The sequence below is a fragment of the Salvelinus namaycush genome, chromosome 34 (assembly GCF_016432855.1).
Source record: "Salvelinus namaycush isolate Seneca chromosome 34, SaNama_1.0, whole genome shotgun sequence".
NCBI classification, from domain to species: domain Eukaryota; kingdom Metazoa; phylum Chordata; class Actinopteri; order Salmoniformes; family Salmonidae; genus Salvelinus; species Salvelinus namaycush.
In genome coordinates, this window is record NC_052340.1 from 621,744 (window position 1) to 730,848 (window position 109,105).

General features: G+C 44.3%; 1 protein-coding gene across 2 annotated transcripts; it reads left to right on the forward strand.

Moving 5' to 3' along the window:
• The first annotated feature begins 27,566 nt into the window (after positions 1–27,566).
• LOC120028569 (endothelin-converting enzyme 2-like) lies at positions 27,567–90,835 on the forward strand. 2 transcript variants are annotated; one of them, XM_038973763.1, is made up of 20 exons: positions 27,567–27,693; positions 27,803–27,950; positions 56,089–56,175; positions 58,468–58,612; positions 58,923–59,138; positions 74,794–74,918; positions 75,745–75,891; positions 76,153–76,218; positions 77,507–77,695; positions 83,922–84,064; positions 85,219–85,333; positions 85,734–85,844; positions 86,520–86,618; positions 86,905–86,982; positions 87,170–87,273; positions 87,606–87,716; positions 87,790–87,857; positions 88,019–88,209; positions 88,608–88,703; positions 89,116–90,835. In XM_038973763.1, exons 2-20 carry the CDS (start codon positions 27,918–27,920, stop codon positions 89,290–89,292), a joined length of 2,301 nt encoding a protein of 766 aa, XP_038829691.1. In that variant the 5' UTR covers positions 27,567–27,693; positions 27,803–27,917; the 3' UTR covers positions 89,293–90,835. The 2 variants fall into 2 exon arrangements, with proteins under 2 accessions (XP_038829691.1, XP_038829692.1); XM_038973764.1 differs by lacking the exons at positions 27,567–27,693; positions 27,803–27,950 and adding an exon at positions 37,460–37,547.
• The last annotated feature ends 18,270 nt before the right edge of the window (positions 90,836–109,105 follow it).

Below are 109,105 nucleotides of genomic sequence, written 5' to 3' on the forward strand. Positions count from 1 at the left end.
TTCATTGTCTGCTTATATGCCCCCATTATTTATCCTACGGTTCTGACTTAGTGTACAGGGAGAACACTGTTATGAATTCTGTCTCTGTACATTTCAAAAGTGCTAAACAAATAGTTATATTGACTACGTCCTTCCTAGCTTGCTCATTAATGTCTTAATAGAAATTACAGATTGCCTCTCATCCGCTTGTCGTCCCCTTGTTCCATAGTTTGTACATCTCCATTATTATTAGAAACCACATTTGTTTATGCAAGTCAGCCATATCAGCTATGTTTTTTAAAAAGGCAGTAAATAAGGCTGAATTAACTTTTTCGATGCCAGACAAGGCTCCGCTGATTGCCAATTCAAATCAAGTAACCAGAGGTGGGGCAAAGGTACAGGTCAGCAGGCAGGGTCAGGGTCAGGGGCAGGCAGAGTGGTCATGCAGGTGGGCTCAGAGTCAGGACAGGCAAGGGTCAAAACCAGGAGGGCGAGAAAAGGGGAGCCTGGGAAAAGCAGGAGCTGATAACAAAAAACGCTGGTTGACTTGAAAAACAAGATGAACTGGCAATGGACAAACAGAACACAGGTATAAATGCAGAGAGGATAATGGGGAAGATGGGCGACACCTGATGATGATGATGCCGGGATCCGATGGCGATCCACATGTAGTCGATACCTGGAGGGGGTCTTGAGGAAGGCCGACCGGGCTCTCCTCCAGGTAAGACGACAGCGCCAGACAAACATCTAGGATATCATAACTCAAGGTGAGACCCAGATGCAGACACAGGAGGCAGATGGTTTGAGTCTTAGATGTTTAATAATCCAAAAAGGAGTAGGCAAGAGAATGTTCATGGACAGGCAAAAGGCAGGCAGGCTCGATGTCAAGGCAGGCAGAATGGTTAGGCAGGCGGGTACAGAGTCCAGAAACAGGCAAGGGTCAAATCCGGTAGGACTAGAAAAAGGAGAAACAGCAAAAGCAGGAGAACGGGAAAAAACGCCGGTTGACTTGGACATACAAGATGAACTGGCACAGAGAGACAGGAAACACAGGGATAAACACACTGAGGAAAACAAGTGACACCTGGAGGGGGTGGAGACAATAACAAGGACAGGTAAAACAGATCAGGGTGTGACGTGGTAAAGAAGGTACGCCGACCTCTTCCTCCTGCTCAGGGTAGTGTGGGGGCTGATACCCCAGGGAACACTCGGACAGAGAATGGCCAGTGGCAGAGAAGGGAAGGGTGTTGCGGGCGTACTCGACCCTTACCAGCTGCTGGTTCCAGGAGGTGGGGTTGGCGGAGACCAGGCTGCACAGAGTAGTCTCAAGATCCTGGTTGGCTCGCTCCGACTGGCCATTGGACTGGGGGTGGAACCCAGAGGACAGGCTGGCCGATGACCCAATGAGGGCGCAGAACGCCTTACAGAATTGGGACGAGAACTGAGCCCCCCGGTCCGTCCATGGATCCGGAAGACGTGTTACACCATGAGCTGGGCTGTCTCCTTGGCTGTGGGTAGTTTGGGGAGAGGAATGAAGTGAGTGGCCTTGGAAAACCAGTTGACCACAGTCAGGATGGCAGTGTTGCCCTCAGATGGGGGGAAGACCCATGACGGAATCCAGAGATATATGGGACCAGGGACGGTGAGGGACAGGCAGTGGATGCAGAAGACCAGCCGGAGCTTGCCGAGGAGTCTTACTATGAGCACAGACCGTGCAGGCGGAGACAAACGCGGCAACATCCGGAACCATCGTAGGCCACCAAAAGCATTGTCGCACGAAGGCCAGGGTCTGACGGGAGCCCGGGTGGCATGCAAGCCTGGAGGAATGGACCCACTCCAGGACCGCAGAGCGGACAGCGTCAGGCACAAGCATCCGATAATCAGGCCCCCCAAGGTTTGGCTGGGACCTCTGCGCCTCCCGGACCTGTTTCCCTATACCCCAGTTGAGTGCTGTCACCAGGCATGAGGTGGGAAGGAGGATCTCGGGCTCCGGGGTGGTACCCGTGGGGCTATAGCAGTGGAACAGTGCATCCGGATTGACATTCTTGGATCCCGGCTGGTACGAGAGGGAGAAGTTGAACCGTGTGAATAGCAGGGCCCATCTGGCTTGCCTGGTGTTGAGGCGCTTGGCGGTGTGGAGATACTCCAGGTTCTTGTGGTCAGTCCACACGATGAATGGGTGTTCCGCCCCCTCCAGCCAGTGCTTCCCTTCCGCCATCTTCACCGCGAGAAGCTCACAATTCCCCACATCATAGTTCTTTTCCGTGGCATTGAGGCGGTGGGAGAAGAAGGCGCAGGGATGTAGCTTGAGGTCCCGGGCATCAGAAGCATCGACCTCCACCACGAACAGACGGGAAGGGTCCGGATGAACCAAGATGGGAGCTGTGGTGAAGCGATGTTTGAGGTTCCGGAACACCCGGTCAGCAGCTGGAGACCACGTGAAAGGAACCTTGGGCGAGGTGAGTGAGGACAGGGGGGGGAAGCCTGGGTTCTGTAACCCCGGATAAAGTGGCGATAGAAGTTGGCGAACCCCAGGAAGCGTTGCAGATGCACCCTGGAAGTAGGCTGGGGCCAATCCACCACCGCTCTCACCTTCCCGGGATCCATTTGCACACTCCCTGCGACGATGGTGAAACCCAGAAAAGGGATGGTGGAACGATGGAATTCGCACTTCTCTGATTTTACAAACAGTTGGATGTTGGAGAACCTGTCGGATGTGGGTCACATGTTCTTCGGTGGAACAGAAGAAGATGAGGATGTCATCTATGTAGACAAAGACGAACCGGTTCAACATGTTGCGGAGAACGTCAATTGACCAGGGCCTGGAACACAGCAGGGATGTTGGTAAGGCCAAATGACATGACCAGCTACTCATAGTGACCGCTGGCCATGTTGAAGGCGGTCTTCTACTCATCCCCTTCCCGTATCCGCACCAGGTGGTAGGCGTTCCGTAAATCCAGCTTGGAAAACACGGTGGCCCGAAGTCCAAGGAGATGAATGGTAGCAGTTCTTCACAGTTATGTGGTTGAGACCCCGGTAGTCGATGTACGGGCATCTCGTCCTTCTTCTCCACAAAGAAGAACCCTGCGCCAACGGGAGAAGAAGGACAGAAGGACCCTGCAGCAAGGGAGTCCCAAATGTAGGTCTCCACTGACTTGGTCTCTGGTCCCGACAGAGAGTCGTCCCCGGGGACGGAGTCGTGCTAGGGAGAAGGTCAATCCCGCGGTTTTAAGGTCGGTGCTGCGGGAGCAAAGTGGCCCAGGCCTTGCTGAACACCTCCCGGAGGTCATGGTACTCAGCGGGAATGGCAGAGAGGTCCGGGGTACCTTCCGAGCCCCCAGGAAGACGTCCCGGGGCAGGTTGTGTTGACTTCTGGCAATGGGTGTGGCAGAACGGGCTCCAGCCCATGATGGCACCAGTAGGCCAGTTAATGACGGGATTGTGTCGCTGGAGCCAGGAGAATCCCAATACCACGAGAATCAGAGGGGACTTGATGAGCAGGAACTGGACAGCCTCGCTGTGGTTCCCTGACACACGTAGGTTGATAGGAGTGGTGTTATGGGTGACTCTGCCTATAGAGCGCCTTGTAGAGTGCTCTAATGTCCATGGGAATGGAGAGGGGCTGAGTGGGGATGTTCAGCTCAGACGCCAGGGTAGCGTCCAAAAAGCTCTCGCCGGCTCCAGAGTCAATCAGAACTTGGAGAGATTTGGACTGGTCTCCCCACAGCAGAATGGCATGAAAAGGGGTGCGAGCAAGGGAAGCAGGAACGTTCTCCATATGGCCCACCAGAGTACTCGCTCCTACCAGTGAGCCTGTTTTTTTTAAAGGACAAGAGGACACGAAATGACCAAGAGTTCCGCTGGCGACCGCCCAGCTCTGCCTTGTGGCATAGGCTCAGGATGCGATGACTCAGCCGTCTTCGGCAGCCCTCGGGGAAGGTCGGGAAGCCTCGGGTTCTCTCGACAATGAGACCATCAGGAGCTTCCGGGATGACTCAGAGGCAAGGTGGAATCCCTGTGCGTGCGAGCAAAATCCAATTTCCTCTCGCTCCTTCGTTCCCGTAATCGCCCATCGATACGGATGGTCAAAGCGATGACGGAATCGAGCTCCGTAGGTAACTTCCGGGCTGCAAGCTCGTCCTTGGCCTCCTCCGAGAGGTCGTGCAGGAACACATCGAACATTGCCTCTTGATTCCAAGCACTCTCAGCTGCCAACGTGCGGAAATCCACCGCATAATCATTTACATTGCAGGAGTCCTGCTGAAGCTGGATTAGCCTCTCGCCTGGAGAACAGGGCATCAAAAACCTTCCTCACTTCTCCCACGAACCCATCCAGACTAGCGCATATGATCGGCTGTTGTTCCCACACGGCAGTAGCCCGGTGAGAGCCCTCCCGGCCATCAGCTTGATGAGCTAGGCTATCTTGGAGCAATCTGAGGGGAAGGAGGAAGGCTGAAGTTTGAAGATGAGGGCACTGAGCTAGGAAAGCCCGACAGGTGCTCGGTTCTCCATTGACGCGTTATGGAGGAGGTAAGCAGGGCTCCCGAGAAGATGGAGTGACCGATGAGACAGCGCTGCTAGCAGCTGAGTCACTGAGGAGCTGTGGGGTTACCACCGTGATAAGCGGCCTCCCAGACAACCCGTGGAATTGCTCCAGAAAACTGCCCAACGCCGGGTCAATGGCGTTCAGCCAACGTTTGGACCCTCTCCACAACGCCACAAAGTAATTCCTCGTGCCTACCGATGGTGGCTCCCTGGGTGGAGATGGCATTGCGCAGCTGGCCCGGGTCTGTTGCGTTAGTCAGGGACTGTTGGTACTATCAGGTATCAAGGTAAGACCCAGATGCAGACACGTCGAATTGACAATGGTTTAATATTCCAACAGGGGCAGGAAATAGACAGGTCAAGGCAGGAAGGGGTCAGTAACCAGAGGTGGGTCAAAGGTACAGGTCAGCAGGCAGGCTCAGGGTCAAGGTAGGCAGAGGTCAACAATCCAGTGGTGCGGCAAAGGTACAGGTCGCAGGCAGGCTCAGGGTCAGGGGCAGGCAGAGTGGTCAGGCAGGCGGTTTCAGAGTCAGGACAGGCAAGGGTCAAAACCAGGAGGGCGAGAAAAGGGAGACTGGGAAAAGCAGGAGCTGAGACACAAAAACGCTGGTTCACTTGACAAACAAGACGAACTGGCAATGGACAAACAGAGAACACAGGTATCAATGCACAGGTGATAATGGGGAAGATGGGCGACACCTGGAGGGGGGTGGAGCCAATCACAAGGACATGTGAAACAGATCAGGGTGTGTCAATTTGTCACATACACGTATTTAGCAGATGTTATTGCGGGTGTAGCGAAATGCTTGTAAAATAACACATAAAAAAAAAATCTGCAAAGTTTCCTAAGAGCTAGAAGCACGGCAGCCCTGTCTGTTGGCGCCATTTTACAGTGTGTAGCAGTGGTAAGATGTTGAGACTGCTGTTTGGACAGCTTTATGTAGGCCCTAACAATTTGTGGGCACCGTTTATCACCATTACGGCTCGTGCTCAACGGCACGCTGTAAATTGCCGCCTGCCACTTAGGCCGCTCAGAGTGGCTCGCTTGTGGGTGTGCTGGCAGAATATGGCAGCATATAGCAGCACGTTCGACTGTGAGTCCAGAATTTAGCATAGCAAGTATGTATGAAGGTCTGGTTATTAAATGGGTAAATAGTTAATTAAATAGTAATATGCTCTAAAATGCTCTGCTGACAATCAAACTTTGCTGCCCTGTTTCCAATCATCCACATAGCTGGGATAACCTTTTCAAGTAAGTAAATACATATCGGAAGAAAAAAAAAACAATGTATTATTAGCTTTTTTAATGTTTTTTTTTATTTAACTAGGCAAGTCAGTTAAGAACAAATTCTTATTTACAATGATGCCCTACCCCGGCCAAACCTGGACAACACTGGGCCAATTGTGCGCGGCCCTATGGGACTCCCAATCATGGCCGGATGTGATGCAGCCTGGATTCAAACCAGGGACTGCAGTGACACCTCTTGCACTAGAGATGTAGTGCCTTAGACCGCTGCGCCACTCGGGAGCACACTCTGGAGCCATCTGGGACTCGGGAGCCCTACCTCAAATGAGCTGCTAACGTAGCTAGCTAGCTATCTAGCCAACTTTCAATACTGTATAGATAGCTAGCTAAGTGAATTAAATATCACCAGCTACCTAACTTCATATTAGCTAACTATCTGATGTATTTATCACTGTAAAAAAAAAATGCATTTGTAGGTGTAACGTCTGCTTCCAACTCACACCCTCAAACACGCAGATCCCTTGAACACAGCTCACTTTCTAGCTCACTTTCCAGCTCACACTCTCAAACACCTAGATCCCCTGAACACAGCTCACTCTGAACACAGCCGCTGAACACAGCTCAGCTCAATCACCAGAATTCTAATCACCTGTTCACACACCTGTATGTCATTATCACACACTATTTATTTAATTTCTTTGCACCCCATCACTGTGAGGTATTGTTTGATTTGTGACACATGTCTTTCGAGATGGCGTAGCAGTCAAACGTCTTTGTCCTTCGTATTGTCGTGTCCCATGTATATATCTTTTTATTCGCATCTTTTTTATCTTTTTTTCTGAACCTAAACATCGAAATACTCTCCTGCAACTCGCCTCACCCAATGTGGTGTGGATCTTTTTTTTTAGAAAGTATTTTTATTTACCTCGAATCTGGAATCCCCCAACAAGCTAGCCAGCTCACTAGCTACTAGCTAGTAGTCAGCTAATCATTGCTAGCGGTCACCAGCTAACATTAGGCTCGGAAAGCTCTCGCCAGTTTGTACAACGCAACTCAAACCAGAGCATACCGGACCTATTTTCTCTCCATATCCCCGGATTCCTACCGCAAGCTCTGGACATTTTCACCTGGATCATCGCAGCTAGCTAGCTGCTATCCGAGTGACTATTCCGGCTAACGTCGGTCCCGAAGCAAGCACAACTTAGCCTAGAGCTAGCCCATGCTAGGCCCTTTCTCCCGGCTAGCTAAAGAGGCCCATCAGCCACTCCTGGGCTACAATACCCGGACCCCTTCTACTGCCGGTACGGGGCACGGAACCCCGCTGATCCTTCATGACTGGACTACGAGGTAATCTGCTCGAGGGAGTACTCAACTGGCCTCTACATCGCGACATCCCTTGAATGCCCATCTGCTAGCCACGGCCCGCTAGCCACGGCCCGCTAGCTGTCTAGAGCATATTGGACTGTTAGTTGTATAGATCCATCAGCCAATTTCTTGGGCCACTACACCTATTTTGCCAATTGGATCTGGACCCCTCTGCTACTCGGAACCCTACTAATCCATCACGACTGGTCTATCGACGTCATCGCACGCGGAGGCTAAAACAGGCATTCATCCGTCGAGACGTCCCTCTGCTAGCTTGCCTCTCTCTAATATCAATATGCCTTGTCCATTACTGTCCTGGTTAGTGATTACTGTCTAATTTCACTGTACAGCCTCTAGCCCTGCTCAATATGCCTTAACCACCATTTAGTTCCCACCTCCCACATATGCGGTGACATCACCTGGTTTAAATGTCTCCAGAGACAATATCTCTCTTATCATTACTCAATGCCTAGGTTTACTTCCAATGTACTCACATCCTACCATACATTATGCCTTGATCTATTCTATCGTGCCCAGAAACCTGCTCCTTTTACTCTCTGTTCTGAATGTAATAGACAACCAGTTCTGATAGCCTTTAGCCGTACCCTTATCCTACTCCTCCTCTGTTCCTCTGGTGACGTTGAGGTTAATCCAGGCCCTGCAGTGCCTAGCTCCTCTCCTACTCCCCAGGTGCTCTCATTTGTTGACTTCTGTATCCGTAAAAGCCTTGGTTTCATGCATGTTAACATGAGAAGACTCCTCCCTAAGTTTGTTTTATTCACTGCTTTAGCACACTCTGCCAACCCGGATGTCCTAGCCATGTCTGAATCCTGGTTTAGGAAGACCACCAAAAACCCTGAAATTTCCATCCCTAACTATAAAATTTTCCAACAAGATAGAACTGCCATAGGGGGCGGGGTTTCAATCTACTGCAGAGAGCCTGCAGAGTTCTGTCTTACTATCCAGGTCTGTACCCAAACAATTCGAGCATATACTTTTAAAAATCCACCTTTCCAGAAACAAGTCTCTCACTGTTGCCGCATGCTATAGACCACCCTCTGCCCCCAGCTGTGCCCTGGACACCATATGTGAATTGATTGCCCCCCATCTATCTTCACAGCTCGTGCTGCTAGGAGACCTAAACTGTGACATGCTTAACACCCCGGCCATCCTACAATATAAGCTTGATGCCCTCAATCTCACACAAATTATCAATGAACCCACCAGGTACGACCTCAAATCGTAAACACGGGCACCCTCATAGATATCATCCTAACCAACTTGCCCTCCAAATACACCTCTGCTGTTTTCAACCAAGATCTCAGCAATCACTGCCTCATTGCCTGCATCCGTAATGGGTCTGCGGTCAATCGACCACCCCTCATCACTGTCAAACGCTCCCTAAAACACTTCTGCGAGCAGGCCTTTACAATAACATCCTGTGGTGTTCTGCATTAGCATTGAACTGTGATATGCAACTTTAGAGGGAAGTTAGGAACAAATATACAGAGGCAGCTAAGGCTAGCTTTTTCAAGAAGAAATTTGCATCCTGTAGCACAAACTCAAAAAAGTTCTGGGACACTGTAAAGTCCGTGGAGAATAAGAGCACCTCCTCCCAGCAGCCCACTGCACTGAGGATAGGAAACACTGTCACCACCGATAAATCCACGATAATTGAGAACTTCAATAAGCATTTTTCTACGGCTGGTCATGCTTTCCACCTGGCTACCCCAACCCCGATCAACAGCACTCCACCTCCCACAGAAACTCGCCCAAGCTTCCCCCATTTCTCCTTCACCCAAATCCAGATAGCTGATGTTCTGAAAGAGATGCAAAATGTGGACCTCTCCAAATCAGCTGGGCTAGACAATCTGGACCCTCTCTTTCTAAAATTATCTGCAGAAATTCTTGCAACCCCTATTACTAGCCTATTCAACCTCTCTTTCGTATCGTCCGAGATCCCCAAAGATTGGAAAGCTGCCGCGGCCATCCCGCTCTTCAAAGGGGGAGACACTCTAGACCAAAACGATTATAGACCTACATCCGTCTTGCCCTGCCGTTCTAAAATCTTCGAAAGCAAAGTTAATAACCAGATCACCGACCATTTCGAATCCCAGTGTACCTTCTCCACTATGCAATCTGGTTTCTGATCTGGTCATGGGTGCACCTCAGCCACGCTCAAGGTCCAAAACGATATCATAACCGCCATCGATAAATGACAGTACTGTGCAGCCGTCTTCATCAACCTGGCCAAGGCTTTCGACTCTGTCAATCACCGCATTCTTACCGGCAGACTCAACAGCGTTGGCTTCTCAAATGACTGCCTCGCCTGGTTCACCAACTACTTCTCAGAGTTCAGTGTGTCAAATCGGAGGGCCTGTTGTCCGGACCTATAGCAGTCTCTATGGGAGTGCCACACGGTTCAATTCTAGGGCCGACTCTTTTCTCTGTATATATCAATGATGTCGCTCTTGATTTAGGTGATTCTCTGATCCACCTCTACGCAGACTACACCATTCTGTATACATCTGGCCCTTCTTTGGACACTGTGCTAACAAACCTCCAAACTAGCTTCAATGCCATACAACACTCCTTCCGTGGCCTCCAACTGCTTTTAAATGCTAGTAAAACTAAGTGCATGCTCTTCAACCGATTGCTGCCCGCACCCGCCCGCCTGTCCAGCATCACTATTCATGACGGTTCTAACCTAGAATATGTGGACAACTACAAATACCTAGGTGTCTGGTTAGACTGTAAACTCTCCTTCCAGACTCACATTAAACATCTCCAATCCAAAATTAAATCTAGAATAGGCTTCCTATTTCGCAACAAAGCATCCTTCACTCACGCTGCCAAACATACCCTCGTAAAACTGACCATCCTACTGATCCTCGACTTCAGCGATGTCATTTACAAAATAGCCTCCAACACTCTACTCAACAAATTGGGTGCAGTCTATCACAGTGCCACCCGTTTTGTCACCAAAGCCCCATATACTACCCACCACTGCGACCTGTACGCTCTCGTTGGCTGGCCCTCGCTTCATATTTGTCGCCAAACCTACTGGCTCCAGGTCATCTACAAGTCTCTGCTAGGTAAAGGCCCGCCTTATCTCAGCTCACTGGTCACCATAGCAGCACCCACCCGTAGAACGCGCTCCAGCAGGTCTATCTCACTGGTCATCCCCAGAGCCAATTCTTCCTTTGGCCGCCTCTCCTTCCAGTTCTCTGCTACCAATGACTGGAATGAACTACAAAAATCTCTGAAACTGGAAACACTTATCTCCCTCCAAGCTTTAAGCACTAGCTGTCAGAGCAACTCACAGATCACTGCACCTGGCATTGCCCATCTGTAAATAGCCCATCCAACTACCTTATCCCCATACTGTATTTATTCATTTATTTATCTTGCTCCTTTGCACCCCAGTATCTCTACTTGCACATTCATCTCATGCACATTCTACCATTCCAGTGTTTAATTGCTATATTGTAATTACTTTGCCACCATGGCCTATTTATTGCCTTACCTCCCTTAACCTACCTCATTTGCACATGCTGTATATATACTTTTTCTACTGTATAATTGATTGTATGTTTGTTTATTCCATGTGTAACTGTGTTGTATGCGTCGAACTGCTTTGCTTTATCTTGGCCAGGTCGCAGTTGCAAATGAGAACTTGTTCTCAACGAGTCTACCTGGTTAAAAAAAGGTGAAATATGTATTTAAAAATGTACTCCTCCTGCATATGATAGTTTTTGCCTGCCTCACTAGTGACGCCTTTTGCCTATTCCCTGCCTGTACTTTAGCCTATTGCCTGATCTCCTGGACTACATTACTAGCCTTCTTCCTGCCTGTACTGTTGCCCTTTTGGACCCCCTGTGTAAGACCTTCTGCCTGCCCCTGGACCCAGCTACCTGCCTCCTCCTGCGGTCCTTTGCCTCCTGTGGTCCTGCGTTTGAAACCAGCTCTCTGTCTCCCCTCGTGTTCATTACAGTAGGTAGCTAGCTAACAGCCATGGAGGAGGGTGAAAGGATAGCCCCAACTGTCAAAGTGAGAGAGAAAGCTATTCTGGATAGTCCAGGTACTTTTGTGTAGTTCCAGTCCCTAGGAAATGAGGACGGAGATAATAGTAACATAATATTCAGTGTGGTCTAATTTGAGTATAATGAAGACGGAGATAATAGTAACATAATATTCAGTGTGGTCTAATTTGAGTATAATGAAGTATGTTTCTTGTGAGGTTTTCTGTCCTCAGATAAAGAGAGCTGTGAAAGCCTGTCTGCAGATTAAGAGGTTCCAATGAAGAGCAGTGGTTCTCAGTCCTGGTCCTGGGGACTCAAAGGGGTGCACATTTTTGTTTTGCCTTAGCACTACACAGCTGATTCAAATGATCAACTCATCATCAAGCTTCAAGTGGTATTTATGTATTCATTTGTGATGTGATCCTTGATATGATCCTGCTATTGTCACATCCTACACATGCACACATGCCTCTATCAATCCAATATTATCATGATGTGTTATAAGGGCTATTATAATTTAGTAATCCACAATGACCTGGTGATGTAAAATTCTAATAATGACATTATCTTCCATATCCTACAGATATCTAAACTGGAGATTCCTTCAAAACGATTGCCTACAGTTACCGTGTAGGGCACTGCAAGGTTGGGTGACCAAGGCCATCTGGGACTGCCTCCTGGAGGAATTCTGGTGTGTAAAGGCTACTTGTGTCCTGCATAACTTCATGAGGATGGACACGAGGACCAGGAGTGGATCTGCAGCAAGAGGCAATCTGTGTGCGGGAGATCTTCACCTCCTACTTATTTGAAGAGGGTGCTGTTCCCTGGCAACACCATAGACTACACTACGCACAACCAAAGGCTCTTTTAAGAGCCATCCACATTGTAATAAGTGTATTCTTCCATTTACTTAGCTATGTCAACTGCAGTTATTCAATTAACAGTTTCTCTCCCTTTGATTTCTACTTCTCAGGTGAGGGTGCTGTTTAGGTACGGGTGTGATGTCTGTACAAAAACAAAACAGGCTATTTTAAGTCACCCATACTATTAAACAATTAGACACCCGATAACCCACACCTACACACTCATGTATCAATCTGATTGATGGATTGTGTTGTGCAGTAAGCAGGTTCAGGTGTATAACTGTGGCTCCTTCCACCTTCAAAGAATGGGTAAGAGGGCCAACCATGGAGAATAGTAAGACACTTCATTATTTCTATAACTATGCTATATTGTTTGTCCTCATGTGTCTGCATGTTTTTCAGCATAAAGGACTCTGCACCCACTTAGTGTGGACACCAGGTGAGGCCACACACAGATTCCTGTTGAACACTCTCTTTAACTACCTTATTTTCTCAATAACAGTCTCTCTCCTTCACTTCATCCCTCTCTCCCCTTCTCCCTAAATCCTCTAGGTTATATCAGCTGTGTCGGTGAACCCCTCCCGCATCTGAACTGGCTACATAGAGGGCACAGCATGATCAAAAGTGAGAGATCACTTGGTCTGGTCAACAGGAAGTATTATTAAAGAGATGCTTGACAATGAAATGCAGATAGAGATGTAGAAGTCCAAGAGTTAATGATCCAAGTTCAGTTATGCATTTCATCTCCTGATGATTATGATGACTGACAGTGTTAGAATAAAAAAAATACAAGGTTTAAACATGGTATCTGTCTTTCGTCTGCAGGTATATTTTGATGTGAGAGAAGATGCCAACCCAAGTCTCCTCTTCTCTACCTCACCCGCTCTGAAGATAACCTTCAGGCTGACTGGGAGCCCAAGGCTGGTTAGGAGACACCGCTAGAGACACTATGTAATTCTGATGAACTGAGAGAATATTAGCATAGCACTGTGATTCATTAATCATATGCTGTCTTCCCTGCTCCTGTTCTTACCTCTTTCCCTTTTTGTCTTTAACACCTTTCGCCACCTCTTTCTTCCTCTGTTTTTATAATACATACCAAATGTGCAGTGAAGTACAGATTACAATTACAATATTATAATGCATGTATTATGTATTTATAGCACTTGGATAATGAACTTCTTTCAATAAAGTGTTTCACATTATCTACTGGTTGAAATTAAGTCTCTCATTTAATGAAATACTACACCTATCCTGTGTTTATCAGATCAATGCAGATGAAGGAAATTAGATATTGAGATGAACCGGTTTTAGAGTATTTACATGCATAGGAAGTGTAGTGTACTGTTTTAAATTATATTTCTGTATATATGAATTACAAATCAGCCTTTAACTAGTTAAAGCATGTATCTAGTCTACTGCATAGCTACAATGTGTAACCATTGATGTCCCAGGACCAAGATTGGTAAACAGTCACACTCTGATCTGTTTCACCTGTCTTTGTGCTTGTCTCCACCCCCACCAGCTGTCTCCCATCTCTCCTCATTATCATCTGTGTATTTATACCTGGGTTCTCTGTCAGTTGCCAGTTCGTTTTGTTCGTCAAGACTTCCAGCGGTTTTCCCCTTGCTCCTGTCTTTTCTATAGTTCCTGTTTTCACATTTTGACCATTCTGCCTGCCTGCTGTCCTGTACCTTGCCCCACTACACTGGATTATTGACCGCTACCTGCCCTGACCATTAGACTGCCTTCTGTTCTGTACCTTTTGGACTCTGATCTGGATTACTGACCTCTGCCTGCCCTTGACCTGTCGTTTTGCCTGCCCCTTGTTCTAGTAATAAACCTTTGTTACTTTGACACTGTCTGCATCTGGCTCTTCCCTAAAACGTTATACACTATTGAAGTGTATAATTGTACATGCAGACACAGCATCACTCAAAGACTGGAATTTGATACTCCTGGTATTGGATATGACACTGATGGAGGGATTGTGCGTTCCTGGTGTAACTTGGGCAGTTGTTGTTGCCATCCTGTAACTGTCCCGCAAGTGTGATGTTTGGACGTACCCATCCTGTGCAGGTGTTTTTACACGTGGTCTGCCACTGCGAGGACGATCAGCTGTCCGTCTTGTCTCCCTATAGCTCTGTCTTAGGCATCTCACAGTACAATTTATATTTAAATACTTATTTTCCACCATAATTTGCAAATAAATTCAATAAAAATCTTACAATGTGATTTTCTCATTTTGTCTGTCATAGTTGAAGTGTACCTATGATGAAAATTACAGGCCTCTCTCATCTTTTTAAGTGGGAGAACTTGCACAATTGGTGGCTGACTAAATACTTTTTTGCCCCACTGTATATACAACTTGCATCCTTGGTTCAAAGTTATATTATATTCTACTCAATCCATAGGCTTCATTAATGTAATTCATACTGTTTTGAAGTTGATACAGCTGGCTATGATAGTTGAGGTTCATAGCTAAATTCTGAATTAATATGTATACCAAATGTTTTAGGGTACATACACAGATCGGCTACATAGCTAGCTACACATCCATAGGCATACGGGTCTTTTTACCCTCCGCTGCACAATAAGCAAGAAAATAGTTAGCTAGCTAAAGTTACGTTACATTGCTTCATCTGCATTGCATGGCAAATATCAGCAAGGCAAGCTTACAAAATTGCACATTACATTTGCAGTAAATGCTTTAGCTGGCTAGATTCTTTACATCCACTGTTTCACAAGATGACAGCCTGGTTTGCTGGTTGTTTCAGGAGTCCCTAAAAAATTAAACAACCAGTTTAACAATTTCATACTCATGTCACAACACCCATAAGCTAGCCAGCTAGCTGGCCACATGTTAGCTAGTCAGCTAGCTTGATAAATATTGATTTTCGGAAATGAACTTCATGACAAAAAAATATGCATAATCACATGTCTCTACATTGAGTTTGAGTTTATTTTATTTTATTTTTACAGGGACTGTGCACATTAATCAACGTTTCAGTAAAAGTGCCGGTTTTAGCCAGCCGGCTAATTTTCAACCGCAGTCCCTGGGCAGGTTATTAAAAACAATTACAATATAGGCAATCATTGAGCAGTGAGCACACGCAGAGCAACATAGGACAAGCAAGACACAGCATACAGACAGAGCATACAGACAGAGCAACATAGAACAAAAAACAGCAAGACAAAATTCATAAAAGCAACAAAGTGTTTCCACACCTCACAAGCTACAGACAACAGACAACATGGAAAGCGGCAATACACAGCTAGGGATTATGTTCACAAATCTGATTGACCTTTAGCCATGTCTTAATGCATTTTGGGAAAGTGTGATATGTGGTGCAGTTGTGTGTGTCTGATGGCAGTCTATTCCAGACATGGGAAGCTCTCACAGAGAAAGCGGATTTACTAAAGGTGCTTTTCCTTAAGGGAACTATACAGTCACCTCTCATGGCAGACCTTGTGGATCTGCTGCCATATGTTTGGGTTTTCTGCTTAACAAAAATATGGAGTGGAGGGGGAGCCAGGCCATTTAGGATCTTGAATACAAGAAATGCGTCGGTGTATTGCACAAGATTTTCCCAACTCAGAAGCTCATGCCTTCTGAGGATGTAACAGTGATGATGGCTATTGGGCTTCCTATCAAGCACGTTGAGAGCCTGTTTGTAGACAGACTGAATAGGTTTTAATGTTGTACAGCAAGCTTGGGCCCAACTAGTCAAGCAGTATGTAAAGTGGGGGAGTATCATAGATTTTAAGTACAGTTTTGCTACCTCTGTAGTCAAACAATTTCGTATAAATCGGAAATTAGCTAGGTTGAATTTGGTTATCTGAATTACCTTTTTCACATGCTTTTTAAAAGAGAGGTTGTAATCAAGTATAAAATCAGATACCACCTGGAGCTTCTCCCCCTGACACATAGACATCTGGCTCAGTAGCATCTGTTTCCCTCTTTGTGAAGAACATGCAAGCAGTTTTTTTCACATTGAGATGCAAACACGAGTCACTGAGCCACTTTGTATCCTGGATCATTACAGTAGTGAGTTCTTGTGCAGCTTGTTGTTTGCTCTTTGCATGCACATATATCACTGTATCATCTGCATACATTTGAACTTCAGACCCAGTACAGACAGAAGGCAGATCATTAATGTACAGGCTGAACAGGAGGGGCCCCAGTATTGACCCTTGGGGCACGCCCACATCATAGCTAAGAGTGGGCGACAGCTCATTGCTCACTCTGACACTGAGTTCTGCCTTCAAGGTATGATTTCATCCATCTCAAGGCATCGGGGGAAAAGTTGAACTTGGACAATTTTGTGATGAGAATCTCATGGTTAACAGTATCAAAAGCCTTCCTTATGTCCAGAAACACAGCCCAAACAACGCCCCCTCTGTCCCATCTTGGACTTCACATTTTCCAGAAGAAAGCAGTTGGCCGTTTCTCGGGAGTGTTTCGCTCTGAAGCCAAACTGCATGGAGTGTAATGTGAAGGGGCTGTTGTTGAGGTGGGCAATCAGTTGTTCTGCTACACACTTTTCAACAACCTTTGACACCACAGGTAGTATACTAATGGGCCTGTAGTTATTCACGTCAGCAGGGTCGCCCGATTTAAAGATGGCCGTTATTATGGCTGACTTCCATACCCTTGGAAACACCCCGAGACCAATAGATGTGTTGGTGACCTTAGTAATGGGGCCAATGAGTGACATTAACTAACATATTCCTCTCTACTGTAAAGTGTTGCATGATTCGTTATGACGTGATAATTACTTACATTTGCTTCCATCCTAGTATTTTTGTCAGCCATCTGTGCTGAAGAATGTCTCCAGCGTTGGGTCCCATCGCGTCAAATACGTCAAGGAATACACTTTATATGATTGGTCATCGTCCAACTTTTGGTCAAAAGTTGAACTTTTTCACAGCTTCCCACCAAAGGTCCCCGCCCTCTCCACTTTCCGTCCATTGAAATGAATGGGAAGTGGTGTTTTACCGCGCGACACTAAGTACTAGTGAACACGGCGCATTATAGTGCAAGTCCTGTATTGTTTTGTGTTGTGTTGTGTAGTGGCTTTGCTGGCATGCATCCCACTTTTACATATATTTTTTTGCCCCACGAAGATTTACATGCTAAAATCGCCACTGCATGGCATGAACAATTATTTTCAATTTTTGCAATGTCAAAATTCTTATAAAAGTTCATTCGAGTTGCCTCTTCGTTAATTCTCCTGCCCCCACAAAACAACGTCATGTGAAAAAGTAGATTTCAACCTGGGCCTATATTCTAAGAGTTGATTGGGGTTGGGCCAACCTGGTTAATAGTTTGCGCAACATTGTAACCTCCTGGATGTGAGAGACCAACCGTGGCTGTGTGAGAAGTGCTCCTGTATCTCTCACACAACTAGAATGAGATTCACTTTCTAAGATCTCTCACCCCCTCTGGTCTGATAGACATGAGCCTGCAACTTTCATCCCTCCAGCAATGCACTTTATCATTTATTTCCTTATAGAATCCTTTTGGACAAAATGTCCTTGAAGGATTAATACTACCAAGGACACCATCCAACCTGGAACTGAGGCAGACCAGACAGACCAAATACAACTTCAATTAGCACTGACTTGTGAAGTGAGAGGTGTCGAAGCCTTTGAGCTCAACAAATGGCAGGCTACCTCACCCAAATCCAGAGGCCTTGAAGCCCCCTCCTGCTGTTCAGAGACATTCTACTCTACAAAAAATCTGCCTCCAGAAAAAAGCTTCTCCCAAGTGGGTGTGACACCAACTTCCGTTGCCTGCTGCAATGCTGCTTGGATTCCATCTGACGATCAGTTCACCGTCTTTTTTAAACTGTATTTTATTTCACCTTTATTTAACCAGGTAGGCCAGTTGAGTTCTCATTTACAACTGCGACCTGGCATAGATAAAGCAAAGCAGTGCGACAAAAACAACAACACAGAGTTACACATAAACAAACGTACTGTACAGTCAATAACACAAAATAAAATAAAAATAGACAAATCTATGTACAGTGTGTGCAAATGTAGAAGAGTAGGGAGGTAGGCAATAAATAGGCCATAGAGGCGAAATAATTTAAATTTAGCATTAATACTGGAGTGATAGATGTGCAGATGATGATGTGCAAGTAAAGATACTCGGGTACAAAAGAGCAAGAGGGTAAGTAATAATATGAGGATGAGGTAGTTGGGTGTGCTATTTACAGATTGGCTGTGTACAGGTACAGTGATCGGTAAGCTGCTCTGACAGCTGATACTTAAAATCAGAGAGGGAGATATAAGACTCCAGCTTCAGAGATTTTTGCAATTAGTTCCAGTCATTGGCAGCAGAGAACTGGAAGGAAAGGCGGCCAAAGCAAGTGTTGGTTTTGGGGATGACCATTACAATATACCGGCTGGAGCACATGCTACAGTGATGGTGACCAGCTATGGTGACCAGTGAGCTGAGATAAGGCGGGGCTTTACCTAGCAAATTCTTATAGATGACCTGGAGCCAGTGGGTTTGGCGACGGATATGTAGTGAGGGCCATCCAACGAGAGCATACTGGTCGCAGTGGTGGGTAGTATATGGGGCTTTGGTGAAAAAAACAGATGGCACTGTGATAGACTACACCCAGTTTGCTGAGTAGAGTGTTGGGTGCTATTTTGTAAATGACATTGCCGAAGTCAAGGATCGGTAGGATACTCAATTTTACGAGGGTATGTTTGGCAGCGTGAGTGAAGGAGGCTTTGTTGCGAAATAGGAAGCCAATTCTATTTTTTATTTTGACTGGTTGCATCACTGCCTGGTACGGCAATTGCTCGGCCTCTGACCGCAAGGCACTAGAGAGGGTAGTGCGTACGGCCCAGTACATCACTGGGGCTAAGCTGCCTGCCATCCAGGACCTCTACACCAGGCGGTGTCAGAGGAAGGCCCTAAAAATGGTCAAAGACCTCAGCCACCCCAGTCATAGACTGTTCTCTCTACTACCTTATGGCAAGCGGTACCGGAGTGCGAAGTCTAGGACAAAAAGGCTTCTCAACTGTTTTTTCCCCCAAGCCAGAAGACTACTGAACAGGTAATCAAATGGCTACCCGGACTATTTGCATTGTGTGTCCCCCCAACCACTATTTTTTACGCTGCTGCTACTCTCTGTTTATCATATATGCATAGTCACTTTAACTATACATTCATGTACATACTACCTCAATTGGGCCGACCAACCAGTGCTCCCGCACATTGGCTAACCGGGTTATCTGCATTGTGTCCCACCCACCACCCGCCAACCCCTCTTTTACGCTACTGCTACTCTCTGTTCATTATACTGTATATGCATAGTCACGTTAACCATATCTACATGTACATACTACCTCAATCAAGCTGACTAACCGGTGTCTGTATGTTGCATCGCTACTTTTATAGCCTCGCTACTGTATATAGCCTGTCTTTTTTCTGTTTTATTTCTTTACCTACCTATTGTTCACCTAATACCTTTTTTGCACTATTGGTTAGAGCCTGTAAGTAAGCATTTCACTGTAAGGTCTACACCTGTTGTATTCAGCGCACGTGACAAATAAACTTTGATTTGATTTGAAAACAGTTTTTTGAAATTCTTGCAAAAAAAACATTTATTTACATAAGTATTCAGACGCTTTGCTATGAGACTCGAAATTGAACTCAGGTGCATCCTGTTTCCATTGATCATCCTTGTTTGATCATCCTTGTTTCTAAAATTTGGAGTCCAGCTGTGGTAAATTACATTGATTGGACATTATTTGGAAAGGCACACACCTGTCTATATGTGACTCGTTTCAGGAAACTAGACATAAGTCGCGCATCACTACTTCACAGGAGAGACATTTTGAACATAAACTTTTTTTTAAATCAAAACTTTTGGCAGAAATGCCTTCTGGGAAATGTGAACTTTCATAATAACAAACGTGTATGCCATCTGTAAATACGAATACAATTGTTAAATTACAAGCCTAGATTGTTTTGCCACGGGAAAAGACAGGGACCTTCCCGTTAGCCATGATTGGCTGAGATAATGGGTAGGCTGGACATGCCGAGAGATGAGTTCAGATTGGTCTGTCATGACATGAGCTGGTCAGTATGTGTAGGTAATCCTTTCTAACGTGGCTTTTATGAAAGATATCATGTAGTAGAACTGCAAAAGAGTTACTCTCCACTTTCTGGAGGACTGTGTTTTGAAATCAGTGGAATGCCCGGTGTAATTAGAGTATGATAGCTAAGCAGATGTAGAAAATTCTGGCGTTTAATTGCAAATATACACAGGGAGTCAAAAAGAGAACACACAGAAGGCTGTTGTATAAAACACCTGTCTCCGGATTACATCTTCAAACTAAAGGCAACCATGGCATCCGTGACAGAGAGGGAGAAGCGTTCATCCATATATAGGGGTGAGATAGTCTAGCTAACTACATTTTCAGATATTATACATTTCAAATTTAGTCAGAAAGTTGTTTTCATTGTTGTTTTCATTGTAAATGAAAGCGTATTGTTAGATAGCTAGCTAACATTATCTGGCTAGCTCACTAGCTAACGTTACGTGTATGATCTGTGTAGTAATATTATTCGTATCTCAGAACCATTTGCATTGCTAGTTATTCCCAAATGTTAGCTAGCTAGCTAACATTGAACCTGGTTGGTTAGCTGCAGATTGACGGTGGTAATGCTATGAGTTGGGATTATGGTTTAGCTAGCTAGCTAGCAAGATAGCTAGCTACATGTCTAAACAAGACTCCACTATGCAAGTAACCATTTCACTACTTCTTATGTATTCTGTGCATGTGACAAATAAACTTTTTTATTTGATATATTATGTGTTTACCAGAGACGGTAATATAGGATATAATGTTAGGCCAATGATACAGGGTCCAAGTTCTAAAATTCTCTGGTAGAATGCCCTGCTTTTATTTTGTCACACTCAAAACCATAGGCTATTATCTGTAATTGGTCCAACATTAACTTGTAAATAATGATCTTGTTACTTTCTTGTAATAATGAAGAAAAATGAGCTAAAGTGAAGACGTTGTCAGCTATATGATATGGTCATTATTTGAACTGGCTAGCCAGTTAATTTAACATTAGCTAGCTAACAAGCTAGAAATGAACCAAAACATTGTTTAGAAAGTTTATTTTATTTTTCTGGTTTGCTAGATTGACATATGCTGAATTCATTTTTAAACAGGTGGGTTTATTGGTGTTAAAATACAGTAGTTATGTTATTTTGGACCACCAGGCTGCGGATGTCATGCTGCCTGTGTTTTTTGTGATTAGACTTTTTCATAATGACTAGTTTGATGTCGGACGAAAATAGAATGTTCATGATGTTACCGCGACAACTGTCGATAGACGTAGTATAAACCAGCCTTTAGTTTTGAAATCTTAGGTTGTTTAGTACATGGCCTCACATGAATCCTTAAAGAGATAGGTGAGGCTAAGGGTTAAGAGGGTGTGAACAATGCTGAATGGGTGTAGACAAAGAAGAGCTCTCCAGTAGGTTTACCGAAACATTCAAGGGCCATTTTCTAAAAAATGAGGTTCCAAATGTATCAACTTTTAAAGCAGAATTACTATCCCATTGTTCCTCAACTGTAGTGTAAGATATACTATGTTCTAGCTACGAGTCTCTACTTTTATCCAGTGTAAAAAACAATTTCAAATTTCACTACATATGACCGAATTGAGCCAGTCAGCCAAATATTAGGTCCCACGGTTCACAGTGCATGTTTGAGCAAAAACTAAGCTATGAGGTAGAAAGAATTGTCCCTAGAGCTCAGAGACAGGGTTGTGTCGATGCACAGATCTGGGGAAGGGTACCAAAACATTTCTGCAGCATTGAAGGTCCCCAAGAACACAGTGGCCTCCATCATTCTTAAATGGAAGAAGTTTGGAACCACCAAGACTCTTCCTAGAGCTGGCCGCCCGGCCAAACTGAGCAGTCACTCTGACAGAGCTCCAGAGTTCCTCTGTGGAGGTAGAATAACCTTCCAGAGGACAACCAGCTATGCAGCACTCCACCAATCAGGCCTTTATTGTAGTGGCCAGGCAGAAGTCACTCCTCAGTAAAAGGCAAGTGACAGCCCGCTTGGAGTTTGCCAAAAAGCACCTAAAGACTCTCAGACCATGAGCAACAAGATTCTCTGGTCTGATGAAACGAAGATTGAACTCTTTGGCCTGAATGCCAAGCGTCACTTCTAGAGAAAACATGGCACCATCCCTATGGTGAAGCATGGTGGTGGCAGCATCATGCTGTGGAGATGTTTTTCAGCGGACTAGTCAGGATTGAGGGAAAGATTAACGGAGCAAAGTAAAGAGAGATCTTTGATGAAAACCTACTCCAGAGAGCCCAGGACCTCCGACTGGGGCGAAGGTTCACCCTTCCAACAGGACAACGAACCTAAGCACGCAGCCAAGACAATGCACGCTTGGCTTTGGGACAAGTCTCTTAATGTCCAATCCAGAGCCCAGACTTGAACCCAATCGAACATCTCTGGAGAGACTTAAAAATAGCTGTGCAGCGACACTCCCCATCCAAGCTGACAGAGCTTGAGAGAATCTGCAGAGAAGAATGGGAGAGACTCCCCAAATACAGGTGTGCCAAGAAGACTCGAGGCTGTTATCGCTGCCAAATGTGCTTCGACAAAGTACTGAGTAAAGGAGCTGAATAATTAAATAAATGTCATATGTAAATGTTAACATTTTCAAAAAAACTATTTTTGCTTTGTCATTAAGGGGTATTGTTTGTACATTGATGAGGGGAAAAAACAATATCACCCATTTTAGAATAAGGCTTTTGGAAAAAGTGAAGGGGTCTGAATACTTTTCTAATGCACTGTAAAAAATTGGTTTCCAGTGACTAATTTACTGTATTCTAATAGACTTAAAGCTGCGTCAGTGAGCGGAAATACTCCCTTAAAATGCAAATGGCACAAACTTGTATTTGGATTTGTTCCTTCGCTCAAAGTCTGCTCTACTATAATGATATGAGAATGTCCAAATATTGTTAAACTCTAAGCTCTTCCCGGGCAGATGATGCGCTCTGATAAGTAAGCAGAGAGGAAAGACGATTCACAGAACATACAGGCAGAGGTAGTCGAACACACCTGCACTCCTGCCCCTGGGAAGATGTTCAGACACATGAGAATTCAAAGCAGCATCACATGTAGGCTTACTGTAGCATCTTATTCAGTAACATTTTATAGAAGATATCATAAATATACATTTTACACTTAGATTTTTTTTTTTAAACAATCATACCACTTTTCTAAGCCAGTCTCCATTCAGTAATAAGAGACTCAAACTCTTGACCCAACTCAAACTCTTGACCCAATGAAGGCCGTTATTCACTATTCTGGACACAATAGCTGATGGTGTTTCGTTAAGCCAACAGGTATAAAAACACAAATTGTAAAAAAAACGAAAGTAACGTTTTAAAATACTTTTGATAATTTCAAAACAACATCAAGAATGGTATGGTTTGAATAATTTTGATAGTTTCAAAACAAAAATCAAGAAAAAAACGAATTATAAAGGCATCCCACCTGAGACCTAATCTTTCCACAGAAACATCTCTGGAATCATCAGGTAAAGGACTTCCTGTCAGGTCCACCCAGCAGGATGTGGGGTGCTCAGCAACATGGAATGCACATGGGCTTGGGCTGAGAGTGGTTCCATTCTTTACAATAGGCCAGTTAGCTAGTTGTCGCCCCCGCCCTTCCCCGCCCCTTCTTCTGTGGGTTTTATCGGCTGGCATCCAACGTTTTTTGTGCATTAACGCCACCTATTGCACTGAAGCGCCCCCGCCTATCGGAATGGCAGACGAGACAGGCGAAAAGCTTGATCTGAGAGTGGACAAACTGATGTTGAGACAGTTATGGCTGTGGAAAATGCAAGTGATGATGTCATGATTGCTGAACAAAAATGTACAAAGCTGATTGGCTCTCGAAGAACTGAGCTTGGTGTATTGACAAGGAAAATCAATGAAATCAATTAACAAGGGTGGAGTGTGTTGGCCAAGTGGACAAAATGTAGAAATTGTGCATTTCCTGAGTGGCGCAGCGGTCTTAAGCATTGCATCTTGCCTAGTTTAATAAAGGTTAAATAAAAAATAAAAATTAAATGACAAATTCAGAGTTTCACAATTCTGTGCAAATGCTATTGTCTGAAGAGGAAAAGTTTAATGACCATGTTGATTGGTATGAGCCTAAAATGGAGAGGTTACATTCATTCTCGAATATGTCCTGTACATACATGGAAATGGGCAGGTTTTATTCCTACTGAGTTCCCTGAAGATGTACAACAGTGTTTCACATGTATCACAAAGGTCAAAGGGCTCTGCCTGGAGCATAGTATCCACAACCTCCTCCTGAGTAAGAGCTGATGCAGAGAATTCAGCCCTATAGCGGTACCAATGCACCAAGTCTGGAACCGACAGGACCCTGAACAGCTTCTACCCCCCATAATACATTGTAACAAGACTGCTAAATAGCTAACCAAATGGCAACCCTGACTACCTGTATTGACCCTTCTTTGCACTAACTCTCTTGCAGTGACTCTATGCACACAAAACACACTGGACTCTACCCACACACTCACACATACTTACACTGACACCACAACACACACATACACACACACACCCACCCACTAGATATATCAAGAGGGCATAGGGAAGCCTTGCTGTTTGGGGTTTTAGGCTGGGTTTCTGTACAGCGCTTTGAGATATCAGCTGATGTAAGAAGGGCTATATAAATACATTTGATTTGATAACATCCAGTGAAATTGCAGCGCGCCAAATTCAAAAACACAAATACTCATAATAAAAATTCACAAAACATACATGTATAATACTTCAAAATAAAGCTTAACTTCTTTGAGGGCGGAAGTTGAAGGCCCTTATAGGACAAAGATCAGTGATATATTGTAGGCACAGTATGTACGATTTACAGCTGCTCAATAGTTGTTTCGATTGATGATATATTTGGCTCATTGATTCTTGATACTGTCATTTATAATTGCCTTATCAGCCAGTAACCTTACCGTCACTGGTAACACTTTACTTGACCCCCAGTGTCATAACACATTATGACACGGTCATAATATGTCATAACAGCTGACATAACCTGTCATAATATGGTCATAACACTGTCATTATGTCACACCTGATCCTGCCACACCCCCTAGTGGACATCTGATGTATCCTTGACCTGCAGCCATACCCCCAGTACACACTCTCTCTCCCTCTCCCTCTGTGCGTGTGATTGGAGACAGGTGTGCTGGAGTCAGAGCAGATCCCCACCAGCTGCAACCCGTTCCATAATCAAGACCTCTACAAATACTCAGTCCTGCCACTTCCACTCGGCCAGATCATAATCTCCGTTCAGTCAGTCACCACTACCTCATGACCGAGGTAGCAGTGCCCTCGGTCCAGGACCACATGCGCCGTTGTCATCGCACCTCGAGGAGGGCCCGAGCTGCTCTTCTTCGTGCCTCCACCAGGACCCAATCCCAAGCTGTGGAGAAGGTTTTGTCCTCCACAAAAGAACCCTGCAACGGCAGGGGAGCCGGAAGGATGGATACACCCTGTAGCCATTGAGTCGTCGATGTAGGTCTCCATAGCCTTGGTCTCCGGACCCGACAGAGTACAGTCTTCCCCGGGGTTAAGGCAATGAGCGAGTCGAGATCCGTCAGTAGGTTCCGGGCTGCTAGTTCGTCCTTAACCTCCTCCGATACGCCGTGTCGAACAGCGATTTCGGGTTCCAGGCACTTAGCTGTCAACATGCGGAAATCCACTGCATAGGCTACCACACTGTGGGAGGCTTCCTGAAGCTGGAATAACTTCCGGGCAGCCTCTCTCCCAGACAATGGAAAATCAAAAACATTCACCTCTGCGTTCCGGGGGAGGTAAGCGGGGCTCTTGAAAAATGAGGGAGGCCGCGCTGCTAACAGCCGTGTTACTGAGAGGCTGGGAGGTTACTGTCGTGGTAGGCTGTCTGACAGACAACCCACGGAATTTCTCCGGCAAAGTGTTCAACGCGCGGTCATGGTGTTCGGCCAAGGTCTAGAACCATTCCATAAGACCACGAAGCAACTCCATGCCTTCCAATGGTGGCTCCTTGGGAGGAGACGGCGTTGCGGAGCTGGTCCGAGTTTGCTGGGTCCGTCATGGCCAGTTCGTACTGTCAAGGCTCAGGAGAAGACCCAGACAGTTTAGAATTCACAAAAGTTTATTAAAAAAACAGGGGGGGGGGGGGGGGGGGGGCAGGCAAACAACAGGTCAAGGGCAGGCAGCAGTCCAGAGAAGAGTCCGAAAGGTACAGAACGGCAGGCAGGCAGAGGTCAGTAATCCAGGGTGGTATAACAAGGTACAGAATGACAGGCAGGTTCAAGGCAGGCAGAACGGTCAAAAGCTATAAGCTAGAAAACAGGAACTAGCGACAGACAGATGCTCAGGAAAAACCACTGGTAGGCATAACGAAACAAAACGAACTGGCAACAGACAAACAAAGAACACAGGTATAAGTAAAATGGGGAAGATGGGCGACACCTGGAGGGGGGTGGAGACAAGCACAACGACAGGTGAAACCGATCAGGGTGTGACAACTATATGGGATATGGTGCGATTTGGGACGCAGATGGTTTTTTAATTAATGCAGTACACCCTTATATATATCTAATGACCTCCTAATGTTGATAATCTGTGACTTGTCACCCAATGCATTATTTCTGGACTACAAAACTGCAGCAATTTCAGAGGCTCTTCAATTCACTACACATGTGTGCTGGTCTGAAGCCAGACGGTGCATCTTTGTTTAGGTTTGTAGCCATTGCAGCACTCTTCAATTACTGGCCAGCCACTTATAATATTTGACTGATGCAGTGTATAAATGCTAAAATGTGGGACAGACAGACACACACACGCAAGTTAACAATCGAACATGCACACACACACGCGCAAGTTAACAATCGAACATGCACACACACACACGCGCGCAAGTTAATATTCGAACATGCACACACACACACACATGAATGAACGAACATACACACACACACCTCTGATATATTGTAGCCTACACTCACTGTAGATGTGCAAGTAGGCCTACTTGAGCCACAGAAAAATTTATATTTTACTACAGGATGTGTAATCAGGTGCATTTCTGTAATTATTTAAAATATTAGGGTGAAGTGAGTATTTCTTATCTTGGCACACAGCTGTTGCCCTTCCATGTGTAGCCTATCTCACCGCAATTCTCTTTCCTAGAATTACCCCTCAGCACCTCAACCCGATGCCTAGCCTACAATAAATGTTTTTGTCTTGGCAACGGAAAGCGTGTGTGTGTGTGTGAGAGCGATTTATTGTTTTTCACTTTTGTTTATTATCTATTTCACTTGCTTTGACAATGTAAACATATGTTTCCCATGCCAGTTAAGCTCTTAAATGTAAACGTAATTGAGAGAGCGCAAGAGAGAGGAAGGGGTAGAAGGAGGGAGGGCGGGGTGTAGTCTGCAGGGTGATTGCGATCTTCCTTCTCGTTCATCCCCGGGTTAGCCGACTGCAGGCGTGAAAGGGCTTTTTCTCCCAACGATGGAACATTTTGCTGTAGGCCTACTCTGCTTGCTTTCGAGAGGCACTAGCTCTGGCATTAGGTAATGTTATGCTCTGGCGGGCACAGTCCATTGCGGTCCTAGAGCAACACGGATAGATATGTGTGAGAAAGGTTTAGTATATGTCCTTTTGTTGTTTGTTGTTCCGCAGGATTTGAGCGAGCGGGAGAGAGATGGCTACGCGACCCAGCCACTGGAATCGTCAACAGCAGTGGTAGAGAGTCTGTCACGCTCGCCCCGCCGTCGATGTTGCTGTCTGTTGCACGATGAGCGTAGCTCTGCAAGATTTGCGGAACAACGTAAGTCTGGTAATGATCATGTTTGACCATCTTCTCAAACGTGATGTTGCTCTTCTCATAATGTATTAGGAGAGAGAGCGCCGCGAACTCGCGTACTGTATGTGATCGAAACCCATTGCAATCAATCAATCCCCATATTTATTTTATCGGGTTTCTTACAGCGAAAACAATTTCGCAGTCATGATTCGAATATGCCTTGTTTATATTCTGCACGTGTTGTTGGCTACGCGGACAATAATGCTCGAGCAGATTCCCCAGGTAGGCTTTGGGTCCTCCTCATATCCATCATATAAAATACCGTGTTCGGTGCTCACTGCACATGATGGAATGAGTGCGCTTGCTCTTTCCATACAAACGTCGGTATTTTTTCATAACTTATCAACATTGGTTCATAAGAGAAGGTGCAGCCTCGGACACTCATGCTTTTTCCCCAGCATAGGACTACATGTTATTACATGTAATAATGTGATTGAATATATTTGAAGTTGTTAGAGAGACATTGCTTAGTCCAAGGCCCATGGGCTGACACTACCAGTAAATAGTCAAAGAAAGGTTGAGGTTTTATTCCGTGTCATTTTGGTGTGGGGCCCTAGGCTTGATCAAACATTGATGGTGTCGGCTACCTCTGGCTACTTTATTTAGCCTAGATGAATTGTATTGTGGGCTATTGTAACAGAGGTGTTTCAGAACCACACTTGCATGGGCTTCAGTTCTGCAGGCTCACACAGTTGTGGAGCTTAGGAGACCCTCGGTCTGAACCTCAGTCGGTTGCACTAGCTTACAACTAACCTAGGCCCGACTTGTTTTTAACTTCGCCATTTTGCTTTTTCATTTGTGCTTGGTTTTGAATATAATGTATAGCCTTTTTGTCCCGCTACTGGGTCTTTCTTCAGGTCTTGTATTTTGTTGACTGGGTGTGCCTTGCCCAGACACTGTTGCCTATGTAGGCATAAGGACATGATATGGAACTAGAGTAAAGCAATGTAGGCCATCATTGTACATAATAATTTGTTCTTAGCTGACTTGCCTAGTTAAATAGAGGTTAAATAAATCAAATGTATTCTACCATGACAACCAATACACAGCTGTTGACCGGTAACACAGGATAGGTTATGTAGAGATTCCAGTCTGACAGGCTGTACCTGTTGTTGGTGATGTTGCACTGTTGCGTCGTCACCGAAATATTATTGATGTAAAAATGCAAAAAAAATGAGCATCTGTTCAGTATTGAAACAGTATTATGATAACAAAGTGAGATGTGAAATGTGTGTTGTGATCCAACAGATAAGGCTATCGAGGTAAAATATGGGCTGGATAGGGCATGTGTGTGTGTGTGTGTGTGTGTGTGTGTGTGTGTGTGTGTGTGTGTGTGTGTGTGTGTGTGTGTGTGTGTTTGTCTGTCTGTTAACCATCAAACTGAGAACAGGTAAAGTAGGCCTACTGTATGGGCTCGGTATGGAGGCATATGGCTCTTTATAGGCCTGTCTGTAATGTAGGCCTAAGGAGCTGGAAGAGCGGTCCCCGACCACTGTCCAATATGCCTTGAATCAATTAGTAGCCTGTAGTCCCCAGGGGGCATTTCTGAATATCTTCATTATCTCTCGAATGAACATCATTAATAACACAATCTGTGCACCGGGTCACAGTCGAGCAGGCTGTCACCCGCTAGACACACCGTGCACTAACTCAAAATTAGCTGAAAAAACTGTTACGAGGCCTCTACTGTTCCCAGTACCTGTGTTACGAAGACCAATGGTATTTACACTGTCTCAAAGGGCTGATCTTATCACACTGTAGAATATAGGACATCAAAGCACCTCGGGTCTGTCCCGCATAGTAACATGCAGAGACATGCACACGTGTGTGTGTGTACGTCATGGTATGCTTACTCGCACAGGAGTGAGTAACGTACGTTTACGTACACTGAACAAAAATATAAACACAACATATAAAGTGTTTCATGAGCTGAAATAAAAGATCCCAGAAGTTTTCCATGTGCACAGAGAGCTTGTTTCTCTAAAACAATGTGCACAAATTTGTTTACATCCTTGTTCGTGAGCATTTCCCCTTTGCCAAGATAAATGCATCCACCTGAACGGCGTGTCATATCAATGAGCTGATTAAACGACATGGTCATTACAGAGGTGTATCTTGTGCTGTGGACAATAAAAGGCCGCCCATAATGTTTAGTTTTGTCAGACAACGCAATGCCACAGATGTCTCAACTTTTGAGGGAGTGTGCAATTGGCATGCTGACTGCAGGAATGTCCTCCAGAGCTGTTGCCAGAGAATTGAATGTTAATTTATCTCCCGTAAATTGGCTCCAACGTTGTTTTAGAGAATTTGGCAGTACGTCCAACTGACCTCACAACCACAGACCACTTGTAACCACTCCAGCCCAGGACCTCCACATCCGGCTTCTTCACCTGCGGGATTGTCTGAGACCAGCCACCCAGACAGCTGATGAGACTGTCTCAGGGAAGCTCATCTGCGTCCTCACAAGGGTGTGTCGTAACCAACTTCAGTGGGCAAATGTTCACCTTCGATGGCCACTGGCAGGCTGGAGAAGTGTGCTCTTTGCGGAAGAATTTCGGTTTTAGCTGTACTGGACAGATGGCAGACAGCGTGTATGCCGTCGTGTGGGTGAGCGGTTTGCTGATATCAATGTTGTGAACAGAGTGCCCCATGGTGGCGGTGGGGTTATGGTATGGGCAGGCATAAGCTAAGGACAATGACCACAATTGCATTTTATTGATGGCAATTTGAATGCACAGAGATACCGTGACGAGATCCTGAAGCCTGTTGTAGTGCCATTCATCCGCCGCCATCACCTCATGTTTCAGCATGATAATGCACGGCCCCATGTTGTAAGGATCTGTACCCAATTCCTGGAAGCTGAAAATGTCCCAATTCTTCCATGGCCTGCATTCTCACCAGACATTGAGCATGTTTGGGATGCTCTGGATCGACGTGTACAATAGTGTGTTCCAGTTCCCGCCAATGTCCAGCAGTTTCGCACAGCCGTTGAAGAGGAGAGGACAACATTCCACAGCCCACAATCAACAGCCTTATCAACTCTATGTCAAGGAGATGTGTCGCGCTGCATGAGGCAAATGGTGGTCACACCAGATACTGACTGGTTTTCTGATCCACGCCCCTACCTTTTTTGTTAACGTATTTGTGACCAAAAGATGCATATCTGTATTTCAAGTCATGTGAAATCCCTAGACTAGGTCCTAATTTATTTATTTAAATTGACTGATTTCTTTATGAACTGTAACTCAGTGAATTCTTTGAAATTGTTGCATGTTGCATTTATATAACTCATTATAAGGCTTATGATAATAATATCTCTGTCTAGCAAATTTTCAACTGATTTAATTCAGGATCATTATGAGATGATGCTATACTATACATGCTTACAATGTGCGAGGAAATGCACCTCAAAAAGCATTAAAGGGGACAGTCCAAGATTCGAAAAGTAACAAAGCCGTCACCCAACCAGTTGTTTGGGGGGCTGGAGAAATGTTAGCACTCTGAAATTCATAGACAGATGTATAGATGCAAGGACTGACCATCCCTGTCATGAGATCAAAATTATAGTTTTTTTTAACCTTGTTTTTGAAGCAAAACGCATATACATTGTCATACGTCTCTGTGTGGCCTCAGCCTCAAATAAAGTGTCAGCATTTGCTTCGCTGTGGCCAGTTGAGGGCGTGTTGGGAAAGGCCAAGACTGAGTGATGGCTGGAGAAGGAGGCCCTTGAGTGACCTGAACCCGGGGTTTATCAGGGCTGGGCATCCTGTGTGTGCGTGTGTGTACTGCCTTAGGGCGGTGGGGTGAGCTCCTTCCTGTCTGAAGCGAGACTCTCCATCTGTCCTGGCTCCATCGGTAGGGCTGGGGAGGTCATTGGCCTTGTCCTAAATAGCACCCTATTTCCTACAAAGGGCTGGCCAAACGTAGTGCACTATCTAGAGAAAAGGGTGCCATAATTTGAGATTTTACAAAATAAATGTAATAACCCTATGCAGGCTCATCATCAAGACTTGCAAAACACTCCCCATTTGTCGCTGACTGTCATCCACTTAAGCATGAATCCTAAAGTGGGTTGGGGTCTGTTTTCTTTTCCTTTGTTTACTGCTTTTTATTTACATTCTCTCTGACATATTTTAAGTCCTCTTCCTTCTACTTCCTCTCTTCCTCCATAACATCTCTCCTGGTAAATCTTACTCCTTCCTTGTCATCTGGCAACATGTCTCTCTGTCTCTCTGTGTTTTTCCTGATCTGGTTGTTTAACATTCTGCCAACTCTGCACTGTAGCACATGAGATGGACAAGAGAGGAGGGGTGAATAGGCATGAGGGGGTATGAGCAGGGCCCAAAGTTTGATATTGACCACATGACCTGACCAGAAACAACTCTGGGCCTCAGTTATACACTATAACCTTAGGCCCCTGTAAGGTCACATGCTCAGGGAAAACTCAGGGCCCCATAGAAATGAGGTTAAGAAGTCAATTTTTTGTGGCCTGCGGTTTGTCTAGGCTAGTGGATAACACCATCGCCTTTTAGCACTTATCTGCTGGTCTGCATTTGATGGAATCTTCATCCCACCACAGCTTTGTCTCACAAATGTCTCCTCACTTCTTTGTCTATCTACACTATCCTGCCTGTGCAATATAATACCTAAGACATACCTAGGGGGAATTCCACTTTTCGCCTATGTGTGTTTTCAACCAAAATGTATTGTACATGCTACTAAGTATTTAATGCAAGTATATGTTCATACACTACCGTTCAAAAGTTTGGGGTCACCTAGAAATATCCTTGTTTTTAAAAGAAAATCACTTTTTTTGTCCATTAAAATTACATCAAATTTATCAGAAATACATTGTAGACATTGTTAATCTTGAAAATGACTATTATAGTTGGAAACGGATGATTTTTAATGGAATATCTACATAGGCGTACAGAGGCCCATTATCAGCAACCATCACTCCTGTGTTCCAATGGCACGTTGTGTTAGCTAATCCAAGTTTATCATTTTAAAAGGCTAATTGAGCATTAGAAAACCCTTTTGGAATTATGTTAGCACAGCTGAAAACTGTTGTTTTGATTGAAGAAGCAATAAAACTGGCCTTTTAGACTAGTTGAGTATCTGGAGCTTCAGCATTGCTGGCCTTCTAGGCAGAGTTGCAAAGAAAAGGCCATATCTCAGACTGGCCAATAAAAATAAAAGATTATAAGATGGGCAAAAGAACACAGACACTGGACAGAGGAACTCTGCCAAGAAGGCCAGCATCCCGGAGTCGCCTCTTCACTGTTGACATTGAGACTGGTGTTTTGTGGGTACTATTTAATGAAGCTGCCAGTTGAGGACTTGTGAGGCGTCTGTTTCTCAAACTAGACACTAATGTACTTGTCCTCTTGCTCAGTTGTGCACCAGGGCCTCCCACTCCTCTTTCTATTCTGGTTAGAGCCAGTTTGAGCTGTATTTCTGATCATTTTGATGTTATTTTAATGGACAAAAAATGTGCTTTTCTTTCAAAAACAAGGACATTTCTAAGTGACCCCAAACTTTTGAACGGTGGTGTATATACAAAAGTATACCCCTTCAAATGAGTGGATTCGGCTATTTCAGCTATACCAGTTGCTGACAGGTGTATAACATCAAGCACACAGCCATGCAATCTCCATAGACAAACATTGGCAGGAGAATGGCCTTACTGAAGAGCTCAGTGACTTTCAATGTGGCACCGTCATACGATGCCACCTTTCATACAAGCCAGTTAATCAAATTTCTGCCCTGCTAGAGCTGTCCCGGTCAACTGTAAGTGCTGTTATTGTGAAGTGGAAATGTCTAGGAGCAACAATGGCTCAGCCGCAAAGTGGCAGGCCACACAAGCTCACAGAATGGGACCGCCGAGTGCTGAAGCGCAAAATTGTCTGTCCTCAATTGCAACACTCACTACTGAGTTCCAAACTGTCTCTGGAATCAACGTCAGCATAATAACTGTTCGTCGGGAGCTTCATGAAATGGGTTTCCATGGATGGATGAGCAGCTAAGATCACCATGCGCAATGTCAAGCATTGGCTGGTGTCACGCCCTGGCCTTAGTTATCTTTGTTTTCTTTATTATTTTAGTTAGGTCAGGGTGTGACATGGGGAATGTATGTGTTTTTGTAGTGTCTAGGGGTGTTGTATGTGTATGGGGCAGTGTCTAGTGTAGTTGTCTAGGTAAGTCTATGGTTGCCTGAAGGGTTCTCAATCAGAGACAGCTGTCATTCATTGTCTCTGATTGGGAGCCATATTTAAGGCAGCCATAGGCATTAGGTTAATGTGGGTAATTGTCTATGTTGTACGTTTGATGCTTGTGTATGCACTTATGTCATTAGCTTCACGGTTGTTGTTTAGTTCGTGGTTCATCTTCGTCTAATAAAAGAAGATGTATTTTTCTCACGCTGCGCCTTGGTCCACTCTCTCACCTCAAGACGACCGTGACAGCTGGAGTGGTGTAAAGCTCGCCGCCATTAGACTCTGGAGAAGTGGAAACACTTTCTCTGGAGTGATGAATCATGCTTCACCATCTGGCAGTCTGACGGACGAATCTGGGTTTGGCGGATGCCAAGAGAACCCTACCTGTCCAATGCATAATACCAACTAAAGTTTGGTGGAATGGAACAATGATCTGGGGCTGTTTTTCATGGTTCCGGCTAGGCCCCTTAGTTCCAGTGAAGGGAAATATTAATGCTACAACATACAATGATGTTCTAGATTATTCTGTGCTTCCAATTATATGGCAACAGTTTGGGGAAGGCCCTTTCCTGTTGACAAAGCATGACAATGCCCCCGTGCACAAAGCGAGGTCCATACAGAAATGGTTTGTCGATATCGATATGGAAGAACTTGACTGGCCTGCACAGAGCCCTGACCTCCACCCCATCAAACACCTTTTGGATGAATTGGAATGCCGACTGCGAGCCAGGCCTAATCTCCAATTATCAGTGCCCGACCTCACTGATGCTCTTGTGGCTGAATGGAAGCACGTTCTCGCAGCAATGTTCCAACATCTAGTGGAAAACCTTCCCAGAAGAGTGGAAGCTGTTATTGCAGCAAAGGGCGGAACAACTCCATATTGATGCCCATGATTTTGGAATGAGATGTTCAACGAGCATGACTTTTGGTCATGTAGTGTATCTGCGTAGTTCCCTTGAAATCTTGTAGACTTGCGGACTGTGTACAGTGTGTTTGTACAAGACACTTGGAGAATTGAACACGGTTATTGCACTCACACAGTGGTGGAAAAAGTACTCAATTGTCATACTTGAGTAAAATTAAATGCTATACATCATAATGAGTAAAAGTAAAGATACCTTAACAGAAAATGACTCACGTAAAAGTCACCCAGTAAAATACTATTTGAGTAAAAATCTTAAAGTATCTGGTTTTAAATGTACTTAAATACAGTGGTGGAAAAAGTACTCAATTGTCATACTTGAGTAAAATTAAATGCTATACATCAAATTCCTTATATTAAGCAAACCAGACAGCACCATTTTTTTATTTCATATGTTTTACGGACAGACGGGCACCCTCCAACACTCAGACATAATTTGCAAACACAGTACCCCCCCCCCACCAAAACTACTTAAGTAGTATTTTTATGAAGTACTTTACACCACTGTAAAGGGGCACGAGGGCCACATGTCCTATTAAAGGGGCCAAACAACGGGGGAAATCCTTGAAATTTCCTGAATATTCTTCTGATGTCCTCCCCTTTCTGTATTTTTTTTGCTCTTTCCTCCAGCCTTCTCTCCTTCCTCCCTGTCGTCTTCCCTCCTTCCTCTCTGTAGAGGATAGAGAGAGAAGAGAAAGAGGAGTAACCTTGATGCCTAGATCAGTGACGTCATTCTCTCTCCATTGGGAGGACTCTACTGTCTCCCTCCCTCTCCCCGTCTGCCCCTCCCTCTCTTAAACTCTCTCACTCTGCTGTTCTCTTTAATTGATGACGCACTGAAGGGGACGCGTAGGGGTCAGGGGAGGAGAGAAACAGGAGAGAGAGATTAACAGAGAGAGCGTGTATTTTCTTCAGTGTACACACACTAACAAACAGAGGAATGACTCTAATCTGTAATGTGTGTTTGTTGGACTGAGACGGAAAGAGGGAAATGTGTACGTTTGTTTGTTTGAGCTTGTGTCTCTGTGTGTGCATGCGTGCATACACGTGTGCAAACGCACCAAAATTCGTCAGCCTTTTACAGATGCCCAGCAATTAAAGCGTGGTAAGCTTAGTGTTTCAACAATACTGGACTAGTGTTGCTTATGTAGGATTTACATAAGAGTTGTGGCAGCCTCCCTGGTTTTGTTTGTTGTGCTTGTTCATTTAAAGCGCTCGTAGTGTGCTCAAGTGGCTAGCTTAATTAGGGCAGCATTTTGTTGTCAGCAGAGAATATCCTTTCTGTGTGCGAACAACAACAACAGTCATGCAGGCTCTGGCTAAAAGTAGTGCATTATATATGGAATAGCGTTCCATTTGGAATGCAACCTCTCTGTGGTGGCTGACTGTAACCTGGGAGGGGAGGGGGCGGAGGACGCCCTCTATGGGTAGAGGTATGGAAATGCAAGATGACTGGCCACTGAACAGATGAATGGCTTGGCACACTCTTAGAAAAAAGGGTTCCTAAAGGGTTCTTTGGCTGTTCACATAGGAAAACCCTTTTTGGTTCCAGGCAGATCCCTTTTGGGTTCCATGTAGAACCAAAGAAAAGGGCTCTACATGGAACCAAAAAGGGTTTTCCTATGTGGACAGCCGAAGAACCCTTTTAGGTTCTAGATAGCACTGTTTTTTTATAAGAGTGTTGCGCTCCATGAATGAATGGGTGTGTTATCATTGTCAGTACAGATACCAAATCTAGGTTTAATATGCTCCTCAATTTGTAAAATGATTGCAAGAACAGGAAAACACTGTGACGAAAATATGAAATAGCCTTTCTCTTGCCAGGCCTGTATGTGTCTGTCTTTTGCTCTCTCTCTACCTGTCTGTCTCTCTCACTCTTGGAACTTTCTGTTATTTTTTTTAATAATAATGCACACAGAAGCAAGCTTTCCAAAGAAAATGGACCCCCTCCCTTTCCCATCTATGGGCTAAAATGACCCATCTTTCTCTGCTTTCTCTACTTCACTTCTCTATCTCATCGTCAATGCTTGTTCTGTGTAATTCCCCTTTTCTTACACTTTTTCCTCTCCTTTTCTAAGAAGTATATCAAAATCAGTTTTACTCATCTCACACTGTCAATCCCTATCCTTTCTTTGTTTGTCCTCCCCACCCCCACCTCCTTAGCAGAATCCCGCCTCTCTTCCTTCACTTTCTCCCTCTGTTTTTCATTCGCTCTGTCTCGCTCTTGCTGTCTGTCTGCTTTCTCTTACTCTGTAACTCGCCCTCTTTCACTCCCACTGTCTTCCTCCGACCCTCCCTCACTCTTCAATTGCTTTGTGCTCAGTGTTTATAGTCATTCACTAACTCTGCATAGAGAAGGAGAGAGTGAGAGAGGGAGACAGAGAGAACAAGTGTAAGGACTAACTCTTGAATACTTTATTAAAGGTAAGTAAAGCGGAAATGTTCTCATTTATCCCTCCATCTCTCTCTTTTTCTTTCTTTTTCTCTCTCCTTCTATCTCCCTACTTCTTTCGTATGATTGTTCTAACCTGAGAGAATAAGCTTATTGCCCTTAAACCAGCTGTTGACAGCTATGCTGCGCCGTGCCGGGGTGTGTGTTAGGCTGTTGCTAGGGGCATTAAAAAGTGTGTGTTTGTGTGGGAGGGAGTTGGTGTGACTCTGTGGCTTGGACTCATTTTCAGAGAGAAGAGAGAAAGGTCACGAATTGAAGAAAAGAGGAAAGGGAGATTGCTGAACCCTGACTTCCGTTTCTAAGTCGCTAGTGAGCAGCATTCGGTGTGTGTGTGTGTGTGTGTGTGTGTAAGCAGCGCTCTGCCCTCCAGTCCAGCACACAGTGGGCTGATAGATAAAGGGGTTTGAAAAGGTACAGGACATGGATCCTCACGCACGCACGTGCACACACACACACACACACACACATACATATATGCACATCCACACAGAAATGCACACTACCATTTGAGGGTCCAGTGTGAGTGTCTGTGAAGGTCAAACACTAAAGTGGTGAGAGGGACAGGGAGTGTGTTAGCTCTGAGATGTAAGCAAAGAGAGGGACATTATTTACTTACTGCTTCTAAGGACAAAATCGGCCCACAGCTGGCGGCACTCATTAGTGTGTGTGTGTATATATATTTATGTTAAGAGTTCCTCTTTTGTGCTGCTTTGTTCCTGTCTGATGTCTTTGCCGTTCTCACCGTTGACTTTAAACGTCATTTTTTAGACAAGCTGAAAGAGACATTTTTGGCATGTTGTCATATAATGTGGGTTGTTACAGATCCTAAATCAGAGGTAAAAGGTCAGTTTCCTGACAGTGTTTCTAATTCAATGGCCCTGCCTGTTTCCTCTAGGTACAGATCAGCAACCGTTCAGATGTTCCCAGGGTGCAGTGTGTGTTTGGTTTGTTATCTCACTGTAGCAGAGGCTAGTGTGTGTGTGTGTGTGTGTGTGTGTGTGTGTTTTCCTATACTTGTGGAGACCAGAAGGCACCACAAGAATAGTAAAAAAAATACAAATTGGACCAGCTGGGGACATTTTGTTAGTCCCCACAAGGTCAAATGATATTTCTTAGGGTTAAGGTTAGAATTACAGTACCAGTCAAAAGTTTGGACACACCTACTCATTGGGCTCCCGAGTGGCGCAGTGGTCTAAGGCACTGCATCTCAGTGCTTGAGACGTCACTACAGAAACCCTGGTTCGATTCTAGGCTGTATCACAACCGGCCGTGATTGGGAGTCCCATAGGGCGACACACGATTGGCCCAGCGTCAACTGGGTTTGGCTGGTGTAGGCTGTCATTGTAAATAAGAATTTGTTCTTAACTGACTTGCCTAGTTAAATAAAGGTTACAAAACATTTTTTTTGTAAAGACGTCAAAACTATGAAATAACACATGGAATACTGTAGTAACAAAAATGTGTTAAACATAAAAATATATTTTATATTTGAAATTCTTCAAAGTAGCCAACCTTTGTCTTGATGACAGCTTTGCACACTCTTAGCATTCTCTAAACCAGTTTCATTCATCGGGAATGCATTCCAACTAACAGGTGTGCCTTGTTAAAAGTACATTTGTGGAATTTCTTTCCTTCTTAATGCGTTTCAGCCAATCAATTGTGTTGTGACAAGGTAAGGGTGTTATACAGAAGATGGGTCTTTTACCAAATAGGACTAAGTCCATATTATGGCAAGGTCAGCTCGAATAAGCAAGTGCAGTCGCAAAACCATCAAGTGCAATGTTGGAACTGGCTCTCATGAGGACCGCCACAGGAAAGGAAGACCCAGAGTTACTTCTGCTGCATAGGATAAGTTAGTTACCAGCCTCAGAAATTGCAGCCCAAATAAATGCTTCACAGAGTTCAAGTAACAGACACATCTTAACATCAACTGTTCAGAGAAGACTGAGTGAATCAGGCCTTCATGGTCGAATTGCTGCAAATAAACCACTACTAAAGGACACCAATAAGAAGAAGAGACTCGCTTGGCAAAGGAACACGAGCAACGGACATTAGACCAGTGGAAATCTGTCCTTTTGGTCTGATGAGTCCTAACTTGAGATTTTTGGTTCCAACTGCGTGTCTTTGTGAGACAAGTAGGTGAACGGATGATCTCCGCATGTGTGGTTACCACAGTGAAGCATGGAGGAGGAGGTGTAATGGTGTGGGTGTGCTTTGCTGGTGACACTGTCCGTGATTTATTTAGAATTCAAGGCACACTTAACCAGCATGGCTACCACAGCATTCTGCAGGGATACGCCATCCCATCTGGATTGGACTTAGTCCCACTATCATTTGTTTTTCAACAGGACAATGACCCAACACACCTCCAGGCTGTGTAAGGACTATTTGACGAAGCAGGTGAGTGATGGAGTGCTGCATCAGATGACCTGGCCTCCACAATCATATACTACTCTGTAAACTGGTCATCTCTGTATACTCGTCGCAAGACCCACTGGTTGATGCGTATTTATAAAACCCTCTTAGGCCTCACTCCCCCCTATCTGAGATATCTACTGCAGCCCTCATCCTCCACATACAACCCCCTGTTCTGCCAGTCACATTCTGTTAAAGGTCCCCAAAGCGCACACACCCCTGGGTTGCTCGTCTTTTCAGTCCGCTGCAGCTAGCGACTGGAAGGAGCTGCAACAAACATTCAAACTGGACAGTTTTATCCCAATCTCGTCATTCAAAGACTCAATCATGGACACTCTTACTAACAGTTGTGGCTGCTTTGCGTGATGTATTAATGTCTCTACCTTTTATTTATTTTTTATTTAACCTTTATTTAACTAGGCAAGTCAGTTAAGAACAAATTCTTATTTACAATGACGGCCAAACCCGGACGATGCTGGGCCAATTGTGCACCACCCTATGGGATTCCCAATCACGGCTGGATGTGATGCAGCCTGGATTGCCCTTTGTGCTGTTGTCTGTGCCCAACAATGTTTGTACTATGTTTTGTGCTGCTACCACGTTGTGTTGCTACCATACTGTGTTGTCATGTGTTGCTGCCTTGCTAAGTTGTTGTCTTATGTCTCTCTCTATGTAGTGTTGTGTTGTCTCTCTTGTCATGATGTGTGTGTTGTCCTATATTTGTATATATTTTTTTTATCCAAGCCCCTGTACCCGCAAGGAGGCCTTTTGGTAGGCCATCATTGTAAATAAGAATGTGTTCTTAACTGACTTGCCTAATTAAATTAAATATAAAATAATATAAATTACCCGACCTCAACCCTATTGAAATGGTTTGGAATGAGTTGGACCGCAGAGTGAAGGAAAAGCAGTGCTCAGCATATGTGGGAACTCCTTCAAGATTATTGGAAAAGCATTCCAGGTGAAGCTGGTTGAGAGAATGCCAAGAGTGTGCAAAGCTGTCAATGCAAATTTTGCTACTTTGAAGAATCTAAAATATAAAATATATTTTGATTTGTTTAACACTTTTTTGGTCACTACATGATTCCATATGTGTTATTTCAGAGTTGTCTTCACTACTATTAGGATGTCTTCACTATTATTCGACATAGTAGAAAAACCCTTGAATTTGTAGCTGTGTCCACACTTTTGACTGGTACTGTAGGGTTAGGGTTAGGAGCTTGGGTTAAGGTTAGGTTTTCATTTTAACGTTAAGGTTAGGGCAAGGGTACGGGTTAGGGTTATGGAAAAATAGGATTTTGAATTGTGTGTCCCCACAAGGTTAGTTGGTCAAGACTTTGTGTGTGTGTGCATGCGCTGTGACCCCAGAGACCTAGGGTTGCATCCTAAATGACTACCTATTAGTGCGTGCTCTGGTCAAAAGTAGTGTACTATGTAGGGAATAGGGTGTCATTTGGGACGCATTCCCGGTCTCTGGTGATTAAGGAAGATCACATGACCTCTGATCTCAGCTTTCAAGACGCCTTCGAGGGACAATGAAGAATTCCTGTCACCAGGGTTTGTATCTGTGGACTTCTTTAACTATTCCTGTGGGGACCAGAAGTAAACAAACAAAAATCTGACCAGCTCGAGGTCAAATTCTATTTCTAGAGGGTTTAGGGTTAAAGTTAGAATTAGTGTTAGGGTTAGAATTACGTTAAGGTTTAGGAGCTAGGTTAGGGTTAAGGTTAGGTTTTTGGGTTAAGGCTAGGGTTAGCGGGGTTAGGAAAAATAGGATTTTGAATGGGATTGAATTGTGTGTCCCCCACAAGGTTAGCTGTACAAGACCTGTGTGTGTGGGCACTGAGTAATCAACAGATGCAGCACTGACCCTCTCCATTCACAGCTGACAGGGATGAGCATCTGGAAAATGTCACTCACTACTTCCTTTAATGAGCAAACTGTGTCAATGTGGATCTGTGTGTGTGACTATTTTATCATTGTGTGCATGTGTGGGACTGTAACGGCTTTCCTCCTCCTCTTCATCCGAAGAGGAGGAGGAAAGCCGTTACAGAACCACCCACCAATCCAGAACCAAGCAGCATAAGTTCGAGCAGTGGAACACGAAACAGGAATGGACATGGGAGGACGTATTAAACGGCAAGGGTTGCTACACATGGGAGGAGATCCTGGCTGGAAGGGATCGCCTCCCATGGGAACAGCTGGAGGCACTGAGGAGAGCAGAGGCAACCGGAAAAGGGAACCGGAGATATGAAGGTACGCGGCTAGCGAGGAAGCCCGAGAAGAAACCCCAAAAATTTCTTGGGGGGGGGGCTAAGAGTTAGTGGGCCAAGGGCAGGTAGGAGACCTGCGCCCACTTCCCAGGCTAACCGTGGAGAGCGGGAGTACGGGCAGACACCGTGTTACGCAGTAGAGCGCACGGTGTCTCCTGTACGTGTGCATAGCCCGGTGCGGGTTATTCCACCTCCCCGCACTGGTAGGGCTAGATTGAGCGTTGAGCCGGATGTCATGAAGCCGGCCCTACATATCTGGCCACCAGTACGTCTCCTCGGGCCGGCTTACATGGCACCAGCCTTACGCATGGTGTCCCCGGTTCGCCTACATAGCCCGGTGCGGGTTATTCCACCTCCCCGCACTGGTCGGGCGACGGGGAGCATTCAACCAGGTAAGGTTGGGCAGGCTCAATGCTCAAGGGAGCCAGTACGCCTGCACGGTCCGGTATTTCCGGCGCCACCTCCCCGCTCCAGCCCAGTACCACCAGTGCCTACACCACGCACCAGGCTTCCAGTGCGTTTCCAGAGCCCTGTTCCTCCTCCACGCACTCTTCCTATGGTGCGTGTCTCCAGCTCAGTGCTTCCAGTTCCGGCACCACGCACTAAGCCTCCTGTGCGTCTCCAGAGCCCTGTACGCACTGTTCCTTCTCCCCGTACTCGTCCTGATGTGCGTGCCCTCAGCCCGGTGCCACCAGTGCCGGTACCACGCACCAGGCTTATAGTACGTTTTGAGAGTCCAGTGTGCCCTGTCCCTGCTCCCCGCACTAGCCTTGAAGTGCGTGTCTCCAGTCCGGTGCCTCCAGTTCCGGCACCACGCACCAGGCCTACAGTGCGTCTCATCCGGCCAGAGCCATCCGTCTCACCAGCGCCATCTGAGCCATCCGTCTCCCCAGCGCCATCTGAGCCATCCGTCTCCCCAGCGCCGTCTGAGCCATCCGTCTCCCCAGCGCCGTCTGAGCCATCCGTCTGCCCAGTGCCGTCTGAGCCATCCGTCTGTCCCGAGCCATTAGAGCCGCCCGTCTGTCCCGAGCCGTTAGAGCCGTTAGTCAGTCAGGAGCCGCTAGAGCCATTTGTCAGTCAGGATCTGCCAGAGCCGCCAACCAGACAGGATCTGCCAGAGCCGCCAACCAGACAGGATCTGCCAGAGCCGCCAACCAGACAGGATCTGCCAGAGCCGCCAACCAGACTGGATCTGCCAGAGCCGCCAACCAGACAGGATCTGCCAGAGCCGCCAGCCAGCCATGAGCGTCCAGAGCCGTCAGCCAGCCATGAGCGTCCAGAGCCGTCAGCCAGCCATGAGCGTCCAGAGCCGTCAGCCAGCCATGAGCGTCCAGAGCCGTCAGCCAGCCATGAGCGTCCAGAGCCGTCAGCCAGCCATGAGCGTCCAGAGCCGTCAGCCAGCCATGAGCGTCCAGAGCCGTCAGCCAGCCATGAGCGTCCAGAGCCGTCAGCCAGCCATGAGCGTCCAGAGCCGTCAGCCAGTCATGAGCGTCCAGAGCCGTCAGCCAGCCATGAGCGTCCAGAGCCGTCAGCCAGTCATGAGCTGCCCCTCAGCCCAGAGCGGCCATTAATCCAGAACTGCCCCTCAGTCCAGAGCTGTCTCTCTGTCCGGAGCTGCCTTTCAGTCCGGAGTTGCCCCTCTATCCTGAGCTACCTCTCTATCCTGACCTACCTCTCTGTCTTGAGCTATATCTCTATCCCGGTGCTGCCCCTTGTCACGGTGCTGCCTCTTATCGTAAGGTTACCATTAAAAGTAAGTGGGTGGAATAGGAGGGTGGTCAGTCGTAGGGGGAAACGTAAGCTGGGATTGACTATGGTGGGGTGGGGACCTCGCCCAGAGCCTGAGCCACCACCGTGGTCAGATGCCCACCCAGACCCTCCCCTAAACTTTGTGCTGGTGCGCCCGGAGTTCGCACCTTAAGGGGGGGGTTATGTCACGTTCCTGACCTGTTTTCTGTTAGTTTTTGTATGTGTTAGTTGGTCAGGACGTGAGTTTGGGTGGGCAGTCTATGTTTTCTGTTTCTATGTTGGTTTAAAGGGTGACCTGATATGGCTCTCAATTAGAGGCAGGTGGTTTTCATTTCCTCTGATTGAGAGTCATATTAAGGTAGGTGTTTTCACACTGTTGGGGGTGGGTGGTTGTCTCCTGTGTCAGTGTCTGTATGTTACGCCACACGGGACTGTTTTCGGTTTTGTTTGTTCGTTCGTTTTATGTAGTCAGTTTTCCTGTTATTGCGTTCTTCGTGTTTCATGTAAGTTCGTCGTCCAGGTCTGTCTACATCGTTTATTTGTTTTGTTTATTATTCAAGTGTAGTTCGTTTTTTCGTCTTGTTTAAATAAATCATGTCATCACACAACGCTGCATTTTGGTTCAATCCCTGCTCCTCCTCTTCGGATGAAGAGGAGGAGGAAAGCCGTTACAGGGACTATATATCCTCTTAGATTTAAAGTCCCCTGTTTTGGGGACCATCAAGGTTCTGGTACCGGTTCTGACTTACATTTTCGCTTATAAACTGGTATTTGGATAGCATAGATCGAAATGGCTTGCATTGAGCGATAGCCCTGATTCTCACGGACACAGGAGTATGTATGTTCTGCCTGTGTGAAGCAGGATGTGAAATCTGACACCATTTTATGCTGGGATGTCCCTCCTAGCATTTCATTCGCTATTCTGACTGTCCATCAACTCTTGGCTGATCCATACATCACACCGACTAACAACGCATATGCCTGGAATCCTTACATCGTAACGCAGCAGAATAGAGTGGTTTCGACACTGTAGCACATTCAGAGATCGATTTGTAGCCAGTAATCAAAAATAATTAATACATTTTTAACAAATAGAAAGTGCTATGTGCCATAGATGGACAATGTTAATATGAGATGAAAGGTGAGTTCCTGTCGAGTTCAGGGATCCAAGCTAGAGCTCTGTGAGACATTCACAGCGATGGCGACAGATGTCTTGATCAAGAGGGACCTTTAGAAGATATGCACATTTTCTCCAAAGCAAAATATATAAATATGTATTTTACAGTTATAAAGAAGGTGACATCTTAAGTCATTTCAAGCCGTATTCATATAGTATTTCATATTTGTACTGTGTTCTTGAGCTTGTGTCCTCAAAAGTGACTACTGACCTCAGCAGTTTAACAATTTTTACCAGAAAAGTTAGATTTGATCCTTAGAGTATGCAACATTACGAGTTGTTGTTTATGGCCCTCTCATGATAAATCATTACTTTTGGGGAATACGTAGATTACATTTAGTTACATTTAAGACTTTTGTGACTTCAATTGGTTCCATTTCCCCAGGCAACTTGGCAAGTCACAGTGAAACACAGCTTCAGTGTTTGTTTGTGTGTGTGTCTTTACTGTGTGTGTGCTTGAGAGTGATGCTGGTGATTATTTGTGTTTAGTGAGTTGGACCTCGCCCATGTCTCATGGCGTCTGTGTGTCTGAGCACCTACACTCAGGGGGGGGATCAGGGTCCTGGAGTAAACTGCCCCCTCCCTCCCCTTCTCTCTTTCTCTCTGTCCGTCTCTCTTTCCCCCCTTTCTGTCTGTCCCTCTCCCTTTTCTCTTTCTTTACTTCTCCCTCTCTCTCTGTCCCCCCGTTCTCTCTTTCTGTCTGTCCCTCTCTTTTTCTATACTTCTCTCTTTTGTGTGTCACCCTCTCTCCTCTCTCCCATAGTCCTCCTTATCTCTCTCTCGCGCAGTCCCTCAGTCATTTTCTCTTGCTTAGTATTCTAGTCAGCAAGTCCTCCTCATCTCACCCAGTCAAAGAAGGTTTTGTTTCCGTGAGAGTATGTGTATAACATGATAACTGTATATGTGTTTATACATCAGAATGTGAATCATCTCTACGTGTGTGCGTGTGTATGTGCATGTGTGCGTGCCTGCATATGTGTGTGGGGGACTGTGGTGACCTCTGTGGCGATGCAGTGGTGAGACGGGGGGGGGGGGGGGGGGGGGGGGACTGTATTTCCAGCTCTTGGGGGCAGAAGGCTGAGCTGTGCCAGGGTGAACTCCACCAACGTCGCTTTTCCTTCAAAAACACTCCTCAGGAAACCACTTCAAACAATCACATTCCGCACGGTGAAAGTACCGCACCACTCCTGCAGCTCGGGAAAACCTCTCCCTTCCCTTCGCCTCCCTCAGCACGGGTACTCCCTCCCTCTCTCTCTCTCACTCTTCTTCTCCCTCTCTCTCTGTCGCACACACACACACACACACACACACGCATGCAGATTCACTCTTACCCATTTATGTACATAGACACACACACACGTGCAGATGTACACACAAATACGGAAACTTATACTCTCTGGATCCCGTTATAGGTGGAAGAACACCCCGTGGATTTAGCCCCAAGGAGTAGGCCTGCTTGTGTCTGTGTGTACAGTACAAGTTTGGACACACCTACTCATTGCAGGGTTTTTCTTTATTTTTACTATTTTCTGCATTGTAGAATTATAGTGAAGACGTCAAAACAATGAAATAACACATGGAATCATGTAGTAACCAAAACAAGTCTTAAACAAATCAAAACATTTTTAGATTCTTCAAAGTATCCACCCTTTGCCTTGATGACAGCTTTGCACACTCTTGACCTTCTCTCAACCAGCTTCATGAGGTAGTCACCTGGAATGCATTTCAATTAACAGGTGTGCCTTGTTAAAAAGTAACTTATTTTGCCATCTCACATCAAATCACATTTTATTTGTCACATGCGCCGAATACAACAGTGAAGTGCTTACTTTACAAGCCCTTTAACCAACAATGCAGTTTTAAGAAAAATACAAAAAAAGTAACAAATAATGAAAGAGCAGCAGTAAAAAAATAATAGCGAGGCTATATACAGGGGGTACAGGTACAGAGTCAATGTGCGGGGGCACCGGTTAGTCGAGGTAATTGAGGTAATATGTACATGTAGGTAGAGTTATTAAAGTGACTATGCATAGATAATGATAGAGTAGCAGCCGTGTAAGAAGGGGGAGGGTGGCAATGCAAATAGTCTGGGTAGCCATTTGATTAGATGTTCAGGAGTCTTATGGCTTGGGGGTTAAAGCTGTTTAGAAGCCTCTTGGACCTAGACTTGGAACTCCGGTACCGCTTGCTGTGCGGTAGCAGAGAGAACAGTCTATGACTAGGGTGGCTGGAGTCTTTGACAATTTTTAGGGCCTTCCTCTGACACCACCTGGTATAGAGGTCCTGGATGGCAGCAAGCTTGGCCCCAGTGACGTACTGGGCCGTTCGCCCTACCTTGCCGTTGGAGGCCGAGCAGTTGCCATACCAGGCAGTGATGCAACCCGTCAGGATGCTCTCGTTGGTGCAGCTGTAGAACCTTCTGAGGACCCATGCCAAATCTTTTGAGTCTCCTGAGGGGGAATAGGTTTTGATGTGCCCTCTTCACGACTGTCTTGGTGTGCTTGGACCATGTTAGTATGTTGGTGATGTGAACGCCAAGGAACTTGAACCTCTCAACCTGTTCCACTACAGCCCCGTCGATGAGAATGGGGGCGTGCTCAGACCTCCTTTTCCTGTAGTCCACAATCATCTCCTTTGTCTTGATCACGTTGAGGGATAGGTTGTTGTCCTTGCACCACACGCTCAGGTCTCTGACCTGCTCCCTATAGGCTGTCTCGTCATTGTCAGTGATCAGGTTCTACCACTATTGTGTCATCGGCAAACTTAATGATGGTGTTGGAGTCGTGCCTGGCCGTGCAGAGTGAGCACGCACCCCTGAGGGGTTTTCTTTCCTTCTTAATATGTTTGAGACAATCTGTTGTGTTGTGACAAGGTAGGGGTGGTATACAGACGATAGCACTATTTGGTAAAAGACCAAAGAGAAATGACAGTCCATTACTTTAAGACATAAAGTTCAGTCGATCCTGAACATTTCGAGAACTTTGAAAGTTTCTTGAAGTGCGGTCGCAAAAACCATCAAACGCTGTGATGAAACTGGCTCTCATGACGACCGCCACAGGAAAGGAAGACCCAGAGTTACCTCTGCTTCAGAGGATAAGTTCATTAGAGTTACCAGCCTCAGAAATTGCAGCCCAAATAAATGCTTCACAGAGTTCAAGTAACAGAGTTCAAATCTCAACATCAACTGTTAAGAGGAGACTGCGTGAATCAGGCCTTCATGGTCAAATTGCTGCAAAGAAACCACTACTAAAGAACACCAATAATAAGAAGAGACTTGCTTGGATCAAGAAACACGAGCAATGGACATTAGACCAGTGGAAATCTGTCCTTTTGGTCTGATGAGTCCCAATTTGAGATTTTTGGTTCCAACGCATGATCTCTGGTTCCCACTGTGAAGCATGGAGGCGGAGGTGTGTGGGTGCTTTGCTGGTGTCAATGACTTATTTAGAATTCAAAGTACACTTAAAAACAAGGCTACCACAGCATTGCCATCCCATCTGGTTTGCGCTTAGTGGGATTATCAATTGTTTTTCAACAAGACAATGAACATCAACACAATGAACAAGACCCAAAACATACATCCATGCTGTGTAAGAGCTATTTGACCAATAAGGAGAGTAATGGAGTGCTGCATCAGATGACCTGGCCTCCACAATCAACCGACCTCAACCCAATTGAGATGGTTTGAGTTGGACCACAGAGTGAAGGAAAAGCAGTGCTCAGTATATGTGGGAACTCTTTCAAGACTGGTGGAAAAGCATTCCAGGTGTAGTTGGTTGAGAGAATGCCAAGAGTGGGCAAAGCTGTCATCAAGGCAAAGGGTGGCTACATTGAAGAATCTAAAATCAAAAATCATTTTTGATTTGTTAAACTTTTTTTGGTTACTACATGATTCCCTATGTGTTATTTCATAGTGTTGATGTCTTCACTACTATTCTACAATGTAGAAAATAGCAGAAATTAAGATAAACCCTTGAATGAGTAGGTGTCAACTTTTGACTGGTACTGAATATGTGTGTGTGTGTGTGTGAACATTGCAACTCCTAAACGTAACTCTAACCTTTACCATAGTAATTTGTTGCACATACTCTAACCAATGGAGGCTGCTGAGGGGAGGACGGACATTCACTCCATTCCAGACATTATTATGAGCAGTTCTCCCCTCAGCAGCTTCCACTGACTCCAATTGTTACCCAGCCCTGCAGTGCAGGCCTCTCTGTGTTGTTCAGCCTAACTTCACTTCACTGAGTTTCGGTTCTGTGTGCTGGTTACTCCTCATACACTAGATTAGAATGTTAGTAAGTAAGCCTTGTCCGAGCCAGAATTGCCCATAGGGCATTATACACAACATTCATCTCAGGGAAATTGTCATAAAAATTTTACCGGAATAACAAAATATAATAACAATAATTGGCTTTTACAACTTACATTTCTTCTGTATATACTGTACTTTCGACTAGTAAGGATCCTGCCTGGCTATCTCCTGTTTCTGCAGCGTGAGGTAGCTGGATATACAAGTATCCCCCCTGGACAGGTTGCTGGTCTATTACGTAGTTACTCTGCATACAGAGTTCGGGAAATGTTTAGAAACTGTTTACTTCTCACACAGCGTTCTGGGGATTGTTTCTCAGGTGCTGTCCTACTGTCACCGTTGCGTTCTAATTTCCAGTAAAGCAGCCCCACGTGTTCAGTGTCATCCCCGTTCCTAGGACCCCACCTGAACCCTCTAGCTGTTCCCGCAACAGCCTATGCGATTGGCCGCTCCACATTCATGATTCACATTATAGCCTCGGTGAAAAGACTGCTTGTCCTCCCCGGCCATGGACCCATCCAGAAATAAATGGCGGTAATAATAATCACAAAACAGGATCACTCTTCACTACAAATGGCTGTGGGGATTTACTGCATTTCTTTGTTTGTGGATACTTCCAAAATGGTACCCTACTGTATATCTTACATAGTGTTTTCACCAGACTAGAGGTCGACCGATTAATCGGCATGGCCGATTTAATTCGGGCCGATTTCAAGTTTTCATAACAATCGGTAATCGGCCGATTACATTGCACTCCACGAGGAGACTGCGTGGCAGGCTGACTACCTGTTATGCGAGTGCAGCAAGGAGCCAAGGTAAGTTGCTAGCTAGCATTAAACTTATCTTATAAAAATCAATAAATCTTAACATAATCACTAGTTAACTACACATGGTTGATGATATTACTAGTTTAACTAGCTTGTCCTGCGTTGCAAATAGTCAATGCGGTGCCTGTTAATTTATCATCAAATCACAGCCTACTTCACCAAACGGGTGATGATTTAACAAGCGCATTTGCGAAAAAAGCCCTGTCGTTGCACCAATGTACCTAACCATAAACATCAATGCCTTTCTTAATAAAATCAACACACAAGTATATATTTTTTAAACCTGCATATTTAGTTCAAATAAATTCATGTTAGCAGGCAATATTAACTAGGGAAATTGTGTCACTTCTCTTGCGTTCTGTGCAAGCAGAGTCAGGTTATATGCAGCATTTTGGGCTGCCTGGTTCGTTACGAGTGTGAACTGTGTGAAGACCATTTCTTCCTAACAAAGACCGTAATTCATTTGCCAGAATTTTACATAATGATGACATAACATTGAAGGTTGTGCATTGTAACAGCAATATTTAGACTTATGGATGCCACCCGTTCGATAAAATACGTAACGGTTCCGTATTTCACTGAAAGAATATACATTTTGTTTTCGAAATGATAGTTTTCGGATTTGACCATATTAATGACCAAAGGCTCGTATTTCTGTGTGTTTATTATATTATAATTAAGTCTATGATTTGATATTTGATAGAGCAGTCTGACTGAGCGGTGGTTGGCAGCAGCAGGCTCGTAAGCATTCATTCAAACCGCACTTTCCTGCGTTTGCCAGCAGCTCTTCGCAATGCTTAAAGCACAGCGCTTTGCACTTTTACTTTCATCTCCAACACTGTGTTTTTTTTCAACACTGTCATTATTTAAACCAAATTGAACGTTTCATTATTTATTTGAGACTAAATAGATGTTATTTATGTATTATATTAAGTTAAATTCAGTATTGTTGTAATTGTCATTATTACAAATATATAAATAAAAATCGGCCGATTTTAATCGGTATCGGCTTTTTTTGGTCCTCCAATAATCGGTATCGGCGTTGAAAAATCATAATCAGTCGATCTCTAAACCAGACCCCTATGGGCTCTGGTCAAAGTAGTGCACTAAATAGATAAAAGGGTGTCATTTGGTACGTAGCCTGGGTCTTATACCAAGTCACAGTTTAAGATGTGATAACAATACACCCACTAGCAAGGGACATGAAGTGTGCTGAGTATCTATAGTATGGGGTTTTGTTTATGGACTCATAGATGAAGTGGCTGTTGGAAGAGACTAAGGTTTACCAGGCATACATCCTTTTCCTAGCTGGGTCGTGATCAGGAGAACGCAGCGCACTGAATATTGTAGATAGAAATGCCATGAATAGAGCTCACATGATTCCTAGAAAGATAGTCTATTTTGTGGTGATGGCTTTGGATTGGATAGGAGAAAATGAGTGTTGGGGGTGGTGTAAAGGAGAGAGGAACATGGTCAATGGGTGTGATGTGGGCGGATGGAAGGAAGATTTTGAGAGTAGACTATTAGAAAGGTCATACAGAGAGTACTTTGCGTGCAAGTGTGTGTGTGTGTGTGTGTCTGTTAGTGTGCGTGTGTGTGTCTCAGGGGATTTTCATAAAAGTAATGTACAAGGCACCATTTCTTGATTCAGTTGTACTCTTTTGAGGATGTGAGTGTTGTCAGAGAGAAAGAGGGAGCCAGAGTAAATATCAGTCACCTACTGCTCGCGTGCCTGTGTGTGTGTAAAGCCATTCACTTTAGAGAAGGGATGTTAGTCTCTGTCAGAATTTTTTATCTTTTTTTTTTTACACAGATGGCTATCCACAAAGCTAACATCAGTGCCACGCTATTACATTTACATCAGGTCAATCAATAGCCAATAGCAGTTGACTTTAATGGGCTGTCATTGTTGTCTCCTCTGTATTGTGGCCATTGCCTTGGTGCGCATACACACACATACCGTTATCAATAGGCCATCATCGTCACTTTGGAAACCGTTGGTTTCCTTAGTAGCCTGAGCCGTTATCCTCACACATCAGTTTCCAACAAGAATAATCTCCACCCGGCACAGCCAGAAGAGGACAGGCCACCCCTCATAGCCTGGTTCCTCTCTAGGTTTCTTCCTAGGTTTTGGCCTTTCTAGGGAGTTTTTCCTAGCCACCGTGCTTCTACACCTGCATTGCTTGCTGTTTGGGGTTTTAGGCTGGGTTTCTGTACAGCACTTCGAGATATTAGCTGATGTACGAAGGGCTATATAAAATAAACTTGATTTGAATACTATAATAATACCCAGTCGTATCTACAACTCAGTCTCCGTGTCTTATCTACAGCGTACACACACTCTCTCTGTGTCTCACACACATGCACATACTCATATGCAGACATGCACGCATGCACGCATACACAGAGAGACACATTGTTAGACTTCAGTTGCGGCCTTATCGATCATAGTCTGCTGCTGGTAAAACGTATGTGTTATGGCTTTACACCCCCTGCTATATTGTGGATAAAGAGTTACCTGTCTAACAGAACACAGAGTGTGTTCTTTAATGGACGCCTCTCCAACATAATCCAGGTAGAATCAGGAATTCCCCAAGGCAGCTGTCTAGGCCCTTTGAAAAAACGAATCTTCACCAATGAATTGTCACTGGCTTTGAGGAAAGCCAGAGTGTCTATGTATGCGGATGACTCAACATTATGCATGACAGCTGTATATAGGTTTTTCTATTGTGTCATTGACTGTGTGTTTGTTTATCCCATGACACTGTGTGGTTTTTGTGGAACTGCTTTGCTTTATCTTGGCCAGGTCGCAGTTGTAAATGAGAACTTGTTCTCAACTGGCCTACCTGGTTAAATAAAGGTGAAAAAAATCCAAATAATAATAATTTAAAAAATACCCCAAGACATGCCACACGAGGTCTCTTCACAGTCCCCAAGTCCAGAAAGTCCAGAACAGACCATGGAAGGTGCACAGTACTAAATAGAGCCATGACTAACTCATGCAAGCAGTAAAGTTAGATTAAAAAAAAAAAAAACAGATGAAAAAAACCTTATGGAACAGCGGGGACTGTGAAGAAACACACACATAGGCAGGCACACACACACACACGATAGCATACGCAGTATACACACACACATGCATTTTGTACTGTATATATGTGGTAGTGCTGTAGTAGGGGCCTGAGGGCACACGGTCTGTGAATGTATTGTAATGTATTAAAATTGTATAAACGTCCTTAATTTTGCTGGACCCCAACTATGGATCCCATTTTACTATGGGATCCATAGTAAAAACACAGACATGACACACACACACACACACCACCACCAATTACGCACCACTAACACACTCTGTATTGCAGTTCCCCCTATGTTAGTCATGTATTGGTTCCCTTCAGCCACCCACCCACCACACCAGCATCATACAATTAATTCCTCCCTCCCTGACGGCCTTCTGCTTTATGATTCTAACTTATCTTCCTGTCGCATTCCTTATTAACCTGGAAGGGGAGCAAGGGAGGAACGTCATCGGGTGGGGACCATTGTGAGAATATCTACAAACAGCAAGTGTGTGTGTGTGTGTGACTGCTTCTGGTGAGGAACTGTTGTTGTTTTATGTCTCTTTAAGCTAGTGTGCTCCCCTTTTTAGTTTGTTTTGTCTCGTTATACACGGGTTTGGGATTTGTTGTTTTTGTTTACGTGTGTTGTTTTTAGAGGATTCACTAGCTGGGGACATCCAGAACAATGTTAGGCAGAGGAAGATGTTCATTGTGTGTATGGTTGAGAGAGAGAGGGGGGGGGGGGAGCATGTCTAAGGAAAAACGTACTAAGCAGAATGTTCTCGTGTTGGTTGATCGTCATGTGACAGTACAGTATGATTACAGTGCGAAACTAACCGACATAGATGATCAGATACCGAGGAATAGCTCTTCTCGGAAAAGTAGAAATGTCCCCTAGACAAACCGACACAGGTGAGAGGGAGAGAAAGAAAAAAAGAGGATATGGGGCGTAACGTGTCTGGTGAATCAGTGTAATATCCCAGGGGGCAAAACCAGTTGCAGTGACATTTTTTATGACGTCATCTGTTGGATTGGATACTAGTTGTATAAGGACATTTTGTTAACATCTTTTTCTGGTTTTATGACCTGATAACAACCAAAATATGTCTTTTCCATCCCACGTTGTTTATATGGTTTCTTTTCCAACCAGCAAATGTTGTCATGAAGACGTCACGTTCCAAATTCTGCCAGCTGGAATGGTTCTTACAGGGAAGTGTTTCCAAACTACCTTCAGAAGGGACACGTTGTGCTTATCATAGTGTGCTCCTTCTGAGCCTTGTCGATGAGTAACGTTCTCATGGAGACAGCGGCCCATTTACGACCCTCCCCACTGTAGGATCTAAAAGGGTTGGAACGGGTCACAGATGGAACCTAACATTTACCTTTCGAGAGAATGTTGTTGAGATGAGTCGGGAAGTTCATCGTTTGGAATGTCATCCCCGAGCTCGTCTTCCGTACAAGCCAGTCTAGCACGAGGGCATTCTTAGACTTAGTGTCATACAGAGACTGTTATGGAGTTATCTGTGTGATGAGGAGAGTGCTTTTAACTGGCGGAGGTATGTGGTCTGTTAAGGGCTTTGGTGTGGAGGGCGCTGGTGTTTCTATGCAACTATGTTTGTATTCACAGAAGACAGTTAATGTCATTGAGGGAAGGTAGAAGCACTGATTCTCTTTTCCATGGATCTAGGTTGAAAATACTGAAGGTTAACGCGACGTAATAATTCCATGCTGAGCATTCGGCAAATAAACACATTCATTAGACCAGCGCATTAGACTGTTCTACACATTTAAATAAATAGAATGTCAGTAAAACAGTTATGCTATGTGTTTGAGTAGTTAGCTGAAATACACTACGATTGTGTTTTATTTTTTACTTTGATGGCGAACTTTCTGTATGGCTCCCATTCACTCCGTCATTTTCGCTCCGGCGCTGGTCCAATGAATTTGTTTCACCTCTAACACTTCTGCTTTGAATTATTACGTTGTCTTAACTTTTGTTGTTTTTAACCTAACCAATGCATGAGAGAGTTATTTAGATTTGCCTGTGTAAATCAAATATTACTGTAGTTATCCATTGTTAAATAAACACTGTGTGTGTGTGCAGTGCTTTCCTGTGTGTGGTATGTTATAACCAGAGAAGGTTAATTAAACACAAGGATTTGGATCCATCCCCTGACGCTCCTGTATTTAGCCTGCTGCTCTGTTCTGAGTGGGGGGTGTCTGGCTCAGGGGCCACTCATAAGAGGGCCATGTTACAAAGAACCGGGTAGTCACTAGATGACCATGCTACAGAGGACGTAGTAGTCACATGAGGATCATTCCACAAAGGACAGAAATGACTATCATCAGCAAGTTTCACCGAACACATCAAGATCAGGACATACAAACACATACTCCTGTGTTCTGTTTTCCATCACTAAACACACACACACCTTAGTGTGTGAAGAGGGGGTAATGCAGTGTGAAGGAATGGCAGGGACGAGAAACCGCAGGGGGATCTCTCCTTTTTCCATTCTTCTTCCTTTCTCTCATGGGTGGCCTGGTTGTTTTCTCTAATACATTCCTTCATTCCAAGTCGGTACTGATGTGAAGTCCTGTAACTTCTCTGCACTGCTTACTCTCTTTCTCTTATTTAAAAAAAAAAATTCTCTCCTATTATTACTGACGCTAACTCTCTGTTCTTCCTTTCTTCCCTATGCAGATGTCCAGCTACATGCGCGCAACGTTTGAGGAGGAGGAGGCTGCAGACAACCCAGCCGATGGGGGCATGTCTCCGGACAGTGTGGAGGTCAGTCTGAGCTCATTGGTTGATGTGTGGGGGTCAGAGGTCAATGAAAATGGAGAGCCCACACAATGTCAGTGTGTTATTATAGAACTAGGGTGAATTCGACTTGTACGCCGATCAGGGGTCAGTTTTTCATTTCCCCCACTAATGGTTAAGGTACTTATGGGAAACTTCCCCCCGGAGCATAATTACACAGAATCTGGGCTTAAACTCCTGTTAGATTAGCCCAACAATGAGAAACAGAAAATACTTCATGAAAGTATGATGTTATGTGGGAAACCATAAAAAAGGAAGACTAGAAAGGGGAAAATAGTTGGAAAATATAGTTTTTTTTGTTGTTGTTGTGAACAATGGATTTGTCATGTCTGTCTCTTGCTTTCTCTTGAATTTGGTCCTTGAAATGTCATTGTAAACAGTCAGAACTAAGTGTCATCATATATACTCCCAGTGACACATAGATGTACAGTACTGGTTTTTAAGAGGACATTATTGTCAGAGGAAAAGTGTGTAGAAGGTTCAGTTGATTATCACTGCAGATAAACAGTAGTAGTACATTACCTTTAGGTATGTAATGTGTGCAGAGCCTGTGGTTCAGCGGTAACGCTCCTGGCTAGTAACAGGGATTGCCATTAAGGGTTGCCTTATTGCCTATAGCAATTGAACTGAGCTGTTGAGCAAGTTGAGCCTGTTCTGTGGTTGCCCCATTGGGCAGGTAATAAAACAAGTTAAAACCAAACGGCAAAGAATTCCAATAGCCTAAAACTGACATTTCTGGTTCCTCCTCATTGTTTAAGTGAAACAATTTATAGCATTTATGGCAGTTGGGAAAGTTGAGTCTGCTCTGAGAATTGTTTTACTGATAACAACCAAAATACAAATCATTCCAAAACATTAGGAACACTGCTCTTTCCATGACATAGACTGACCAGGTGAATCAAGGTGACAGCTATAATCCCTTATTGATGTCACTTGTTAAATCCTCTTCAATCAGTGTAGATAAAGGGAGACAGGTTAAAGAAGGATTTTTAAGCCTTCAGACAATTGAGACATGGATTGTGTAACCCAATATTAGGAATGTGGTCTTAATGTTTGGTATACTCAGTGTATATGGCACTTCTGGGTGTAAATAGCTCATTGACATTTTCAGGCAAGTGATCATAATGTTCGTGCAAGCAAAACATACTCCTGGCTTATCCGATTAGGAAGTGTCTTTCAGACTTTAATGTCAGTCTGAGTCACATACTGTATACTACTCCCATTTTAAATTGACATTTTAGTAATTTAGCAGACGCTCTTATCCAGAGCAGCTTACAGTTAGTGAATTCATCTTACGACGGCTAGGTTATCAGAACTCAGGATAAGACCCAGATGCAGACAGCTAGAATCACAGATGGTTATTGATCCAAACAGGGGGCAGGCAAAAGACAGGTCAAGGGCAGGCAGAAGTCCGTAATCTAGGGCAGAGTCAGTAAGGTACAGAACGGCAGGTAGGCTCAGGGCAGGCAGAATAGTCAGAACCGGGGAAACTAGGAAACAGAAACTTGAGAAAACAGGAAAACGGAAACACGCTGGTAAGACCTGACAAGACAAGACGAACTAGCAACAGACAAACAGAGAACACAGATATAAATACAAAGGGGATAATGGGGAAGATGGGTGACACCTGGGGGGGTGGAGACAAGCACAAAGACAGGTGAAACCGATCAGGGTGTGACATAGGTGGGACAACTACATATCTCAGTTATAGTAAGTTAATTGTTCCTCAAAAAAGTAGCTATCAGCAAAGTTAGTGCTAGTAATTTCGTATTTATTTTTAATCCCCACCCGAGACCGAGTTCAACCCCCACATCAACCCTTACTAAGTGCAAAAAAATGTCATTGTTAGATTTTTTATTTTTAACTACACTAAATTGATACTTCATAGTAGTGCCTCGTGACAGAGTGAATGCCAAATCGAGAGCTGGCCAGTGATCATGCGAAATTGGGTTCTCGGTTCCGAGATTAACTTCATAGCGGTATTTCATTCATTAGAAAGTCACTCGGAAAGAGGAATGGAGGCTTAAAATATATATATATTTTTTTATATAATCAGGCAGGTGGGAAAAAACTGTAGGAAGGGTGAGGAATCAAACCCCGGTCTCCAATGGGGAGATTTGTATATGTGACATGTGCAGGGAGTGTTAGAACTCCACCACAGCTCTGCATGAATGGAGGCCCTCTTGACTATGTCTGTGGTACTTGTGATGTCATCCCATCCCATCCTCTCTTCTGTCTCTGACTCATGTATTTCCACAGGTTGGCTTCCGGAAGGGCGGCATCCAGCTCCTCAGTCCCCTGGGCAGGAGGACGCAGATGGAGGTGGTGCTGGCTGGCGTGCTGCTTGCTTCTCTCCTCGCCCTGTTCGGATGTGCCGTCACACTGGGCATACGCTACAACAAAGGTGAGAGGCTTTTGGTTACACGCACTCACGCACGCATGCAAATACACACACTCAGACATAAGCACACACACACACACACGTGTTACGTCTTTATAATACGGCTTATAATATGTTATGGTCTCTCTGTGTATCAACATTTCATCTGGCTGGTGTTTAGCAGTGTCGTTATGAATGATTATTAAGACGTTATGGGGTCATACATGCTTGTGACAAAAGTCTTGTGACAATGCATTATAACAACATCATGAATCATTATACCAGCAGGCTTTATAAAGCATTACAGAATTCTGTTTTTCTACCTTGACACCAGACTCAGCGCGGAGCCTGTGTCTGACCGAGGCCTGTATTACGGTGGCCAGTAAGATCGTAGAGGCCCTGGACCGCAGCGCCGACCCCTGCCAAGACTTCTACCAGTATGCCTGCGGGGGCTGGGTCCGCAAGAACCCCCTCCCTGATGGACGCTCTCGCTGGAGCACCTTTAACAGCATCTGGGACCAGAACCAGGCTGTCCTTAAACACCTGCTGGGTGAGTTGGAACCAAACACATGTACACAATACACACATGCACAAACATACCGTATTACCATATCAAAATATGGAAGTCATCTGCTGATTAGGGGCACAATTTGGTGACAGTTGAGTGTCTAAACGTGTCTGAAAAGCATCGAAACAATGTTTTGTACTGATGGGAATGAAGGTGTTGTAATGTAAAAGATTAATGCGAACTTCATCATCTAAACATCACACAGAAAACATCCACAGCCAAACTCATCTCATAAACCAGTCAGAATAGCAGGTTGTGCTGACAAAAAACAAAACGTAAGTTAGCGACCTAAGATTAAAAGCAAAATAAAAATAAAACTCCTGGAAAGGGGGTCTGAACTGTCAACCCTGAGTAACGATAGTTACAATTTAAATCAGTTGAGTGAACTATCCCTTCACCTCGTTTTGTTATAACATATTTGGTCTGATAAATGTTTACATGACAACCAGAATGATGTCAACAAACATAGCTGGAATTTAGCTTAGCGAACCATCAAACAGGCAAAGTGTCAACACAGGACTAAGATCCGGCTCGGACGCTCATCGGATGTGGCAGGGCTTGCAAACCATTACAGATTACAAAGTGAAGCACAGCCGAGAGCAGCCCAGTGACAAGAAACTACCAGACGAGCTAAACCACTTCTATGCTCGCTTTGAGGCAAATAACACCGAAAAATGCATGAGAGCACCAGCTGTTACGGACGACTGTGTGATCACATTCTCTGCAGCCGATGTGAGTAAGACCTTTAAACAGGTCAACATTTTACAAGGCCGCAGGGCCAGACGGATTACCAGGACGTGTACTGCGAGCATGCGCTGACCAACTGGAAAGTGTCTTCACTGACATTTTCAACCTCTCCCTGTCCAAGTCTGTAATACCAACATGTTTTAAGCAGACCACCATAGTCCCTGTGCCCAAGAACACTAAGGTAACCTGTCGAAATGACTACCGACCCGTAGCACTTACGTCTGTAGCCATGAAGTGCTTTGAAAAGCTAATCATGGCACACATCTACACCATTATCCCGGAAAACCTAGACACACTCCAATTTGCATACCGCCCTAACAGATCCACAGATGATGCAATCTCTATTGCACTCCACTCTGCCCTTTCCCACCTGGACAAAAGGAACACCTATGTGAGAATGCTATTCATTGACTACAGCTCAGCATTCAACACCATAGTGCCCTCAAAGCTCATCAATAAGCTAAGGACCCTGGGACTAAACACCTCCCTCTGCAACTGGATCCTGGACTTCCTGACAGGCTGCCCCCAGGTGGTAAGGGTAGGTAACAACACATCCGCCATGCTGATCCTCAACACGGGAGCCCCTCAGCATTGCATGCTCAGTTCTTTCCTGTACTCCCACGTCTCCAACACCATCATTAAGTTTGCCGATGACACAACAGCCTGATCACTGACAACAACGAGACAGCCTATAGGGAGGAGGTCAGAGACCTGGCCGTGTGGTGCCAGGACAACAACCTCTCCCTCAATGTCATCAAGAGAAAGGAGATGATTGTGGACTACAGGAAAATGAGAACCGAGCATGCCCCCATTCTCATCGACAGGGCTGTATTGGAGCAGGTTGAGAGCTTCAAGTTCCTTGGTGTCCACATCACCAACAAACTAACATGGTCCAAGCACACCAAGACAGTCGTGAAGAGGGCACGACCAAACCTATTCCCCCTCAGGAAACTGAAAATATTTGGCATGGGTCCTCAGATCCTCAAAAGGTTCTACAGCTGCACCATCGAGAGCATCCTGAGTGGTTGCATCACTGCCTGGAATGGCAACTGCTCGGCCTCCGACCGCAAGGCACTACAGAGGGTAGTGTGTATGGCCGAAGCTTCCTGCCATCCAGGACCTCTATACAAGGCGGTGTCAGAGGAAGGCCCTAAAAAGTGTCAAAGAATCCAGCCACCCTAGTCATAGACTGTTCTCCCTGCTACCGCACGGCAAGCGGTACCAGAGCTTGGTACCGTAAGTCTAGGTCCAAGAGGCTTCTAAACAGCTTCTACTCACAAGCCTTAAGACTCCTGAACATCTAATCAAATGGCTACCCAGACTATTTGTATTGCCCCCTCCCTTTTACGCTTCTGCTACTCTCTGTTATTATCTATGCATCGTCACTTTAATAACTCTACGTACATATATATATTACCTCAATTAATTTGTCAGTATCAGCAGATTAGGCCTACCCTGTAGTTTTTGTAGTATGCCTATTATTAAGGATTCTGATGATGATTCCATACATGTAGTACGTCATAGAATTGCATGAAATGTGTTTATAAAAGGCATATTTTTTCCAGGATCCTCTTAAACTGTTTTCCTCTAGCTGGGGCTAAGCTGCTTCCCCAAACATGGAACTCACGCAACGCCTTTGATGTTGTGTAGCCTATTTCATTATGTTTGTTTAGTGTTTGACTCGTACAGTAAAGTTTCAAGTTTTATTGTCACATGCGCAAGTATAGTGAAATGCCTTTCTTGCAAACTCAGAAGGCAACAATGCAATAATCAATAACAATGTATTACTTGAAAAAAACACATGAGATATAAGAAATATGAAATGCACAATAAAGTAAGTAAGTAAGCATTCCATATACAGGAAATAGTCCGTTCCAATACCATACTTACATGTGCAGGGATACTGGAGTGATGAAGGTAGATATGTATTGGGGTAAGGTGACTAGGTAACAGGATATAAGATAAACAGAGTAGCAGCAGTTTGTATGTGAGTGGGTGTGCAGGTGTGTAGAGTCAGTATAAATGTATTTGCATATTATGTGTGAGTGAGAAAATTATGGAGTGAGTGTCACGTTCTGACCCTAGTTATTGTGTTAATCCTTTGTTTTTTGGTCAGGACGTGAGCTGGGTGGCCATTCTATGTGTTGTGTTTCTATGTTGGGTTTAATGTGTTGCCTGATATGGTTCTCAATTAGAGGCAGGTGTTTGACGTTTCCTCTGATTGAGAACCATATTAAGGTAGGCTGTTCTCACTGTTTGTTTGTGGGTGATTGTCTTCCGTGTCTGTATGTATGTTCGTACCACACGGGACTGTAGCGTTGGTTTGTAGTCTGTACCTGTTCGTGCGTTCTTCGTGTATTTGTAAGTTCTCATGTTTTAGGTCAGTCTACGTCGTTTATTTGTTTTGTAGTTTGTTAAAGAGTTTTCGTGTTTCGTCGTTTCTGTTAATAAATATTCATTATGTCTTCATAACCCGCTGCATTTTGGTCTGATCCCTACTCCTCCTCTTCAGACGAAGAGGAGGAGAGAAACCGTTACAGTGAGTGTTTGTGTGTGTTGGAGTGACAGTGTGTGTGAGTGTGTAGGGCCATGTGAGAGTGCATAGAGACAGTGCAAATTTTGAAATTAAAGGTCAATAAAGATACAAGGTAATCTCGGTCCGTGTAGCTATTATGTTAGCTATTTATCAGTTGTATTGTTTGGGGATAGAAGCTGTTCAAGAGCCTGTTGGTGTCAGACTTGATGCATTGGTACCAGTGGCGATTTTAGCATGTAAATGTTGGTGAGGCAAACTCCCCCAATTTTTGGGGGGATTAATGCCAGCAAAGTCACTAGACAACACAACACTAAACAATACATTCATTCCACTATAACGGTGACAAGCGGTGCCCAAAAACTGTTAGGGCCTACATAAAGCTTTCCCAACAGCAGAGCTTTGTTTTCAGCACCATGGAGTGAATCCTACACCTGGCTATCAGCGGAGCCTTGTCTTGCAGTGAAACAGTTCATTCAGCCTCATGTACTGCCTTTAAAAAAACATAGCTGATATGGTTGACTTGCTTAAACAAATGTGGTTTCGACTGACAATTGAGATGTACTACTATGGCATAAGGGAACGGCGAGCGGATAAGAGGCACTCCTTAATCTCGATTTAAGACATTAATGAGTGAGATAGGATGGACATAGTCAATATAACTATTTGTTCAGCATTTTTTAAATCTACAGCGACAGAACATTCAGAACATGGGCCGTTCTTACAGTATTCTCCCTGTACACCAAGTCAGAACCGTAGGATAATTAAAGGGGGCATATAAGCAGACAATGAAAGCTCTTACAAAATTCAATGATTACCTTTCTCTAAAACAGACTATAGGCTACATGTGCACCACCATGTCAGGAAAGTAGGCTAAGTTAAGAGGGGAAAAAGGGACCAAATTATTAAGTTGAGGCACATGGGCTACTAACAGCTTACTACACAACATACACTTAGTATTACTTTCTTAGCTACAGTATACATATCTCCCTGACATATTACGTGATTATGCAGCAGCATACAATACATTTTTGGACGCGGCGGTCCTGCTTGTGGGCAAATGTTGTCATCAAACTTTGTCATCAAAGTCTGGCATTCTCTGGATTTATGGTGCTTTCAAGACAACTGGGAACTCTGGAAAAAAACTATGTTGAATCATGATGTTAGTGATCTTCAGGTCGCAGCTCTAGAAAGAGGTCAGAGTTCCCGACTTGGAATTCCGAGTTGGATGACTGTTCAAAATGTATTTTCCCAGTCGGAGCTCATTTTTTTCTGAGATTACTGAGATTTCCCATTTCAGAGTTTCCAGTTGTTTTGAACACGGCAGAAGTCATGCTGAATTAACTGCATTGTCCAATGTATTCAACCTTTTCTGGCCCATGATGTGAATGTTTAGCCTTTTAAGCTTGAAAAAAAGAGACCCTTAAACCCAGACTTGGACCACACACCCACTCGACTGAAGCAGGCTAGTGATTGCTTTGCAAAGCTTACAGTTAGCCACCGATTCCTTCATTGTTGAATTTGTGATTTCCTTGTGTAATGTTAATGGCCAATGAGCACCGATACATTTTATCTAGAATTTCTCTTCACATGACAAGGATTGAACAGGATTTGCCAGTAAATTGTCGACATGATTCATGATGACGACTGCTTTTCTAGTTTGCTAGCTAAGGTTTAGAGAGTATGATGTTGACATGATCAGTCCAATCAATGCTATGGTAGGTATAACGTGATTTCACATAATTTTATCTGTTGCCAATGACCTTGAGCCTTCTTGGATGGGCACTTCTAATGTAACTCTGGCAGCACCCAAGGGGCTTGAATTTTCGAGCTCTCCCCGGAGATGTTGCCGTTACGTAGTGACAGAACACTGATCCAATCACGGCGCAACTAGAGAACATTACCAACCCATATGCTCCGTATTTTCCGCTGCCTGCCCCACCACCACAGAAAGCACTGAGCTAGGCTGAAACACCTGCATTTTGGAGCTCCCTTACTCAAGAAAGCAAAAAAGAGACCATGTTTGTATTGTATTAACTTTAATAACTCAATAAATCTTTTTTTTTTTTTTACATTGTTTGCAAACTAATGTGACACACATTAATGCCAAAATAACATTTATATTTAGCTAAACAGATGGGGCCCAAAACAGGCCCTGGATGACAGGTCACCACTGACCGGTACATCTTGCCGTGTGGCAGCACAGAAAATAGTGTGCGGTTGGGGTCTTTGAAATTTTTCTGAGCCTTCTTTTCACACCGCCTGATATAGAGGTCCTGGATGGCAGGGAACTCGGCCCAAGTGATGTACTGGGCTGTCCGCACAACCCTCTGTAGCGTAGCGTCATGCGATCGAGGGCAGTGCTATTGCCATACCAAGCAGTGATGCAGCAGGTCAATATGCTCTGTGGTACAGCTGTAGAACCTTTTCAGGATTTGAGGGACCATGACAAACTTTTTCAACCTCCTGAGGGGGAGGGGCCCTGTCGAGCCTTCTTCACGACTGTGCGTGTGTATTTGGATCATTTTAAGTCTTTAGTGATTTGGACACAGAGGAACTTGAAGCTGTCTACCTGCTCCACTGCCACCCTGTTGATGTGGATGGGGACGTGCTCGCCCCCCGTTTCCTGTAGTCCACGATCAGCTCCTTGGTCTTGCTGATGTTGAGGGAGAAGTTGTTGCTCTGGCACCACACTGCTAGGTCACAGACCTCCCTGTAGGCTGACTCAGGTGATCAGGCCTACCACCGTCGTGTCGTCAGTAAACTTGATGATGATGTTGGAGTTGTGCATGTCCACACAGTCGTGAACAGGGAGTACAGGAGGGGACTAAGAACACACCCCTGTGGGGCCCTTGTGTTAAGGGTCAGCATGGTGGAGGTGATGTTGCCTACCTTCACCACCTGGGGTCGACCCGTCAGGTAGTACAGGATCCAGTTGCAGAGGGAGGTGTTCAGACCCAGAGTCCTAAGCTTGGAGGAGATAATGGTGTTGAACACTAAGCTGTAGTCAATGAACAACATTCTCACATAAGAGGAATGCCTATCTAGGTGGGTGAGGGCAGTGTGGAGAGCAATTGAGATTGCGTCATCTATGGCTCTATTGGGGCGGTATGCCACTCAAAGCACTTCAGATTACAGAAGTGAGTGCTACAGGGCGGTAATCATTGTGGCATGAAGCCTTAGAGTTCTTCGGAACAGGGATGATTGTGGTCATTTTAAAACATGTGGGGATTACAAACTGGGACAAGGAGAGGTTGAAAACCGTGAATATGCCTGCCAGCTGATCTGCTCATGCTCTGAGAGTGCACCCTGGACTATCGTCGGGGCCCGCGACCTTGCGGGTGTTGACCTGATTTAAAGACCCTTCTCACATCTGCCTCGGAGGGCGAGATCGCCCAGTCCTCTGAGTCGGTGACGGCCCTCACATCCAGCTCAATGTTGTTGTCAAAGTGTGCATTGAGTTTGTCTGGTAGAGAGACAGATCACGGTTGGGTCTTCCTTTGTAATCCGTAATGGACTCTAGCCCCTGCCACATGCGTTGGGCGTCGGAGCCTGTGTAATATAATTCCACTTTATTCCTATATGGTCCTTTTGCTCGTTTGGTGACTCTGCGGAGGTCATAGCGGGCCTTCTTGTACTGCGAACCCCCCCTGCATTTGCTAATGAAGAGTACGGAGTCATGATCTGATTTGCCGAATGGCGGACGAGGGAGGGCCTTGTATGCTTGCTTGTAGGTAGAGTAGCAGTTGTCTCTGACTTTATCGCCCCTAGTGGCATTGGAGACGTGTTGATGGAAGTTGGGTATCACGTGTCTTAGGGGCGCCAAATTAAAATTGCCGGCAACCAGAAAGGCAGCCTCTGGATGTAGGGTTTCCTGCTTGTTTATAGCCATGTACAGTTCATTAAGCGCCAGCTTGTTATTTTTATTGTCCTGAGGTAGAATGTATACAGCAGTCACGATAACAGCTGAAAACTCCCTCGGGAGGTAGAAGGGTCGGTATTTGATCACCAGGTATTCCAAGAAGGGTGAACAGTGAGTTGACACTTCCACCGTGCTGGAGTTAGCACACCAGTTGGAGTTGATGAAGAGGCAAACCCCTCCCCCCTTCAATTTCCACGACTCCACTGTCCTGTCCACCCAGTGAATGGAGAATCCATAGAAGTATCTTGTCTGAGAGACATGTTTCCGAAAAGCAAAGAATATTGCAGTTCCAAGAGTCGGTAGAAAATCTACGATCGGAGGTCATCCATCTTATTATCAAGTGACTGTACAGTACATTAGCCAGTAGAATGGAGGGAAGAGGTGGCCGGTTTTCCCTTTGCCTTTAATCTCACCAGGATCCCCCTCTCTTGCCTCTGTAACGCCGGCATTTCCTCTTGGGTAGCCTGAAAATTGGGTTGGAATTACAGAAAGAGCCCAGGGCAGATGAGTCTAAGTAGAAGCCGGAATTGGGGTAAATAACTGCCGATCTGATGGTCAAGATTTGTTGTTGGTTGTAAGAAATATTAGCGGATACATTTTGTGAAAAAATTGTAAAAATAAACAACAAAATAATCACAAAATAGCAAAGTTGGGTCTGAGCTTGCAAAACGGAAGCCATCCAGTTTTGTCAGCGGAGTTGTAAGCGGTTATAGTTGTGCTGCCTACTTGGCAAATGGCCTAATAACGGGCTTGTTTCCCAAGGGAAATTTGTGGTGTTTCTTGGTCGCATTTATTCTGTGTTATGTGTTAAATGATGCAATGTGATTACACTAATTTTCACTTGCCACACAGCAATTTTTTGCCTATGCCACTGGAGCAGGCTAGTCAGCATTTACAGTACTTTGTGGTTTTTTAGGCCAGCTGATTTAGCTTGTCTTGCTAAGTGGGCAGAACAGGGATGTATACCAAATGGCACCCTGTTCCCTTTATAGTGCTTTTTACTAGGGTCCTTGTGCACTATAAATGGAATAGAGTGCCATTTGGGCCCCAACCCAGACCTGGGACTGCAGGCCACTCACAGTGCAGTTCTGATGAATACCTGGCTACATCCGGTGCATGTAAATTTTCACTTGTCTGACCGCTTGCATGCTGACGAGTTTCTCACACAATTGGCCTATCTGGGTGATGTTTTTTCTCACTTGAATGATCTGAATCTAGGATTACAGGGACTCTCCGCAACTATATTTAATGTGCGGGACAATATTGAGGCTATGATTAAGAAGATGGAGCTCCCCTCTGTCTGCATTAAGAAGGACAACACAGAGGTCCTTCCATCGTTGTATGATTTTTTGTGTGCAAATGAACTCAAGATTACAGACAATGTCAAATGTGATATAGCGAAGCACCTGAGTGAGTTGGGTGTGCAATTACGCAGGTACCTTCCTGAAATTGATGACCCAAACAACTGGATTTGTTATCCCTTCCATGCCCTGCCTCCAGTCCACTTACCGATATCTGAAAAAGAGAGCCTCATTGAAATTGCAACTCATTGAAATTTAATTTAATCAGAAGCCACTGCCAGATTTATGGATCGGACTGCACTCGGAGTATCCTACCCTTGGCAAATTGCGCTGTTAATACACTGATGCCCTTTGCAACCACGTACCTACACTACCGTTCAAAAGTTTGGGGTCACTTAGAAATGTCCTTGTTTTTGAAAGAAAATATACATTTTTGTTCATTAAAATAACATAAAATTGATCAGAAATACAGTGTACACATTATTAATGTTGTAAATGACTATTGTAGCTAGAAATGGCAACAAAAAAAATCTGGAATATCTACATATTCCAGAGGCCCATTATCAGCAACCATCACTCCTGTGTTCCAATGGCACGTTGTGTTAGCTAATCGAAGTTTATCATTTTAAAAGACTAATTGATCATCAGAAAACCCTTTTGCAATTATATTAGCACAGCTGAAACTGTTGTGCTGATTAAAGAAGCAATGAAACTGTCTTTCTTTAGACTGGTTCAGTATCAGCTGATAATGGGCCTCTACACCTATGTAGATATTCCATTAAAAATCAGCTGTTTCCATCTACAATAGTCATTTACAACATTAACAATGTCTACACTGTATTTCTGATCCATTTTATGTTATTTTAATGGATAATAAAGGACATTTCTAAGTGACACCAAACTTTTGAACGGTAGTGTATGTGAGAGTGGATTCTCGACTTTCACTGGCATGAAAACTAAATACAGGCACAGACTGTGTGTGGAAAATGATTTAAGACTGAGAATCTCCCCAATACAACCCAACATTGCAGAGTTATGTGCATCCTTTCTAAAACACCCTTCTCATTAACCCGTGGTGATTTATTCACAATTTTAAATAAATAGCAAAATTATTGATTATTATTATTTGTGCCCTGGTCCTATAAGAGCTCCTTGTCACGTCCCACAAGCCAGGTTGTGACAAAAACTCACACTCATTCTTATGTTTAATAAATGTATAGTGTGTGTGTGGCAGGCTTACAATGATGGCAAAAAACAACATTTGAGAGTGCGCTGACCCTGGTACTAGAGGGGGTATGCAGCTGGAGGTTGAATGTTTGAAGGGGTACGGGACTATAAAACATTTGGGAACCACTGCTCCAGACCACCGCAAGGGGGAGTTAGAGGGATGATTATGCTTTTGGGTCCCAAGGCGCTAATGTGTCTTTACCTAAATGAATGAATTGTGCACGACTTCAAGCCGAACAATTATTATTATTATTAACCCTGCATTATAATGATATAAAGGCCTCTTAGGGGCTTACATTTTACATGTAAGGTTTTACATTTCTAACTCAATATCACATAGCAGATTTGCCCTAACGAAAAATGCATCAACCCCAACAAATATATTCATTAATTATTAAACCTGCAAAATCATTGTATAAAAGTCCCTTTAGATATTCATTTAGAATCCTCCAATCCTCTAAATTTTAATTAGATCCACAGGGACATTTTATTGATCTGCAAGTATTTGCATTTAGTGAGTTCCGAGAGCCGTGTCATACCAATTATTATTGGATTATTCACCATGGCAACCACCTGTTAGTATAAAATTGAAAGGTATGTGTTTTTAAAAAAGCACACAAAAAAAACGAATTCAATCATATATTTGTACCACTATAGATGCTTTATTATTTACAGTAGGGATGGACAGCTGGGGACATTTTGTTGTTCACAAGCGTAGCAGGCTGTGAATTCTGCAAACAAGGTTTCCATGATGGGCTATTAACAGGACAATAGACTCTTCATACCTCCATTTATTTAAAAAAGGATAGTCTAATAGCTCGGCTAGGTGTAAAACAAAAAAATCCCCCCAACTTGCAATGTATCAAGTGCTCTAAAGTAACATTTCTAGCTCCGAACCTCATGCAACCGCACAATGTCGGATAAGCATATATTGTACAGTATTTGTTCATCAACATCTTTATGCTTTTGTTAATAAAATAATGATAAAAATACTCTTTCAAAATGCAGATGTTTATTTAAACTACTGTACATCTCTGCTACATTTTAGTTCCACTTCCCCCCAGCTCCACGATCACGGGTAAAACCTTGCTGAGATGATCAATGTATTTGTTGCATTGTTGTATCCTCCCTGGAATACACAGGCATTGAGCATGTTGCTCTACCAAGGAGAGGAGGTAGCATCGAGACCAGAGAATGTCCCAAAACCTTGTACCATGTCCAAGAGAGAGGGTATAAAATCCACAGGGTTAGAGATGTATAAAAGAAGATTGTCTGCATATAAGGACACCTTGTGAGTTATGTTGCCCCTTAATATTCCCTTAATCCTCTCCTCCGCCCACAGGGCGATAGCAAGAGGCTCAATAGCCATATCAAACAGGAAAGGGGATAAACAGCAACCCTGCCTGGCCCCCCTGTGGAGAGGGAAGTAGCTGGAGGTAACATTGTTGGTGCGAACAGAAGCCACTGGGGACGAGTACAAAATCTTAATCCAGGAAAGGAATAACGGACCAAACCAAATCTCTCTAGTACTGTAAATGGATATTCCCACTCAACCCGGTCGAAAGCCTTTTCAGCATCAAGAGAGATGACAACCTCTGACTGTAGAGTTGAGTGGGTAGAATAAAGAATATTAAATAGCCGGCGCATATTATATAAAGATTGCCTACCTGAGATAAATCCGGTTTGGTCAGAGCTAATTATATTTGGCATCACTGTCTCTAAAGGGTGTAAGAGGACCTTATTGAGAATTTTATAATCGCAGCACAAAAGGCTTTTATGGCGGTGTGAGCCACAGTCTAGGGATTCTTGTCTTTTTTTAAGCAAAACCGAAATAGTCGCATGAGTAAGTGTCTGTGGCAGTTCCTGACTAGCAGAGGATAGGGGATAATTTAGAGGAGAATGCTTTATAAAATTCAATAGGGAAGCCATCAGGCCCAGGGGCTTTTACTGCTCTGCATGGACTGGATTGCCAGAGTAGGTTCATTATCACTTATTGAGGCATCCATGTTGGTTTGTTCATCTGAGTTGAGACGTGGGATGTCCAGATTGTCTAGAAATGCATGCATAGGAGATGTGTCAGGAAGAGCCTTTGACGAGTAAAGAGCAGAATAGAATTGCTTAAATTGATTGTTGATTTCTTTGGGATTGGTAGAAGTTAAATCGGCTGCAACACAGATTTCAGGTATGGTGCTGCTGGCAGCGGATTGTGGAAGCTGGTGAGATAACAGCTTGCCAGCTTTCTCTCCGTGTTCATAGAATTTCTGCCTCGACTTAAACAGAAGCTGCTCCGTTTGTTTGGTGGAAAGATTGTCAAATTCCCGATTGGTGTATCAGTAGTCGGAGAAGAGGCATATCTGTCCACATCTAGAATGAGTTGAGATACAATGCCGTTCCAAAGTTTGGGGCCACTTAGAAATGTCCTTGTTTTTTAAAGAAAATACATTTTGGTCCGTTAAAATAATATCAAATTGATCAGGAATACAGTGTCGACATTGTTAATGTTGTAAATGACTATTGTACCTGGAAACGGCTGATTTTTTTATGGAATATCTACACAGGTGTACAGCGGCCCATTATCAGCAACCATCACTCCTGTGTTCCAATGGCACGTTGTGTTAGCTAATCCAAGTTTATCATTTTAAAAGGATCATTGATCATTAGAAAACCCTTTTGCAATTATGTTAGCACAGCTGAAAGTGTTGTCCTGATTAAAGAAGCAATTAAACTGGCCTTCTTTAGACTAGTTGAGTATCTGGAGCATCAGCATTTGTGGGTTCGATTACAGGATGAACAGAAACAAAGTATTTTCTTCCCGAAACTCGTCAGTCTATTTTTGTTCTGAGAAATGAAAGCTATTCCATGCGAGAAATTGCCAAGAAACTGAAGATCTCGGACAACGCTGTGTACTACTCCCCTCAAAGAACAGCGCAAACTGGATGGACAAAGAATGTGCTTTTCTTTCAAAAACAAGGACATTTCTAAGTGACGCCAAACTTTTGAACGGTAGTGTGGCTCCGATAAATTTTTGGTGTGCTGTTTGTTGTCATACTGTGTATGAAATAATTCGGCCCCTTAGAAATGCTTTTAACGACTATCACACAGTAGAGTGAGACACGTCAGGGGTGCAGTTGATCTGATATGTATTTTTTAAAGGCACTACAGGATAGTCGTTTGTCAAGTCGCCACGTGCATTGTGACACAGTTCTGTCCGGAAAGCGAATATCTAGCTGGACAGGGCTATGGTCTGAGATAACGATGCTGTGATATTGGCTATTAGTTACATAAGGAATTATTCTATTGTCCAGCAGGAAAAAGTCAATCCTAGAGTATGAGCGGTGTACTGGAGAGAAAAAGGAGTACTGTTTAGTAGTGGGATTGCTCCTCCTGCATTGATCAGAAAAATTATAGGATTCTAGAAATGAGTTGATTACTGCAACTGATTTTGAAATCATATTGTTGGGCTTCGGTCTGGATCTGTCTAGACTTGGATGCAATACACAATTGAACTCTCCGCCCAATATCAAATGATGAGAGTTAAGGTCGGGAGGTGTTGCGATGAGGTCAGAGAAAAATTGAGCTTCATCCCAATTAGGGCCATCGAGGTTAGTCAGAATAACCAGTGTGCTAAACAATTTCCCCATCACTATAATATATCTGCCGTTAGTATCTGACATTTCTTTGGAGGAGACAAACGGGGTGCGTTTTCTGATAAGGATGGCTGCCCCTCTGGCCTTAGCACCAAAGTTGGAGTGAACTATTTGGTCTACCCATCCTCTCTTTAGTTTATCATGGCTACACTTGACCACCTGGTTAATTGCTTTCACGTTCCAGCTGATAAAGCATGTGGAGCCTAGAGTATTTGAATTAGTCATAGTAATCAGAAATGAATGTTAGTACGATCACATGGCTAGTGTGCTGAAAGGTCAGAGTAATAAAATATAAAGAAAATAAAAAAACTGCTAAAAACAACAAAATACCCAGAAGAAAACCTTGGACCCCTATGCTGGCCTTCCCCCTGTTGGAAGGCTGCATTTACCTCTCCTAGACTAGAGCAAAAATGCTACCATGTTAAACTGAACCTCTGTAGAGCTCTATCCAGGGCGAACGTAATCAAGTTTAAACCGACGGAAGGGATTCTGGAGGGAACCACCTCAGTTATCTAACATAACTTTTAAAGTATAATAAAGCAATATATATAAAATGTGGTATATGTCGCCCCCCCCTAGGGGTATATGTCGTCGTCCCCCTTAGGTAGCAACTTGGCTAATTATTACCCTGCCACCTAGCAACGTTGCAGTACAGCGCCAGCTAGTTGGTAAAAGCTAATTGTGCCATGTATTGTAAATAAAATACTATTCAAACTATATTGTCCTTGTGAGAATATGTCACCCTATACATACCATCCTTGTTCATAACGTTAAGTAACTGGATGAATTTTTTGGGGGGGCAGCAGGGTGGAGGCACGTTTCTAATCAAGATATGAATTCACTAGTTGGTCCTTGGTCGCGTTAGCATGGCTAGAGCAGGGTCACAGTATGTGCCCACAATGGCTAGTTAGTATTATGTTGCCTGTCCTCCTGTGGATGTAGGTGCGCGACAAAGTATTCTTTGGCCTTGGTTGTGTCTAAGAAGGGAGTAGTGATCTTCAGTACAGCTGGGTAAAGAATGCCGAACTTGGTGTCCAGACAGTGGTGTAGGAGCCACCTCGTTGACTGACCTCTTCTTCATGACTGCCGCCGTGTAGTCCGGGTAAATGTGAATATTTTGGCCATTGTGGGTTATGGGTGCCGCTCTCGCTGCCTTACGGAAGACATCCTCCTTCTCCTGAAGGTAGTGGAATTGAACTACTATGGGTCTGGGCGGATACCCATTCTTCGGTGCAGACTGTATGCTTTTGTGCTCATGGTCAAGGGTGGGGGCGTAATCGAGGCCAAGAATCTTCTGTAGCAGTTTAGCTATGGACAGGGTAGGCCGCCTTCCGCCTACGGTCTTGAGTCCATCTCTCACGCCGAAAATGCGACCGTTCCACCGGCGCTGTCTGTTCTGAAGGTCCTCGACCTTGGAATTGAGTTTGACGACATCTGATGATAGCTGGGTGACTTGCTCTTCCAGTGTCACCACTTTGTCTGAGTAAATATTTGCGCCATCTACCAGGCTATTCAGACGGGTGTCATGTCGCGCCAAGTCTTTGTTAACGGAGTCGAACTTTATGTTGACCTCGGTGGCGAGAATAGCTATTTGTGCGGATAGGTCGGTGGATAATGACTCCACCTTAGCCAGCACAGTCTGTTCAGATGTAATGATAGGTCGAAGGGATCAGCGTCCGTGTCAGATGAGCCCGAGGCTTCAGCAGAGGCCTGCTCCTTTGTGGCCCACGGCCGTTATTGTCTCGACATTTTACGATTAGAAGGCCAAATATTTCAGGGAAAAAAGACAGATTTAGAAAATTGGGTTTGATTCCAAATTGTTACAAAATTAACATGGTGGGGAGCTATTAATAGTAAATTGTTCGCCCTGGATCGGAGCACCAAGAAAACGCGTCTTTACATGTTGCTGCTCACCATCTCCCCCCGGTTTACCGTTTTATCTGTGGATTAATTGTTGGAGTAGAAGACATTGTGCATTTCAGGTAAAATACCCACCCAATGTTTATATCCCAGGACAAATTAGCTAGCAACAGCAAGCTAGCTAGCTAAATTGCAATAAACGTTTAATGCTTTTCAACTTGTCCCCAAATTAATATAATTGGTTCAGAGTTTGTTTTGATATCTCAACCTGCGGTACAAAATCAACAAGCATGCGTCTGGTTTGGTCAGCATGTCACACAATCACATTAGCCTCTGTTCTCCTCCTCCTCATCCAACTTTTCATCTTCTTCCCTCTCCCTCTTTTTCTCTACTTCTTTAGAGAACGGCACGTTCAACTCCAGCAGTGACGCCGAGAAGAAGACTCAGTTCTACTACCTGTCCTGTCTCAACGAGCAGCGCATCGAGGAGCTGGGAGCCACACCCCTCATTGACCTCATCGCAAAGGTCAGCTTTGCTTCAGACCCCGCCCCCTTCACACACACACACACACACACACACACACACACACACACACACACACACACACACACACACACACAGGTTGCATCCCAATAATCTGTCATTTCTCCAAAAGTGTGTATCCTTCAAGGATTTGAAAGGGAATATGCAGTTGCAAACCGTAGTCTGGCTTTTTTATGCCGGTTTTGGAGCAGTGGCTTCTTCCTTGCTGAGCAGCCTTTCAGGTTATGGTTATCGATATAGGACTCATTTTACTGTGGATATAGATGCTTTTGTACCTGTTTCCTTCAGGAGTTGTTGAAAAATGAGAAAAACGAGACTCCAACCTAAGTGTATGTAAACTTCCGACTTCAACTGTATATATATATATATATATATATATAATATTTTGTTTTATTGGACTGATGGCCAGCATCTGATGGTCAGTCTGAGAGGAGGGAGGGAGCAGCGGTGAGGCTTCGCTCTCCCTCCGTCCGCTGAGAAAAGTGGACACACTCTTCCAGCTGATGGCGAAACTCAAGTACCACTCATGCACCAATTCATGCTGTTACTCCTATGACCATAGAACGTGAAATATACCTTTTTTTAAAAAGGCACAAGCCGCTAATAATAACAGCGCAAGCTTATCGGAAACACTTTGCAATACTCATTCATTGCAGCTGCAGTGCTGGTTGTCGTGTGAGTGGAAGTAAGAAGAACACATTTTTGTTGGCTTATAAAGGTGTTGAACAAAGTGTTGCCATAAAAATAGCAGCTCTTTTCTGTATTTGTTGAGTCTCTCTAGTGTGTGTGTCTATGTGTGTGTTTGCAGACAGGGGGCTGGAACATCACAGGGCCCTGGGAGAAGGACAACTTCATGGAGGTGCTGAAGACAGTGTCGGGCCCCTACCGTGCCCAGCCCTTCTTCACCATCGGAGTCAGCGTGGACCCCAAGAACTCCAACAGCAACGTCATCCAGGTCAGCTGCTCTGGCTCTGGCTCTTTTGAAATGAAAATACATGTACTAGCACACACAAACAAACACATAGGCATGCATGCATAGACACAGACAGACACACGCGGGCACACGTAGACAGACGCATGCACATGCGCACACACACATTTTAAGCTTTTATACAATAACAGGTGCCGAATATGATAGTGAATGGACTCCGCTGTCGGCAATTCATTCTCCCTTATGATTAGTTTGTTTGCTCACCTCTTGATGCATTTCTGCCAGGTGGATCAATCGGGGCTGTTCCTCCCATCGCGGGACTATTACCTCAACAAGACAGCCAATGAGAAGGTGAGTAAAGATCAGGTGGATGGGGGCCAGCCAGTACATGTGTGGTCTTTTCCTACCTATGGCTGTCAACATGAGGTACCATAATAAATTAAAATACAGTAAATTTCTTGTAACAGGAGGATACTGAGTGGAGGACGGCTCATAATAATGGCTGGAATTGAGTAAATGGAATTGCATCAAACAAATGGAAACCATGTGTTTGATTTGTTGGATACCATTCCATTGATTCTGTTCCAGCGATTACTATGAGCCTGTCTTCCCCAGTTTATTTATTTTCCAAAGCTTAGGAATTTCGTTCAGCATTTCAAGCTTCACAACATCATCAAAACACAAAATATCATCATGTCGCCATACATGTACTGTCTGCAGAAGATGGCGGCTTCCCCTCCGTATGTGTCTGCACAGATTCTGTGGAGGAGGTCATCCATTATCTGTTTATCTAAACGTTGATGTGTATCTTGTTGTTCCATTCTAATTTACCCTCCTAATTTACCCTATAGCCTGTCACAAATCTCTCTGACCCAACCCAGCACATTTTAGCAGGGTGGTGGTCACTTTACAACAAACTAGAAAGAATTGACAACAAAACATCATTGTCAATTCATAGTCAACATAGCTACTAGAACTAACGTGTTAGTAAACCCGCTACAATCATGCAGTACAGTGTAGTCCGCAGCAATCAGTTTAGCAGTTACATCAGCGAGCCCCGGTGGCAATACATTAATCCACCAAAAGCTTACCTTGACAGTGTTGGATAGCCATAGCCAGCTAGCTAACATAGCATCACTCTCTGTTTGAGCCAGGTGTTTAAGTAGGCTAAACTAGCTAGCTACATTTGACACTAGCTAAGTAAATGAAAATGAAGAAAAAAATACTATGAAATATAGATAACTCTCACTCTCTCTTTGTTCAAACTGTTCAACTATTGTCTTTCTCTCTTTTTGAGCTAACTACTCACCACATTTTATGCACTCCAGTGCTAGCTAGCTGTAGCTTATGCTTTCAGTACTAGATGCATTATCTGATCCTTTTATTGGGTGGACAACATATCAGTTCATGCTGCAAGAGCTCTGAGAGGTTGGAGGAAGTCCTCCGGAAGATGTCATAATTACTGTAGCAGGCCTAAAACAAAATCCAGGTGGAGGATTTGCAATGAAAAACGAAAACGGGCGTTTTTCATTGAGCAAATTCAGATTGTACCTCCCCGTTTCACTCTGCTTTGCACCGTTGTCTTCCATTTGGTGGCAAGTGAACACGACCCTGAGCTTAATCCTATGTCCCCTCCCAGGTGTTGAAGGCATATCTGGACTACATGGTGGAGCTGAGCCTGCTATTGGGGGGGGATAAGAACTCCACACAAAGCCAGATGCAGCAGATCCTAGACTTTGAAACGGCGCTCGCCAACATCACCGTACCGCCGGACGAACTTCGCGATGAGGAGAAGATCTACCACAAGATCACCATCGCCGAACTGCAGGTGTGTATGCGTCTGTTAGGTGGGGGATTACAGAGAGAACATGTGCACTTCCATGTGTAAGCAGTTGCTTGGATGTGAGTATGTATGAGAGAGAGAGGTACATATGTGAGGTGGATTTTTTGTGAGGTGGATTTTGAGTGGATCCGAACCCCATGCCATCAGATCAGGCTGTAAAGTTTGTCCTTAATCAAATACAGTCTGTTCCTACATTTTCTTCTGTCTCCATTACAGTGTCAAAACATGCATGGCTTTTTCTCACAGCCTATCCCACACCAACTCACCACCACCTTCTGAAAGCCTCTTCACACCTTAGTCTGTGTTGTATCCCTTCTCCGAGGACTATTCTACTCTGCCTCTCCTGCAGTCCTCTTTTTTTGTTTTTGAATGTTCCCCTGGTTGCCAAGGTGACTGTTGCCAAGAGCTGTTGCTAAGCCCTTCTATCTCCAAGGCAGCAGAGACGGTGGAGGGAATGCTAGTGGTTGGTGGACATGGAGGAGCTTTTCATCAACAAACAGAGATTGAATGAATGGAGAGACAGTTGAGATGGTTCTCTGTTTCATAGGAATTGAAAGTCATCATTTGTAGAATGGGTTGAATCAGTGTAATGGGTAGATGGTGTATTCCTCTGAAATGTTAATGTAATAACTCTAGAAAATCAGTCTGTTAATCTTAAGCCTGCAAACACAGTCGAGTTGATAAGGCATGACTTTGAATGGCAATGTCGTAGATCCTTTGTTCTGTTTCTGATGGTTCTAAACACTGGATCATTACATTAAATCTCCAGGGTCATGTTCATTAGGCACCAAACAGAAGCAAATGGATTAAAACAGGAAGGACTAGCAGGACTTGTCCAATAAGAAACACACATTTTCGTTGTCTGTTGCAAAAAAAACAACTTAAATGGGGAGTAAGCGATCGATGAGCAAAGCTTTTAATGATGACACGACAGGCCCCTAACGTTTTCTACTACAACTCCGGAATACATAGACATACTGTAAATGAATGGGAGCTACTATGATCCTATCCTTACTAGTGTTGCACATTACACCGAAACGGTTCTTCTATCAAATGTGTCTCACGTTTGCAAGTCAACTAAATGTATTGAACTTATTAGAAAAATGTATTTGTCAAAGTTTATCATAAGACATTAACAGAATGCATTGTATTCCCTGCCCCTTTCTGTGAGGGTGCGGTGCGCATATGTTTACCACTTTGTGTAACCGTTAGCGATGATAATGACAACCGTCTTCGGGTAGATGGAAAGGCCCTAAACCTCAATTAAAAGTTAAGTACAAAGTAGCATATGCCTACATGGCAGAATAAGGATTATTTGTATCAATACAGTGGCCATATGATCTGGAAACTCCATCACGTGCACTAAATACCGATAATCAAAAAACGGTGTTAAGTGCAAGGACACTTGAATTAAAGGGTATATTTCAGACCTCAAAAGTGGACCCAAATATCAAATCATTTCTGGGTAACAATTCAGGTCGAACTGACAGCGTTCTAAATACTTTGCAGACAATCATAACATCAGTAAATAATATCAAATTCCCAGTTCATGCTTAAAAACAGGTTTTAAAAATAGCTTCTATTTAACTCCAAATTCCATGACGTGAAGTAAAACATTTATTGGCAGAATAGATGGATGCAGTTCAAGGCATGATTCATATAATTCACTAATACATTTCTTGGTAGTCCAAAAATATTTCTATCAGGTTGTAAATCACAGCTGGCCTGGTACATTGTTTGCTGCCTCCATTCTGGATGCACTGTTTCAGGTTCAATGACTCAATATTTTGAACAAAAACGGACGACTTTAGCTAAGGCTGGGAATGTCAATACAATCAAGCTAGCAAGGGCAACGATCACAAGTCAGTCGTAACGTGGCTAACAGGCTAGCGCACGTGTCAAACACAAGGGCCGGCGGCCGAATAGGACACACAAGTGAGTATAAATGAGTCAACAGTTGAGTAATCTACTATATGATATTACAGCCTGATGCGCTCGCATCGGTGTGTCCCATTTACAGCCCGCAGTGGATGGGAAAGTGTACAGACACATGCCAAGGTACTAGCTAGGCTACTGTCCAGTTTGGGTCGCAGTTGCATGTTTAAAAAACAATTCTGTCCCGTGAATTCATTGGATTTTTTCAATATGGACCATGTGTTGAGTTTGACACCCCTGGGCTAGCGTATTTACTTAGCAAGTTAAAAACACCGAACTTAACATTAGCTAGCTAGCTGCTGGGAGGATGGCATGTCATTGGAGGAGTGGGTGAGTGACCAACTCTTTCCCCTCATAAAAAAAAATATATATCTCCCAGCATTCTTTTTTTGCCATGGTACCCTTTTGGTATGGAGTATCATGATACTAAATCTGGTATTAGGGTAGTGGCAGTCATAGAAGTTTGTCAGCTGGTAACTGTCATGCAAATAACTGCCGGTCTCATGGTAATTGACCGTTAATTAACATAATAAATACATCCATTTAATATAGCCTACACCATCACAATAAATCTATTATTTATGTAAGGCCCGTCTAAAGAAACACGATTTGAAGAAAATGTAGCCTATTTCAGAAGAATAGAATATTCTGAGTCGTCGTTATGTTATAGGCCCTGATCCGGCTATGCCATATGGCTGTGGGCTACACTAGTTAATTTAGCAGACAAGGTTTGCAATCTGGTGAGAATTCTTCTTGGTGAAGAATGGGCCCGATGGGCCAGGTCCAAGGCAGCGGACATCAGGGATAGGGGGTAACGATTCTTAATCGTGATCCTGTTCAGCCCTCTGTAGTCAACGCAGGGATGCAGACCTCCATCCTTCTTTCCCACGAAGAAGAAACCTACACCAGTTGGGGATGTTGAGGATCGAATTAAACCTGCCTCCAGCGACTCCCGGATGTAATTGTCCATGACTGCAGCTTCAGGGATCGAAAGGGAGTAAAGACAGCCCCGGGGAGGGGTGGAGCCAGGTAGGAGTTTTATGGCGCAGTCGTATGGACGATGAGGAGGGAGGGTGGCGGGTTGCCTCTTACTGAAGGCATTGAAAGTATTCGGGAGGGAGAGTGGAGAAGTCTTGGTCTTCAATGGAAGCAGGGGAATGCGTCAAGGCTCTAGGTGGGGGTCTTAGACATTTAGCCTGGCAGTTCTTACCCCAGTCTAGTAGGTGTCCTGTGGACCAGGAGAGTAGTGGGTTATGTAGCGCTAGCCAGGAGTACCCTAGGATAAGGAAGTTCTCGGAAGCCGTGATCAAACGAAAACTAAGTGTCTCTGAGTGATTCACCCCAACCTGCAGTAGAATGGGCTTGGTCTGATATTCCACCTGGCCGGAGCCAATGGGGCGTCCATTGAGGGCTTGAATCTGCAGAGGGATGGGACATTTCACACATGGTATTTGTAATTCTATTGTCGAAGTCTTGATCAATGAAATTATCTGCAGCCCCGGAGTCCACGAAGGCTTGAATCTGGTGAATCTCCTCAGCTCTGGGCATGTAGCACGGAGATGGCCGAGACCTCTGCATTTTAGGCAGCAGCCTTCGCATGTGCTTGTCACGCTCCTGTGGGCCGCTTCTCGTCCGCCAACTGGGTGGTCGAAGACTCGTCGCAGCTCAGCAGTGAAAGCTAATATGGAGTTGCAGGATGGTGGCTTCTGTTCCCACACCGCCGTTGCTCACGCCAGGGCCTTGCCCGAGAGTAGAGAGATGATCATTGTCCGATCGGTGTGGAACGAGGGGGACTGTAGCTTGAATACCCAAAGAACACTGAGTGAGGAACCCCTTGAACCGCTGGCCGTCCTACCGCTCGGGGGCTGGGATCTTGGGTTCCCTGTGCAGGTTCCCTGGAGGAACTACGGCGACGCCTGTAGCACTGGGCGATGAGACATGGGCATTGACTCCTCCTGGGTTGAGGTTGGACTGTCATTGGAGGGAGTCGGTAAGTCCCCGGAGAGTCTCTGACATTTGGGAGGGTTGTTCTTGCTGCCGCACCAGCAGTGCTCACTGGTGGGTTACAACATTCTTGATCTGGTTGATCTCAGCTGGGTCCATGTTTGGCAGAAGCTTGCTGTGACGTGGTGAGGTTGGACCCAGGTGCAGAGAAGAGACCAGATGAGGAATCAGTGGTTAAGGATAAACATAAATACTTTACTGAGAAACGGTAGCCAAAGGATCACAGTACACTAGAAAAACAACAAACACTAGGTCTCAAACTCACTCAGGAAACAAACGCACACAGGAAAAAAATTCAAGCTTCTGCAAAGGACAACAGAAAACACACCTCTTTCAACAGGGAAATCATAATGAGTTAATGCCGCTAGGACAGTCTCTGCTGCCCTATAGTGACAGCTGAAACCATGGCAGTGGGAACTCCTTCAAGACTGTTGGAAAAGCATTACAGGTGACTACCTCAAGAAGCTGGTTGAGAGAATGCCAAGAGTGTGCAAAGCTGTCATCAAGGCAAAGAGTGGCTACTTTGAAGAATCTCAAATATAAAATATATTTTGATTTGTTTAACACTTTTTTGGTTACTACATTATTCCATGTGTGTTATTTCATAGTTTTGATGTCTTCACTATTATTATACAATGTAGAAAATAGTAAAAAAAAATAAAGAAAACCCTTGAATGACTAGGTGTGTCCAAACCTTTGACTGGTACTGTATGTGTAGAATCATTTTTTATTTAGAGTGGGCCATAATCATACACCTATCAGAATAGGGGCAGGTGAAAAAAAGACATCCGACAACGCTTTTCCCACGGTTCATTTTCATGCCAGCCAGGTAGGTAACGTGCTTTATTTTAGGAAAGTTGAGAAATAAATATAGTATGCCTAGGCTATAGAAAACTAGTGGGATCCTCCTCTTTTTAATAGAGGCCATCAAAACTCTGTTTTCTCACATAATTGCATAGCATAACCTATAGAAATGTTGGCAACATGGGTTAATAGGAACACTTATTTCATTCCATGCATCAAGCAGCTTTGAGAAGCTGGGTCTCGTTGCGCAACAGGTGATCCTATTCCGCTTACACTCTGAATGCCACGGCTCTCATGAAGTGTTTGATTTAATTTTCGATTGCATTTGCATTGATGTCAGAGGGATTAGACAATAGAGCGTTGAGTTCCAGGCCATTAGCTACCGGCATCAGAATGCAGTTTTGGAGATGCTTAGTTACGGTCACATGGAATTTGACGGCAGTCATGACTCGTGACTGTTGTTGTGGCGGTAATATATATCGTGTCAAAATTCTGGTATTGTGACAACACTAATTCTTAAACATGTTACAATGCATCATAAGGATTGTCAGAAAAAACAGGTAGTCATACTATATTTGTACAATTTTATTTAACCTTTATTTAACTAGGCAAGTTAGTATTTACTGTACTTTTTTTGTGCATTAAAGACCAAACAACTAGACAACATCCTCCATCCCATCATCTTTCTCCCTCCCTGCTCTGTGCTCGGCTCCCACGTTCTGGATTAAAGCAGTGGGATGTGGGTCTGGGGATGAGGGCTGAGGATTTTACTGTAATACCCCTACAGACCCTCCAGGATAGGGGCGGCTGTGATTGCGTCTGGGACCTGGAATGCAAATATATGAGGGCTGCAGGGTCCTCTCACTGTTTTGTCTCTCGCTCTCGCTCTCGCTCTCTCTCTCTCTCTCTCTCTCTCTCTCTGTCTAAATATTATGGATCATTTGGTTTAGTTTTAAGGAATAGTTTACAAATCAAAGGTTGCGTTCAGATTCTCTACCCTTCTCCAAAAGTGTGCACTTGTTCACTCCCACTAATACATTTAAAATCATTGGATTGGATCAAGCATGGCTGGAGGGAATGTCCACCATATTCCTTACACAAGTGTATTAGTGCAAACTTCGGGAGAAGTGTAGAGAATTGGAATGTAGCCTAAATCACACAAAAAAAAATCGTTTGTCAGACTGTTTCAGTCTGAAATGCAGTCTACTGTTCTTGCCAGATGGTATTGTGGTTAGTCCACCATCTATATGGAGGGAATTCCCACTGCTTAAAAAACAATGTTGAGATCTGTTGTGTGGATCCAACAATATGCCTCATGAATTGAATAGATACAAAATTGTGTCTAAATGAAAAGATCCAGTTATGTGGGACACTTTTGACTTCTGAAAATGTCTAAAAACATTGTTTTTGTGTTGAACTGTCTTTTTCATAAGGGTGACCCCTGACCTCTAACCTCTCTCGTCCTCAGCTGTTGGCTCCGGCAGTGGACTGGCTGGACTACCTGTCCTCTGCCCTGTCCCCTCTGGAACTGAACGACACAGAGCCTGTGGTGCTATATGCCAAAGAGTACTTGCAGCAGGTGTCTGACCTGATCAACAAGACCGAGCGCAGGTAAGGACCTGGACGGAACTCAACCTGGTCGTACTTATCCCCCATCAGCCAAAGGTCAGGTCACGTGGTCAGGAAATACTCCAAGGTCCGTCCGTAACACATTGTGACATAGCTGAATCGGCAGCCATGCACCATATTAAGGGACAGAGGTTTTTCCTGACCGGATGACCTGACAAGGAAAAACTCCTGCACTCCCGTTTTTTTGTCATGTCTTGTCCTGGAGGCAGAACTGTGCGATTTTTGCTACACAAGGTTAGGTTTAAAATGTACTGACTTTGTGGCTGTGCCAGCAACTGACAATTCCGCAGAGCTGCCTCCAGAACAAGATTCAGGACAAAAAACACGAACCTGCTATAATACACCCCATAGGAGAACATTTGGCAAGTCTTTATCTCGTGATTTTCTGATTGTAAACTAGTTTTCTGATTGACGTGACATCATATAACCAGATTACAATTAAGGGGTCTCTTTTACAACCATGTAAATAAAAGGTTAAATCAAATTTGCGCCGAATACAACAGTGAAATGCTTACTTACAAGCCCTTAACCAACAATGCAGTTTAAGAAAAATACATACAAAAAAATAAAATAAAAGTAACCAATAATTAAAGAGCAGCAGTAAAATAACAATAGCGAGGCTATATACAGGGGGTACCGGTATAGAGTCAATGTGCGGGGGCACCGGTTAGTTGAGGTAATATGTACATGTACAGTGGTTGCTCAACTAAAAGTTTTGCGATGTCTTCTATTATTCTACAATGTAGAAAATAGTAAAAATAAAGAAAACCATTGAAAGAAGAGGTGTGTCAACTTTTGACTGGTACTGAATATTGGTGTGTATTTAAAAAAAAATGTATCCTTTATTTAACTAGGCAAGTAAGTTAAGAACAAATTCTTATTTACATTATGCATATGGCCTTCATAGAAAGTGTTACCAAAATTCCTTATACAACCTGACCTGACCATAACATCATGAAATACGTCATAATAACGTCCCTGCAACCCGTTTTGCCCATGAGGAAACACAGTCATTGGATTGCCCCAACCATTGACTGTAGTTGCTTTTTCTTTTCTTATCCTTGTCACCAACTTGTCCTCATGTTGCCTCTTCCTCCCATCTCTCCCTGTTTCTCTCTGTCTCTCCTCGCCCTCAGCCTGCTCAACAACTACATGATCTGGAACCTGGTGCAGAAAGGAGCGTCCAGTCTGGACCAGCGCTTTGAGAACGCCCAGGACAAGCTGCTGGAGAGCCTGTACGGAACCAAGAAGGTGTGTTTTTAGGCTGAGTCCTACTTTTTGGCTCCGGTTAAAAGTAGTGCCCTAGGGATAACCCTGCTTCAGGAAATGCCTTGTTAAGGGCCAGTTTCCCAGACACAGATAAAGCCTAGTCCTCGACTCAAAAGGAATTTCAATGGAGATTCTCTGTCGAGCATGCTTTTTAGTCCAGGACTAGGCTTAATCTGTGTCAGGGTAACGAGACCTGGTGATTTTTATGTGAGACTGTTTGGGCTCATAGCAAGGAATGCGTGCTGCCTCAGCACAGTAAACAGCTGGTGAGAAACTTATCACGGTTGTGTGTGTGTGTGTGTGTGTGTGTGTGTGTGTGTGTGTGTGTGTGTGTGTGTGTGTGTGTGTGTGTGTGTGTGTGTGTGTGTGTGTGTTTGCTCAGTCCTGCACACCTCGATGGCAGACCTGCATTGGGAACACAGATGACACGCTCGGCTTCGCCCTGGGAGCACTCTTTGTCAAAGCGACGTTTGATAAACACAGCAAAGAGATTGTGAGTATAATAGGCGCACAACTGCATTTGAGTCGATTCAAGTGTTTTACCATGGTGAACAATCCATGACTGTCCCCTAGTGGTTACCATGTGTAGGCCTAATGAAAGGTAATCATATCATCTTATATTTGCTAGGCTATTATTAAATGTTCATGACTAATCTATTTTAAATGCTTATAAATGTTTATGAATACTTATAAATGCTTTGTATAATGTTATAAATGCTTATGAATTGTACAGATTATAATGTTCATATATTTCCTGTAAATTATTATAAATGTTTACAATGAATTAAATACTAATTTAGTAATAGTTCCCTGTCCTGTAGAGGGGAGAGACAAATATAGAGAGAGTAGGGACTGGATGAAAGGAGAGAAAAAACATGCTATTAAATTGGAGAGATTGTTATTGGGTAGAGAAAAGAGGGGCAAGTAGAAGAGAGAGACATGGAAGGGGAGAGAGAGGAGGCACAGACGAAGGACTGGTAGTTTTATGCAGGTTGGAAATAGACTGTCACGTGCAAGTGTTCTTGGTTTTATTATAAATCGCGAGGGATGGGCTGGTTCAGATTGCCGCGGGTATTTAGTCCATATCTAAGTGTAATTGTAAAAGAAGGATCTACATCATCTTTCCCTCTTTCTTGCATTTAATGTCTGTCTCTCACCCCACAATAAGGCAGAGGGGATGATCAATGAAATCCGTACTGCCTTCAAAGATGCTCTTGATCACCTCAAGTGGATGGACAAACAAACGCGTCAGGCAGCCAAAGACAAGGTCAGAGATGATGTCACCTACTGGAAAGGCTATGTATGGGTGCCAGAGGCTATCTATGTCTGTGAAAGAATGTGTTTGTGTGTGCGCGCGCCCGCACGTGCATACCTGTGCACACCTGTTGCACATGTAAGAGAGAGAGGACAGGGAGGGAGTAATATGTGTTTACAGGTTACAATACAGTAGTTAGCTCTCTTTTTCCAGACCTCCAAATGTTGAAACCAGGAAGTTTCTTGTCCCCTTCCTCCATCTTGCCCTCTCTTATCCCTTTTGCTCTCTTGGTCTTCAGGCAGACGCCATCTACGACATGATTGGATTCCCTGACTTCATCCTGGAACCCAAAGAACTGGATGATGTTTATGACGGGGTGAGTTAGTACCTTTTGTTGAGATGTGTCATGATTGAACACCATACATTGAACCCCATACATTGAACCCTGTGATTTCTTCAAACAAGTTGAAGGTGAAATGACAAGGACACCTTTTAATGTTTCTAATCAGTGAGTCATTCTTTATTGCCCGTCTTTCTGTCTGTATGTCTGTCTCTCTCCACAGTATGACGTCTCGGAAGAGAACTTCTTCCAGAACGCACTCAACTTCTACAATTTCTCCGCCAGGGTGATGGCCGATCAGCTCCGCAAGCCGCCCAACAGAGACCAGTGAGTCTTCATCAGCTGCACTCATCATCATTATCAACATCACCATCGTCATTTGATCTGAAATTGCGCTCTATTCCCTATAAAGTGCACAAATTTGACTCTGGTCAAACACTACATTAATTTGGATGCTTTTTGCTCCAGTGTTGTCTGGTGTCACGGAGGACAGGCTCATTGTATTGGCTTGAACACAATGAATGGAACGGTATCAAACACATTATTCCACTATTCCACTATTCCATTAAGCCCATTTCAGAATGACAATTAGTCGTCCTATTCTCACCAGCTTTCACAGGTTTGCTATTTTATACACATCTCTGCCACCTTCCTTCTAGATGGAGTATGACCCCTCCCACAGTCAACGCCTACTACATGCCCACCAAGAATGGCATTGTCTTCCCAGCTGGAATCCTTCAGGCACCCTTTTATGCTCAGGATCACCCCAAGTGAGTGTGTGTGTGTATATGTGCACCTATGTGTGCTCGCTTGCTTTTCTGACCCCATGTGAATTCTCTGCAGAGCACTGAACTTCGGGGGGATCGGAGTGGTGATGGGACACGAGCTCACTCATGCCTTTGATGACCAAGGTCGGTGACCACATTTAACAGATTCCACAGAACTCATGGACGCATCCTCACAAAAACACCAACTGACCAACGCACACTAGAATGCATGCACAGACATGATTACTAGGTGTGCATGTTTGTAAAGATGTTGCATTTTTTAAAGATGATTTTTCCTTAATCAGGCAGGGAATACGACAAAGACGGGAACCTTCGACCGTGGTGGCAAAATTCCTCTGTGGAAGCATTTAAGAACCGCACGGAATGCATGGTAGAGCAGTACAACGGGTTTACAATCAATGGGGAGCATATAAATGGCAAGCAGACGCTGGGAGAGAACATTGCTGACAACGGAGGCCTAAAGGCAGCCTATAAGGTGAGTAGGTCTCCCTACTTGATAATGCGTTACATTTAGTTGCTCACGTACTGTCTATGTAGTAACTTATTCATCACTGTAATAATTATTAACTGTAGTAAAGTTCAGTTATTTTGTAACAGTAATGGGGTTGAGCAGTTATAGCTCAATCCATTACTGCCAAATCCATTGCTATGTATTTATAAAGCAATTGCATAGTTGCTACTATGTAACAACATGTTACTATGATGTTTTTACGACAGTTATTACGGTGTTATTTCACATGGTGTCAGTGGTGGGATCCTGGACAGCCTGACTCTTATTATACTATACAATAGTCTTACTATACTTCACCTCAGGGCCATCAGAGTGGCGGATAATGTTATTATTATTTTTAAAAAATGTCCTGTTGTGTTCAGGCGTACCAGGCGTGGGTGCAGGAGAACGGTGAGGAGAAGAGGCTGCCAGCGGTCAACCTGACCAATGACCAACTATTCTTTGTGGGATTTGCCCAGGTAGGTGATGGGAGTGTCAACTAGATGTGTTACACACATCCTGATAAAGTTCACGTATCAAATACTCATGATTAGGGCTCAGGGTTTGCATGACAACATCATAAGCTATAAAACTAGGGGCCCGAGTTTTTCTAGTCAGGTCACGCTCTCAGGATGAACTCCTGGTAGTACATCATGATATAAGACAAGGGGGTGAAATGAGAGTGAATTCACATGCATTTGGGTGTGAAAGTAAGAGTGGAATATTACAACTACTGTTGGAGAAGTGGATGTACAAACGTGAGTACAAACGAATAAAACACCATTTTGGAAACAGAATGAGTATAATATGCAACAGTTGGGAAGATAGAGAGGAGAATAATCTAGCTGCTGCCTGTTTTATTTATCGGGAGACCCTTTCTTCTTCTCTCAGGTGTGGTGTTCCGTGCGAACCCCGGAGAGTGCCCACGAAGGACTCATGACGGACCCCCACAGCCCCCCAAAATACCGCGTCATCGGCACCCTCTCCAACTCGCCAGACTTTGCTGAGCACTTCCAATGCCCCACTGGCTCCCCTATGAACTCGGGTCACCGCTGCGTGGTGTGGTAGGGCCTTAGAGAACCAGTGGGGGGTGCTGTCTGTGGAAGCTGCTTGGAGAATCAAGAGGAGGAGGAAGAGAACCTCGAACTAATCATCTGACGTTTTTTCTCCTAGTTTTCTTTTCTTTGTACATGATGCTGGATTACTAGCGGTTTGTAGGTAGAGCAGGACAGACTCAGGTGAGCGAGAGGGAGGAACGTGGAGAGAAATGTTGTAATCTGCTGATGTGTGTGTAATTCCAGTGTTATGTTTTTTTTTCCTCTTTCTCCACCCCCCCTCCACCGGTGAGGCACAAAGGCACGTTTTATTTATTATTTGCTGGACTTGGTAGGGGGCCGGGGAGGAGGAGCCACTATAGACTGTCTATCCCCTCCCCTTTCTCTATGCTACTGTGTTGTCGCTGTACTCGCTGTGTGTCCTGTTTACAATTTAAACCAGAGCCCTCTATCGACTGAGGGCTCTCACTGAAACCACTGTAACATCACAGGATGCGTTCAGCTGCCTTTGTGACATCGCAGGAAGCGCAGGAACTTGGCTGTGGCATCACAGGATGGGTTCCGCTGCCTCTATGACCTCACAGGAAGTGCAGAAACTTCACTGTGATTGAACATTGTATATGGCTTTATCTCAAATGCCATCCCTATTCCCTATATTACTTACTTGCCTCGAGGCACATAATGCTTCCACAAGAGAGCACCACTGCTTCCGGTCTGCATTTCCTTATATAGTATACACATAGTACAATGTGGCTGATGGAGCCATATAGACTCAGCTCTCCCTCTTTCTCTGTTGCTTCACAGGAAGTGCACTGGCATCTGTGGGTCCTCACAGACACCACTCGGCTCCCTCTGTGACATCACAATGAATCCGCAGAATGTGCTTCACTGTGACCTCATAGCAGGGGTGAGGATCTTAATATTCTAAATATTCTAAATCAAAATCATCATATACAAAATCAATGGACAGGTGAAAGCAATATTGAAGCCTACTGATAGGCCTTGCCACCATATTGCGTATAGCTATCCCATTTCTTAAAGATTGGTGGAGAGCAGTTTGAGTACATAGAAAGGATACATAGGAAAGCCACTTAACAATGTTGATCCAACCAGGAGTAGGGTGACGTTGCCCCTAGATGCTGATCTTGGTTCAATTTAGCATTTTCCCCAATAATGGTTAAGATTAGGAAAAGGGGAGGGAGAGCTGATCGTAGATTTGTATTTAAGGGAAACGTCACACTGAAGCATCCAACCACAAGATGAGCAGAGGTCCACCTGGGACCTAGAGACAGTGCTGGACTGGCTGTGACTCCGGTTGTAGGGACACTCACCACTCGCTTACCTGTGTGTTTTATTTATTAAAAAAAAAAAATTATTGGCATATTCTGAAGTTGACAAAGTTAAAATGACATTCTCATTTTTAAAACTGCTTTTTGCCAAAGATATTATTATTATTATTTTATTTTTTTGTTCCTAGTGTCCAGTTGATTCTTTGTTTCTCTGTACGCTAAGGGAGTGAAGTTCCGTATGTGTGTATGAACAGCCTTCGAAGCTTGTTTGATGTTTACTGTGTTTAAGCTGTCGGCTTCATTGCAAAAGGACAGTTTGTGCATGTGTGTGTGTGTATGCTTGTGGTTGTGTGGGCGTGTGTGTGTGTGCGTGAGCTTGTATGTGTGTGTGCCTGTTCGTGGGTGTATCCGTGCATAGTGTGCATATGTACATGTGTGCATATGTACATGTGTGCATATGTTTGCAGATTGCTTTGATACTTCATCCCCACTTACGTTGGACTATCAACAATGTCGAGACAGCTGCAGTGATTTCACCTCACATTCCAAAAAAACACTCATTTGAAATGACTGGATATGTCGAAGAAGAGGTATGTTCCTAAAGAAGTCCTTGTTTGTACATCCTCTACTCCAAAGTGCTGCAGACTGTCTTTTCGTGAGGTAGGGTGGGCACAGGATACCTTTGTTAATCTGGATATTGTTGGACTCTTGTTCAATCGAGCTACGTTACTGTTTTATCTCTACTTGCTCCTGTCTGCACTTTGCAAAGTTGTTTCACTAGAAAGAGAGAGAGAGAGAGAGAGAGAAGACGTGGAGACGTGTCATTACTCACGAGCATACTAGTACTGCACCCCGCCACACTATACACCAAGTCCCATACAGGACAATCCCATTGTATCACGACAGGTGGAGCCACTCCAATGCTACACTAGTCCTTCAATGTAGACGGAGTTGTGCTATCTAATGTAAGACAATGAGGTTTAACCAATTACAGTCAGTTGATATTGGCTGCAATCAGAAGCCCTCCTGTTAGGTGAACTGCTCTGGAAAGATCTGCCATTCAATTTCACAACAATAAAGGAGGCTGATGATTCATCCTCCCAGTTCATTATAACGGTCAATATCGTACATTTTGTGGAATCAAATATCTAACACGGAGTTAGCTATGTCTATTATGCACTACACATTTAGAATTGAGCGTTGTGCCCTCCAAACTCCATGACGAGGTACACACGGCCAGGGGTTAGAAGTCAGGGGGAAGTGCTTACACATAGATGGTTGGTCCGGGTTAGCCTTAAATATTTACTTCATGAAATACACAGGTCTATATTTAAAGTGCAAGCAAAAATTATAACTTGAAAGTGTGTGAAAGCCTTTAATTAGCCAGCTAATGCCATTAAGTGTTCTCTATTTGGTCTGATGTGCTGTGTACCTGTCTGTCTCTGTCACTCCACAATTCTCTTCTTTCTTCAGACATCTAGTCATATACTTTTCACACTATCTGAACTGTATTAAAGCCTGGTGAAGAGAAAGCTATCATTTTACTTATTTACTTACTTAGGCTGTTTTATTCCTATGTGGAACATTATGCTATAAGCTACTGGCCCGCATTTCTAGGAGATGAGTTGTTGAAATTAAAAACTGAAGTCAAAATAACCTCACTTTAGTGACTTTTAAGGTCCATTTTGAGCTTTGATTGTAGAAACAGGGCTGCCAGCGAGACTAGACTATACCACCAGGGTTGTGTTCATTAGGGGATGCAACGGAAAACATAAAAAAATGTTTTGCAATGTAAAAATGAAAATGAGCATTTGTTATTGGAACAAGTGCAGGAGGTCCCTCACTGTTTCAGCCCATTTTCTTCTGTTTGGTGCCTAATGAACACTGTCCTGTCAGTCAGCACCTGCCTAGCTACTGCCTCTTTCCATCTCTCAGTGAGAAACAACGAAGCCAGTCTGCTGTCAAGCGATCACGGTCTGAAAAAACCTGTCTCAGGACAGGGAACATACATACATACAGCAGGCAGTCACTTCTGTGTCTTAAGTATGTCCCAACTGTATCTGGCACGGGAAGACTTGTGCGAGCGCTGGTGTGCCATCCTGAACAAATGCTCTATGGATTTAATGACATTACCTGTTGAGCAGTTGACGAAGGATTGTATTGAAATGGATAACACGATTGAAGAGAATCGCACAGCTCTCCAAGGAGATGTAAATGATGGCATATTCAATGAACTGATGAAAAATAATCCAGGACAAGTTGTCTACAGAAATAAAGGCTTATCTTTTGTGCCTACAACTCAGTGCAACGATTTCGATGTTATGGTAGACATGTTTAAGTTTTTTAGAGACATCCGTTTAAGGGAATAATTTATCTCACAGATTTGCCAGTTCTTGCTGTGAGATGTTACCCCACTCTTCCACGAAGGCACCTGCAAGTTCCCGGACATTTCTCGGGGGAATGGCCCTAGCCCTCACCATCCGATCCAAAAGGTCCCAGACGTGCTCAATGGGATTGAGATCCGGGCTCTTCGCTGGCCATGGCAGAACACTGACATTCCTGTCTTGCAGGAAATCACGCACAGAACGAGCATTATGGCTGGTGGCATTGTCATGCTGGAGGGTCATGTCAGGATGAGCCTGCAGGAAGGGTACCACATAAGGGAGGAGGATGTCTTCCCTGTAACGCACAGCGTTGAGATTGCCTGCAATGACAACAAGCTCAGTCCGATGATGCTGTGACACACCGCCCCAGACCATGACGGACCCTCCACCTCCAAATCGATCCCGCTCCAGAGTACAGGCCTCGGTGTAACGCTCATTCCTTCGACGATAAACGCGAATCCGACCATCACCCCTGGTGAGACAAAACCGCTACACGTCAGTGAAGAGCCCTTTTTGCCAGTCCTGTCTGGTCCAGCGACGGTGGGTTTGTGCCCATAGGCGACATTGTTGCCGGTGATGTCTGGTGAGGACCTGCCTTACAACCGGCCTCAGTTCAGCCTCTCAGCCTATTGCGAACAGTTTGAGCACTGATGGAGGGATTGTGCGTTCCTGGTGTAACTCGGGCAGTTGTTGTTGCCATCCTGTACCTGTCCCGCAGGTGTGATGTTCGGATGTACCGATCCTGTGCAGGTGGTGTTACACATGGTCTGCCAAAGCGAGGGCGATCAGCTGTCTGTCCTGTCTCCCTGTAGTGCTGTCTTAGGCATCTCACAGTACAGACATTGCAATGTATTGCCCTGGCCACATCTGCAGTCCTCATGCCTCCTTACAGCATGCCTAAGGCACGTTCATGCAGATGAGCAGGGACCCTGGGCATCTTTTTTTGTGTTTTTCAGTCAGTAGAAAGGCCTCTTTAGTGTCCTACGTTTTCTTAACTGTGACTTTAATTGCCTACCGTCTGTAAGTTGTTAGTGTCTTAACAACCGTTCCACAGGTGCATGTTCATTAATTGTTTATGGTTCATTGAACAAGCATGGGAAACAGTGTTTAAACCCTTTACAATGCAGATCTGTGAATTTATTTGGATTTTTATGAATTATCTTTGAAAGACAGGGTCCTGAAAAAGGGACGTTTCTTTTTTGTCTTTCCATAATTTACCTAAGGATGAAAAAAAGCTTTGCTTGATTTACAATCTGAAACATCAGTCCTTACCCGCCCTGCTGATAAGGGTGGGTCAGTTATACTCATGGAAAGGAACGTTTATGTGAATGAACGTCATAGACAACTGTTTGACAACACCTTTTACAAGAAACTCAGAAGTGACCCCACTGCCCAATTTCAGAACACGATCTGTTCTGTCCTAGATGGGTATATATGTTCTGGTCAGATAGCCAAAAAATAACACAACTGTTTGGCTATTTAACACCCTAAAATGTTCCCTTTCTATACTTTTCCGAAATTACACAATGTTACAAAACCTCCAGTAAGCCCTATTGTAGCGGGCATTGATGCAGTAATGGCCCCTCTATCGACTTTTGTTTGTAACGCTCGTCTAAGTCGTCCTCCTCATCTGACGAGGAGAGGCGAGAAGGATCGGACCAAAATGCAGCGTAGGTGGAATACATGATGAAATTTATTTAAACAAGACGACGAACACGAAGAACACTTGAATAACTACAAAACAATAAACGATGTGAACAAACCTGAACTAGAGAACATAACGCACTAACAGGAATGAACACATACACGAACGAAAACGAAACAGTCCCGTGTGGTGCGACAGACACAGACACAGGAACACAATCACCCACAAACAAACAGTGAGAACAGCCTACCTTAATATGGTTCTCAATCAGAGGAAACGTCAAACACCTGTCCCTGATTGAGAACCATATAAGGCTAATAGAAAAGAACCCAACATAGAAACACATAACATAGAATGCCCACCCCAACTCACGCCCTGACCATACTAAACAAATACAAAAACAAAGGAAAACAGGTCAGGAACGTGACAGAACCCCCCCCTCAAGGTGCGAACTCCGAGCGCACCACCTAAAATCTAGGGGAGGGTCTGGGTGGGCATCTGTCCACGGTGGCGGCTCTGGCTCAGGACGTGGTGCCCACCCCACCATAGTCAATCCCCGCTTTCGTAACCTCCTCCTAATGACCACCCTCCAAATTAACCCCATTGGATTAAGGGGCAGCACCGGACTAAGGGGCAATACCGGAATGAGGGGCAACACCGGAATGAGGGGCAACACCGGACTGAGGGGCAACACCGGACTGAGGGGCAACACCGGACTGAGGGGCAGCTCCGGACTGAGGGGCAGCTCCGGACTGAGGGGCAGCTCCGGACTGAGGGGCAGCTCCGGACTGAGGGGCAGCTCTGGCTGGTCATGGCTGGCTGACGGCTCTGGATGCTCATGGCTGGCTGGCGGCTCTGGATGCTCATGGCTGGTTGGCGGCTCTGGCTGCTCATGGCTGGCGGCTCTGGCTGCTCATGGCTGGCTGGCGGCTCTGGCTGCTCATGGCTGGCTGGCGGATCTGGCTGCTCATGGCTAGCTGGCGGCTCTGGCTGCTCATGGCTGGCTGGGGGCTCTGGCTGCTCATGGCTGGCTGGCGGCTCTGGCTGCTCATGGCTGGCGGAAGGCTCTGGCTGCTCATGGCTGGCGGAAGGCTCTGGCTGCTCATGTCTGGCGGAAGGCTCTGGCTGCTCCTGTCTGGCGGAAGGCTCTGGCTGCTCCTGTCTGGCGGAAGGCTCTGGCTGCTCCTGTCTGGCGGAAGGCTCTGGCTGCTCCTGTCTGGCGGAAGGCTCTGGCTGCTCCTGTCTGGCGGAAGGCTCTGGCTGCTCCTGTCTGGCGGAAGGCTCTAGCGGCTCCTGTCTGGCGGAAGGCTCTAGCGGCTCCTGTCTGACGGAAGGCTCTAGCGGCTCCTGTCTGACGGAAGGCTCTAGCGGCTCCTGTCTGGCGGACGGCTCTAGCGGCTCCTGTCTGGCAGACGGCTCTGAAGGCTCAGGACAGACGGGCGGCTTTGAAGGCTCAGGACAGACGGGCGGCTTTGAAGGCTCAGTACAGACGGGCAGCGCAGGCGGCGCTTGGCAGACGGACAGCTCAGACGGCGTTGGGCAGACGGGCAGTTCAGGCGCCGCTGGGCAGACGGCAGACTCTGGCCGGCTGAGGCGCACTGTAGGCCTGGTGCGTGGTACCGGAACTGGAGGTACCGGCCTAAGGACACGCACCTTAAGGCTAGTGCGGGGAGCAGCAACAGGACGCACAGGACTCTGGAGGCGCACAGGAGGCTTGGTGCGTGGTACCGGAACTGGAGGTACTGGGCTGGAGACACGCACCACAGGGCTAGTGCGTGGAGGAGGAACAGGGCTCTGGAGACGCACAGGAGGCTTGGTGCGTGGTGCCGGAACTGGTGGTACCGGGCTGAAGACACGCACCATAGGGCTAGTGCGTGGAGGAGGAACAGGGCTCTGGAGACGCACAGGAAGCCTGGTGCGTGGTGTAGGCACTGGTGGTACTGGGCTGGGGCGGGGAGGTGGCGCCGGATATACCGGACCATGCAGGCGTACTGGCTCCCTTGAGCACTGAGCCTGCCCAACCTTACCTGGTTGAATGCTCCCCATAGCCCGTCCAGTGCGGGGAGGTGGAATAACCCGCACTGGGCTGTGTTGGCGAACCGGGGACACCATTCGTAAGGCTGGTGCCATGTACACCGGCCCGAGGAGACGTACTGGAGGCCAGATATGTAGAGCCGGCTTCATGGCACTTGGCTCAATTCTCAATCTAGCCCTGCCAGTGCGGGGAGGTGGAATAACCCGCACCGGGCTATGCACACGTACAGGAGACACCGTGCGCTCTTCCGCATAACACGGTGTCTGCCCGTACTCCCGCTCTCCACGGTAAGCATGGGAAGTGGGCGCAGGTTTCCTACCTACCTTCGCCACACTACCCTTTAGCCCCCCCCAAGAAATTTTTGGGGTTTCTTCACGGGCTTCCAGCCACGCTTCCGTGCTGCCTCCTCATACCACCGCTCCTGGGCTTTAGCTGCCTCCATCTCTTCCCGAGAGCGGCGATATTCTCCAATGTGAGCCCAGTGTCCTTTACCCTCCAGAATTTCCTCTCATGTCCAGGATTCCTGTGTAGTGGGCCGCTGCTGCTCGTACTCACGCTGCTTGGTCCGAGTTTGGTGGGTGGTTCTGTAACGGCTTTCATATTCCTCCTCCTCGGACGAGGAGAGGCGAGAAGGATCTGAGGACCAATGTGCAGCGTGGTAATTTTCCTTTATTTAATAAACACAAAACAAGACACTATACAAAATGACAAAACAAACTAACCGTCACAGTCCTAGCTGGTGCAGACAAAACACAAAGACAGGAAACAACCACCCACAATCCCCAACACAAAACAAGCCACCTATATATGATTCTCAATCAGGGACAACGATTGACAGCTGTCTCTGATTGAGAACCATATTAGGCTGGACACAGAAACAGACAAACTAGACACACAACATAGAATTCCCACCCAGCTCACGTCCTGACCAACACTAAACAAGCAAAACACATAAGAACTATGGTCAGGACGTGACATCGCCTAAATAGGTGTGCGTTTCTTTCACACGCAAGACTATATTATATATATTATATTATAAAAGTGGTCATTTTCTTATGTCTCCGTGATTGTTTAACATAAGTATAAAAGTATCTTACCCTAACTTATTCACTACAGCATATAGACTGAAAACATCATATTCATTATACTGTTAGGGCATGGAAATAAGGTGATGTTAACATATGTTAGTAACATTTCAAAAAGGCTCATACATGCTTATAACAAGTAGTAAGGCAGTATACCTGCAGAGAACACATTTTTATTGTAATTTCAGTTATGTCCTGGATTAACTGAATGCATATGGACTTGCCCCTGACCTGGTCAGTCAGCAGAACCAATATATTCCACAATGTCTCCTTCATCAGTGGCATCCCTCATGTCTAGATTGGGAACGTACAAATGAGGAGCCTTCACCACTAGGGTGCAATAGAGTGATGTAGTTAGTATATTGATGTGACATTTAGGAATATTGCCTAGTCATCAGCATTGGGGTCAATTATATTTTATTGAATTCAATTCAGGAAGTAAACTGAAATTCTAATTCCAGTTATAATTTTTTCCATTGCCACACACCAACAGTAACTCTGGAAGTTCGCATTTGACCATGTAGAATAACAGTCAAAATAATGTTTTAAAAATAATGTTTAAAAGTATATAAATCAAAAGTTATATAAAGCCTAGAAAAGTCATATTACACATGTAAAGACAAAATCAATCAACTTGACCAATACACATTTCTGTATTTCCTCATCAAAAACGTATCATTTTGAAAAGATCAACTATTGCATTATTGCATGAGTGCATGCATTTGGTGTGTTTGTCTTTGTGTGTGCGTATGTGCGTGCGTGTTCTATAGAGCCACTGCTGTGGGTCAGAGCCTGAATGGAGTGCTTGGTGTATGACTGATATCCCACAGTGTGATGTAAAACATGCTGCCACACTCCAGTGCCACATTGCAGACCTGACCAGTTTATTTGACTAGATTGTGAATAGACAAGTTAGAGGCCTCAGGGTTTTCTCATTACTCAATGTCCGTTGGTCCTCTCTGACTGGAGGAATTATGTGACATTTGTGGTGAGAGGTTGCTGTTAAGAGGCCATGTTCTCTGGACCCCAACTTCATTTGCTACTCTTAATGGCCTCCATTGAGTTCATGTGAAAACATGATTTTGTCCCAAATGGCACCTTATTCCTTATATAGTGCACTGCTTTTGACCAGGGCTCTGGTCAAAAGTAATGCACTATATAGGGGCTAGGGTGCCATTAGGGACACAACCCATGAATGAGATGTTTGAGTTGTACACATTCAAAGGGTCACTGTCTAGCTACTGAGGCAAATTCCTCTGCTACTGTACATTTAATGCAGCTAATGATGGCATAATCAGACATAATCGTGTTACTTACAGACATGCAATAACTTGGGACGTAAAGGCATTTAAATTGGACATACAGTGATGGGTGCAATTAGGATGTGGCTGTTTTGCTGTATGAGTTTCATGTTGTGTGTTTTGATGAGAGGGCATATTGTACGGAGTGTGGCGTGAGTCCCCTGTTATCTTGCATTTTCTGGGAGCTTGTTCACACCAGGGGGACATGAGGGTACTTTATGTGCTCTAGGGCTACAGTGGGGAGCAGGCCTACAGCCAGACAGCCTACTGAGGGACCATTATGCGGATGGGAGAGGAGCGAGAGAACATCACCACTCTCTTCGCCATGACTAACAATGCAGACCACAAATACGAGAGCATGGATACTGGGGTAATCATAAATATATTGTTTGATCATATTTAAACCATATTTAAACATTCATAGTTATGGACTGTGTGTTTGTGTAGTAAAAAGAATTATGTCAACACCCGCCCATGCTAGTCTCTTGTTATGGGTTTAGGACATTAATCAGTGACTCTGATTACAAAGACAGGGAGTCAGAGAGCATTAGTCCAACCACGACAACTTTGTACCACCCCTTTGAACCAACTCTACTATAACTAAGGGGAGAGTGGATCAAATCAAATTGTATTAGTCACATGCGCCGAATACCACAGGTGTACGTACACCTTACAGTGAAATACTTACTTACGAGCCCCTAACCAACAGTACAGTTAAAAAAAAATATATGGGTAAGAATAAGAGAAAGTAACAAGTAATTTAAGAGCAGCAGTAAAATAGCAATATCGAGACTATATACAGGGGGGTACTGATACAGAGTCAATGTGTGGGGACACCAGTTAGTTGAGGTAGTATGTACATGTAGGTAGAGTTATTAAAGTATGCATAGATGACAACAGAGAGTAGCAGTGGTGTAAAGAGAGGGGGGGGGGGGGGGTGCAAATAGTCTGGGTAGCCATTTGACTAGATGTTCAAAGACCAGTTGGTAGGGAGTGTGGTCTGTAGTACTTTGAAAGGCTGGTCATGGCTCACATCAACACCATCATCCCAGAAACCCTAGAACCACTCCAATTTGCATACCGCCCCAACAGATCCACAGATGATGCAATCTCTATTGCACTCCACACTGCCCTTTCCCATCTGGACAAAATGAACACCTATGTGAGAATGCTATTCATTGACTACAGCTCAGCGTTCAACACCATAGTGCCCTCAAAGCTCATCACTAAGCCAAGGACCCTGGGACTAAACACCTCCCTCTGCAACTGGATCCTGACAGGCCACCCCCAGGTGGTAAGGGTAGGTAACAACACATCTGCCACGCTAATCCTCAACACAGGGGCCCCTCAGGGGTGCATGCTCAGTCCCCTACTGTACTCCCTGTTCACCCATGACTGCATGGCCAAGCACGACTCCAATACCATCATTAAGTTTGCCGACGACACAATAGTGGTAGGCCTGATCACCGACAAAGATCAGACAGCCTATAGGAAGGAGGTCAGAGACCTGGCCGTGTGGTGCCAGGATAACAACCTCTCCCTCAACGTGATCAAGACAAAGGAGATGATTGTGGACTACAGGAACATCCTTCGGAAACACTGTATTTGAAATGTATGTCATGTTGTCAGAAACGGGACATAAATGTTGTGATGTCTCATGTCCCTGAATGTCAAGTCACAATGTGCATGGCACCTTTGACTCTGACTGTAACCCCAAACCTGAATAGTTAGCCACCGTCTGCCTCTGTCTTCTGATGTCCCTGCAGGGTCCATTTGAGATGCCAGAGGGGGAGGCGGTGGACTCCCAGTCCTTGAGCATGAGGCAGATCCTCCACCAGTACTGGGCTCGCTGGGCCAGCTGGAAGAACTTCCAGCCTCTGGACCACATCCGAGAGTACCATGGAGAGAAGATAGCGCTGTACTTTGCCTGGCTGGGTAAGCATCGGCACTGGCAGTGTCTTGTTGGCTTGAAGTAGACAGTATTCCATCTATCGTCATGACCACCATTGTGGCTGACGGAAACCATTGTTCCAAAGTCCCTTTATTGCATGTTTAATGTTCTGAGGCTGGTTCTCCATAGTGAGAGGACAAAGGAATGTGGTCTGTTGCCTAAGATTTACCATTTACCAGATTTACCATTTACCCCCACATCTTCAGACTCCTAGATCTCTCCTTCTCTGTTGGGGGTGAGAGATAATCTGTAGGGTTGTGGTCTCCTGTAACCTGACCTGATCAGGACAGTCATGACAACATGATTTATGAACGTCTATCTCATCTCTTTACCCCACACATACAATCATCTGTAAGGTCCCTCAGTCGAGCAGTGAATTACAAACACAGATTCAACCACAAAGACCAGGGAGGTTTTCCAATGCCTTTCAAAGAAGGGCACCTGTTGGTAGATGGGTAAATAGAAAGAAAGCAGACATTGAAAATCATTTTGAGCATGGTGAAGTTATTAATTATACTTTGGATTCTGTATCAATACATCCAGTCACTACAAAGATACAGGTGTCCTTCCTACAGTGGCTGCTCAACTAAAAATGTTGAGATTATGTTGCAGGATTTAGAGGTCATTTGTGATTTAGTACGGTACCCTGCGTCACTGCTTCACTGCTCCAGACCAGCGCAAGGGGAAGATAGAGCACGATTATGCTTACTGGAAAATACTCATTCAAAATTAATGGAAGAAAAAAGGTCTATTTACTCTGCTTGTGTCTTGACCCAGTTTATGCCCTCATTTGCAATGCAAACCATAACGAATTACTATGTGAATAAATGGAAGAGGCAAGTGGAAGGGGGGAAAAGTAAGGACCTTCTCTGTCGGCCCACAAGGGCTATTAGCAGGACAATAGACACAATGTGGTCCCAAAAACACCTCTCTGACATAGGGTCCAGCATATCTCTTGATGATGATCGGGCTCAGGCCGACACGGGCTGCTTTATATATTTAACATTTCATTATTTCTTTATTTTTCTATATTTTCTCATTATTTCTGTGATCAAAAAATAAAATGTACATTTAAATAAAATTCTTTAAGAGTCCTGTTTAAGTAGTATTTTAGTACAGTATTTTGATACTGTGCAAGGCAATTGATCAGCATTAAAAACTTTGTGGACGGGGCCTCCCGAGTAGCGCAGTGGTCTAAGACCGGGAGACCCATGAGGCGATGAACAATTGGCCCAGCGTCGTCCGGGTTAGTGGAGGATTTGGTTTCTCTCCCTCTATAAACAGGGAGAGAAAACAAGCGTTGCAGGATGTGAATTCTGCAAACGTTTCTAGGATGGGTTATTAGCGGGACTTTTCCCTTTTTTTCAGATTTCATCCTCTCACTTTCAGTTATTTGAAAACAAAATCTCAAATACCATTATTTTTTAAACAAGGACTTGAAAATGAGATCGTGAACTCTGCAGACAACGTTTCCAGTCCGAGAATGAGAATGGTAAATTACTGTAATTAATTAATTTGTTCAATACATTGGAATACAAAATAAGCCATCCGTCCACCCATTATGGGCTATTAGCAGGACAATATAATCTTGCCAAGAAGGAGGGTAGGGGGAGAATTGTATCATTACGGATGATATATTTTCAGAAAGAAATACAATGAGAGGGGATTGAGTCAGAGGTCTGGCAGAGTGTCATGAGCTGGTCACGCGCATTCACATGAAAGGTAGCTTGCGTTTCATTGCATTTCTGAAGACAAAGGAATTCTCCGGTTGGAACATTATTAAAGATTGATTCTATACTATGTTTCTACGAACTGTAATATGACTTTTCGTCTGAACTTTTGCCTGGACCTGCCCACGCGTTGTGAGTTTAGATTGTGTACTGAACGCGTGAACCAAAAGGAGTTATTTGGACATAAATGATGGACTTTATGGAACAAATCAAACATTTATTGTGGAACTGGGATTCCTGGAAGTGCATTTTGATGAAGATCATCAAAGGTAAGTGAATATTTATAATGCTATTTCTGACTTATGTTGACTCCAACATGGCGGATATATTTTGGGGTTGTGTTGGTCTCTGAGCGCCGTACTCATGGTTTGCTTTTTCCGTAAAGTTTTTTTGACATCTGACACAGCGGTTGCATTAAGGAGAAGTATATCTTTAAATCTGTGAATAACACTTGTATCTTTTATCAATGATTATTATGAGTATTTCTGTAAATTGATGTGGCTCTGTGCAAATTCACAGGATGTTTTGGAGGCAAAGCCAAATGTAAACTGAGGTTTTTGGATATAAATATGAACTTGATCAAACAAAACATACATGTATTGTATAACATGTTGTCCCGGGAGTGTCATCTGATGAAGAATATCAAAGGTTAGTGATTCATTTTATCTCTACTTCTGCTTTTTGTGACTCCTCTCTTTGGTGGAAAATCGCTGTATGCTTTCTGTGACTAGTTGCTGACCTAACATAATGATATGTTCTGCTTTCGCCGAAAAGCTTTTTTGAAATCGGACACTGTAGTTGGATTAACAAGAATGTTATCCTTAAAATGGTGTCTAATACTTGTATGTTTGAGAATTTTGAATTATGAGATTTCTGTTGATTGAATTTGGCGCCCTGCAATTTCATTGGCTGTTGGCGCGGGGTTCCTGAGGTATTGGCTGATTTCTTTTGATTTTCCCATGGGGGAACATGCAAAAAGGCACTGAGTTTGAAGGTAGGCCTTGAAATACATCCACAGGTATACCTCCAATTGACTCAAATGATGTCAATTAGCCTATAAGAAGCTTCTAAAGCCATGACATCATTTTCTGGAATTTTCCAAGCTGTTTAAAGGCACAGTCAACTAAGTGTATGTAAACTTCTGACCCAGTGGAATTGTGATACAATGAATTATAATTGAAGTAATCGGTCTGTAAACAATTGTTGGAAAAATGACTTGTGTCGTGCACAAAGTAGATGTCTTAACCGATTTGCCAAAACTATAGTTTGTTAACAAGAAATTTGTGGAGTGGTTGAAAAACGAGTTTTAATAACTCCAACCTAAGTGTATGTAAACTTCCGACTTCAACTGTATATAGCCTAACAACGTGTAGGCATACTGTGTAATAGAATCGATAATTGTGTACTAAAAACGTGAATGTGTTTTTGCAGAGCATACAACCATGCTGACAACCATCCGTGGATATCAGTGGACAAAGGGCTGGACAACGGGCCGCCCCGAAAAAATGCATGGTTCCATAGAATACCAACTGGCATGGATCCCGAGTTAAATGTGTCTTATTCGTCAACATCTTTATGCTTTCGTTAATAAAATAATGATACAAATACTCTCGCCAGTTTTGATCCATGCCTGGGCCTGCAGGACACAAATGTCTTTGTTTGTCAGACGAATCAAACTACAGAACTCACATGGTTAATGTGTGGGTGCAGTGATAGGTGTGGTGTGGGTGCAGTGAATTTTCCAAGCTGTTTAAAATAAAGTGGTGATCCTACCTGACCTAAGACAGGGAATTTTTACTAGGATTAAATGTCAGGAATTGTGAAAAACTGAGTTTAAAAGTATTTGGCTAAGGTGAATGTAAACTTCCGACTTCAACTGTGTATACACAGTACCAGTCAAAGGTTTGGACACACCTACTAATTCCAGGTCGACTTTTGTACTATGGGGGATAGTAAATTGACATAAGATAGTGATTTTGCTGTTCGTTATGCCAACTCATTTTATAGGCTGAGGAAATGCCTTGGTTGCCCTTAGTTTGAATACGTAATCCGGAGGCAGGTGTTTGTATTTGTATTTATTATGGATCTCCATTAACTGCTGCCAAGGCAGAATTAAGGCATTTATACAATTTTAAATCATTACAATACATTTATTACAGAATTCACATCACACTAATTGTGTGCCCTCAGGCCCATACTCAACAACCACATATCCTCAACTCAAAATCCATGTGAACGTGTATGTGTATAGTGCGTATGTTATCATGTGTGTGTATGCATGCGTCTGTGCCTATGTTTGTGTTACTTCACCGTCCCGCTGTTTCATAAGGTGTATTTTTAATTGCTTTTTAAATCTGATTCTACTGCTTGCATCAGATACCTGATGTGGAGTAGAGTTCCATGTAGTCATGGCTCTATGTAGTATTATGTGCCTCCCATCGTCTGTTCTGGACTTGGGGACTGTGAAGAGAGACCTGGTGGCATGTCTTGTGGAGTATGCATGGGTGTTCAGCTTGTCAACACCTCTTACAAAAACAAATAATGAGGAAGTCAATCACTCTTCCACTTTGAGCCATGAGAGATTGACATGCATGTCATTAATGTTAGCTCTCCGTGTACTTTTAAGGGCCAGCCGTGCTGCCCTGTTCTGAGCCAACGGAACAGTAGTCCATGTGCGACAAAACCAGGGTCTGTAGGACCTGTCTTTTTGATAGTGTTGTTAAGAAGGCAGAGCAGTGCTTTATTATGGACAGACTTCTCCCCATCTTAGCTACTGTTGTATCAATATGTTTTGACCATGACAGTTTTCATTCCAGGGTTACTCCAAGCAGTTTAGTCACCTCAATTTGCTCATTTTCCACATTATTCATTACAAGATGTAGTTGAGATTTAGGGTTTAGTGAATAATTTGTCCCAAATACAATGCTTTTAGTTTTGGAAATATTTAGGACTAACTTATTCCTTCCTACCCATTCCGAAACTAACTGCAGCTCTTTGTTAAGTGTTGCAGTCATTTCCGTCGCTGTAATAGTTGACGTGTAAAGTGTTGAGTCATCTGCATACATAGACACACTGGCCTTACTCAAACCCAGTGGCATGTTGTTAGTAAAGATTGTAAAAAGCAAGGGACCTAAACAGCTACCCTGGGGAATTCCTGCTTCTACCTGGATTATGCTTGAGAGGCTTCCATTAAAGAACACCCTCTGTGTTCTGTTAGACAAGTAACTCTTTATCCCCATTATAGCAGGGGATGTAAAGCCATAACACACAAGTTTTTCCAGCAGCAGACTATGATCGATAATGTAAAAAGCTGCACTGCAGTCTAACAAGACAGCCTCCACAATCATTTGTTACCCGATTCAGGAAACTAGGTGTATGTCAAAAGTCACGACTTCACAGGAGAGCAATTTGAACATAACACTTTTTTTTTTTTCCAAAATGCGTTTTTTGGCAGAAATGCCTTCTCGAACATGTAAACTTTCATGTGCCTTAATAAAAAAACGTGCATGCCATCTGTAAATACGAATAAAATTGTTAAATTACGAGCCTTGTTTGTTAAGCCAGCAACCATGATTGGCTGAGATAATGAGTGGGCTGGACATGCCAAGAGATGAGTTCGGATTTGTCTGCCATGCAGAAGGCTTCTGTCTATTTGAGCTTGTCAGTCTGTGTTGGTAATCCTGTTGAAAGCTGCTTTTTTAAAAATGTATTGTTGTGTGGAGCTGCATAAGAGCTGCTCTCCACTTTCTGGAGGATCAAGTTTTGAAATCAGTGGAATTAGAGAATGACAGCTAAAGAGATGGAGATTACACCTATCTCCGGGTTACATCTTCAATCTAAGGGCAACCGTGGTATGGCATTCCTGACAGGGAGACACGTCCATCATGCATGATGATGTATACAGGTAAGATAGTCTAGCGTTAGCTAGCTACATTGGAAAGAAAACACTTTGAAGTTTGTAGAAATGTTCAAATAATTTAGGAGAATATAACACAATAGATATGGTAGTAGAAAATCCAAAGAAACACCAAATGGATTTTTTTTTGGAGACACCATCCTCTTAGAAATGCAAGAGAAAGCTCATATTGTAAAACAGCTCCCTAAAATAGCTCAAATTCCTATGGCTTCCATAGGGTGTCAGCAGTCTATGTTCCAAGTTTCAGGCTTGTAACTTCAAAAACGAATAAGAAATACGTTTTTGTATGAGGACACAGTCTTCAAAATCCGTGTCATCGTGCGCCATGATGAAGTTGCGCACCTGCTAAAATCGGTTTCCTATTGAACGTATTCTTTCCGAAAGATGTATTATAGTTTGATTACATTTTAGGGTGTCTGAGGAGTAAATACAAACGTATTTTGACTTGTTGAAACAAAGTTTAGGGGTAGATTTTCGGATTCCTTTCTCTGTTAAACTAGTGGATAACTCAAATCGATGGGGCCAACTATACAGACTTTTTGGGATAAAAAAAGATTTTATCTAACAAAACGACATTACATGTTATCTCTGGGAACCTTTGGTTGACAAAATCAGAGGAAGATTTTCAAAAAGTAAGTGAATATTAAATTTTTATATGTGAATGTATGAAACCTGTGCCGGTGGAAAAAATATTTTGATGTGGGGTGCCGTCCTCAAACAATTGCATGGCATGTTTTCGCTGTAATAGCTACTGTAAATTAGACAGTGCAGTTAGATTAACAATAATTTAAGCTTTCAGCTGATATAAGACACTTATATGTACCTAAATGTTTAACCACTATAATAACTATTAGAATTTATTTGAATTATGCACCCTCCAGTTTAACCGGAAGTTGATCCGCAAGCGGGACACTGATCCCTAAGAAGTTTTAACTAGCTAACGTCGTTACTTCGTTAGCTAATGTTATGTGACGTTTGTGATCTTAAACATTGTTTACCTAGCTAGGTTCATTGTTTACCTAGCTAGCTAGCTAGATGTCTTTAGCTAAAGTGGCAACTAGGCAACGTTAGCTGGCTGGCTCTCTAGCTGACGTTACTATTTATATCCAAGAGCCATTTCATTTTCTAGTTAGAGCCTAATGTTAGCTAGTTAACAATGAACCTGGTTGGTTAGCTTCCAACACTGTGGCATTGTTGGCACTGTCTTCATTGTTGTTTAACTAGCTAACGTTAGCTGGCTGGCTCGTTAGATAACGTTACTTGATGTTTGTGATCTTACACTTTATTTACCTACCTTGGTTCATTGTTTACCTAGCTAGCTATATGTCTTAAGCTAAAGTGGACTGTTAGCAAGCTAGCTAACGTTACCTGGCTGGTTCCCTAGCTGACGTTATTATTCGTATCCCAGAGCCGTGCTTTTCTAGGTAGAGCCAAATCAAAGTTTATTTGTCACGTGCGCAGAATACAACAGGTGTAGACCTTACAGTGAAATGCTTACTTACAATCCCTAACCAACAGTGCAATTTTAAAGTAAAAATAGAAGTAAGAGTTATTTTGTACCTCCATTTTGTAGTTATTTTGTACCTCCAGCCAATCACAATCACTCTATGGAGACATATTGCAGACTTGTTGAAAAAGATGATGTTCATCTCCTTAAGAACAAACAGGAGTACATATCTTTCCGTAATTTACAGAAGAATGGAAAAAAGCTTTGCTTGATTTACAATCTGATACGTCAGTTCTTACTGCTGACAAGGGTGGGTAGGTTGTACTCATGGATAGAACCGTTTATGTAAGTGAGTGTCATAGACAACTGTTTGACAACACCTTTTACAAGAAACTCAGAAGTGACCCCACTGCCCAATTTCAGAACACTATCTGTACTGTCCTAGATGGGTATATATGTTCTGGTCAGATAGCCAAAAAATAACAAAACCTTTTGGCTATTCAAAACCCTAAAATTGCCACTTTTTATACTGAAAATTACCGAAATTACACAAAATGTTACAAAACCTCCAGGGCGCCCTATTGTAGCGGGCATTTGATGCAGTAATGGCCCCTCTATCGACTTTTGTTGACTTTTTTATTGGACCACTTGCAGAACAGCTCCCCTCCTTTGTAAAGGACATCAGCAGTATGATCTCTATTATTGAATCTCTTGATCCTCTCCCTGAGAATACTTTGTTAGTTACTTTTGATGTTGAGTCATTACACACAAATATTCCACACGAGGGCGGTATTGAAGCTATGGAACATTTTCTTCTGCAATGTGACCCTAATAAACTACCTTCCAGTGCATGCATTATAACATTGGCTTAAATAGTACTCACACACAACTACTTCATGTTTCTAAATTATTTCTTTATTCAGAAGATGGGTACTGCTATGGGATCCCCCATGGCTCCTAACTATGCTAATTTGTATGTGGGTTACATGGAGAAACAGTCTATTTTCAATCCTCTCAAAAAAGGTTTTCTTGCCTAACATCAT

Bases quoted from the DNA above. Each gene is read 5' to 3' on its own strand.
- LOC120028569 (XM_038973763.1), top strand. From the start codon at position 27,918: ATGAGCGTAGCTCTGCAAGATTTGCGGAACAAC. The intron at 75,892-76,152 runs GTCAGCTGCTCT...CATTTCTGCCAG, and splicing joins CCAACAGCAACGTCATCCAG to GTGGATCAATCGGGGCTGTT. The intron at 87,274-87,605 runs GTGAGTCTTCAT...CCTTCCTTCTAG, and splicing joins AAGCCGCCCAACAGAGACCA to ATGGAGTATGACCCCTCCCA.